General features: G+C 38.3%; 6 protein-coding genes and 5 long non-coding RNA genes across 23 annotated transcripts; 8 read left to right on the plus strand and 3 right to left on the minus strand.

Moving 5' to 3' along the window:
* Positions 1 to 17,929: 17,929 nt before the first annotated feature.
* Positions 17,930 to 38,006, plus strand: LOC136261730 (uncharacterized). The gene is made up of 8 exons (XM_066055776.1): positions 17,930 to 18,162; positions 24,803 to 25,103; positions 26,725 to 26,954; positions 32,620 to 32,723; positions 33,052 to 33,439; positions 33,491 to 33,843; positions 35,749 to 35,808; positions 37,752 to 38,006. The coding sequence occupies exons 3-8, from the start codon at positions 26,890 to 26,892 to the stop codon at positions 37,862 to 37,864; spliced, it is 1,083 nt and encodes a 360-aa protein (XP_065911848.1). The 5' UTR covers positions 17,930 to 18,162; positions 24,803 to 25,103; positions 26,725 to 26,889; the 3' UTR covers positions 37,865 to 38,006.
* Positions 38,007 to 42,840: 4,834 nt separating this feature from the next.
* LOC136260641 (uncharacterized) lies at positions 42,841 to 70,351 on the plus strand. 3 transcript variants are annotated; one of them, XM_066054459.1, is made up of 8 exons: positions 42,841 to 43,039; positions 53,033 to 53,333; positions 55,904 to 56,126; positions 64,859 to 64,956; positions 65,037 to 65,418; positions 65,470 to 65,819; positions 67,180 to 67,239; positions 70,103 to 70,351. In XM_066054459.1, the coding sequence occupies exons 1-8, from the start codon at positions 42,920 to 42,922 to the stop codon at positions 70,195 to 70,197; spliced, it is 1,629 nt and encodes a 542-aa protein (XP_065910531.1). In that variant the 5' UTR covers positions 42,841 to 42,919; the 3' UTR covers positions 70,198 to 70,351. The 3 variants fall into 3 exon arrangements, with proteins under 3 accessions (XP_065910531.1, XP_065910529.1, XP_065910532.1); XM_066054457.1 differs by lacking the exon at positions 42,841 to 43,039 and having other exon boundaries at positions 51,838 to 53,333; XM_066054460.1 differs by lacking the exons at positions 42,841 to 43,039; positions 55,904 to 56,126 and having other exon boundaries at positions 51,840 to 53,333; positions 64,882 to 64,956.
* Positions 70,352 to 85,267: 14,916 nt separating this feature from the next.
* Positions 85,268 to 86,709, plus strand: LOC136261133 (putative per-hexamer repeat protein 5). The gene is made up of 4 exons (XM_066055103.1): positions 85,268 to 85,306; positions 85,387 to 85,452; positions 85,613 to 86,261; positions 86,609 to 86,709. The coding sequence occupies exons 1-4, from the start codon at positions 85,268 to 85,270 to the stop codon at positions 86,707 to 86,709; spliced, it is 855 nt and encodes a 284-aa protein (XP_065911175.1).
* Positions 86,710 to 87,252: 543 nt separating this feature from the next.
* LOC136261134 (uncharacterized PE-PGRS family protein PE_PGRS54-like) lies at positions 87,253 to 90,141 on the minus strand. The gene is made up of 8 exons (XM_066055104.1): positions 90,127 to 90,141; positions 89,608 to 89,760; positions 89,476 to 89,486; positions 89,265 to 89,412; positions 89,211 to 89,221; positions 88,817 to 89,167; positions 88,439 to 88,769; positions 87,253 to 87,342 (listed from the first exon to the last, which is right to left on the minus strand). The coding sequence occupies exons 1-8, from the start codon at positions 90,139 to 90,141 to the stop codon at positions 87,253 to 87,255; spliced, it is 1,110 nt and encodes a 369-aa protein (XP_065911176.1).
* Positions 90,142 to 90,170: 29 nt separating this feature from the next.
* LOC136261135 (uncharacterized) lies at positions 90,171 to 92,548 on the plus strand. The gene is made up of 2 exons (XM_066055105.1): positions 90,171 to 90,872; positions 90,926 to 92,548. The coding sequence occupies exons 1-2, from the start codon at positions 90,171 to 90,173 to the stop codon at positions 92,546 to 92,548; spliced, it is 2,325 nt and encodes a 774-aa protein (XP_065911177.1).
* A 62-nt stretch (positions 92,549 to 92,610) lies between these two features.
* LOC136261136 (uncharacterized) lies at positions 92,611 to 93,342 on the plus strand. Its single transcript, XM_066055106.1, has one exon. The coding sequence runs from the start codon at positions 92,611 to 92,613 to the stop codon at positions 93,340 to 93,342; it is 732 nt and encodes a 243-aa protein (XP_065911178.1).
* Positions 93,343 to 104,935: 11,593 nt separating this feature from the next.
* Positions 104,936 to 105,769, minus strand: LOC136260830 (uncharacterized). Its single transcript, XR_010703682.1, has 4 exons — positions 105,726 to 105,769; positions 105,288 to 105,382; positions 105,144 to 105,234; positions 104,936 to 105,088 (listed from the first exon to the last, which is right to left on the minus strand). It is a non-coding gene; the product is annotated as an uncharacterized lncRNA (long non-coding RNA).
* Positions 105,769 to 106,440, minus strand: LOC136260832 (uncharacterized). Of its 2 annotated transcripts, XR_010703692.1 has the most exons (4): positions 106,177 to 106,432; positions 106,036 to 106,110; positions 105,951 to 105,983; positions 105,769 to 105,891 (listed from the first exon to the last, which is right to left on the minus strand). It is a non-coding gene; the product is annotated as an uncharacterized lncRNA (long non-coding RNA). The 2 variants fall into 2 exon arrangements; XR_010703691.1 differs by having other exon boundaries at positions 105,951 to 106,110; positions 106,177 to 106,440.
* Positions 106,441 to 108,002: 1,562 nt separating this feature from the next.
* On the plus strand, positions 108,003 to 110,403 carry LOC136260833 (uncharacterized). 2 transcript variants are annotated; one of them, XR_010703694.1, is made up of 5 exons: positions 108,003 to 109,131; positions 109,237 to 109,264; positions 109,323 to 109,364; positions 109,418 to 109,659; positions 109,711 to 110,403. It is a non-coding gene; the product is annotated as an uncharacterized lncRNA (long non-coding RNA). The 2 variants fall into 2 exon arrangements; XR_010703693.1 differs by having other exon boundaries at positions 108,003 to 109,364.
* A 364-nt stretch (positions 110,404 to 110,767) lies between these two features.
* On the plus strand, positions 110,768 to 117,047 carry LOC136260831 (uncharacterized). Of its 8 annotated transcripts, none has more exons than XR_010703685.1 (8): positions 110,768 to 110,923; positions 111,239 to 111,289; positions 111,608 to 111,681; positions 112,787 to 112,888; positions 116,178 to 116,313; positions 116,366 to 116,604; positions 116,650 to 116,692; positions 116,861 to 117,047. It is a non-coding gene; the product is annotated as an uncharacterized lncRNA (long non-coding RNA). The 8 variants fall into 8 exon arrangements; XR_010703684.1 differs by lacking the exon at positions 111,608 to 111,681 and adding an exon at positions 112,150 to 112,292; XR_010703686.1 differs by lacking the exon at positions 111,608 to 111,681 and having other exon boundaries at positions 112,787 to 112,910.
* Positions 117,048 to 131,012: 13,965 nt separating this feature from the next.
* Positions 131,013 to 133,071, plus strand: LOC136262294 (uncharacterized). Of its 2 annotated transcripts, XR_010704167.1 has the most exons (4): positions 131,013 to 131,248; positions 131,306 to 131,584; positions 132,711 to 132,771; positions 132,823 to 133,071. It is a non-coding gene; the product is annotated as an uncharacterized lncRNA (long non-coding RNA). The 2 variants fall into 2 exon arrangements; XR_010704166.1 differs by having other exon boundaries at positions 131,013 to 131,584.
* The last annotated feature ends 11,108 nt before the right edge of the window (positions 133,072 to 144,179 follow it).

Genomic DNA, 144,179 nt, shown 5'->3' on the forward strand with positions numbered 1-144,179 from the left:
TGGTGTGACAACAGTGACGACAACGGTGATTCAGTCGATTGGTCAGTGCAGAAATGCGTTTCAAATCATGATGGCAGCACAAGCCGAACTCTGCAGTAAACAGTTACCAGATGCTCGACCAGATGTTAACCCCAATCCTCGAAATGGAAAAGAAAAACTTAGAAACGACGTTCTTTTATTCCTTGCAGCCAAAGGATGCAAGTGGAAAAACAGTTCAGAACTGGATTGTCTTACACTTGTGGTGCCATGTTAGCACTGAGACCTTCACTTGACTGGTAAACTTTCAAATGTACATGTACGAGATTTAAGATGCTATGACCCTATGGAGAAATTGTACTACTTATCAGGATGTAATGATCAAGTCTGCTACTACTGTAGTTGTACCAACAACTTGCACACCGTATAGGAAACTCATATCCCATCTGCACCTCTTGTAAGAAGTCGAAAGACCCTGTATTAAAGCGAACATAACTTTCATTAATATAGGTCTATGAATGTACATTGTACAATTTTATGTTTTATGTGTGACACCATTATTGTCTTTTAAAGTTTGAAAATACATGGTATAAATAATGAATAATGAATAATGAACCTCCCTCCCGCCTTGCCATACAGCAAATTTCCTGATCTGAAACATAAAATTAACAATAAGTGGCCTAATGCTTATGTGTATACACAGTCTCACTATACACAGTAAAATGTGTATAATGATGTTATCATATGAAACATATTTTTATATGTCATTATGCTAAAACACTGTAAAACACGTTTTTTTTGCATTTTAAATAGCATCAAATTTGTTAAATAACATCAGATAGGTAAGAATGCACATAGAAAAAGATGACTCATATGTGTACATGTGTTTGTGTGTCATAATGTGACTAACCGATTTATCCTATCACACATATTTTGACCAAGCCTATAAGCACAAAGGGGATTTGGTAGGTGTGGATGCACCGCCTCCCACAATTTTACCATAAATGGTTGATTTCCTAGACACTCTAATAGAGTAGTCAAGTACTCTAATAAAACAATCAGTTGTTTTACTGAAAACCATTCAGCAAGATGGTACAAAACTGTGCATGGGAAATGATAGAGGAGGGGGCTAGGGTTATACCCTCCTTCAATACTTTAGGAGGGCTTAACCATTTGCAAAGAAACTAATAACAGAGTCAAGTTCTACTTTATAGAGCAGTCACACTATTGTCATTAAAACTGCTTAAATGCTGCTTCTTGCCAAGCACAATGAAGATACTGTAGTCTAAAATATTATATTATAACTTCTAAAGTCTAGAACATTTTAAGCATGCTCAAAAACCACCTGCGATATGTATTGATGTATCCAGCTTGCGATGACACATTTTGTAACTTAACCGGTCCGGAGGTCTGATTTTTGTAGACTCAGGTTCTAATGTAGATAGAGCTAATTAGCTAGTAGGTGTTCATGAAAATAGTAGTGTTTCTGCACATCTATGCATCCTCATTGCATGTGGGAATGGAAATCCTAAATTAGCCAACAATTCATCATTATTCAGTGATAAAATCGTACAAACTACAGTCATTTTGCATCCATTTTTCTTGAGAGGGCATGCTCGCAGATCCCCCCAACTTCAGCATGCATACTTCACACACCATCTGCAGTCACATGTATACATGAGCTATAAAAGGTCTACGAGCCACCAAACCACATAATATTTTTTGCAATGGTCCTGCTCACTCAGTAGCTTGATATTTCATATTTAGACTTTGCTTTGGTTTGACACATGCTTATCCCAGGAGGTACAATGCATGCAACCTGGACCGCTTTGTGTTTTTGTTTCTACCATGGAGGTGCTGATCAGTGTGTAGTGCATCATTGGCTTTGTGGAGTATAACAATAAAACAGGAAAACAGTTTTGCATCACAACTCACTCAGTCAAAGTAAGCAGATCTGTTGCACATATTGTTTAAGATTTTAATTATGTGGGCCATTGTCTAACTAGTATAGACGATGGCCCATTTGATTAATAATGCATTGCTAGAATTTTTAGTAGATAAACACCCATGCAACCTTTCACCTCAGTTCTGCTTTTTGTGGTTGTAGCATCATATTTTGTTTAGTTATTTAGAATCCTAGCACTGCCTATTTTCCTGGACAGTTAGCTAGATGTAGTGTAGTTTTGAGATACCAAATAGAATATGTTAAATATACTGCAAGCATGCATTTTAGCATCTTAGAGTGATAATTACAGTAACAACGGCAAAATCAACTTCAAAACAGTGAAAATGGTGCAGTACAAGTGTAATATGATATGATGGTAATGCTTGAAGTAGACATAATAGCATAATTATTATACTGCCAATTATTTTGATTGGCTCCCAAGTCAGAGATGTTCTGATACTGAATGTGAAAAGTGCAGTGGAAACGATAAAGGTGATTAACCATAGGAGAAAATTACAAGGTATGAACAGGATTGCATACAGTACTTACAATTCGAAACTTACTATGCAATTCTACCACATAATATAGATGATGTGCTACAAATTGATGACCAGTAAACAATCAAACTTGGTGACGGATCAGTCAACAGTGAAACTTGGTGATCATATGCAGTTAGATACCAATTCTTCAACTGCTCATCACTAAACAAGCAAAGAACAGAACTACAATCAAAGGCCAGATCAGTACACTACAAAGGTTAGAACATGCACTGAACTGTTAGAAAGTGAAAAATCCACACTTCCATGCACAGTGAGCGATGAAACAAGCCATCATGATTTGGTTGCACTAGACCATGATTTACAGGAATTTCTAAAAAGGAAAGGAATAGGTTCACGATCTTTACCACACATTTATTATGTGCCATCTGGAATTGTTAAGGTAATTGCATTTGTATAACTGTGTATTAATATTATATTTGGTTTCAGTGAGTCATTTGAAAAAAAGGGCACCCCATCGTCAGTCAGCTTTCAAAGTAAGAAGTAAAACAACAGCAGATTGCACCTGGACCATCAGTGATAGACCTCCTGCTCAACTACCACCAAGTGAACCATTAGACTCCATACCTGAAGACCAAGTGGAAGAAACAGCCCAATCCTCTACAGTTCGTCCTCGTTTAGTGTAATACGATTCCAATGATGCCGGATCCAAATTATATGCACGCACGATACTTGGGTGGACTTCTGAGGCACTTTGATTATACAGTACGATAGTAACTGTATAGTAGGGACCACAAAGGAGTAGGCATGGCCCACGAAATAACATCACCCAAAAAACAACCTCAATTTCCCCTGATGAAGATGAGTCACTATTGGTTTATAACTTAATTTAGCTGTACTCAGTGTTGGGACAGTTACTTTTTGGGCTGTTGCTATTGTTCTGGCAGTCACGTGAATAAAAATAAAACTGACAAAAAGGTCCTCAAACGAAAAAAAAAGAGAAAAACACAAAATGCCTTGAGTGGGAATCGAACCAGGGACCTCCAGTGCTTGAGCCCAGAGTCCTACCCATTGTGCTATGTGGCTCCCAGCTACATAACTTCCTTAGTTTCTACCTTATATGTCTCCGAGTGGAGTAACTTCTATATATTGAAGGTGAAGAAGAAACTAAAGCTGAACCCGACCCTAACCTAACACTAGAACTACTTTTCACGTCCCCTAAAGTTGAATGCTCGGGGAAACCTACTAAATGTGTTCCCTAAAGTTGAATGCTCGGGGAAATCTACTAGACGCGTTCCCTAAAGTCGAATGCTCGGGGCAACCTACTAGATGTGTACCCTAAAGTTGAATACTCAGGGCATAGCATACAACTAGTGTGCTTGATAGTGAGAAATCTAGTGGACTGCCAGAACAATAGCACTGACAAAATATTTCTGGTTGCCGGAACAATAGCAACTTTGTACTCAGTAACTAGTTACATATTACATGTTACATGCAACAGAACTATTTATATACAGTTACACATTACCCCAAAAAATAAAGTAACTATAATCATAGATAATATGCTATAATAATATTGCATATTATATTACTTTGTGTCCACAGCCTTAAGCTGTCACATGTGAAACTATCATGAAATGATTGTGTTGTTGGGCAATGTGCAAATCTTGGTTATAAGTAAGAAGCTGGTAAATGAGCTTCATTCAGTAGGCTTCATTACTTCGTTGTGGCTAGGCGTTACACAGTGAATTACTAACAAGATTAGTAACTTCGTTACTTGTAGTAATAATATTACATAATATTAGACTCGTTACAATAACTATTTTACTTAGGTAACGCATTACATCAGTAAGTAAAGTAACTTGAGTTATATTACCTGTTTTTATAGCGTATTTCGTTATATACTTAGTTACCACAAAAGTAATAATGTTCCCAACACTGGCTGTACTGTAATCATGTGTAATTTTCCTTGAGGCGTTATTTGCTCTCTGGGTGCATCGGCATTGCCATCTGCCCAATATATAGCAATAAATAAATAAATAGGCAAACATACATGTTTGCAGATGAGATTTGCAATATGTGACACAATAAAAGAAGGGGATCACACTGCAACAGCTACCTTTTGAAGTTGTATGATGAAGTGAAACTTTCACAGCTATGGAAGACCATTCATTTAGCTTTAAACCTACAAAAAAGCTTGAGTGATGGAAGTATGAAAGGAATTCTTAAATTTTCCATAAAGAACTCTCAGATAATGTTGGCATACTTCACTGCATAGTAATTGTTTGGCTTTGTTATATACATAGCTACAAACAAGATCAAGCTGCCAAACACTTTATTGCTTTCATATTAGCTCTTACTATAACACTAGTACTTACTATGTAAGGTTTTCAAAATGTATAAGAAACCTTATCACCGCGAGACAGTTTTGATTGTGGGATTTGGTTGGTCTCAATTGAGAGCCACAGGAGGCTCAATTGTAGGCCACAGGAGATCACTGAAGCCCACAATGTAAAGTGGATGTTGGTCATATAGGTTTCATATACATTTTACTACAGTATTCAATAGTAAGAAGCATTAAAGCTGTACAGTTTGTGGAATGCAGTAATGAGTTGTCAGCACACTTTGCAGTGCGACATCTAGATGTTGCACTGCTAAGTGTGCCACATCACATTTGTAGCATAAAGAATTCCTTTGATCTGAGGTGTCAAAGTGTTACATATATCTAATCCAAAACAGCCAAGCTGTAAAAAACAGAGTGCGGCCCTGCGAAAGGCTATGGTGAGAAAAGATGTGAAATCCAAGGTGGCGGCCAAGAAATGGCTGTGATGGTAGGTTAATGGTAAAAATTTTAATAACGACAATTCAAGTGAATTTTGTGCCAAGACCAAGTGGCACCAAATTCACCTGAATTATTGTTATTAAAATTTTTACCATTAACCTACCATCACAGCCATTTCTTGGCCGCCACCTTGGATTTCACATCTTTTTTCAGCATAGCCTTTCTCAGGGTCGCACTCTGTTTTTTACAGCTTGGCTGTTTTGGATTAGATTTCACTTCTTTTTGTATTTGTATACCCCAAAGCCGGCATATGGCTGGCTTTAGGGCTTTTTAACCTGTCATTTTTTCTTTACTACAGGAAAAAAAAAGATGAAGCAGGGTGATTTCTTTGTAGCTGACCTCTCTGCAAGGTGATCCTCCTAGCTGATCTCTCTACCGGATGACTTGTTTGTAGCTGAACTTTCTACAGGGTGATTTGTTTGTAGCTGAACTCTCTACAAGGTAATTTCTTCTAGCTGATCTTTCTACAGGGTGATTTGTTTGTAGCTGAATTCTCTACAGGGCGATTTGTTTGCAGCTAAACTGCTGAACTCTCTACAATGTAACTTCTTCTAGCTGAACTCTCTACGGGTGGCTTGTTTCTAGCTGAACTCTCTACAGGGTGATTTGTTTCTAGCTGAACTCTCTACAAGGTAACTTCTTCTAGCTGATCTTTCTACAGGGTGATTTGTTTGTAGCTGAATTCTCTACAGGGCAATTTGTTTGCAGCTGAACTCTCTACATGGTAGTTTCTTTGTAGCTGAACTCTCTACAATGTAACTTCTTCTAGCTGAACTCTCTACAGGGTGACTTGTTTCTAGCTGAACTCTCTACAGGGTGATTTGTTTGTAGCTGAACTCTCTACAAGGTAACTTCTTCTAGCTGATCTTCCTACAGGGTGATTTGTTTGTCTCTACAGGGCAATTTGTTTGCAGCTGAACTCTCTACATTGTAGTTTCTTTGTAGCTGAACTCTCTACAATGTTACTTCTTCTAGCTGAACTCTCTACAGGGTAACTTGTTTGTAGCTGAACTCTCTACAAGGTAACTTCTTCTAGCTGATCTTTCTACAGGGTGATTTGTTTGTAGCTGAATTTTCTACAGGGCGATTTGTTTGCTGCTGAACTCTCTACATTGTACAGTAGTTTCTTTGTAGCTGAACTCTCTACAATGTAACTTCTTCTAGCTGAACTCTCTACGGGTGACTTGTTTCTAGTTGAACTCTCTACAGGGTGATTTGTTTGTAGCTGAACTCTCTACAAGGTAACGTCTTCTAGCTGATCTTTCTACAGGGTGATTTGTTTGTCTCTACAGGGAAATTTGTTTGCAGCTGAACTCTCTACATGGTAGTTTCTTTGTAGCTGAACTCTCTACAATGTAAATTCTTCTAGCTGAACTCTCTACAGGGTGACTTGTTTCTAGCTGAATTCTCTACAGGGTGATTTGTTTGTAGCTGAACTCTCTACAAGGTAACTTCTTCTAGCTGATCTTTCTACAAGGTGATTTGTCTGTAGCTGAATTCTCTACAGGGCAATTTGTTTGCTGCTGAACTCTCTACATGGTAGTTTTTTTGTAGCTGAACTCTCTACAATATAACTTCTTCTAGCTGAACTCTCTACAGGGTGACTTGTTTGTAGCTGAACTCTCTACAAGGTAACTTCTTCTAGCTGATCTTTCTACAGGGTGATTTGTTTGTAGCTGAACTCTCTACAAGGTAACTTCTTCTAGCTGAACTCTCTACAGGGTGACTTGTTTCTAGCTGATCTCTCTACAGGGTGACTTGTTTCTAGCTGAAATCTCTATAGGGTGATTTGTTTGTATCTGAACTCTCTACAAGGTAACTTCTTCTAGCTGATCTTTCTACAAGGTGATTTGTCTGTAGCTGAATTCTGTACAGGGCAATTTGTTTGCTGCTGAACTCTCTACATGGTAGTTTCTTTGTAGCTGAACTCTCTACAATGTAAATTCTTCTAGCTGAACTCTCTACAGGGTGACTTGTTTCTAGCTGAATTCTCTACAGGGTGATTTGTTTGTAGCTGAACTCTCTACAAGGTAACTTCTTCTAGCTGATCTTTCTACAAGGTGATTTGTCTGTAGCTGAATTCTCTACAGGGCAATTTGTTTGCTGCTGAACTCTCTACATGGTAGTTTTTTTGTAGCTGAACTCTCTACAATGTAACTTCTTCTAGCTGAACTCTCTACAGGGTGACTTGTTTGTAGCTGAACTCTCTACAAGGTAACTTCTTCTAGCTGATCTTTCTACAGGGTGATTTGTTTGTAGCTGAACTCTCTACAAGGTAACTTCTTCTAGCTGAACTCTCTACAGGGTGACTTGTTTCTAGCTGATCTCTCTACAGGGTGACTTGTTTCTAGCTGAAATCTCTATAGGGTGATTTGTTTGTATCTGAACTCTCTACAAGGTAACTTCTTCTAGCTGATCTTTCTACAAGGTGATTTGTCTGTAGCTGAATTCTGTACAGGGCAATTTGTTTGCTGCTGAACTCTCTACATGGTAGTTTCTTTGTAGCTGAACTCTCTACAATGTAACTTCTTCTAGCTGAACTCTCTACAGGATGACTTGTTTGTAGCTGAACTCTCTACATGGCAGTTTCTTTGTAGCTGAACTCTCTACAATGTAACTTCTTCTAGCTGATCTCTCTACAGGGTGACTTGTTTCTAGCTGAACTCTCTACAGGGTGATTTGTTTCTAGCTGAACTCTCTACAAAGTAACTTCGTCTAGCTGATCTTTCTACAGGGTGATTTGTTTGTAGCTGAATTCTCTACAGGGCGATTTGTTTGCAGCTGAACTCTCTACATGGTAGTTTCTTTGTAGCTGAACTCTCTACAATGTAACTTCTTCTAGCTGATCTTTCTACAGGGTGACTTGTTTCTAGCTGATCTCTGTACAGGGTTACTTGTTCCTAGCTGAACTCTCTACAGGTGATTTGTTTGATTCTGAACTCTCTTACATGGTTGTTTCTTTGTAGCTGAACTCTCTACAAAGTGACTTCTTCTAGCTGATCTATCTACAGGATGACTTGTTTCTAACTGAACTCTCTACAGTGTTATCTGTTCATAGCGGAACTTTCTACTGGGTGATTTGTTTGCAGCTAAACTCTTTGCATGATTGTTTCTTTGTAACTGAACTCTCTACAAGGTAACTTCTTCTAGCTGATCTCTCTACAGGATGACTTGTTTCTAACTGAACTCTCTACAGTGTGATCTGTTCATAGCGGAACTTTCTACTGGGTGATTTGTTTGCAGCTAAACTCTTTGCATGATTGTTTCTTTGTAACTGAACTCTCTATAATGTGACTTCTTCTAGCTGATCTCTCTACAGGATGACTTGTTTCTAACTGAACTCTCTATAGTGTGATCTGTTCATAGCGGAACTTTCTACTGGGTGATTTGTTTGCAGCTAAACTCTTTGCATGATTGTTTCTTTGTAACTGAACTCTCTACAAGGTAACTTCTTCTAGCTGATCTCTCTACAGGGCAATTTGTTTGTAGCTGAATTCTCTACAGGGTGATTTATTTGAGCTGAACTCTCTACATGATGGCTTCTTTGTAGCTGAACTCTCTATTAGGTACCTTCTTCTAGCTGATTTGACTACAGGGTGACTTGCTTGTAGCTGAATTCCCTACAGAATAACTTGAAATGTAATATAACTGTGTAAATTATACATGCAGCTGAATGCTTTATTAGGGTGACTGTTCTATTAGAGTATCTCGATCTCGCATTTGCTGCACGTAGTTTCCTTTCGAATCATAACTCAGTGATTTGTAATCAGATTCTTCTGTACTACTGCAAGAACTTTCTATGATGATTATTCCAGCTACATACTGATTTTCAGCTCGTTGCTCTAAGCGGTTTGCCTGGTAGACACGAAAACTAATAGTTTTTTTATTCATAAAAATCGATCGCGTAATTTTGACACAGGTTGGGTTTTGTGTCATATCTCCATGGTCTTTATCCCGATTCTTTTCAAACCACAAAAAGGCACTCCTACGATGGTTGCTCCATCTACATTTTAATTTTCAACTGATTCCTCCAAGGGGTTTACTCTGTAGGCGTGACAGACCTTCGACCTTATTTTACGCAAATCATCGGTAATAACTCCCTGAATGTTCATCGGATTCCTACCAAAGTTGGTGCGGAGGTCCGCCTTAATGAGCCCTTTAAGTGTGCCAAATTTCAGCCCAATCCGAGCACGCATTCGTGTTTTATGGCGAATTTTGCGAAGTGTGCGAAATGAAGAAGAAAAAAACGAAGAAATTAAAACGAAATTTTGTTCGTTCGTATCTCGGAAATGGCTGGAGCGATTTTCTTCAAATTTGGTATGTAGACTCCCCTAACTGGGCGGCACGTCTCTAGCAAATTTGGTTCCAATCGGATAAGGGATCACAGAGCTACATAGGTGTGAAAATTGCGTTTTCTTTCTTCCTGTTAATATACTCACGGTGTGGCGCGCCGGCTTCTTGGGCCGCACGACACACTATCGTGTGTCTTGATATATATATATATACTTGAAATTGACAAGGAGAAAACATCCTGACCACCTGGCAGACTCCTGTAAGCGTTTGAGCGTTAATCGGATGGCTGCAGGTTTGAGGCCACCCAGGTCCAGTCATGGATTTTTTCTCTTCTCAACACACTTTATGTAACAACTTTAAACAGGTTGTAGGACTAGATGTCCTACAGATCTTCAGCACTTGCACTGTAAAGCCTTAATAAGTAAAATAAATATAATCAACATCAGGGCAGCCCAAAGAAATTAAGGGGCCCAAGGCAAAGAGTTAAAGTGGGGCTCCAGGGGCAAGGAGGGTTCCACTCTGAATGCAAAACTTCAGCCTAGCTGTAAGTTGAAGACCAAAAAAAAAAGTTCATTACAAGCTGACAATGACAATAGCTGCCCTCACCAACTATATCTCCCTATTTATAAGCTTTTATTTATTTATTATTATTTTATTATTATTATTAGCACTTTACAGTGACCAGCACTGAAGGTCTGACAGCAACATGTGCTGCAGCCTTAGGATTACCTAACCTAATTTCAGGAACTTAGACCTAATGACTTGACTTACTAACTGACTGATAAGGTGTAACAGAAAAGGGGCCAAAGTAAGGAAAAAAAAGCTTGTTACACTGCTCCTCTGAAGAATACTGTGACTGCTCTATTAGAGTATCAAGACCTGACTGCTCTATTAGAGTATATCGATCTTTTAAACAGATATTCAAGTGGCCATGGTGGGGGCTGGAGCCCTTTCAGGCTGGTTCCCTGGGCAAAATGCCCCAGTCTCCCTCCCCCCCCTCCCTGTGGGCGGCATTGATCAACATCATCGCTTCTCCATATGCAACTCTACTAAGGCCACTTATTGTTAATTTTATGTTTCAGATCAGGAAATTTGCTGTATGGCAAGGCGGGAGGGAGGTTCATTATTCATTATTCATTATTTATACCATGTATTTTCAAACTTTAAAAGACAATAATGGTGTCACACATAAAACATAAAATTGTACAATGTACATTCATAGACCTATATTAATGAAAGTTATGTTCGCTTTAATACAGGGTCTTTCGACTTCTTACAAGAGGTGCAGATGGGATATGAGTTTCCTATACGGTGTGCAAGTTGTTGGTACAACTACAGTAGTAGCAGACTTGATCATTACATCCTGATAAGTAGTACAATTTCTCCATAGGGTCATAGCATCTTAAATCTCGTACATGTACATTTGAAAGTTTACCAGTCAAGTGAAGGTCTCAGTGCTAACATGGCACCACAAGTGTAAGACAATCCAGTTCTGAACTGTTTTTCCACTTGCATCCTTTGGCTGCAAGGAATAAAAGAACGTCGTTTCTAAGTTTTTCTTTTCCATTTCGAGGATTGGGGTTAACATCTGGTCGAGCATCTGGTAACTGTTTACTGCAGAGTTCGGCTTGTGCTGCCATCATGATTTGAAACGCATTTCTGCACTGACCAATCGACTGAATCACCGTTGTCGTCACTGTTGTCACACCAGATTCACTAGCAGATTGATCGCGCATGTAGTACTTGATAAATTGGCCAAAGGTAGGAGTAACCTCAGTAATTTGTAGATCAGGATCCACCAAATCTAACAGGTCCTTTCTTTTACCAATAAAACTTCTGCAATGCTTCCTACTGTTCCATCATGCCGTGGCGCCATTTTCTTGGAAATAACTTCAGTGAAAAAGGAACGAAAAGTAGCAGAAGGAGGATGAATTTTGGCAATTTGCCAAGGCAACAAAGTACTGTTTGTCGACTTGCAGAACACAATAACATTTACGATATTCGAAGCCATGCATACTAGCTAACTGAATAACTCGCACAAAAACATTACAAAAATTTTTAAGTACAAAAAATAATGGAAAATTAGACATGACATCACAATAAGGTGGGGACTATTCTACGGAACGGAACGGAACGGAACGGAACGGAATGATGGACTAAACCACGGAACGGAACGCTTTCTAAAATTGAAGCTTGCAACTTACCATTGCTGAAACTTCCCTTATAAGTTAGCAGTGGCATCTCCAGTGAGTGATTAAACATAAGATAAAAAGAATTAACGGATCGATTGTGGGTTTTTGTTGGTTGTCATTAGTAACGAAGTATTATTGTGGGATGAGCTGTATCAGTGATGTTCATCCATACCATAGATAATAGACACTATTATCTATGTCCATACGGAAGGGAACTTTATGTGAGCTGTTTTTCTTATTTAGACTTTAGAAAACAGTCTGGGCTGGTCTTTCAAGTCATAAGTCAGTGTATAAATAAAGCAAGCAGGAAGATACTGGTAAGTGCCCGTAACAGGAAAGAGCCAGCTGAATTAAAACTTGAAGAATTTTGTGCAGTGTGTGAGGAGCAAATATTTTGGCAGACCGCAAGGAGGGTATATTCTGCAAACATCACTGAAGTGTATGCATGGAGTTATTTATATATTAACAGCTGGTGCAGTGGACTAATGCCGTATTCAATAGTGACCTGATTTTATCTGTTGCACAATTCAAGGATGTGTCTGACTGCTAGCCTTGAATCAGGCTAAATGCCAAAACTCCAAGATCAGCCAAATCTCTATTATAAGCCGCATGTGAAACCATGCCCGTAGCCACCAGGCAAACGTGATTTGGACCAGGATGTGTGTGTAATTTCAATGTATCTAGTCAGACCTGAAATGGAACACTCACATTAATTACATACCACCTAAGAATCCTAGGATTTCTTAAGTGTAACATTTCACATGCTTCACTTCAAACAAAACAGGTTAAATTTGTTCGTCTATTTTTCAAGTGATTCCCAGTCCAGCTGGTCCATGAAATTACAATGGGATCACATGTATTTGTTACAGTGCGGGCTGTCCTGTGTTGGATCTACTCTAGAGTTGAGATTTCAAGGTAGACTCACTGCCAATGTACTGATACTAGTACTGTTGTAGCATGTTTAAGTGGAGGACAAATGAAATAGTAATGCTAGATTATTTATGTATACAAATTTTTCATAATGAAATTGATATCCCATTTTGATTTGTACTTCCACTTTGCAACATATTCAAGAACAAGAAGCTACCACACTTAATCTCCAACCACTGTCATTAATTAACCAAGATCTCACTAGTCTGTAATTCACCTTACTGTAGTGATTTTATTGATTCATCTGTATGTTTTCTTCATTTTCCTTTGAAGTTGTACCAAGAGTTCATAAGGTGGAGAGTGTCTAACTTGAACGCATTCACCAAACACCCTGCTTAAAGTAACACCTCGGCCTTATTTCAGAACAAAGGCTTTACCTTCTTCAGCAACACTAATCAACAGTTTTCTATCCCCCATGCCAGTAAAGGTGTTGATTTGATGAAAGGTGAACTTTACGCAGGGTGTTTGTACAGGCCATACTGAGAGTTAGACACTCTCCCCCATACAAATCAGTATTACGAACTCTTGGTTGTACAGTATAGGTAAACAAAGATAAGTTTCTCTCCCATCTTATTCTAGGATTTCTATTGACAAGGAAAATTCAATTATTTGTATACAGGCTCAAAATTGAGAAAATATAAAGAAAGTGAATTAATATTATACAGTTAGTTTGCTTTTGGATATTTAATGTCTCCAACCACAACAAAAATTCGATGAATCCATGCATCTCATCACTGGTCGTCTGAACATTCTGAAAGTGATACCTCACTCAATCAACCATATAATCTGTTTATTAGACTGAATAAAGTCATGATTACCTAAACAATCACTTAATTAATGTTTTATAATTATCCTATTCCATTTTCCTGGAGGTTCCACTGATAAAATGCAATTTCAGCAATGATAGCAGCTAGCCAAGCTGCAAGTTGATTCAGAAAGCATTCCATTCTGTAAAATAGACCCCATCCAGAATTCAACTCAGTACTCAGGCTGAGATATCTGACAATAGTCCACTACTCTGTTAATGAATTATTGATATTCACACAATATAGCCTGAATGTTTGCTCCTCACACACTGCACAAACTTCCTTTAGATTCTGCTTAGACTGAGTTGATTCAGCTTGTCACCATACTTGTTTCCTTTGTAGTGTAGCTATACACATACTGATTTATGCCGATTAGAAAGGCTGGGCCTCAGACTGTACATTCTAAAGTCAAGTAAGTAAAAATAACTCACATACTAGTAAAAACAAGTCATGCATTAGTTCCCTATTTGATATATCCGAAGATGAACACACTGAGTCAGCTATTCCCACAATTAGTACTTAGTTACTAATGACAACCAACAAGAACCCACAATCGATCCTTAAATTCGTTTTATCTTTCTTGGGGTAACGTTTGATTACCTGCTGGAAGTGCCACTGATAACTTGTACAGCAATGGTAAGCTGCAAGCTTCAATCTGAGAAAGCATTCCGTTCCGCAGTTTAGTCCATCATTCCGTTCCGTTCCGTTCCGTAGAATAGTCCCCACCCACAATAATGACTAAATTTAAGCGGTGCAGCAAAGCAATGCGGGAGGGGGATCTGAAACATAAAATTAACAATAAGTGGCCTAATTATAAAATAAAACAATGGTCTAGACAATTAGTTGGTGAACTAATTCTTAAAAATGGTCTTAACTGAGCAGCAATTACCTGACACTGACTGGATTAAGATCAGCTCAACGTCAGTACTAGCTAGTCCCACTATTGTGCGCAACAGAAGTAGAGGCTGGTGGCACTTACCACAGCCAAAGACAGTCTCATTTTTTATGTTAAGTGAGCATGTCTTTCCCCCATCTCTTGGTCAGTCTATTTTTCAACTGGTTTAGATTATTTACATCATCCATGTACAGGACCGCCCGGAGAAATTAAGGGGCCCAGGGCAAAGAAAGTTAAAGTGGGGCCCCAGGGGCAAGGAGGTTTCCATTCTGAATCACAACTTCACCCAAGCTGTAAGTTGAAGACCAAAATAAAAACAGTCATTACATGCTGACAATGACAATAGCTACCTCTCACCAACCATATCTCCTTATTTATAATAATAATAATAATAATAATAATGCTTTACAGAATAATAATTCTGAGGGTCTACCAGTGACCTACACTGGTAGCCTAACACACATTAAAAAATAACTATACACTAACATTTACATACTTAGTTACAAGTGGTTAAAATTGTTAGATGCAGGATTCTTGGAACAACGGGAACAGGGACAAAGGTAATGGAAACAACAGAGTGAATTGTCAAAGTTAGCTAGGAAATGATTCCATAAAAATTTCTTCAATTTTTGTTTTATTACAGTTAGTGATTGTGTATGATCAATTATTGGCAAAGAGTTCCATAGTCTAGGTAGGCGAAAAAAATAGGAGTTCATAGCTGCATTGGTATGGGCTGTCTTGTGGTGTAGTTTGATTCCAGAAGATCTAGTAGAACCAGTATTGAAGCTGACATAGTTCAGGATATTGAACTTATCTGTATATAGGAGTTTTTAAAGTGATTTGATGAAAAAGAGGATGTCAGATATTTCATAAATATACACAATGGCAACATACCTAGTTGGGTCAATCTAGTCCTGTAGTCTGAAGTGTAATCAGAGAGTATGAATTCAGTAGCACGCCTTTGTACTTTCTCAATTAATTCTATGTCTTTCAACAAATAAGGTCTCCACAATGTGGAGCAGTATAGCAATTTAGATCTCACTAATGATATGTAGAGAGATTTTCTAGCCTGAGGACAATGCGAATCCTTGAATACTCTGCGTAGCAGTCCAAGTGACTTGTAGGCTGTAGAGGAAATCATTTCATAATGCTTTCTCCATGACAATGAGTTAGTGAAAATGATCCCTAGGTCTTTGCAACTGGGTGATTCATTGATTATATGGTCATTTATGCTGTACTGAGAGTTGAATTTACGATGGAAGCTCATGAATACGAATTTAGAGAGGTTAAATGACAGATGATTGTTAATAGTCTAATTAAATAAATTTATAAGCTTGCTATACTGCTCCTCTGAAGAATACTGTGACTGCTCTATTAGAGTATTTAAATCTGACTGCTCTATTAGAGTATATCGATCTTTTAAACAGCTCAAGTGGCCCTTCGTGGGGCCTCCTTTCAGGCTGGGGCCCGGAGCAAAATACCCCAGTTGCCCCCCCCCCCCCCCCCACCCCCTGTGGGCGGCCCTGTCCATGTACATAAACAACAAAAGGGAAGGTTAAGGTGTAAATGCATGACTTGCCTCAGCTGCCAATAAATCTTTTGTTGTCCAACCTGATAAACCTAAAACAGCTCTCTGCATGCACATGTACTGTAGTTATTCTCATATGACAATGAATGTCACATTTCTCCCATCCACATACAGCAGTCATTGTAACAAATCAGTAAAAGAGCTGTCTATGGGATACCAGCTACTGGTTTACATTTGTCAGCATGAAACTTTTGTGCACATTAGTTATGATAAAAGTGACTCTTCACACACAGCCCTCATTATTTATGTAGGAACATTAGTGTATGACATCTATATGGGTTATAACAGTGTATCATTTTGTACAAGATGCATTTATCCCATATGATTTAATCCAAGAATGCTGTATGAAAATCTGACAGTCACTTCAATTTTGGCCCACTCACCCATGATACATGCCAGCTCAAGTCCCTGGCTCAAGCTGCCAGCCTGTATGACAACTTTCCTTTCTCTCAACCTTTTGGATACACACATGTGGTGTCATTCTAAAATGTATGGCTACTACAATTGTGAGGACAGCATATTTGGATCCATTAGACACACCCCATGATCAGCCAGATTTATTAAGGTCCATCAATGATGAGCTAAAACCACCAGCGATAGCCAGCCATCCTATGATTTATCTGATTCGTGTAAACATATGTGTCAAGGAACAGCCCACAATCCAACTCCCAACAAATACTGCCACCTTTGATATCATAGTGGTTGTGATTGCAGTCAATGATCAGCTGTAACTGATTGTGTATAGCTAAAAGTACATGCATATAAAGCAATAAGCAGAGTAGAACTAATATTGTCTTGCACCACATTTGAAGTTTTGCAAAGTTCCCAGGAGAGTTGTGCTATCCGGCACAGCCTATAGCCCATAGAAGAGGCAACTGGGAGCCTCCAGTCATGGTATTCTTGCCCTACTAATTTCTATTAAATTTTCTAGGTGAATGGACATAGCTAGTGTTGCTAGTTATACTTCCATGAATTTAATTGCTAATAGAGTAGTCATCATTCTATGATGCATATAATAGCTAACAGGTTATACTGCACTTGGCAAATTCTTTGCATATCTCTCCTTGCTTCATTACTTTCTATAGAGTATAAACAGCACTGCATGCATTCTAAGAATCAATTTAATTGGATTCATAGCATTACACAGACATCCTGTGAATTATTTGGCAGTATATAATAAGATTCATTACTTTGAACTTAAAGAGTTCCACAGGATACCGACACGTGTTTACTATAGTTATTTCATCTTTCTAAGATACAAATATTCATACCAGTGTACATCAATTAGGTGCTTGGTGCATATAGGTACATAATAAATTCAATTTTACTTAACCTCACTTTAATTCAGAAATCTATGATAAGAATGGTTTTGCCTGATATGCTTTCCCTTGGGCCTAGGCCTGTCACTTGAGCTTTTCCATACATATGAGGAAACATTTAACTATTAAACCATGCATGCATCTTGTATTGCTCATATCTTGTTTCATAGAACTAGCTGGGAAAGTATACTTAACTATTATTTGTTTGGATTATGTACTAAGTAATTTTTGTCACTGCTCTATAGCTACGATTATTCACTAATGGCTTGTTGTGTATCACTTCTACCTGATACGTAAATCTATCATTGTCTGTTTATTAATGCGCATGGCTATAGCTAACACATTTATTACTATGCTTTTACTATTGGCAAGCAAAACTGTCAATAAGTGCAATGCTCACAATGATATATGCGAGATATAATATAATCATGGCTTCATATAGAGCGTGACATGTACAGCAATCAAGTTCTACCTATACAATATGTGACCTGGGAGAAACACCTCTCTCGGTGGCATGCAAACTAGCTATATGATCATGAGAGTAAAAAAGGAGTGCGAAATTCAGATTATACAATTAATTTAATAGCTATAATTTATTTATCATAGATAGGGGGTGTAGTATCAATGTAATAATGGTCCACGTGCGCACTGCATGACTTGCAACTGGCTATAAATTCTGAGACGAGATGAACTTTGAACGTCTGACTCTTCTGATCTGTATTATGGCAATTTGGATTTCCCGGCTAGCTAGCTACTGACATGGCAAAGCATCCAGAGTCTATATGGTTGACATCGGTCACTACTCTGCCACTGAAACCGACTGGTTGTGCAGTTAAATTCGGTTCTGTGTATTTGTGGAAGAAGACACTATTCAGACAAGTGCGTAGTATACACTGTAGCTACGAAATGTCATTAATATTTATAATTGTAATCGGTTTCAGTTATGCATTCACCTGAAACCGAACAGACTTGCTGGTTGTTTGGTTAGAAACTAGCTGCAATTGGCCCCGTGGTAGAAAACACTAATTTCAGACAAGCCGGTTCGTAGTACTCAGATACCTATGCGATGTGTAGCTCTATGAATGTCTGGGGCGGATTTAAGATTTTTTGAAAGGGTAAGTTGGACAGGGACATACGTACGTAACTTTCACTACCAGAGAAGTGTGCCATGAAACGTTTATGATTTTTCCATGAAATGTTAAATATCCCCTATGAAATTGTACCATGAAAGTCGATTCAGGTTATACCATGGGTTGTTTCATGGGTCATGAAATACATCTATTGATCAGACTAGTACTATCATGGTAATTTCATGGTATTGCAGAGATTTCATGGGTGCAGTACCCATGAAACGTTAAAATTCATGGGATAAACCATAGATATTTTCATGGGTATTTCATGGTTATTTTCATGGAAATTTCATGCACTGTACCTGGTAGTGTAGCCATACATTAGAACTCGCATTAGAAGATACCAAGCCTTCTCACAAGGCCCTAGTGGTAAGATTCATGTAGTATCCATGGTCACATATCAAAACATTTGTAAGATAATCCCGGATTTCCGAATAGGTTATGCATGTTTCATAGTCTTCTAAAGAAGGCACCATAACTTCGCATACTACAAGGTCAAGGGGTCCACAACTCTGAAAATTCCTGTAGGAGATTTCACGTGATTTTTCAAGACTTCAAGCAATTATGGCAAGATTTCAGAACATTTGAAATCTTAGATATCTGAAATAATAGCATCACATGATATTTAGTATATGGAAATACGCGGAATTCTTTCTTGAGTTCTCTGCAAACTTGTGAGGATGCTGGAGTAGCATACGTGACGCTGCAAATAATTATGGGAAATATACAGGACTTTACCACAATTTTCAGAGATTTCAGATTTCAAAAGGAGAGATTTCAATAAATTTCAAAGAGGGCTGTACGAGATTTCAAGGGAGTTGCAGATCCCTTGTACAAGGTTTGGTTTATCAGATTCCTTGATGAAAGGCAATTTGATTCATGTATAAATTCTTTGTGTATATATTAGCGAAGGGGAAGCTATAAAGGAGCCTTGTACTGCAAAATTTACACATTCAAAATGCCTGTAAAAACGCATGTTTTTCAGCATCTCTGTAAACTAACCTGTTTAATAATTTATACGGATGGAGTCTTATTAAGCATCCTTCACTACATAGAATGATACCAAATTTAGCAAATTTGGTTGAGGATAACAACTTGTAAATTGGGATTTTCCAGCTGAGATAATTAATTTCCAATAGGTTAATGTATGGAGTGCATATTATATCATCATCAGCAGTAAGTAACTGTCGCTATGGCAACATTTTCCCATTTGTACAGTCAGAATTGCATAGAGAAATTGAAGGGCTTTCTTTTGTTTTATGGTGTACTGTAAAGATTTTGTGAGTTAAAGGTTGTAAATTAGTGTTTTGTATGTAGTGTAAAATACATGCATTTTGCATTGGACAAGGAATGACAAGGAATGATGAGATTTTGTGATCAGCTTGTTTTACCAAGCTGAGGTTTCAAATAAATTAAACAAATATTAGATTTATTTAATGCACAGTTCTTAAATTTTAAGGATTTATCCCAATGTTTTGAAAAGTTTTAATGTTGACCACCTGAAAATGCTTGATTTAACTAATCCCATACATATGTTTTGAATAATGACTTCATTATTTGTGACTGAATTTGACAAAACAAGGCTTCGACGCACAAAGCTTTGTTAGGAGATATGGCGATTTTAAGGAATCATTGTGTAATAACTACCCAGTGCCTACAGCTGTGCAAACAAAATTTGCACCAATTGTTCATCTGTTCACTAGCTATCACTGAGTGGGTGTATACATTTCTGATACCCAAAATTTGCCCTGTTTTGAGCAGCTTTTTTCGAGCGGGTAATAATATCACAGATGGTAGTAATAGGGTGGGAGGGTGGGGGTGGACGGTGAATATACGGGTATAAAATGGAGTAAGAAGACGATTGGAATCCAGAGGCCAAGTTTGGGCTCTCCATGGCCCTCCATGGCCCTCAAATTACTCCAAATTGACTGAGAACAATATTGGCGAGCTCTCTGTGAAGTCCCAGCTCACTACACACCATTATCACAAAGCCATGGCCATTTAATGGTGCCAATCTCACACTCGTGGCTTTGACAGGGTCGGAAGAAAGCTGCTACAGAAACCAGACTTGTCAGTGCTGAAGGAAGTACAGTGTGAAATATGATAGTGTATTAGACCAGCAATCCATTTCTGGTAAAATCGTAAGTTTGATTTTGTGTGTGTGGAAGCCTGGTTTTGTGAAATCCGGTCACATTTGCACACTAACATGTAAAGTATGCTAATGTAGGGTGTCTGGGGGCATGCCCCCAGGAAATTTTGAAAATTAGGCGCTTTAAAGGTGAATCTGAGTGTTTTTAGCAGTTTTTCAGTGGAATTTCAGTTTATATCATTAAATTTTACTTTTCCATTAAATCAAGACTGATTGCAATATGCAGCAGCTATCATGCAAATACATGATAACCTTTTCGTTTGTAGCAACCGAGCATTTAGATGTAGCTGACTATACACCATAATGCATCAGGTCCTCTTAGCCATGCTCTAATCAGCTAAATCTGTGAGGAAGAAACATCTATAGCTAAGTAGTAGTGGTGTTGAACATAAATGAGATCACAATTATTAGTATGCATGCTCCTTAACTTAGTGACACTTTGTCAGCCTTAACAACTATATATTTGCATTTATGGGCTTTCTAAATGTGCTGTTGTGATAGTCAACTTATTTCTAGATCTGCCAGGTTATGAAGACTGATCTATAGCTATAGCAGTACCATAACCCACAGCATGGGGTCATATCAGAAGGTAACTGATACAGATTTAACTTTCATAGACAAAAGTGGGTGAATATGCTATAGCTACCTTATGAGACTGTAAAAACTACAGTTTGCTAAATCACTGAGTTGGCAGCTACATATATATATATCGGGCAGATCCAGGAGCTGGCAAGGGAAGGGTTAAGTTGTAGGTGGTTGGGGAGAGCAGATTTTCTCTCATTAGTTGCTCTATTTTTTTATGTAGCAACGATCACTCCTTAGTAGATAATTTTTGTCATCATGGCCTTTGCAGATGGTTGTGAAGTCTTCAAAAAGCTGTTTAAAATCTTAAACAACAGCAACACAATAATTATTTTTAGAGGCACTTAGTATGTACGAAGGTGCTGGGTGATGGTTTGACAGCTGAAATTGATGGATTTGATGAATTAGTAATTCGTCAAATTTAAATTCGTCAAATGTTTATAAGTGCCTTTAAAAGTGTAGGTTTTGTCTACAATTTTTTGCCATTTGTCAACATTTTATTCATCAAATCTGCTAAAGTGTGAATCTGTCAAAGTTTTTTCGTATGTCAATATTTCCTTGCGTAATGGTAGTTAGTTTGCTTAATGGTGGTAATATGCAGTCTTCATGAGTTATATAAATCGATTTTAAGGTGTATGGTATTTCTATCAAGAAAAGTATGGCTCTTCCACAGAAGGAGGGGTGGGAGCATTTGCCTCAATTGCCATATCCTGGATCTGCCATTGTATATTGTACTAAAGCTGATATAACTATTAACCTAGTAAACCAACTAACACTTTTTGAATCATTTAAAAATATAAAAACCACACTAATCATCTCTTGTAGCCATAGTGAAAACCACTGCTATAATTATCTGAATAAAATGAACCCCACAATTAAAACTTTTGTAACTGAAGATGCAATCCACTGACAGTTTTAGTATTCATAATTGCTCTAATTGTAATCGGTTTGGTGCATTCGATACCTTCTTTTCAATAGCTACAGTACACAGATACATCATATAAAATTGCCATGGTAGCTATATAGTTGCCATGAAATACTTGAGAAAATTCCCATGGTTTTCCCAACTTTTATTGGGTACTGTATCCATACAATTTTACAGTATATATATATGCCATGAAATTCTGATGTGTATAGACATTTCATGCCTACATGGCTATATGAATCAATCCATGTATTCCATGAAATAACTTTCATCATCACCATGGGGGTGATTTATTTTTTCATGGCAAAGTCATACTGGCATTTCATGACATACTTATCTGGTATATTAGTGGTACTAGTACTATATGAAGGCCTTTAAATGCCTGAACTGTTTCCCAAAACAAAGTGGATATAAAGCCAGCTCCGGTTTTCAAGCTAGAACTGCTAATTTTGACCAGCAGTTCAGTCATTCTACTTGACTACCAAACACTAACTGTATAGTAAATTATGGTAAATTCAAGGTGAGTTATGGTTAAAGTGAGCAAAGTGACCATGCTGGTGAAGCCGGGCCAACCCTAGGTCACACCATAAACTTACCTTCATATATATATATATATATAGACAGTGAAAGTCATTATTATGAGGAACAGACAAATCTCAGATTAGGGATAGGGTCAGGTTCAGCTTTGGCTTCATCTTCATGTTTGTTAACATATAGAGGTTTCTTGTTATAAGATAGAAACTACAGTGAAGTGGGTAACTGTATTTAGCAAAGTGATACCATGCCATGTATATGATAAGTGCTGCTATTAGTATCAATGGAATTATTAAATAGAAATAAGTGACTCAAACGTGAAATTTCTAGGTGCTAGTGTGCTGCATTCTTTGGCCACTAGGAAGCAAAATTTTGTTAGTTACGTTGTACATTGTTTGTAGTGTGTAGAGTCATGCTGATGGTTTTGAGGGAACTAAAAATGCCTTTATCTATATATGTTGTGTATTGTATCCCATGATTGCATTTTTGTTTGTTAACTGAGTCTTAAACTGCAGTAGCATCACAACAACGATTTTTACACCAGACTATAGCCACTAGCCACTTTTGCACCAGGCCTGCAAACACTGACTAAAAGACTTACATATATACAGAATGCTCACCATGTTAGTTTCAGTCATGTGAATTTTACCTGCCCTTCACTGTGTTGATTAAAACTTTGTTTTAGATGACAGGTCACGACACAGTGCTTCATAGTATTTGTGCTCCAGATATATTATAAGAGGTAAAATGAAACACTGGTTAATGTTAAGTGAATGGAAGAATTATGATAGGGCAACTTTATATACCGTATAATGGAAAAATTTTTAAACGTTAAGTTTTTGAAAAATTCCAAAATAATGTCGAAAATATTTTTTAGCAATTTATCAGAAATAGCTATACCTAGCAATACTACATGACACAGTATAAAATAAGTAGTGAATATTGTGGCAAATAGTGAATGGCACTGTACACTTTAGTAACCATCACTAAGAATTTCCAGTGACGTTCACTATCTGCCACAGTATTTACTATTTATTTTTTACTGTGTAAACATCTTTGAAGTGACGATCAAGGAAAGTATAGCTATAAACAAAGTTCGAGTGTACGCATGCATGTTTTCTACTTTATCAGTTAGCTATAACCCTCTAGGCCCATAGCTAAGAGCTGGAGAGAATCATTATCCTAGCCTGAGTGAAATGACCAGGAAAGACAGCAAATATCTAGACAGGCTGAAGAAAGCCAAGTATTTATGGCTCAATGTGCAGGTCACTGGATTAAGGCAAAGTTTGCCAAACGACATGGCTCAAGCTATGAAGGAAGAATCTAGGGTAGCTAAATGTAGTTCTACCAAAGCCAGTTGGACCTATATTAATATCGTAATAATAATAATTATTATTATTATTATTTATGCTGACAAAATAATAATTATTATCTATACTGAACAATCAAAGCAGTAAATTCTATGTAGATATATAGCTACGTGCGTGGTCAATTCAACCATTGCTGCATTCCTCCATGAATCTTTCTAGTTAATTATCCATGGTGTGGCACAGAAAAGAGGAAAGAGGAATTGTTTCAAAAATATTTTTTCAAACTTCCAATCAAGCACCCTTTCGAAGATTTAATCTTTCGAGAATTTCCCGCTATACAGTACACTCAGTCAACTAATGAATAGGTATCCACCCTCCTTGGTATCTTGTTTCATGTGACTGTTCACTAAAGAAAAATGATGGTAAGTGAGATAAGTAGAGACTTGGTTCTTTTGTTCAGTATGAGTATTACTCAGTGTCACTGCTTATGGATTTTGCAGTTATTGGTCAACTGTTGAAGACTTACACTAGATTCCAGTTTTTTGAAAAAAAATTTGGTCACAGATAAACTTCCCAGCTGAAATGCATGCTAATATGCTTAGTAACTGATACAGTAGCTTGAACCAAGTGGTAGTTATTATTAGTATAATAAACAAGCCACCTAACTGGTAAACAGCAAGCTTTAGGTTCCCTCCTTGTGCTTTCATCAAATCCAAACTCCATAGATTGCAAGTCACGTGACTAATTTGGGCTGTCTATGCACAGAGGTGCCCAGATAATAGAGGTCCGTACAAGAAAGGTTCCACTGCAAATACACTCTATGTACATATTTATATACATTCTTTTCAATAATTTCATTTATATGTGGGTATGTTCCCATCAAATACAGGCTGTTCACAAGTATTGGTGTGAGTTGCAGCGAGAGAGCAATTTCTATCCAAGGCAGTTGGTACTGTATGAGATATCACAACACGTAAAAGGCCGCCATTGTGGTAAAGTTTCAGAATTTATTCCTTTGGATGATGTGTTCAGAGTTATGGTATCTTTTGAACAAAATGGAAAGCATAACATTAAAATAGTGACTAGTATGAAACAGTTCTTAATTGGGGTCGACACCTCACAGGAGGCATCTGCTTGGGTTGATACAATAAACAATGAAGTGTTTGGACCACCACTACCTGGAGTAGTATGTGAGTATGCACACATGTAGTTATAATTAGAAGTATAAGTGTGTGCATAAACACACATGTACCATGTATTTACATGTTAATATAATTATTTAATCCTCGGGCTGGTGTTTTTAAATTTTGGAGTGCATTTTGGGTCACACTGAAACACTTTTGGGCTTGATTATACCTAACTAATACTGCCAAGCTGGTTTCAAATAAATTATATACATTTAGAGTATTCAAATATTAAAACTGTTTATTTTGTTGGCATTACAACATTCATTTTAGTCCTAACTTTTTGCCTTTGATACCTTCAGATCAGAGTACCTCAATAATAGTTAAGGCTACAGGCTTGATTTTTTTCACTGTTAGATAGTGTCTTCAGCCTAAAAGGTACCTTTTGGCTTCCCTACATTTGTAGCAGAATCATCCCTATTTTCTATAGTGACTTGAATGATTGCAGAGGCACTTCTTGTACTGTTCTTCATTTGTAATGTTGTGTAACAGGCTGAACATAGCCAAAAATGAACCATAATGGCTACTCACTTTTCAATAATTGATAGTTAGGGCACGCATACAAATGAAAACAGTAAATGGTCTGCTAGCAATGTAGCCATTATGTAGCTCACGATGTTCTGCCAAACACAACCATATACACACAGAGAATGATACATGGAGCTAGTCTAGGATCTATCAGTTATTTTGACTTTTTGACTATGGTGCAAAAGTGATGGACAATTTTCATTCATTCTTTAATACAGGAAGCCATTAATGTGCACTACCATGAATCAGCACTTTGTGTTATCAGTGAAAAGAAATGCATACCAGAGGTGGGTCCAGGGGGTCTTCAGGTGGTCTCAAGACCTTGTACACAATAAAATGTGAAAGATCGATTTACTCTAATAGAGCAATCAGACTAGTAATTGCAAAATCACATGATGATAGCGCACATGATATAGATTGTTTAAACTTCAGTAATTAGTGAATGATAGAGCTACCAACTGGAAGGAGCCAATGGTATTATAGCTGCAGATTTGTGTTTTATTGCCAGTAGTTTTTTTGTGTGGTAATATACCTGACTCTGCCTGACATTTGGTCTATGTGATATCACTTGACCGTTCTTGAGACTTTGCCTAGAGGACACAAATTGAATTGAACTCCCTGCAATATGAATCAAGGAATGAAACAGAAGTTACTTCAGTAGTTATTAAACTCAGCCAGGAAAGAGTGTGATGAATAAGAGCTCCATCATTTGTAACACATTAGCAATGCCAGGAACTTGTATTATTGAGCTAATCCTGCAGTATCATAGTATAACAATAAGCTCTGCCCAAACAGCACTGCTAATTCTTCAGCTACTGTAGTTAGCTAGATACACTCACCATGTTCATTAAAGTTTGCCTATAGAGCACGTTTTATGTATGTGAATACTACAGCTGTATGATGTGCTGAGTTGAATATGTGAACTTTAGGGGATTACCCATCACGCACCTCAAAGACCTCACCCTCTTCAAAAATCCTGGATCCATCCCTGTATACAAACATTGAATAGTCGTGCAGTCACCACCATAAAATGGTTGTGAGATTATAGAGAGCTTGAGGGGTAATTACACGGTTGTTTAGCATTATTACTTTTATGCAGATGAGTTCAGAGTGATGATTGGTGACACCATAAGGAGGGGAAGTAACAACTACCTCTTGAAAGTATGTGATAAAAAAATAAAGGTCTTCACTGCTAATGGAAAAATTGAAACAAGCGTTTCATTAAATATATTGGATATCCATAAGATCAAATACCAACCAAAAAATGAAGCAAAGTGGCACAACCAAACAAGGAACTCTAACTTTATCAGTTTTAAATATTCAGTCAGGGTAAGCATATATAGACACAGTAAAGCAATACCCTAACTCATCAGTCTCTTTTTTGTCAACAAATTTTTGCTGTGAAACACTTTCCTTCACATTCAAATGATCCCACTGCATTTCAAACTGATTATCATTTTTAGTAACTATTAAACTGTTAATACTCCCATATCCTGTTTGTATGCTGTAAACCATGTATTAGTGTTGTGTACATGTTTTTATACTCGTATATGCTTTGTGTGAGGAGCATATATGCAGTTTACAGTATGCCTACTGTTGCTTAACAAAAATGTGACCTAGTCTGGGAAAACTGAGCTTATTGCCTATTTAAAAGTATCGAGAAATGCCGGTTTTAAGTATTTAGTGTGTTGTAGCTCACCAATGGGTGAAGCTATATGTACCAAATTTTCACACGTTTTGTACCAATTCCTTACTTTCCACAGCATCCACTATGCAAGTAGCCAACAACTAGGTTTCCTGTCATTTTAGATAGTTTTTAACCGAGGTTGACTGTATCAGGTGAGCTGCAAAATGGGTGGGAGGTGGGGGCCTGGAAAGCGGGCAAGATGCATGGTGTTCAAAAAATGAAAAGGAAGGCGTAGGGATGATTAGGCCAAGTTTGGGCCATTGAGGTCTCAAAATTGGCTAAAATGAAAGGAAATTCACAGCAGAGGTACTTATTCAACACCACAGAGCTGTACAGCCACATACAGTCATCCCCAGGCTGACCAGAGAGATCACCACTGGGCTTGGGAAAGCAGCCAACAAAACCAGACTACTCAAGTCTAGCTGATTTTGATAATGGAATTAGATCAAGACACACGGTAGCGTGTCGTGCGGCCCAAGAAGTCGGCGCGCCACACCGTGAGTATATTAACAGGAAGAAAGAAAACGCAATTTTCACACCTATGACGCTATGTAGCTCTGTGATCCCTTATCCGATTGGAACCAAATTTTTGCTAGAGACGTGCCGCCCAGTTAGGGGAGCCTACATACCAAATTTGAAGAAACTCGCTCCTGCCATTTCCGAGATACGAGCGAACAAAATTTCGTTTTAATTTCTTCGTTTTTCTCTTCATTTCGCACACTTCGCAAAATTCGCCATAAAACACGAATGCGTACTCGGATTGGGCTCAAATTTGGCACACTTAAAGGGCTCATTAAGGCGGATCTCCGTACCAACTTTGGTAGGAATCCAATGAACGTTCACGGAGGTATTACCGATTATTTGCGTAAAATAAGGTCGAAGGTCTGTCACGCCTACAGAGTAAACCCCTTGGAGGAATCAGTTGAAAATTGAAATGTAGATGGAGCAACCATCGTAGGAGTGCCTTTTTGCGGTTGGAAAGAAATCGGGATAAAGACCATGGAGATATGACACAAAACCCAACCTGTGTCAAAATTACGCGATCGATTTTTATGAAAAAAAAACTATTAGTTTTCGTGTCTACCAGGCAAACCGCTTAGAGCAACGAGCTGAAAAACAGTATGTAGCTGGAATAATCATCATAGAAAGTCCTTGCAGTAGTACAGAAGAATCGGATTGCAAATTACTGAGTTATGATTCGAAAGGCAACTACGTGCAGCAAATGCGAGATCGAGATACTCTAATAGAACAGTCACCCTAATAAAGCATTCAGCTGCATTTATAATTTACTCAGTTATATTACATTGCAAGTTATTCTGTAAGGAATTCAGCTACAAACAAGTCACCCTGTAGTCAGATCAGCTAGAAGAAGGTACTTAATAGAGAGTTCAGCTACAAAGAAGCCATCATGTAGAGGGTTCAGCTCAAATAAATCACCTTGTAGAGAATTCAGCTACAAACAAATTTCCCTGTAGAGAGATCAGCTAGAAGAAGTTTCCTTGTAGAGAGTTCAGCTTCAAACAAATCACCCTGTAGAAAGATCAGCTAGAAGAAGTCACCTTGTAGAGAGTTCAGTTACAAAGAAACCACCATGTAGAGGGCTCAGCTACAAACTAGTGACCTTGTAGAGACATCAGCTAGAAGAAGTTACCTTGTAGAGAGTTCAGCTACAAAGAAACCACTCTGTAAAGAGCTCAGCTGCAAGCAAATCACCTGTACAGAATTCAGCTACAAACAAATCACCCTGTAGAGCGATCAGCTAGAAGTAGTTATCTTGTAGATAGTTCAGCTACAAATAAATTACCCTGTAGAGAGATCAGCTAGAAGTTACCTTGTAGAGAGTTCAGTTACAAAGAAACCATCATTTAGATAGTTCAGCTACAAACAGATCACCCTGTAGAAAGATCAGCTAGAAGAAGTCACCTTGTAGAAAGTTCAGTTACAAAGAAACCACCATGTAGAGAGTTCAGCTACAAACTAGTGACCTTGTAGAGACATCAGCTAGAAAAGTTACCTTGTAGAGAGTTCAGCTACAAAGAAACCATTCTGTAAAGAGCTCAGCTGCAAAAAAATCACCTGTACAGAATTCAGCTACGAAAAAATCATCCTGTAGAGAGATCAGCTAGAAGAAGTTACCTTGTAGATAGTTCAGCTACAAACAAATCACCCTGTAGAAAGATCAGCTAGAAGAAATTACCTTGTAGAGAGTTCAGCTATAAAGAAACCATCATGTAGAGAGTTCAGCTGCAAAGAAATCACCCTTTAGAAAATTCAGCCACAAACAAATTGCCCTGTAGAAAGATCAGTTAGAAGAAGTCCTTGTAGAGAGTTCAGCTACAAAGAAACCACATTCTGTAAAGAGCTCAGCTGCAAACAAATGACGTGTACAGAACTCAGCTACAAACAAATCACCCTGTAGAGAGATCAGCTAGAAGAAGTTACCTTGTAGATCGTTCAGCTACAAACAATTCACCCTGTAGAGAGAGCATCTAGAAGAAGTCACCTTGTAGAGTGTTCAGTTACAAAGAAACCACCATGGAGATTTCTGTAATAAATATATGTATTATATATATAATTTGTACATTTACTGATAAAATATTTAAAGTACATCTACTTCATCTTTTCTTCTTCCTGTGGTAAAGAAAAAAAGATAGGTTAAAAAAGTCCCAAAGCCGGCCTATGGTATACAAATACAAAAAGAAATGAAATCTAATCCAAAACAGCCAAGCTGTAAAAAAGTGTGCGGCCCTCAAAAAGGATATGGTGAAAAAAGATGTGAAATCCAAGGTGGCGGCCAAGAAATGGCTGTGATGGTAGGTTAATGGTAAAAATTTTAATAACGACAATTCAGGTGAATTTTGTGCCAAGACCAAGCGGCACCAAAATTCAGCTGAATTGTTGTTATTAAAATTTTTACCATTAACCTACCATCACAGCCATTTCTTGGCCGCCACCTTTGATCCCACAGCTATTTTCACCCAGGCCTTTTAAAACCACACTCTTTCATAGCTTGGCAGTTTTGTGGGCTTCACTTCTTTTTGTACTTTATGAAGCCCCAAACCAGCCTATGGCTGACTTTGTGGTTTGTTTTTACTCACATTTCTTCTTTCCTACACAGAAACAATGAAGACAGACTTATAAATGTATTGTATTGCATTTTTTACTGTACTACTCTATTGTGCACATTTTTTAAGGACTTCTAATAGAACATACATAGAGTGTTCTGGAACAATCTAGTACTTCTATTGGTGGATCTATGAAATTACCAGTGTTTTTTATAAGCACTAGAAGTTTCATTGATAAAGTAAGGTGATCAGCTAAGATAGTAGCAGCTCAGTGGTTAAGGATGCAGGTGTTTGGTATGGAGGTCCTTGGTTCAAACTCTGGTAGGGTTTTTTCGACATTTTTGTGCACCTTTTTACCCTGCAGTGACTGCTCTATTAGAGTATCTCAATCTAGCAATTTTACACTTGTTTGATTTTTGCTTTATAACTTACTCTATTGCTATTCAAACTATCAAAAGGCACTGTTACAATGATCTGCCTATGTATCCAAGCTATTCCCATACTTGGTTTACCCTGTAGCTGTGACAGAAGTTTGAAGATTTTTTCTGTGAATAAATGCTCATTACTTCTTGGATATTCATCAGATTCACAGCAAACTTGGTACATCAATCCACATTTATGTGCTCCTTATTTGTGCCAAAGATCAATGCAATTGAGTTACATGTTTGTCTTTTATAGCTATATTTGCAAAGTGTGCGGAAATAAATCAAAGCCCTGCACAGCCCCCCTACAGCTTAAGAAGAATAAACAAAGAAATTAAATCAAAACTTTTAACGCCCATATCTCACAAATGGCTGGTGAGATTTTAATCAAAAATTTACTGTGTGACCTACCCTACCTGGCAGACAGCTATAAGGCAGCTTTGGAGAAGGGGCTATGGAGCCATGCACACATGAAATGCTATTTTCTATTTTTCTGTCAATATAATGATGGTGTGATGTGCCAGCCTTTTTGGCCACTAGGCACACTAACATGTGTCTTCAGGGCCGGCCTTAGCATTCTGGAGGCCCCAGGTAAAGCTAAACTGGAGCCCCCCCCCCCACCAAAAGCAAAGTACTGCCCATTTATAGGGCCTTCAATATACATTTATATGCTTGTTATGCAAATAGCATGGACTGCACAGAGCTACGCTAGCTATGCGTATGTATGGCTGCTGTTTTGCAGCTTAATGCTATTCTAGCAGTGTTTATGTAAACTATACATGTATCTTCCCAGCTCTATTACAGCCTTTCCTAGCACCGTACGTATGGCAGTCTCGGGCTCGTTCTAGCTTTTCTGCTGATCCGCTTGAGACCTTTACGTTCGAAGAATCAGCACTACCTCGAGAGTCAGTCGCCTGATCATCTTCATCATGAACGATGCTTTACTGCAATCTTCCATCAATGTAGATACTACAATAGCACTCAGTTGTACCAAATCAGAGGGCACGACGTGAAGGATGCGCCAAAGGATAGTCCTAGTCAAGAAAGCGGCAAACGGGCGGAAATGGCAGACAACAATCTACAACAAGTCATAGCTAATTTGGTGTACACAGTTTCAAAGTAATCTATAACTCATATGCAGTTGGTCATGGTACTAATAGACATCAAGAAATCACATCCCAGGACTCTCTGGATCATCTAAACTGGTCACTGCACTGTCCTCCATTTATTATTTTTCAAATACTTATGATCACGTGATTAGAAATATATTGCTGCACAAGTTGCAGTGTGGTTTTGTTATTGTGATGATGTAAGTGCTTGTTCTTATAAGTGACGTGGATATTCATAGTCTGGGAATACCTAGAACTGGTCTCTGGTAGCTATATGGCTGCATAGAAGAATTCGAAGTGTGGCAGTATGAATAGCATTTTAACATATGAATTTATAGATGTACATGCAATCTGAAGCCTGAGACCCCTTTTTTGGAGCTCGGAGGCCCCCTCAGGCCTGAGGCCCTAGGCAGGCTGCCTACCCTGCCTAAGGTTAAGGCCGGCTCTGTGTGTCTTGATACCTAGAAAGTAAGGTATATGATTGATACATACATATGCAGTGTGTGCAATGCTGATAAAATCGTTAATTGTGGACTACTATCTTATGTACATAAGTAGTGTTTAGCTGGTGAGACACTGAGTATAATACATTAAAAATTGTGCTACATGAGAAGATTTAAACAGTCTAATAGGATAATCAATGTTATAAACTAAAGTTCTAATGTTATAAAAATATAATTAGTATAATTTGATGCTTATTTTTATCTGTAGTTATCAAGAAAAAGATGTTTTAGTTTTGCAAGCCAAGAGCACTATGGATCTAGTAAGAGTCCTCTCCAACCGAAAACGACTACTGACAGAAAAGTTGCAAAAACGTATGTTATATAAGTAAAAAGCATTTTCAGTGCTAGCATGATGCAGTTCATTGAATTTATATTTGTGACCGAATTTTGGAAAATCACCCTTATGGGCGCATTTGACACATTAAACATTTAGTTCTGAAACACAGCATTATAAGTTAAATTTCTACCCAATTAATGGTAGAATAAACCATAGATACCCTGAATTACAAGAAAATTTTTAGAAATATCTGAAAAGTGCTTTCTGCTATTAACAGCACCATGCTAGTTCCAAAAATTCTAATTGTTTAAGGCACGACCATAAGGGTGATTTTCCAAAATTTGGTCACATTTATCAATTAAGGTGCCTCAATAATTCGGAGATCTAAATCAGTGGACTCGATTCTCAATGCAAAATCTACACTTGATAATCTTGTTGGAAATAAAACACTGGATACTGATTTAGCAGAGAATAGAGTTTCACAGCATAGCTACGTCAACCTGCCAACCAGTACAAGCAAGTCTATAATTGGAAAGAAAATCTCCCTTGATCTACCTAGTGGCAGTTTTTACAATCATTTAGATACACACTCCAGACGCAAACAGTGGCAAAATCAAAGGAAATTTGTACCAGTATTTAGTGAAGACAAAACCTCATTATGTCCACTGAAAGAAACTTTTAATCAAAAAAAAATGGCCTCAAAATCACTGGACCAAATTTACAGTACTATTGATGAAATTCATACCCTTAAGTATGTGAGTACCAATGATTTTGTATTTGTATTATTACATGACTATCACAGTGATGTAAGTATTACAAATAAGAATACGAGATGTCACATTGAGCAGTTGTCAAGATTTCCACCATTATCAATTCCTGTTGAGCCATTATATGATGATCCATTTTATAACAGTATAGATGATACTGCTTACCAGAAATCTTCGTCACTGCCAGATGTTTCAGCAGGATCAAAATATTCCAGTAAATCAGCCATTTTTCCTCCTAATACAGAGAGGGTTATTAAGAATGCTCACCCTTTGCTGGTGCAGTATAAGGCTGAATCATTACCAGATAGTACAATAAAAGAGGCACATTATGATGATAAGATGATCACATTTAAACGCAGCTCATTGCCACCGATTGCTTGCAGAATAGGTGGGTGTTTGTTATATCTATGTACATAAAGTAACATAATCATATCCATGAAACCTGTCACTGATGGGCCAAAATGGTGTAATTGTGTGTATGGAATTTAACAGAAAATTTTACACATACGTTAGTGACATCATATATATATATAGACACCCGGGTATTTATTTCATATCTACTTGTAAATCAGCTGAAAAATCTTGTTTTTCCTTGTAGAAGTTGCTGTTGACATCAGTTTGACAAGTCACAATGTCATATCAAGATAAATTGTATAGTGTGTTGTATGGCCAAGCAAGCCAGCACATCACACTGTGCATATATTGACAAAAAGAAATGAAACTCAATTTTTGCACCAGCTCAGCAGTGTTATACACTGTCTGTAATAACTAGGTATTTTCTATTCTAGCTACTATGCTCATTAATGCTAATTTTGTGTGCTTGCTGACTTACATAAGCACCAGGCCTGTGAGGTGTATCAAGCTACCATCCCAACATTAATTCTGGTAAAATCATCCTGATATTGTTGTATACAACTCACAAGTCCACTGTGTTGCTATGCTGGAATTGCAATGTCCATTAGACTCTGTCCATCATTTACAGTCAGCATGTGTGTACATTGGCTAGCCATTATGGCAGTGCATTTTTATTGTTAAAAATAAAGAATTAACATCTATGGAGTTACATCAAACAACTGTAAATCATGGGGTCAAGATACTCTAATAGAACAGTCAACATGGGGTTAAAAGGTTCATGAAAACTGTCGAAAAAACATATCTATATAGGCAATTAGCTGCTCAAATGTGTAGCCTGGTGTGAGGATTAGAGGGGTAGTTGGAAAAGGCGGACACAGACACGGACGCGGACACAGACATTATCAAAAAGCACTTTTGCATTTATGTAACAGTTATTTTTCATACCTAACGCTGTTTTTACAGCAGTCTTCGCTTCCAGATCGAGGCGTTGATCATTTCATAGTGCTTATCCATTTATAAACGCACGTGCAAAGGACTAGACCAGCACTCCACAGCATGCCAAAGACCATATAGTGCTAACCACATGCTCTAAAGTCTAATACAGAGTTATATAGTTGTGGAAATTAGCTTCTATGCCCCATGCAACTTAGCTTAGCAGGCCAAATCCACAATCTTATGCCTTTAGTATAAGGCGCAGGCGCTTATACCGAGTGTTGAGGGTTTCAAGGACCTAGCCTATGAGATTAAGTTGGGACATACTGATTAATCTCTGTGATTCTGTATTAGATTTCTAGAGTATGTATATAACACTATAATGGTCTTTATAGTGCTAGTCTATCCTTTGCATGTGCGCTTATAAACGGATAAGCGCTATGAAAAGATCGATGCCTGGGTCTGGAAGCGAAGACTGCTGTAAAAACATATGAAAAATAACTGTTATATAAATGTAAAAGTGCTTTTTGAAAATGTCCGTGTCCGTGTTTGTGTCTGACTGTATCCGCCTTTTCCAACTACCCGGATTAGAGTGTTGAAGATATCTCCATGTATAACATCTGGCCTTCAACAGCACTACTTACTGTGGATTTTATGTCTATATGAAAGTATGCCAAATAATACTTAGATTTCATATGAGCACTCATTAGTATCAATTAGTTGTTTGTACACAAAAACAAGCCCACAGAACATAGAAACCCTACAACAATACAAGAAAACACTACAGTGCACCTGCCATAACCAAGCGCTTTTCCACTCATAGTTACAGACAATTAAACGCATGTGTAAGGCCACGCCCCTTGCATACTCTCTATAAATGTGCACTAGTATAGGTCCGGGGTATAAAATTAATGACCTCTCTTGTTTCATTACTTTTTATTTCTATGACTAAAATTTTTATATTTTCTTATATTATAAATATTACTGTGTGAAATACAATTGACAGGATCTACATCAAGTGACCATGCATATGTGATTGATAGTCTTGTGGAAACATATCTTAAAAGTAAGAAACATTCATTGGGCAAAGAATGATCGTGTGAGAACACACCAAACCTACAATTGCAAAATTTCTATTTAAGATAAAATTTTACTTTATATAGAAATGATAGTAGAAGTTATGAATGTTAATCTACTAGACACTGTTACCAGCACTGTCAGCCTTACAGTCCAATGTATGTATAGTGGTAATGTTATTGTGTTCTTGTTCCATCATATCTCTAATAACTCAGCCAGTATTGATTGTGTAGTATGAAAATGTTTCAAGAAATGTGTGTACATGTTCATACAAGTGTTTATTCAAATATCTGTCAGCATTGACTGAAGTGTAAAACACTCTATTAAACAAAAATTGAGTTTGAGTAGGGATCATAATGAGCTGCAGGGCAGGAAATCTCTGTACCTATACAAACAGCCTTTAGTATGCAAAGACCAACTCATTCATTGCATATTATTATGTCAAATTAGGGATGAGCCTATTTTGCTTATTTCCACCTATTTTCTTTCCAGCAATTCCTTTATTTCATACCCATTTTACTTGATATTTTGCTCCAAATTTTTCTATTTTGCTGAGCATCAATAAAAATTAATTTCAGTATCTCAAGCTTGCAAGAATCTGTGACTGCTTTATTAGAGTATTTTGTATGTAGTGACTGCTCTATTAGAGTATTTTGATCTCTAGTTACCATTCCTATGAGCATAATTATGTTGTTCTAATACTATCTGTTACTGTTCTATTAGAGTATCTTGATCTCTAGTTACCTTTATAATTTATGGAAGACAATATTTATTTACATCTTCAATTGAATGAAGTGTAATCAAACTAAAACTGAATCCTTACACATATAAAACTACAAACTCAGCAAAATTGAAGTCACACATATTGTAAAACTTTTGTGTTGTCTGCAGCCGCCCACGCATTAGATCACGTGAAGTCATGTGATCGAGTGCATGGTTGTTGGGGATGAGACTAGTGCACTAGTGGAGCCTCAGTTATCCGAACCTGTTGGGACCAGGGGTGGTCCATAAGCCTGAAAAGGTATCTCTGATACTGTGTACAAATAACCGCAATTAAAATAGTGTGAAAAACTTTTTAAAAAATTTTAGCATTATCAACTACCCTAATAGAACAGTCACTACTCTAATAGAGCAGTCATATCCGTAGTACGGTTAACCGAGAATCTGAGGTCCGGATAACTGAGGTTCCACTGTATAACTACAAGTTCAGTAAAAATTGAAGCCATACACAACTGACATGCTTTTCTAGCCTTATTGACACACTGTTTGTGAACTTGACTGCTTCAAAGCGAGGGATAGAAGCCAGTTAAACCCCACTTGCACTCGTATGATATCTAGTTATCAACACCTCAGCTTTGCCTCGGCCTCGGGTTGATGACTACAACATCCTTCCTACTTGTGGTGGGGTTTAACTAGCAGTCATATTCTAATTAATCAACAAATCATATCAATGATATTTGTACTCTTTGTTTTATGCACAAAATTTTTTGACACTATAGCTATTTATATCCCAGTGCGTGGGAGCATCAAAGTGCCATGCTAGGTGATAACTAACTTATCACTGGGTGATAACTATCTTATCTGTGGGTGATAACTAACTTATATCACCCAGTGTGTGGGTTTTCAATTAGTGCGTGGGGGCAAGCTTTGAAACCAGCCATGTTACATGAGTAGGGAGAGGCAGACCAGTAAGACTGATACATTAATTTGCTTAATGTTTAGGTACGTTGGTGCTACTCGAGTCACTTTGTGACAAATTAATTAATTAGAATACAGGAATTAAAATCAACTTAATGGTGGATTTTTGGCTATGATTTGCACTGGGATATAAACAAGTTATATCTCAGTACACTTGGGCAATGTCCTAGTTATCACCCTCGTACTGGGATATACTGAACTATAACTTACATTTATCCATTATCTCCTCAACAGTTATACCAGATGGTGATCACTATGAAGTCATAGATGATGATGTATGTGATGATGACAGTGATTATGAAAATTTACCTAGTGATAGTGAACTAGTGATGTTGAAACATGATTAGTGTATTCCATTACATTATTGTGATAATCACTAAAGTGTTTGTCTGTTTGGAGCTACAAAATGTATATTTCCCTGTGGATACTAGAATTGTGTGCCATTAATGATGTTACTTCCTGTCATGTATTTTAAGAAGAAACTGAACATTACCAGTATAAATTATACAGTGAAACCTCATGTAGTGGCCACTTCAGTAATGAGGCCACCTCATTATAGTGGCCAGCTCCAGCAAGTCCAAATGTATTTTCCATTATATTACATGCATTTAATTTTCATTAATAGGGCCACCTCATTATTAAGGCCAGTGGCCACATACTACAGGACCAAACAGGTAAAACTAATACAATTTTTCCTCAGTAAAGAGGAGGAAGCAGTCAAGGTATCACTGCAAAAGGTGCTGCTCTTAAAGGCATATTTTCACTACTGAAAGCTGTACCCATTATTCTGGCAGTATACTTTTCTAACCATTATATCTCAGGTAATACTGGAATAATTGGTATATAGTGTATATTCCTATCTTTCTCAGTGATAAACTCCACATAGTGTGTTTAGATCAATTATAAATGTGACTGGATTTGCAAAAAGGGGTCTTCCACACACATCCAATTTTATGAACTTAAAAGACCATAACTTTGGTTTTGAAAAACATGCAAAGCTTAAGCTTTCTTCATCCCTTAACCTACTGTATGTTGGTACTTATGGCTGACCAAATTTCATGTCAATAGTTTATAACGATCTGAAGTTATAAGTTGCCAAATTTAGTAAAATAGATGTGTGTGGAAGACCCTTTTCGCAAATCCGGTCACAATATTGCTGTTACGGCTAGGCAGTGGCTGGTTTGTTGAAAACCTTGATAACAAAGCCACTTTGTTTTATGGCCACAGTAATGAGGTTTTCAGTAATAGAGCCACCTCAGCAATAAGGCCACTTATCATGACTCCCATAGGTGGCCCTATTAATGAGGTTTCACTGTACTATATTGTATTTTTACCCAGTCATGTGCATAAGTGTCACTTTAGTTTGTTTACCTTAAAATCTTGTTCTGGCCACTAGCTCACTGTTACATATATAATAAACAAAAAATGGGAAGTAACTGCTAGGGACCCGCCGATTATGCTCATAATTTTACCTATTATGCTATGCTGCACTGCTCAAAAATTCACCTATTATGCTTAAATTAATGCTCACTATTATGCTCGATTATGCTCAATGTTCATGCCTTAGTTCATATGCTTTGCTACTAGTTTAACACTGTATAAAAAGAAAAAATGAGTGGCTGGAACACAAATGATAAATTCTTGCTGCATGTAAGAGAAAAGATCGTTATACTCTAATAGAACAGTCAGTTTGGTGATTGTTCTATTAGAGTTACTGACTGCTCTATTAGAGTATATCGACCTTATTTGCAATTGTCATTTTTCCAGCAAGAATTTATACTATCGTACAAATATTTAACCTATTATGCTGGCATTATGCTCAATGCTTTTAGGTACCTATTATGCTCAAAATTATGCCAGCATAATCGGCGGGTCCCTAGTAACTGCTGTTTGCTGTAGACTTTGTATAGAAGTCAACAATTAAAAAATCGTAATAGTTGTAGCAAACTTGTCTTGTTTCAGTCCCTGCTGGGAATTTGTCATTTCATTAATATACAATTATGTCATTTGTGATGCATATATGGCCGGTTCACTCCCAGTACCTTTGAACTTCTCATTTCTGCCATTGTTAACTACATACGTGACAAGTTCAGACAGTTACCAGCCAGAGATTTGGAAATGTGCAAAGATTACTGTTCATAGACTTTAATAGCATCAATCCATTGTGTAACATTGCTTTTAGATCAGTACATAGAGCAAAGCTGCACAGGGAGTGCACCATATAAAGGAGACTATTTGCTGAGAGTGTATTATAATGTGATCAAGTCGTTTACCCCAAATGGAATACTTCATGCTAAGTTTTCTTGTCTGATAAAAGATATTTATGAGATCAAATATCAGATAAGTGACACAATACAGAAATTTATAACACTCTCGGTCAAGGGTGTCCTAACAGCAGGCCTGCCAACCTAGGAAACAGAAAAACTTTGAGACTTAGTCTTGGCATCCAGAATGGACTGCTGTATCTGCACATTGTAGGCAGACACAGCAAGTTGCAACTGCCCCCATACCCATACAATGGGCAGGTAGGCCACCTTTACCATGCAACACATATACACATGCCAATCTTCATATGGGCATCAATATAGGATTTAAACATGTTGTGCATCACTAATCGTCACTAATGTTGTGTGATCTATGCATGGAATAGCTATACCTGCAGTAAATGTGTGCACGAGTCTTATTTCACCAGTTAAATGTACTTACTCGGAAGTTACTGTGTTGAAACGGTTACTTTTTCATTGCTGTGAAGTTGTAACACGTGACCGGACTATGGAACGTTCTTGATATAAGCCACTAGGTGCTTATAATATCACGTGATGAATTAGAGATGTCAATTTCATCCTAGAGGCTGAAAGCAAATAAAATACTCCAAACACATAGGCCGCTTTATGCAATAACCCGTCGGATTTGTAGCAACCAGAGGAGGGCGGTCACGCTTTAAGCGCTATGTAAAATTATTGCTTTAATTGCATAGTTGAACTTGGTAGCTATTTCATGTGAGCCTCAATAGACCCTATACAAATCTAGCAAACGGTGGGGTTTACCGGATAATCGAAATGGGTTTAGTGTAAGTTTTAAGATGGTACGTTTAGTTTTTCAAAAACCCTTTGGTTTATGGCGATATTAACAATGTCATGATGATGTATATCGGGCGCAATTACCTCAGCCCTTCGCATACCATACGAAGCAGCAATAAACATTGCGTGGTAACTCCAGTCGTAAGCTTAGTGTTCTTCAGCACTTTATTATTATTATTATTAATTAGCAAAGCCCACCAGTGGCAACACGCTAATGTCCATTACAATTACACACAATACCAATCAGATTATTCTTAAAAGTGTCAATGTCAATCTTGTCAATATCAGAGATAGGTAGTTAGTTCCATTGAATAATTGTTCGTGGTAAGAAAGAGTATTTGTAAACATCGATTCTTGTTGGTAAGTGAAATAGCTTGAGGGGGTGGTTGAAACGAGTGTATGATACTGGAACTGATGGAGGTATACAACGATCAGGTATGACTATTAACCTTCTCAATATTTTAAATAGCAAAGTAAGTCGAGTCATTGTCCTTCTGTCTTGGAGACTAGGCCATTCAAGGTATGTCAACATATCTGTTACACTATCGTGTTGTTGCTCACTAGATCTGAACCACGGTTTGTTTAGAACAAAACGAGCAGCCCGATGCTGGATCATTTCAAGTTTGTATATACTTGTATTGTGGTAGGGATCCCAGATGGCCGAATAATACTCAATGGATGGTAGTTGTTTGTATAGGTGGTCTTTAATTTCTATTGGTGCAGTGTGCAAGGTCCTTTTTAGGAAGCCAAGAAGTTGGTTAGCCTTGCTACAAATATAGTTGATATGGGGACTCCAGGATAATCTGTGATGAAGACGGATACCTAGATAGTTACGCTCCAATACTGTATTGAGTGGGATGTTGGACATTTTGTATGTAAAGCTACTTTTGTTGTGATGTAATGTTATTTGTAAAATGTTACATTTAGGAATATTGAACTCCATCAGCCAGTCGCTTGCCCATTTGGTTAAAGAATTTAGATCATTCTGCAGAATGTGATGGTCATTTGGTGTTGCTATAACTTTGTAGAGCAATATATCATCTGCAAACAGTCGTATTTCACTTTTGATGTTCATAACAATGTCATTGATATAAATTAAGAACAGTACAGGGCCAAGTACAGACCCCTGAGGGACACCAGATGTCACTTCACAAACAGATGATTTGGAGCCTTCCACTATAACTTGTTGTGTTCGACCATGGAGAAACGATTTCAGCCAATGTAACATGTTTCCTCTAATTCCATAATATTCTAATTTGTATAGGAGTCTTGAATTCGCTACTTTATCGAATGCTTTGGAGAAGTCTAGTATTGCAGCATCAACTTGATGGTTGTTGTCCATGTGTTTAGTAATATCATCAATGGTAATGAATAGTTGAGACTCACAGGAGTGAAACCAAACTGGTTTTCTGATAGGATGTTTTGGTCTTCTAAATGCTTCATAATTTGGCTTACTAAAATATGTTCCATTGTTTTGCAGATTACAGATGTGAGTGAAATAGGATGATAGTTTCTTGGGTCAGATTTTGTGCCTTTTTTAAATATTGGAGTAACATAGGCATGTTTCCATTCAGATGGAACGGTTCCAGACTCTAATGATTGTTTAAAGATGTGAGTTAATATAGGAGAGATTTCGGTTGCTGTAGTTTTCAGTACGTATGGATGAATGGAATCTGGTCCAGGAGATTTGGATGAATCACAGTTGGATAATAATAAGTTGTAGACTCCTTGCTCAGTAATCTCAAACATTGGCAAAGATGGAAATAGAGATGGACCTTTATCAGGGATAGTGGAGGTATCCTCAGTTGTAAATACAGATTTGAAATGTTGGTTTAAGATGTTGGCTTTATTGAATGGATCTGTCACGGTATGGCCACTTTGTGGATCTTTTAAAGTGCTAATGCCACAGTTTCCTTGTTTTCGAGTTTTTAAGTAATGCCACAATGGCTTTTTATTGTTGGATGCTGAAATCAGGTTTGTTACATAAGATTTGTGTTGATGTTTAAGTTTATGATCCACCTCCTTCTGTAATGATTTATATTCTAACCAATCGTTTTCACGATGGTGGCGCCGTGCTCGGTTGTATACTCTTTGCTTTTTTCGTATTAATCGCTTTAAAGTAGTAGACATCTATGGTAAATGAGTCATTGTGCTTAATACTTTCTATATAAAACGAACCATTTGTATAATACATTTTAGCAGCGCTTAAAGCGTGACCGCCCTCCTCTGTGTAGCAACTAAAATAAAAAGTGCCACGCCCTAAAAAGTCAAGAAGTCTATAGTGGTGTATTTGGATTTCCCGGCTAGCTACTTACAACTGACATGGCAAAGCATCCAGAGTCTATATGGTTGACATCGGTCGCTACTCTGCAACTGAAACCGACTGGTGGTGCAGTTAAATTCGGCCCTGTGTATTTGTGGAAGAAGACAATTTTCAGACAAGTGCGTAGTATACACTGTAGCTACTAAATGTCATTAATATTCATAATTGTAACCGGTTTCAGCTGTGCATTGAGCACCTGAAAAGGGCCAAACAGACTCGCTGGTTGTTTGGTTAGAAATTAGTTGCAATTGGCCCCGTGGTAGAAGATACTAATTTCACTGAGACAACTTCGTAGTACTGATACGTATATACTGTGTAGCTCTATGAATGTCAGGAGCGGATCTAGGATCATCGAGAGGATCAGTTTTTTGAAGGGGGGTAGGGTAAGCCGAGGGGTAGGGTAAGCCGAGGGGTCACTAACTCACGAAAAAGGGGTACGGATTTCAAAATCTTGAACAAATTTCTCAAGATTTCACAGATATCAAAGGATTTCACAAAATCGAACGAGAGCTGCAAAATCTGATTTTAAATTACTGGTTGGCGTAGAGTGACAAGTTCTGAAACACCAAAAAATTGTGGGAGAAAGCCATGCAGGAGCAAAGCCTCACGAAATTGAGAAGAATTGCGAAGCCATATAAAACCAGGAGCAAAGCGAAGACATAACTATTAAAGGAAACCATACAAAACCAGGAGCGGCTTGCAGCTGAAGCCCTCGGGAAACAAGGCCAATCATTGCCGTGATTAATCCCTCAAAACCAGAAACAACTGTCGAAGCCCTATCTGGTGTGAAATCCCACAAAACCAGGAGCATCTGTATGCTAAAGTTGCTTTTGTAATTTGTGTGTTGCTAAGTTTATGAAGTTTGCGTAGTTTGCTAAGTAAATCCGAAGCGGAACGGAACATCGGATTCCATTCTTACTCAGAATGGATTATCTCCTGGTTTTGTATGGCTTCCTCCCCAGCTCCTGGTTTTGTTTGGCTTCCACAACTCGCTTAATACAAATCTGAAACGGAGCGGAACATCGGATTCCATTCGTGAGCAGTTAACAGTTATCTCCAGGTTTTGTATGGCTTCTTTTCCACAGCTCCTGGTTTTATTTGGCTTCCACGACTCGCTTAATACAAATCCGAAGTGGAGCGGAACATCAGATTTCAACCTTTGAGCAGTTAGCATGGATTCTCTCCTTGTTTTGTGCGGCTTAATTTAATTTTTTGTTATACAAGACTCAAAATATGAGTGTACTGCATATCAAGTTAACATACACTTAATAAGTTAATAAATGAATGTAAGTTAGGAGAATTAACTGTTTCTTCAGACAGAGAGTTCCATAGTCGAATAGCTGTGGGTAAGAAGGAGTGGTAGTAGGTGTTTCTTTTAGCAGGAATAGTCATAAATCTCATTTGATGACCTCTTGTCCTGGTAAAGCTTCTATGAAGATAATTGGAAATGTCAACTGAAACAATGTTGTTGATGATTTTGTAGAACATGATAATGGTAGACTTTGTTCTTCTGTGTTCAAGGGATTCCCATTTTAAGCAGTTGAGCATGTTAGTTATGCTGGAATATCTATAATAATCATTAAAAACAAATCTAGCAGCCTTACGTTGTACCTTTTCAATCTTGTCTATGTTAGATTGTGTAAATGGTGACCACACCGGTCTAACATATGTAAAATAAGCTAAGGATTTGACACGAAGTGAACACTGACTAAGGTTTCTTTGTAAAAAAGCTAGAATGGAATTTGCTTTACAAGTTATAATGTCAATATGTTTAGACCAAGAGATATTTTGACTTGTTGTAACTCCTAAATATTTTGCTGAGGTAACTTCGCGAATGAGGTAGTCCCTGATATTACACATAGTTGATAAGGGTTGTTTTTTGCTAGTTATAACTAGGTGTTCACATTTGTTAAGGTTGAGAGACATAAGCCAGGTTGCAGCCCAGCTGACTAGTTTTTTAAAGTCTTCTTGCAATATTGAGGCATCTTCACTTGAAAGGATAGCTCTGTAAATTATTACATCATCAGCATACAAACGAATCTTAGAGATAGGTAGGTCATTAATGTATATTATGAACAGGAGAAGACCCAGGACAGAGCCTTGAGGAACACCAGATAGCACACTACAAGATGAGCTGTGCACATTTCCAAGAAGAGCTTGAAAAGGCTTCTTTCCTACAGCTCCTGGTTTTGTTTGGCTTCCACAACTAGCTTAATACAAATCCGAAGCGGAACGGAACATGGAATTCCATTCTTACTTTTGAGCAGTTTGCATGAATTATCTCCTGGCTTTGTACGGCTTCTTTCCCACAGCTCCTGGTTTTGTTTGGCTTCCACAACTTGAAATCTGAAGCGGAGCGGAACATCGGATTCCATTCTTACTTTTGAGCAGTTTGCATGAAATTATCTCCTGGTTTTGTATGGCTTCTTTCCCACAGCTCCTGGTTTTGTTTGGCTTCCACAACTAGCTTAATACAAATCCGAAGCGGAACGGAACATCGAATTCCATTCTTACTTTTGAGCAGTTCGCATGAATTATCTCCTGGCTTTGTACGGCTTCTTTCCCACAGCTCCTGGTTTTTGTTTGGCTTCCACAACTTGCTTAATACAAATCTGAAGTGGAGCGGAACATCAGATTCCATTCTTACTTTTGAGCAGTTTGCAATTATCTCCTGGTTTTGTATGGCTTCTTTCCCACAGCTCCTGTTTTTGTGCGGCTTCCACAACTCGCTTAATACAAATCCGAAGCGAAGCGGAACATCGGATTTCATTCTTACTTTTGTGCAGGAGCAGTTGAGTGTAAGCTATGGTACCAGAACGAGTATATAATCAGAATCATGATAAGAACATAAGATTTCATATTTCAGGCAGGATTTCATTGAAGGTGTACGAGATTTCGAGTCAGTTGGTGACCCCTTGGGGTAAGCTGGACAGGGACATATACGGCGTAACTATCCAGACATTAGAAGATACCAAGCCTTCTCACAAGGCCCTAGTGGTAAGATTCATATAGTATCCATAGACAAATTAGATATTTGGAATAATTAATGACTACATTAGTGTGCAAACTGCAAAGCACACTATTATAGAGCTGAGCGATAGTACAACTATCATAATCACGATTTGATGTCATGATAATGATAGTATCATGATAGTTACTAACAGTTAAAAACACTCAACTTCGTGTATACAACACATGAAGACACCAATTATGTAACACTATCACACCTCAGATCAAAGGAATTCCAGAGGATACATTTGCCATGTATTCCTCAACACAGGGAGACATCTAAATATACATCGGTGTACATTGAAATGTATTCCGGGAAAGTGGTTGCACTCTAAAAAAGCAAGCCACTTTCATCAAAGCAAGTATGGCCTTGATGTGGGTGAGGTAATGGTACCACCCTTTGTTTGTTTTATACAAGCTCAGACCGAAATATATTATGGGAATAAATCAATGCTCACGTCACGATTACCACAAATTGAAGTGTTGCCAGAAACAGCAGTCAAATGAAGGCGTTTTGGTATCCTTGCTGTTCTACAAGTTGGAAAATGTTACTTAAAGGTGATAACTAGTCTTACAGTGCATTCCCAATCGTTTTGGCACGTATTTGAATGTCGACACGTCCACATTACGGATGACACGAGTTAACCACTCTATAATGAAGCTTACCCATTTAGGTCTTTAGTATACATTGTTATTAGTCTTTTAACAACACGAAAGCAATAAAACACTTGCAACTTTCCTGAAATTTTCCCTACTCGACTTTCCGTGATATCCGTAGTACTTGTCCGTTTATTATAACAACCGTAGCTACAACGTTATGTTACATATTAACTGTAACATGGGCACTCGTGATTTGCCAGAAATGTATGCCCACAGTCCTTGGGCTGCACCCTCGGACTTTGGGCATACATTTCTGGCAAATCACTCGTGCCCATGTTACAACTATAAAATGTACACACCACATATTTGCTTTTCTAACACTCCACTAAAGATTGTTATGTGTCAGTTGTTATCTTTGTTGTCCACATTCAAGCTACTGGTCTTTTACAGTTTTCTAGACTTCAATGCTATCATGTTTGTTATCCATATTTTTGACTAAGCACAGGTGTTATAGCTATCATGATAATCGCAACTATTGCTCAGCTCTAACGACATACAGGGTCTGGGAGCATGGGAAAATTTTGAAAATTAGGCCCTCTAAAGGTGAATCTGAAAGTGTTTTTAGCAGTTTTTCAGTGGAAAATAATGGAATTTCAGTTAATATCATTAAATTTTCCTTTTCCATTAAATCAAGACTGATTGCAATATGCATTGAGCAGCTATCATGCATGCATGATAATCTTTTCATTTGTAGCTACCAAGCATTTAGATGTACAGTAGCCAGCTCCATAATGCATCAGCTCCTCTTAGCCATGCTAAATCTGTGAGGTAGAAACATGTAGCTATAGCTAAGTAGTAGTGGGTGTTAAACGTAAATGAGATCACAATTATTAGTATGCATGCTCCTTAGCTTAGTGACGCTTTGTCAGCCTTAACAACTATATTTGCTTTTATAGGCTTTCTGGCTTTGTTATTGTACTGTACCCATAAAATCGTTACAGTGTACACATTCCATAAAAGTGCCATGAAATTCTGATGTGTATAGACATTTCATGCCTATAGTATGGCTATGAAACAATCCATGTATTCCATGTAATGACTTTCATCACCGTGGGGATGATTTATTATTTCATGGCGAAGTCATACTGGCATTTCATGGCATATTTCTCTGGTATAGTGGTAGTGTACTTTATGAATACCTTTAAATGCTTGAACTGTTTCCCAGAACAAAGTAGATATAAAGCCAACACCGGTTTTCAGGCTAGAACAGCTAATTTTGACCAACAGTGCATTCATTTTACTTGACTACCAAACACTAGTTGTATGAAGTGGTAAATTTGAGGCAAGTTAGGGTTGGAGTGAGCAAAAAAGCAACCATGCCAGTAAAGCCAGGCCAATCTTAGGCCACCTCGAACTCACCGTAAACTTACCTTCATATACAGACAGTGAAAGTCATCATTATGCGTAACAGACAAATCTCAGATTAGGGTTATGGTCAGATTCAGCTTTGATTTCATCTTCATGTTTGTTAACATTATAGAGGTTACTTCTTATAAGATAAAACTAAAGGGAGGTGGGTGACTGTAATTAGCAAAGTTATATATATACCATATGATAAGTGCTGCTATTAGTATCAATGGAATTATTGAATAGAAAAGAGCGACTCTAACATGAAACTTCTAAGTGCCAGTGTGCTGCATTCTTTGGCCACTGGGAAACAAAATCCTGATAGTCTTTGTACAATGTTTGTAGTATTTAGAGTCACGCTGATGGTTTTGAGGAAAGTGAAAATGTGTTTATCTGTATATATCTTGTGTGCTGTACCCCATGATTGCATTTTTGTTTGTTAGCTGAGTCTTAAACTGCAGTAGCATCACAACAGCAATTTTTACACCAGACTAGCCACTAGCCACTTTTGCACCAGGCCTGCAAACACTGACTAAAAGGCTTACACATTTTCGTACTGTATAGTAAGGACCACAAAGGAGTAGGCGTGGCCCATGAAAAACATCACCCAAAAACCAGCCTAACTTTTCCCAGACAACGATGAGGCAGTATTGGTTAGGCAAAACTACTGTAAGCCCAAACAAGCCTTCAGATCAACCTGAAATTCTTTCAACAAGTTGCTACAGAATTTTGTAAAAAATTGTAGTTAACGAAATTTTCTACTGACTGACTGAGTAACTGACTGACTGATGCCTTCAGACAAGCGTAACTCGACAGCGGCTAAGGCTGTGGGCTTGATTTTTTCACTGTTCAATGTCACTTTGCCCCGAGAGGTATCTTTTGGCATACCGCAGTACATACAATGCATTCTTTGTGGACTTACCAGTGTCTGCCTTTGTGTCCCATTCATTTTTGCTGACAGCGAAGGTGTCGATTTGGCAGTAGCAAGTGATGGCTTCCCTTTTTAATGGAAATCGTCTGTATTTTTCATTGTGGCTACTTTGATTGCAGAAGTGATTTTCAAACAGTTCTTGATTGTGCTGCTATGTAACAGGTGTATTTTTCATTGTGGCTACTTTGATTGCAGAAGTGATTTTCAAACAGTTCTTGATTGTGCTGCTATGTAACAGGTTGAACATAGCCAACAACAAAGTGTATGAATACTTCACTTTTCAGACGATAATTGATATAACTGGTGCATGTGGTGCATTTTGTTTCTTTTGATGTGATATGTATGGATTGCAGCTGTACTTTCCTTGATTTGTACTGCTGTGTAACGGGTTGAACATAGCTTACAAAGAAGCGTAATGGATACTTCACTTTTTAGACAATAATTGGCATAGTTGCGGTGTGGTGCCATTACTTTCTTTTGATGTAGTATGCGTGGGTTCACCAGTCATAATAATTATTTACAAAAAAGGTTAACAAACGAGTAGACAAAAAAAAATTGGAATTTTCAACTAGAGTAGGGACCATAGCACATCGATAAAAGTACTGAGAAAGAAGCTGAAGTAGTGCATGATATTGAATCACAGTAAAACAATAAGAAGTGTTGTATCCCTACTGTGTATTTCCGTTATGGTATCTTGAGCATATAGGGATATAACACTTCTTATTATTCTACAGTGGAACCTCTCTTATCCAGGCAGTCTGGTACATACTACTGTCTGTATCTCAAATGTCCATGACTAATAATAACATGCTATTATGCTAAAATGATTAACTTAAATACAAGCTATGTTGTTATTGCTTTCAGTTAGTGCTATGCAGTTTAGTAGGCAGAGGGGGTAGTCACTACAGAACATTCAAGGTCACTCCCCTGGGCCGTAAAAATCCATGATCACCTAGCAACCAAGTGGTAGTTATTATTAGTAGAATAAACAAGTCACCAAACAGGTATTTAGCAACCTTTAGGCTCCCTCCTTGTGCTTTCATCTAAACCAACTCTATTATGGTCAATAAACTACAAGCCACATGGGCTGTCTGGACAATGGAGGTTCCCAGACAATGGAGGTGCCTGGACAATGGAGGTGCCCGGACAATGGAGTTGCCCGGACAATTGAGGTCGGATAAGGGAGATGTCACTGCACTGTGATTTAATATCATGCACTACTACAGCTTGTTTCTCAGTACTTTTTATCGATGTGCTATGGTCCCTACTCTAGTTGAAAATTCCAAATTTTTTGTGTACTTATGTTTGGCAGACTATGCCTTAATCCAGTAGTCTGTGCATTGAGCCATGAGTATACTTGGCTTTTTTCAGCCTGTCTAGATATTTGCTGTCTTCCCTGGTCATTTCACTCAGGTTAGGATAATGATTCTCTCAAACTCTTAGCTATGTGCCTAGAGGCTTATAGCTAACTGATAAAATAGAAAACATGCATGCGTGCACTCGAACTTTGTTTATAGCTATACTTTCTTTGGTTGTCACTTCAGAGATGTAGCTATAGAAGTACAAGATGCTACATGTTAGTTTCTGTGATGTGAATCGCACCTGTATTGCTTAAAACTTTGTATTAGATGACAGGTCATGATACAGTGCTTCATAATGCAACCAAAGTATTTGTGCTCCAGATATATTATAAGAGGTAAAATGAAGCACTGGTTGATGTTAAGTGAATGGAAGAAGCACAACTTTATAACAGGAAATTTTTGAAAGGTTAAGTTTTGAAGATAATGCGTTTTCGAAAATATATTATCAGAAACAGCTATAGCTAGCAATACTACATCTTTGAAGCGACAACCAAAGAAAGTATAACTATAAAACAAAGTTTGAGTGTATGCATGCATGTTTTCTACTTTATCAGTTAGCTATAAGCCTTTAGGCCCATAACTAAGAGTTTGAGAGAATCATTATGCTAGCCTGAGTGAAATGGCCAGGAAAGACAGCAAATATCTAGACAGGCTGAAAAAAAGCCAAGTATACTCATGGCTCAATGCACAGACTACTGGATCAAGGCAAAGTCTGCCAAACGAAGCTATGAAGAAAGAGCCTAGAGTAGCTAAACATGATTCTACCAAAGCCAGATGGGCCTATATTAATATCTTACAAATATTTCAAAAAAATTGGAATTTTCAACTAGAGTAGGGACCATAGCACATCGATAAAAAGTACTAAAACAAGCTGGAGTAGTAAATGATATTAAATCACAGTAAAACAATAAAAAGTGTTATATCCCTACTGTGTTCCAAGATACCATAAGGAAATGCACAGTAACACCTACTCTAGTTGAAAATTACAAATTTTTTGAAATACTTGTTTGTTAGCTTTTTTTGTAAACAATATTATTATGATTGATGAACTCATACTGCATTTGAAATGGCACCGTGCGCCCCAGCTATATCATCTGAAAAGTGAAGTATCCACTACGCTTTGTTGTCAGCTATGTTCAACCCGTTACACAGCAGTACGAATCAAGAGCTGTTCGAAAAGCATTTCTGCAACCCACGCATACCGAAAGAAAGAGTTGGTGCTATATACGCGCCCCAGTAATATAAATTATCGTCTGAAAAGTGAAGTATCCATTACGTTTCATTGTTGGCTATGTTCAACCCATTACACAACAGTACGAATTAAAAACTGTTTTAAAAACACCTCTGCAATCAAAGTAGCCACTATCAAAAAAAGGAACGATTTTCATTACGAAGGGAAGCTATAACGTGTTACCACTAAATCGACACTTTTCGCTGCCAGCAAAGATGAATAGGACACAAAGAAGGACAGTGGTAAGTCCATGAAGAATGCATTGTACGTACTGTGGTATGCCAAAAGGCACCTCTCGGGCTGAAGCAATATCGAACAGTGAAAAAATCAAGCCCATAGCCTTAGCCGTTATTGAGTTACGCTTGTCTGAAGGCATCAGTCAGTCAGTTACTCAGTTAGTTACTCAATTAGTAGAAAATTCCATTGAATAAAATTTTTTAAATTCCGTAGCAACTTGTTGAAAACATTTCGGGTCGATCTGAAAGCTTGTCTTACCTAACCAATAATGCCTCACCGTCGTCTGGGAAAATTGAGGCTGTTTTGGGTGATGTTATTTTGTGGGCCACGCTTACTCCTTTGTGGTCCCTACTATACACTACTATCGTAGTGTATGACTATTATCTGTACTGATAAAATGATTATTATTATCTATACTGAACAATTAAAGTAGCAAATTAGCTACGTAAATGACCAACTCCATTGGTAGCTTCCTCCATGAATCTTTCTAGTTAATTATCAACAGTGTGGCACAGTAAAGAGGAATTGTTTCAAAAATATTTTCCTGAACTTCCAATGAAGCATTCTTTTTTCAAACATTTAACCTTTCAGAAATTTCCCGCTATACAGTACACTCAGTCAACTAGTGAATAGGTATCCACTCTACCTGGTATCTTGTTTCATGTGACTGTTCACTAAAGAAAAATGATGGTAAGTGAGATAAATAGAGACTCAGTTATTTTGTTCAGTATGAGTATTACTCAGTGTCACTGCTTATGGATTATGCAGTCATTAGTCGACTGTTGAAGACTTACACTAGATTCCAGTTGTTCAAAAAAATTTTTGGTCACAGATGAACTGCCTTGTGATTTGAATATTGCTATACAATGAAACCTTTTGATCTGGGCATTCTGGGACATCCCTATTACCCATATATCTCTCAAGGGTAGGTAACTAAGAAATGCATGATAATATGCTCAGTAACTCATATAATAAATACAAGCAATGTTATCATTGATGCAGTTTAGAGGATAGAGGAGGAAGTCACTACAGAGAATTCATGGTTACTCCCTTGCACTGTAACATGCTAGCTTGAACCAAGTGGTAGTTATTATTAGTATAACAAACAAGCCACCTAACAGATAGACAGCAAGATTTAGGTTCCTTGTGCTTTCATCTAATCCAAACTCCATAGAATACAAGTCACATGACTAATTTGATGCACAGAGATGCCCAGATAATAGAGATCTGGACAAGAGAGGTTCCACTGCAAATACACTCTATTTACATATGTATATATACATACCCTTCAATAGTTTCATTTATATGTGGGTATATATGTTCCCATCAAACTCAGGCTGTTCACAAGTATTGGTGTGAGCTGCATCGAGAGAGCAATTTCTATCCGAGGCAGTTGGTACTGCATGAGATATCACAACACATAAAAGTTCGCCATTGTGGTAAAGTTTCAGAGATGATTCCTTTGGATGATGTGTTCAGCGTTATGGTATCTTCTGAACAAAAGGGAAAGCATGGATTTAAAATAGTAACTGGAACGAAACAGTACTTAATTGAGGTCCACACCTCACAGGAGGCATCTGCTTGGGTTGATACAATAAACAACGAAGTGTTTGGACCACCAGTACCAGGAGTAGTATGTGAGTATGCATACATGTAGTTATAGAAGTAAGCATGTCCATAAACACAATTGTACCATGTATTAACATGTTGTATAATTATATGTACCATGAAACCACCTAACTTCAAAGGATAATTTCAGGGTACATATCTCATAAACCCTGGCTTGCCATGGTACATTTAAGTTAAACCATGGTTTAACTTAAATGTACCATGGCCTTGATATCTGATGAGGTAACGTTGTTTATTTTTATAAGAACCCTGGCAGTATTTGATTGCAGGAATTTATTATTGCTTACGTGATGAAAACCATGAACCCGATTTTGCATTCTACAGCACTCAGACGAAGGCAATTCGACACCCTTACCACCCTATGAGTTGACAAACGGAAGTTTAAGGTGAGAACTAGTGTCATAGTTACTGAGGTTTTCACCAGCGTTCGAATCTGCGTGACGCCTTGCGTGAGTGCGTAGCAGTTAGCGTGATTGCACACTCGGCCTTTTGCAATCATGCTAACCGGTACGCTCTCACGCACGGCATCACAGAGATTCGAACGCTGGTGAAAACCTCAGTAATTCACAATTGCGTGTCCGCGTGTTTGATTATGTACCACACCCACTTTTCATATATCATGAGGTAATCACTCTGCTGCGAAGCTTACCCCTCTAGATGTTTAGAAAATGTTGTAAACAGTGGTTAAACGATGTAGCAACTTTGAAACACTTGTTAAATCCCAAAATTGAGTGTTTCCGTGATATTCATAGGATTTGCCCAACAAATGTAACTGCAACGTTACTTGCTGCTGACCCATAATCAAATTTTACAAGACTGTCTATATAATAAATCTGCCTCGTATTGGCTTGGGTGATTAGTCGCCCACCACAGTAGGCTATTAGCCTACATGGTACATATCAGTTGTATCATGTGCCCTTGTGATTTGCCTGATATGTACACCCACGCTCGAGAGCGTGGGTGTATATATCAGGCAAATCACTCAGGTACATGATACAACTATTATATAATCCTCGGGCTGGTATTTTAAATTTTGGAGTGCATTTCGGGTCACACTGAAACACTTTTGGGCTTGATTATTCCTAACCAATACCACCAAGCTGGTTTCAAATAAGTTATATACATTTAGAGTATTCAAAATTTGTTCTTTTTTAAAACTATTTATTTTGTTGGCATCACAATATTCATTTTAGCCCAAATTTTTTGCTTTTGATGCCTTCGGATCAGAGTACCTCAATAATAGCTAAGGCTACAGGCTTGATTTTTTTCACTGTTAGATGTTGCTTCAGCCTGAAAGGTGCCTTTTGGCTTCCCTATGTTTGTAGCAGGAATCATCTCTATTTTCTGTAGTGACTTGATTGATTGCAGAGGCACTTCTTGTACTGTTCTTCATTTGTAATACAGTGTAACAGGCTGAACATAACCAAAAATGAACCATAATGGCCACTCACTTTTCAATAATTGATAGTTGGGGCACGCGTTCGAATGAAAACAGTAAGTGGTCTGCTAGCATTGTAGCCATTATGTAGCTCATGATGTTCTGCCAAACACAACCGTATACACACAGTGAATGATACATGGAGCTAGCCTAGGTCTAATCAGTTATTTTGACTTTTTGACTATGGTGTAAAAGTGATGGACAATTTTCATTCATTCTTTAATACAGGAAGCCATTAATGTGCACTACCATGAATCAGCACTTTGTGTTATCAGTGAAAAGAAATGTATACCAGGGGTAGATCCAGGGGGTCTTCAGGTGGTCTCCCCTCAGGTTGAACCTTGAACAAGAAATCTAAAAGGAGAAAAGCAACAAAATATGAAAGATTGATATACTCTAATAGAGCAATCAGACTAGTAATTACAATATCACAAAATGATAGCACACATGATATAGATTGTTTCAACTTCAGCAAACAGTGCTTAATGTGAATGATAGACCTAACAACTGGAAGGAGCCAATGGTATTATAGCTGCAGGTACGTGTTTTACTGCCAGTAACTTTTTTTGTGGTAACATACTTGACTCTGCCTGATGTGATATCACTTGACCATTCTTGAGATCTTGCCTAGAAGACACAAATTGAATTGAACTCCCTGCAATATGAATTACGGAACTGATACAGGAGTTGCTTCAGTAGTTATTCAACTCAGCCAGGAAAGAGTTTGATGAATAAGAGCTTCATCATTTGTGATGCATATATAGCAATGGCAGAAACTTGTATTTGAATCCTGCAGTGGCATAGTATAACAGTAAGCTCTGCACAAATAGCACTGTGCTAATTCTTCAGCTACTGTACGTAGTTAGCTGGACACACACACCATGCTCATTAAAGTTTGCCTATAGGGCACATTTTATGTATGTGAATGCTACAGCTGTAGGATGTGCTGAGTTGAATATGTGAAACTTTAGGGGGATTACCCTTCACCCACTTCAGAGACCCCACCCTCTTCAACAATTCTGGATCCACCCCTGTATACATACATTAAATAGTTGTGCAGTCACCACCATATAATGGTTGTGAGATTGTAAGAGAGCTTGAGGGTTACACAGTTGTTTAGCATTATTACTTTTTATGCAGATGAGTTCAGAGTGATGATTGGTAGCACCATAAAGAGGAGAAGTAACAGATACCTCTTGAAAGTATGTGATAAAACAATAAAGGTCTTCACTGCTAATGGAAAAATTGAAACAAGATTTTCATTAAATATATTGGATATCCATAAGATCCAATACCAACCAAAAACGAAGAGCACAACCAAACAAGGCACTCTAACTTTATCGGTTTTAAATGCTCAGTCAGGGTAAGTATATAATTATAGACACAGTAAAGGCAATACCCCCAATTCATCAATCTCTCTTTTTTGTCAACAAATTTTTGCTGTAAAACACACTCCCTTCACATTCAAATGATCCCACTGCATTTCAAACTGCTTATCGTTTTTAACCTGTTAACACTCCTGTATCTTGTTTTGTATGTTGTAACCATGTATTGGTGTTGTGTACATGTTTTTATCTTTGTATATATGACCGTCTCAGCAAAAACCCGACTTGTTCGCACAATTAAATTTTTTTATTCACTCAGCAATATCAGCAGTGTCCAAGGAATGGACCACCAAAGTTTCAGCCTTCTGTAGTTAGTGTGTAGTTTTGGAATTATAGCAATAGACAGTAGGAAGAGCAAGGTAATCAATTTGTACAGCGACTATACTGAAAATAAACTACAGATGCTTACATTCGCAGCCATAACTTCCGTTTGGGTTTGTCTACAACATTGCAATTTGGCCTAAAATGTTTACCATGGATCAGCACATCAGCCAAGGTATAGTGTTAGCCCTGTAGATACTTGCGCATATGGATATGAAGGCGGTTGGGTAGAAGAAACGATGACAATCTTGATTACATTTACCACATCATAAACAAACGCACGTGATAAGCATACCATTGGTTCTAGAGAAACGAAACAAAGATTGTCAAACTCTCCATGAACAGGCGAATACGATGGTATATAGTTTTAATCGATTTGAGTCTTCCTTCTTCAAGTACTGGCCCGATAAAAACTTGTGTAGTTTTTTTGTAGCATACGTAATTTTACGAATTATTATTAAATTTTGATTTTCTCAATACGCATGTTTGTGCGAACAAGTCGAGTTTTGCTGAGATGGTCACATATGCTTTGTGTGAAGAGCATCTATGCAGGCTATGCCTACTGTTGCCAAACAAAAATAATCTAATCTGATATTAATACAATGTAATAGAAAGTAATCCAATAAAATGCAACTTTTTAGCAGCTTCACTGTTTTGTTATTACAGTTGGCTTTTGAAGCCATGTTTTGAAATAAGATCCATTTTATATCTAACATTATCAGTGTGCAGTTTTCAAAACGCCTGGGTGAAAAGAGTTTTGAAATCAAAGGTAGCAGCTACCAGAAATGGACATGATGAAGTTAATGCCAATGTCTCACAATTTATTAATATTATGCCATTTCTTGATTTCCACCTTTGATTTCACTACTCTTTTCATCCAGGCTTTTGAAGGCTGCACCCTTTTTCACAGTTTGACAGTTTTTGTGCAGATTTCACTTCCTTCTGTACTGTATACGGCTCCACAACCAACCACAAGCTGGCTTTGGGTTTTTTTTCATTAGAGGAGTGCCATTGTATTGGTATTGGCACGGAAACCAGTATCAGATTGGTATCCGTAATACAAAGCTGCAGATACTGTACCACCAGTAGACACTCACCACTTTTACTTAATATTTAACTATCACTAGTTGGGCTACAATGTGGTGAAAACAAAGCCTGTGCTATCATTTCCAAGTATTGCTACACTTAATTTGTGTGTATTCTTATAAAATAAGAGCATTTGAATCCATTGTGATTAAATGACAAGGTAGTTATTCTTCAAAAGTAGCTAAAGTGTGTAATTTTATGGTGTTTACAGTGGCATGTAAGCTAAATAGATTTAATTCACTTATAAGTCTCAGATGAATCTTTATACTTGTTTAGGCTTCATTACTTAGTTGACAACGGTATTAGTAGGTGATTTCAATAGTAGGGATGAGGCTATAAATTGAGCATTATGCTTTTGAGCAGTGTTCAAAAAAATCACCTATTATGCTTTTGAGAATTGCCCATTATTCCCAAAAATTATGCCACCATAATTGGCTAATGATGCCAGTGTATTGCTGTATCAGACCATTTTCATTGATGTTTAAGCTTCAAATTGTCTTGAATTCTTTAGCTGGTTGTTATATTAGACTATTTCATTTCAATGTGACTGCTTTATTAGAGTAAATGTGACCGGATTTCACATAACAAGGCTTCCACACACACAAAATCAAACTTACGATTTTGCCAGAAATGGATTGCTGGTCTAATACACTATCATATTTCACACTGTACTTCCTTCAGCACTGACAAGTCTGGTTTCTGTAGCAGCTTTCTTCCGACCCTGTCAAAGCCACGAGTGCGAGATTGGCACCATTAAATGGCCATGGCTTTGTGATAATGGTGTGTAGTGAGCTGGGACTTCACAGAGAGCTCGCCAATAGTGTTCTCAGTCAATTTGGAGTAATTTGAGGGCCATGGAGGGCCATGGAGAGCCCAAACTTGGCCTCTGGATTCCAATCGTCTTCTTACTTCATTTTAATACCCGTATATTAAAACCACCGTCCACCCCCACCCTCCCACCCTATTATTACTACCTGTGATATTATTACCCGCTCGAAAAAAGCTGCTCAAAATAGGGAAAATTTTGGGTATCAGAAATGTATACACCCACTCGGTGATAGCTAGTGAACAGACAAACAATTGGTGCAAATTTTGTTTGCACAGCTGTAGGCACTGGGAAGTTATTACACAATGATTCCTTAAAATCGCCATATCTCCTAACAAAGCTTTGTGCATCGAAGCCTTGTTTTGTCAAATTCAGTCACAAATAATATTCATTGACTGTTCTATTAGAGTTTCTGATTGCTCTATTTATATTAGAGTATCTTGATATTTTTTAACGGAATTGTGCAATTTGCAGATTTCCTATGATTACCTCAAAATGCTAGCATAACTCCTGATTCCCACGCATACCTATTACGTATGCCTGAATTATGCTGGCATAATCGCTGCATCCCTATTCAATGGTGTAAGAAATATTGATAAAAGTGGAATCAATAAGTGCCATGCAGAGATCGCTGCATCCCTGTTCAATGGCATCAGAAATATTGGTAAAAAGTGGAATCAATAAGTACCATACAGAGAAATCTGCTCTTGCTCGATGCTTAAACAGGTAGTGTGTGCATATATTATAGTGTAACTGTGCATAATATTATAGTGATTGTCCTCCACTAGACTGTAGGCTGATTTTGTTTCGTTTCATTTCCTGTTCGATTCTGGTTTTTATAACTATCCGACTGAATTAGGGATTAAATGTCCACTAGTATATCTGCAGATATAGTAGGCCTGTGCCTAATATGCCGGCATAATTTTGAGAATAATAGGTCACCAATTTTGTGAGAATAATTCCGGAATAATAGGATGGTTACGGGAATAATTTTAGAATTATCGGACGTCCACTGGAATAATCAATGGAATTAAGGGGCGTGCCTATTCTTAATTAGCTAGAAGAAAGTACTAAACTACTAAGAATGATAGATAGCTGGCATTATTATACGAGTGCTGGCTGAAAGGAGCTGAAAAACCTCTAAAGGATCGATATACTCTAATAGAACGCTCAAATACTCTAATAAAGCAGTCAGCTCGTTTCATGTTAACAATCTGCAGACAGCATCAGGGATTTAACTGCATGATTATCTGCAATTCTGAAACTTGTACTCTTATACCAGTGTATCTTCTTTAAGTCTTTCAACAAACATATTGATATCATTATCCACTAAACTTAGCATGTAGCTATAGCTACAGTTTTAACACACTGATAATTAAGAACTCTTTTGTTATACTCCCGATAGCTATTTTACGTCTGTTGTAATGCCTATAACCATTATGTGTAAGGTGAAGTGCTTCATTTATGGCTAGCTATTATTAATTCTGGCAAAACTACTTATATCAGCATCTTGAGAATTAAGTGACTATAGCTACAGAAACTATGTGAGCATTATTATGGAATAATAGGCTAGATAAAAGAATTTAAAAAGAATAATAGGAGAAATTTTTGGGAAATTCTGGAAAGAATAATAGGTACAATTTTGAGCATATTAGGCTCAGGCCTAAGATATAGGCAACCTTCCTTGTTCACTACTTTTTAGCTACCTATTCCCTTGTTTCACTACTAATTTTTTCTTTAATCCCTAAGCCAACTTTAAATTTAAAATTCCTTCTACTTGTTTGTTTGATTTTTTTTTATTATGACAAATAAACCCACACGTACCACATTAAAAGAAAGAATGGAATCAGGAATGCTCTAAAAGTTATCTTGCATCAGAATGTACACCCCAACAATCAGTTACGTAATGGAAAGGGAGGTGGCCATTACACTTTGTTTTCAGGTATACTTCGCCTGTTACAAATGAGGAACAGTACGAGAAGTGTCTGTAATCAATCCAGTCACTACGACAATATGGGCGATAAGCATAACAGCCAACACAACCAGAGGGAAGCTGCATTGTGCTATCATGAATTGACAACTTGTGTTGTCAGCAAAAAGAAGTTAAGTCCATGATGCGTGTATTGTACATACTGCAGTTGGTGATAAGGCACATCCGGGGCAAAGCAACATCGAACAGTGAAGAAATCAAGCCTGTAACCTTATCCATTGTTGAGTTATGCCTGGCTGGAGGCATCATTTAGTCAGTCAGCATAAAAAATTAATTCTGTTAAATAGAATTTTTTTTTTTAAATTCCATGGAAACGTTTTGGAAGGGTTTGGGATTGATTTTAAAACATTTTTGTACTTGGTTGTGTCTAACCGATGCTGCCAAGCTGTCATGAATGGAAATTGAGGCTGGTTTTAGGGTGATAAGTTTGGCTGGAAAAACCCAGTTCTTCATGACCCCTAATATGCAGTACTCCATACTGTATGATTCCTAAGTTTTCTTTCTACTTGTTTGTTTACCTTTTTATAACATAATCATGACAATTGAACTGGCGCATACCGCATTAAAAGAAAGAATAGCCCTGGGAATACCTTTAAGTATATTTGCATCAGAAGGCATTACTCAGCAATCAATTATGTAATGGGAAGGGAGGTGGCCATTATGCTTTGTTTCAGTTATCATCTGACTATGCTTCACCAGTTACACACCGTTACAAATGAAGAACAGTACAAGAAGCATCTCTGCAATAAATTACAGGCAATTAGCCAACACAGCCACAAGCCAGGAAACTGCATCGTGCTATTGTGAATTGACACCTTGCATTGTCAGCAAAAAGAACTTAAAGAGGACAAAGGTAGGTCCATTATACATACTGCGGCTGGTGAAAAGGAACATCTCGGGACGAAGCGGTGTTGAACAGTGAAGAAATCAAGCCTGTAGCCTTATCCATTGTTGAGTTATGTTTGGTGGGAGGCACAGCTAGTTAGTTAATCAGTCAGTCAGCATAAATTCTGTTGAATTGAAAATTTTTCATAGAGACTTTTTGGAAGGGTGTGGGGTTGGTTTGAAGAAATGTTTTGGGCTTGGCTGTGCCTAACCTATGCTGCCAAGCTGTCAAGAAGGGAAATTGAGGTAGGGTGATATTTTAAGCTGGAAAAGCCCAGTTCTTCATGAACCCTAATATGCAGTAGTACCGTACTGTATGATGAAATAGCTACTGTCTTTATCAATGCAACAACAAAGAAAAGTAAAGGTCATTATACAGGTCTTTGTTTTCAAACTTCTTAAAGACTTAACAAAATAACCTGGCTGCTTTTGCTGGTTCATTACAAGAGCAGATTCAGGAACAACTTTCAGTCAGACATGGTTTCACAGTTGTAAGGATCTATAAAGCCTGAGGCTGTAAGTTTTCATTGTTTATACAGCACTGGTACAGTATATTGTTGGTCTTGGCCTTTTTTAGCAGTTTCTTAGTTCTTCACTGAAATGTAGCAACTCAGCCTTCGCATTATAACACAGACTTGCAACAGGAAGTTCTTGACCTATAGGATGTTGTAAAACCTTCTGTGATGGTAAACCTATAAAAGAGGACAGAAACCATTAGAATAACCCAATAAACAAGTATGAGTTTACGGAGGAATTCAGGGAAATTGTTAGGTAGACAATACATACCAATCACTTGTAATGAGGTGAATACCTGTGATAGCAGTGGCTAAGTAGTTAAGGATTCAGGTGTTAGGTATGTGACAACATATTTATAGATATTTTTGTACTTTTTGTGAGTGTTCATGTTGACCCACGATTTCACACTTAAGTATTTGCTCTTTTTTTTTGCATTGTAACTCTGTAGTTGTTACTCCCTTGCTTTTCAATAAAAGGCATTTCAAGTTATTTCCATACATGCTAGATTTACTCTGTAGCCATGACAAAAGATTGACATTTATATGTGAATATACATCCATCATAATACCGTGTATATTAAATTTAATCAGAATTAGAGAAAATTTAGTCCACGAATTCACATCTATATATGTGCTATATCTGTGCCGATTTCAAGATCATCAAATTAATTAATAAACAATTAGCATTTTATAGCAATTTTTGCAAAGCGTGCCAATGTGAAAAAAGAGAAGGATAATTCTTGGCCTCCATAAACTCCTTAAGAAAAAGAATTGAAACAAAAAATTGACAGTTTAGTTACCCATATTTTGAGAATGGCTGGAGTGAATCCAATCAAATTTATATCCCACCCGGTGGACAGCTACAATACAAATATGGTGGACAAGGAGTTGTGCATGATAAAAAATAAATCATGTTTTCTTTCTTCCTGTCAATATACGCACAAAGTGCTGTGCCAGTTTTCTCGGTCACATGACACACTATAGTGCATGTGCATATACAGTGGAACCTGTGTTACGGTCACCTGGATTAAGCGGTCACCTCTGCATAACGGCCATGGACACGAGGTCCCAAATATTTTCCCATACAAATGTATGCATTGTTGTCTGCATTAAGCGGTCACCTGTCTAACGCGTATAACGGCCAACCAAGAATTCGCCTATGAATCACTGTATACATAACTTTCTCCTTCATATAGTGGTCGCTACCTTTTATGGTGGCTTGTTAAGCCAACTGTCTGGCACTACGGCACCGTTTCAATTAATGCACAATTATCACACTTCCTGCCTTTCAATGAATACTATATAATCTATCAGGCTTCATTGCTTAAACGTATTCAATAGCTATAACCAACATTCTTAACAAGCTCACCTTGTCCTTTCTGTACTAAAATATTACTGCATTGCGGTTGGCGCGAGCCTCTTAATAATAATCACTCATTTATAACGGCCATAGCCACTAAAATGCTGCTGACCACCTTATACAGGTTTTCTCTATAACAGCCACCTGTATATAAAGGCCAGATATATCTGGTCCCAAGGTGACCATTATAGACAGGTTCCACTGTACATACATTTGTCCACCATCATGTATTAGTTAATATCAGACATTCTTACCAATACAAGTTTAATGCCATAGCACCAATCAGGTATTTGTATGACACTCTCAGTGCATCTTTAGTGTAAGAATAGTAATACAGTGATTATAATTAGCATTAACATCATTACAACCATTTCTTGGCCGCCACCTTTGATCCCACAACTATTTTCACCCAGGCTTTTTAAAACTACACCCTTTTCCACAGCTTGGCTGTGTTTGTGTGGGTTTCACTTATTTTTGTACTTTACAAGGCCCCAAAACGAGCCTATAGCTAACTTGGGGGTTTGTTTTTACTCACATGTCTTCATTCTTATACAGACAAAATGAAAACAGATTTATAAATGTATTATATTGCATGCTTTACTGTAATACTCTATTGTGCACATTTTGTGAGGACTTCTACTAGAACATACATAGAATGTTCTGGAACAATCTAGTGCTTCTATTGGTGGATCTATGAAATTACAAACATTTATTTATAAGTGCTAGAATTTTCATTTATAAAGTATGGTGATCGGCCAAGATAGCAGCAGCTCAGTGGTTAATGCGGGTATATAGAGGTCCCTGGTTAAAACTCTGGTAGGTTTTTTTTTGGACATTTTTGTGCACCTTTTTACCCCACAGTAACTGCTCTATTAGAGTATCTCAATCCCAAAATTTTACACTTGTTTGATTTTTGCTTTATAACTTAGTAGATGTAACTCTATTGCTATTCAAACTATTAAAAGGCACTGCTATGGTGATCTGCCTATGTATCCAAGTTATTCTCATACTTTGTTTGCCCTATAGCTGTGACAGAAGTTTGAACTTTTTATGTGAATAAATGCTCATTACTTCTTGGATATTCATCAGATTCACAGCAACCATGGTACATGAATCCACATTTATGTACTCTTCATGTGTGCCAAAGATCATTGCAATTGAGTTACACATTTGTGTTTTATAGCAATTTTTTGCAAAGTGCAAAAATAAATCAAAGCCCCGTAGCTCCCTACAACTTAAGAAGAAAAAAAATCAAACTTTGAACGCATCCATATCTCACAAATGGCTGGTACGAATTTAATCAAATTTGTTGTGTGGCCTACCCTACCTGGTGGACAGCTATAAGGCAGCTTTGGAGAAGGGGCCATGAGCTATGCACACACGAAAATGCTATTTTCTTTCTGTCAATATAATGATGGTGTGGCGTGCCAGCTTTTTTGGCCGCTAGACACACTACCATGTGTCTTGATACCTAGAAAGTAAGGTATATGATTGATACGTACATACGTAGTGTGTGCATTGCTGATTAAATTGTTAATTGTGAACTACTATCTTATGTACATAAGTAGTGTTTAGCTGGTGAGACTGTATAATACATTAAAAACTTGTGGTAATTGTGTTACATGAGAAGATTTAAACAGTCTAATAGGGCAATCAATGTTATAAACTAAAGTCCAAATGTTATAAATATATAATTAATATAATTTGATGCTTATTGTTATTTGTAATTATCAAGAAAAAAATGTTTTAGCTTTGCAAGCCAAGAGCACTATGGATTTAGTTAGAGTCCTCTCCAACCGACTTACAGCAGAAAAGTTGCAAAAACGTTAGTTAAGTTAAATGAGTAATAGCATACATAGAAATTCAGTGCTAGCATGATGCAGTTCATTGTATTTATCAATTAAGGTGCCTCAATGATTCGGAGATCTAAATCAGTGGACTCAACTCTCCATACACAATCCAGATTTGATTTTCTTGTTGGAAATAAGACACTGGAAACTGATTTAGCAGAGAATGGAGTTTCACAGCGTGACTACATCAAGCTGCCAACCAGTGCAAGCAAGTCTATAATTGGAAAGAAAACCTCCCTTGATCTACCTAGTAGCAGTTTTTTCAATCATTCAGATACACATTCTAGACGTAAACAGTGGCAAAATCAAAGGAAGTTTGTACCAGTACTTAGTGAAGACCAAACCTCATTATATCAACTAAAAGAAAAATTTGGTCCAACAATTGTGGCCTCAAAATCACTAGACCAAATTTACAGTGATGAAATTCACTCACCAAAGTATGTAAGTACCAATGATTTTGTATTTGTATTATTACATGACTATCACAGTGATCTAAGTATTACAAATGAGAGCACCAGATGTCACATTGAGAAGTTGTCAAGATTTCCACCATTGTCAATTCCTGATGAGCCATTGTATGATGATCCATTTTATGACTGTATAGATGACACTGCTCACCAAAAATCTTCGTCACTGCCAGATGTTTCAGCAGGATCAAAATGTTCCAGTGAATCAGTTATAGGTCCTCCTAATACACAGAAGGTTAAGAAGAATATTCACCCTTTGCTGGTGCAGTATAAGGCTGACTCATTACCAGCTAATATAAAAGAGGCACATTATGATCAGAAGATGATTGCATCGAAAAGCAGCTCATTGCCACCGATTACTTGTAGAATTGGTGGGTGTTTGTTATATCTATGTACATTATCATATCCATGAAACCTGTCACTGATGGGCCAAAATGGTATAAATGTGTGCATGGCTGAATTTAACAAAAAAATTTACACATAATTGAGTGACATCGTATAATTATATAGACACCCAGGCATTTATTTCTTATCTACTCGTGAATCAGCTGAAAAATCTTGTTTTTCCTTGTAGAAGTTGCTGTTGACATCAGTTTGACAAGTCACAATGTCATATCAAGATAAATTGTATAGTGTGTTGACAGCCAAGCAAGCCAGCACATCATACTGTGCATAGATTGACAGAAAGAAATGAAACTCAATATTTACTCCAGCTCAGCAGTGTTATACACTTACTGTCATAAATAGGCGTATTCTGTTCTAGCTACTGTGCTCATTAAAGCTTTGACTAATTTTGTGTGCTTGCTGACTTACATAACCACTGGGTCTGTGAAGCACCTCAAGCTACCATCCCAATAGCAATTCTGATGAAATCGTCCTGATATTGTTGTATACAACTCACAAATCCATTGTGTTGCTATGCTGGAATTGACATGTCCATGCATTAGACTCTGTCCATCATTTACAATCAGCATGTGTGTACATTGGCTAGCCATCATAGCAGTACCTTTTTATTGTTAAAAATAAAGAAGTAACATCTATGGAGTTACAAAGCATAAATCAAACAACTGTAAATCGTGGGATCAAGATACTCTAATAGAACAGTCAGCATGGAGTAAAAAGGTCCATCAGAAAAACTTACCAGAGCCCAAACCAGGAACCTCCATACTGAACACCCAAATATTTAGTTACTGAACCACTGCTTTACCTCACTTAAATTCTATTAATGAATAGTAAAAGTTTATATTCATAGACTTACCATTGTAAACTCTAGAATTCTTCAAAAAATGTGCACTCCTTTAAGTTAAAAACAATACAATTATGGCTTTTGATCATCATCATCATTGTGTCTGTGGATAAGAAGAAATAAAAGTAAAACAAACTCCAAAGTCAGTTTATATGCACTAGTTGACCAGTAATGAATTATGTATGTTTAAAATACAAATGTAAAAATTTTATATTTGGCAAGGGATCATAGAAATAAAAAGGAATGAAACAAATGAGGTTATTTACACCTGCAGCTATACTAGTGGACATTTAATCCCTACTTCAGTCATGGCAATATCGTTGACAAGCTGTGTACGACTGAAGTAGGAATGACTATATAAATGTCCACTAGTATAGGTCCAGGTATAAAATTAATGACCTCCATTGTTTCATTGCTTTTTTATTTCTATGACTAAAATTTCTACATTTTCTTATAAGTATTACTGTGTGCAATACAATTGACAGGATCTATATCAAGTGAAAATGCATACGTGATTGATAGCCTTATGGAAACATATCTTGAAGGTAAGAAAACGCTTGCAGATACATTCATTGGGCAAAGAATGATTGTGTGAGAACACACCAAACCTATGATTGTAAAATTTCTATTTAAGATAAAATTTTAGACTGGATTTGTGAAAAGGTACCTTTTCCACACATTTGACATACCAGCTAACAAAACGATGTAACACTTGACTCCTTATACTGATTAACTTGCTCTTAGTATCAAAATGTAGCCAGAGACTGTAGCTACATTCACTGAAAAGTTTAGGCAATAATATGCTATGATCAAAAAGGTATAGCTTTGAAGTTCAAAAAATGGGTCAAATTTTGTGTTTGAAAAAGGTACCTTTTTGCAAATCTGGTCACATATAGAGATGATAGGAGAAATTATGAATGTTTTAGTAATCTACTAAACACTGTTACTGGTACAGTCAACCTTACAGTCCAATGTATGTATCGTGTTAATGTTATTGTGTTCTTGTTACATCATGCCTCTAATAACTCAGCCAGTATTGATTGTGTAGTATCATTATCTGAACATGTTTCAAGAAATGTGTGTGTACATGTTCATACAAGTGTTTATTCAAATATCTTTCAGCATTCACTGAAGTATAAAACATTCTATTAAACAAAAATTTGAGAGTTGAGTTTGAGTAGGGATCATAAACTTTCTTATTAACAAGCTGCAGGGAATATTGATGCTCAACAAAATAGGAAAAATTGGAGCAAATATTGAGCAAAATAGGTAAGAAAGAAAATAATTGCTGGAAAGAAAAACAGGTGGAAAAAGCAAAATAGGCCTAATTTGTACATAATAATGCAATGAATGAGTTGGTCTTTGCATACTAAAGGCTTGCTTGTACAGGGAAAGAATCGGCTCATCCCTAGTACAAATTTTGCATTCTGTTATTTGTTTATTTTTTATTTATTAAGGCTTTACAGCACAAGTGTTGAAAGTCATTCTGTTATATAGCTTTGATGCATTTGTATAGCAATGCATGTAAATATATGGTTGAAACAGACCCAAGTTCAAAAGCAGTCTAGCTATATTTTAAATATCAAGACACAGACAGAGCAGTGTGCTGTGCTGCGAGTGCTGCCAAGGATAGCTGGCATGAGTATAGGAACCAGAAAATGAATTCATATATGTGACCGAATTTTGGAAAATAACCCATATGGGCATGCGTGAAATAATTAGAATTTTCATGTTTAGAGAGTTAATATTAAGAGGAGGGTACAGTTTAAAACTAATTCTTGTAATTTAAGGCATTGAGAATGGCTTACAATTATTAACAAGTACATTTACACAGTAAATCATGTTATTGATCATTAAATATTTTAGATGTCAAATGCACCCATATGGTTGATTTTCCAAAATTCGGTCACATACAACTCAATCAATCACAAAGAGACAGATACAGCTCTTCTTTCTGTAGGACAACTACTATAATTATTTTCATGCAAAGTTCAGTTAACTATCAAGGTAAAACCAAGACACGTGGTAGTGTACTGTGTGGCCCAAGAAGCCAGTGCTATATACACTAGCAAGTCCTTGACAATAATGTGATTTTCGCACACTCTAACAGAAACAGATCTAGAGATCATTCTATTACAACGTTTATCCAGCAAGTACACATGTATTACATAATGAAAGTTTACAAACTTTGGGAGTATATGGTAATTAAATCCCGGGGAATAGTAGTTAAACCCCAGTGCATATAATATTATGGAAGACAATATTTATTTACATCTTAAATTGAATGAAGTGCAATGAAAGTAAAGTTGAAACCTTACACATATAAAACTACAAACTCAGCAAAATTGAAGTCACACACATTGTAAAACTTTTGTCTTGTCCCCAGCCGCCCATGCATTATATCATGCGAAGTCGTGTGATCGAGTGTGTGGGTGGCTGGGGATGAGACTAGTAAAGTGGAACCTCAGTTATCCGAACCCCTTGGGACCAGGGGTGGTCCATAAGTCTGAAAACGTATCTCTGAAACTGTGTACAAATAACCTTAATTAAAATAGTGTGAAAAACGTTTTTAAAAAATTTCAGTATTATCAACTACCCTAATAGAGCAGTCATATCCGTAGTTCGGTTAGCTGAGAATCTGGATAAGTGGGGTCCGGATAACTGAGGTTTCACTATATAACTACAAGTTCAGCAAAAATTGAAACCATACACAACTGACATGCTTGTCTAGCCTTATTGACACACTGTTTGTGAACTTGACTGCTTCAAAGCGAGGGATAGAAGCCAGTTAAACCCCACCTGCACTCGTATGATATCTAGTTATCAACACCTCAGCTTCACGTCAGCCTCGGGTTGATGACTACAACATCCTTCCTGGGGTTTAACTAGCAGTCATATTCTAATTAATCAACAAATCATATCAATGATATTTGTACTCTTTATTTTATGCATAAAATTTTTTGACACTATAGCTATTTATATCCCAGTGCGTGGGAGTGTCAAAGTGCCACACTAGGTGATAACTAACTTATCAACTATCTTATCCCTGGGTGATAACTAACCCAGTGTGTGGGTTTGCAATTAATGCGTGGGGGCAAGCTTTGAAACCAGCCATGTTACATGAGTAGGGAGAGGCAGACCAGTATGACTGATACATTAATTTTGCTTTATGTTTAGTAATTTAGAGCAGCATTGATGTATGTTTGTGCTACTCGAGTCACTTCGTGACAAATGAATTAATTAGAATACAGGAATTAAAATCAACATAATGGTTGGATTTTTGGCTGTGATTCGCACTGGGATATAAACAAGCTATATCTCAGTACACTTGGGCAATATCCTAGTTATCATCCTCATACTGGGATATACTGAACTATAACTTACATTTATCCACTATCTTCTCAACAGTTGTACCAGATAATGATCACTATGAAGTCATAGATGATGATGTATGTGATGATGACAGTGATTATGAATATATACCTAGTGATAGTGATACATGATTTAGTGTATTCCATTGCATTATTGTGATAATCACTAAAGTGTTTGTCTATATGCACCTACACAATGTATATTTCCCTGTGGATACTAGAACTGTGTGCCATTAATAATGTTACTTCCTGTCATGTATTGTAAGAAGAAACTACTGGAAAATTACCAATATAAATTATACAATGAAACCTCACTTAGTGGCCACCTCAGTAATGAGGCCACCTCATTATAGTGGCCAGCTCCAGCAAGACCAAACATATTTTACATGTATTTAATTTTCATTAATAGGGCCACCTCATTATTAAGGCCAGTAGCCACATACTACAAGACTAAACTGGTAAAACTAATACAATCTTCCCTCAGTAAAGAAGCCAAAATGAGGAAGCAATCAAGGTATCACTGCAAAAGTTTCTGCTCTTAAAGGCATATTTTCACTACTGAAAGCTGTACCCATCATTTTGGCAGTATACTTTTCTAACCATTACGTGTCAAGTAATGCTGGAATGTGTAAATTCCTATCTTTCTCAGTGATAAACTCTACATAGTGTGTTATAAATATTGCTGTTACAGCTAGGTAGTGGCTGGTTTGTTGTAAACCTCGATAATAAAGCCACTTTGTTTTATGGCCACATTAATGAGGTTTACACTAATAGGGCCACTTATCATGGCTCCCATAGGTGGCCCTATTAATGAGGTTTCACTGTACTATATTGTATTTTTACTCAGTCACGTGCATAAGTGTCACTTTAGTTTGTTTACCTTGAAATCTTGTTCAGGTCACTGGCTCACTGTTACATATACGTATATAATGAACAAAAAAGTGGGAAAAAACTGCTGTTTGCTATGGACTTTGTATAGAAGTCAACAACTAAAAAATCATAATGGTTATATCAAACTTGTATTATTTCAGTCCCTACTGGGAATTTGTCATTTCATTAACATACAATTATGTCATTTGTGATGCATATATGGCCGGTTCGTTCCCAGTGCCTCTAAACTTCTCATTTCTGCCATTGTTAACTACATACGTGACAAGTTCATACAGTTACCAGCCAGGGATTGGAAATCTGCAGAGATTACTGTTCATAGACTTTAATAGCATAAATCTATTGTGTAACATTTTAGATCAGTACAGAGTCAAGGTAGAGCAAAGTTGCACAGGGAGTGCACCATATAAAGGAGACTATTTGCTGAGAGTGCATGGCTTCATACTAAGTCTTGCATGATATAAGATATTTACGAGATCAAATATCAGATGAGTGACACAATACAGAAATTTGTAACACTCTCAGTCAAGGGTGTCCTAACAGAGTAAGAAGTTATTGTGAATTATGTATCTATGTCAATAATGCTTGTATGTACCACTCTGCGTGGGCAGTTCAAAGGCACCGCCAGTGCCATAATTTGTATATTGCACTGTTGCAGACCGCAGCGAGTGCATTATAACTTATAACGCACTGGTTGCGGTTTTGTAGACCACAACGAGTGCATTATACGTTATAATGCACCAACCGCAGTGCAATATACAGATAGATATTGCACTGGCTGCGGTTTTGTGCAGCATAGCACAAGTGCCGGTGGCGAAGACCACTACGACACCTCACCTAATACGTGGAAAGACACTTCACAGATCACTCGAATTCTTTTATAGCCTGACATGTAAAGGTCGATTGTGGGCCATAATGTCACCAATACGTATAATGTTTACAAGCAGCCAACGGCGATCGAAAAAGCCAACGTGGGTGGCCACAACTCTAGTCTACATATATAAACGTACTTATACACCTTACTAGTCTGGTGCCATCTTAGCCCAGATTAAACTGTAGTCCACTTCGACAATGACTCAATAAAACAAATATATTTTAAATAATACTAACCTTTATGTTCGATTGTGGGAACCAGTTTTGTCATGCCACCAGATTCGAGTTTAGCCAGTGTAAATAGTAAGAATTAGACTAGTATCGTTTAGTAGTTAGGTTTTGTTTACTTAAACCGTCTATTTAGCTGCTTTTTTTCGCTCGAGAGAATCACTATGGTGATTAGTCTGGTGCTTAGTCTATATGGCACGCTGGCATGCTGAGCACTACATGATGAGAGTCGAACAGCAAATGCAGGTTAGTGATATAACCCATAGTGTACTAGCTTTCAATATCTCAGGTGGCTGCAGTACTGCAGGGGAACGTCATCACAACTTCTGGCTTGGTTACCCACAATCGATGTTAGAAACCTGGCCTTTATAAGTGTTACAGCTGTCTTGTGAGACTGGGAATTGGTAAAACCGGGAGGGGAGCGGGAGCGGGAGAGTGCTTGGTAAAATCAGGAACCGGGAATCGGGAGATCACGTGCGACTTCTCCTAAATATCTCACTTGTAATCACGTGCAAACTAAATCTCTCACTTGCTACGAATGGCAGGCGTGATTTTGTATAGACTGGGGCAGAACCATGTAGCTAGGACTGGAGGCCTGTTGCTCATCATTCATTATTGTAAGACAATCCAACATGCCAAATAACTGCTGCATGTATTCACTGAAATTACCTTTCAGAAATTTTATGTCCACTAAAATAGCCACTTTGTGAATTACTGTGCTAAAACCCACACAATACAATTTTATGCATTCACTGCTAATAACTATAAAGCTCTAATGAAAGCCTTTAATATACGGCCATCATGCAAACTTTATCTAGCTATAGCTATTTTTCCCCTCAAGCTCATAATTTACTAGTTTATATTAGTTTCTTCGTCACAGCACTGCAGGCGCTCTAGCTACGTATGTGTGTTACTTGTGACAGCAAAGATTGACACGTGATCTCCCGATTCCTGATTTTACCAGGCAATCTCCCGCTCCCGCTCCCCTCCCGATTTTACCAATACCGGTGAAACTCTCCCCACCTATTAGGTGAGTGGTACATCACTGTGAAAAAGGTGGGATATAAGATGGTATTTCCAGTGGCTTATTGAATACAAATAAGCCTTAATATAAACCCTGTATTATACTCATGTTATACTTTAGTATAATACGTACTATACTATTACATATATGGTTTCAGTTTATTTACCACATTACCTGAAATAACTTATATCTAGTATAATGTCCACACTATACCATCACATATATGGTTTCAGTATGTTTAACACATTAACTAAAGCCTTACATGAAATTGTTAGTATAATACAGGTTATATCAAGCTCTTTTGTATTCAATAAGCCACTGGAAATACCATCTTATATCCCTCTTTTTTCACAGTGCATAACAGTTATACAACGTGCACTTGTGCTCTGCCTGTATAAACGCACTTGCCTTCGGGCCTAACGGCCCTCAGGCTCGTGCATTTATATCAGGCAGAGCACTCGTGGCCGTTGTATCAAACAGTACGATAGTACTGTTTAAGTAGGGATCGGGGTGGATTTGGCGCGCGCCTCAAATTTCGATCCCTCAAAAATCATCCTAGAAATATCTCACACAGCAAATAAACCTTTTACTAAAGAGTCTTCAAGTTTCTAACTTTATTTCTAGCGTTATATATCAGGAAACGACTAGAAAAGTGCTGGAATTTTATTTCTAAAAAATCGCTAAAACAGAAATTTTCGTCTGCCTGCCAGCCTGCCTGCCTGCCTGCCTGCCTGCCTGCCTGCCTGCCTGCCTGCCTGCCTGCCTGCCTGCCTGCCTGCCTGCCTGCCTGCCTGCCTGCCTGCCTGCCAGCCTGCCTGCCTGCCAGCCTGCCTGCTTGACCACATTCGCAAGGCTACAGGCCAAACGAAGCAGCGAAGGATCACCATTCTTTGCCACAATATTTAACTCGCTGCTGGGATGTGCCTTTTCGGGTTCTGACGAGTGTCTGCCTTCTGCGCTTTGCCTTTCCTTTTATCTTCAATTACGGATCGTCTTCTCCTTTTCCAGTCACGGAGGCGTTAATAATTCGTATCGACACTTTCCTTAGAGCAGCCGTATTTGGACGCCACAAAACTAATAACGGATTCCGTACTGTAAGGGCAAGTAGATGCCTGTATAGCAACACATGCAAAGCGATCAAACAGCCTAGTGAAGTAAGAACACACTGCCACGCCCTTATCAATCAGAGCGCGCGCTCGTACTTAACGATCAGTGGACCACGCCCATTATTAATGGTCCAGCTGTAACTAATTGTAGAAAACAGGAGATAGAAACCCTGCATGCCTTTCAATTTAGTAATTGAGCAGCTTGCATAAAGCAAGCAGCAAGATCGAGATACTCTAATAGAGCAGTCAGTGCCAAAGATCAATAATAGCTATATACCTATACCAAAAAAAGTTAACAAACTAGTGAATTTAAAAATTGTTAATTTAGAAATGGAAGTAGGGATCAAGCGATAAAAACTACTGAAACAAGTGATTTGAATGATGGCAACTATTACAACATAGCTTTGTGGGGAAATCCCTACTTTGGCATTGAACATATATCGTGATGTGGTGAGATGCCAATGTAAGGATTTCCCCACAAAGCTATGTTGTAATAGTTGCCATCATTCAAATCACTTGTTTCAGTAGTTTTTATCGCTTGATCCCTACTTCCATTTCTAAATTAACAATTTTTAAATTCACTAGTAACTATGTAATGTATTCACAGTAAAATGTGTATAATGTTGTTATCATATGAAACATATTTTATTCTATTTAAAGAGCTAAAACACTTTAAAACACTGTTTTTGCATTTTAAATAGCATCAAACTTGTTAAATAACATAATCGGATAGGTAAGAATGCACATAGAAAAAGATGACTCATATGCGTACATGTGTTTGTGTGTCATGATGTGACTAACCTATTTATGCTATCACACAAGTGTATTATGACCAAGCCTGTAAGCACAAAGGGGATTTGGTAGGTGTGGATGCACTTCCTTCATGAAAAGGCCCACGATTTTACCATAAATGGTTGACTTTCTAGACACTCTAATAGAGTAGTCAAGTACTCTAATAGAACAGTCAGTTGTTTTACTGAAAACCATTCAGCAAGATGATACAAAACTGTGCATGGGAAATGATAGAGGAGGGGGCAAGGGTTATACCCTCCTTCAATACTTTAGGAGGGCATAACCACTTGTAATGAAACTAATAACAGAGTTTAGTTCTACTTTATAGAACAGTCACACTATTGTCATTAAAACTGCTTAAATGCTTCTTGCCAAGCATAATGAAGATACTGTAGTCTAAAATATTATAATTCTAAATTCTAGAGCATTTTGAGCATGCTCAAAAACCACCTCTGATATGTATTGATGTATCCAGCTTGCAATGACACATTTTGTAACTTAACCGGTTCCAAGATCTGATTAGCATAGACCCAGATTCTATTGTAGATAGAGATAATTAGTAAGTGCTCATGAAAATATTAGCGTTTCTGCACATTTATATGTCCTCATTGCATGTGGGAATGTAAATCCTAAATTAGCCAACAATTCATCATTTTTCAGTGATAAAATCGCACAAATTACAGTCATTTTACATCTATTTTTCTTGAGAGAGCATGCTTTCAGATCCGCCCAACTTCAGCATGCATACTTCACACACCATCTGCAGTCACATATCTACATGAGCTATAAAAGGTCTACGAGCCACTAAACCACATAATCTTGCAATGGACCTGCTCACTCATTTCATATTTAGACTGCTTTGGTTTGACACGTGCTTATCCCAGGAGGTATAATGCATGCAACTTGGACCTCTTTGTGTTTTTGTTTCTACCATGGAGGTGCTGATTAGTGTGTAGTACATCATTGGCTTTGTGGGGTATAACAATAAAATGGGGAAAAGGTTTTGCATCACAACTCACTCAGTCAAGGTAAGCAGATCTGTTGCACATATTGTTTAAGATTTTAATCACATGGACCATTGTCTAAAGTAGTATAGATAATGGCCCAGGTGATTAATATGCATTGCTAGAATTTTTAGTATAGATAAATACCCATGCAACATTCACCTCAGTTCTGCTTTTATGATTGTTGCATCATTTGTTTAGTTATTTAGAATCCTAGCACTGCATATTGTTCTTGGACAAATAGCTAAGTAAATGCATGTAATGTAGTTTTCAGATACCAAAATAATAGAATACAATAAATGTACTGCAAGCATGCATGGTAGCATCTTAGAGAGATAATTACAGCAACAACGGTGGCTTGTTGCAAAATCAGTTTTAAAACAGTGAAAATGGTGCAGTACAAGTGTAATATGATATGATCGTAATACTTGAAGTGGGCATGATAACTATGTATATTGCCTAATTATTGTACTGTCATCATACAGTACGATAGTATCATACAGTACGATAGTATCATACAGTATGATAACACTGTATAGTAGGGACCACAAAGGAGTAGGCATGGCCACGAAATAATATTGCCTGAAAATCAGCCTCAATTTTCCCAGACGACAATGAAGCAGTATTAGTTAGGTAAAACTAAGCCCAAACAAGCTTTCAGATCGACCCGGAACGCTTTCAACAAGTTGCTACGGATTTTTAATTTTTTTTTAATTCAACGGAATTTTCTACTGACTGACTGAGTAACTGACTGACTGATGCCTTCAGACGAATGTAACTCGATAACGGATAAGGCTACGGGCTTGATTTTTTCACTGTTCGACGTTGCTTCGGCCCGACATGTGCCTTTTGGCATACTGCAGTACATACAATGCATTCTTCATGGACTTACCAGTGTCCTCTTTTGTGTCCCATTCATCTTTTCACTGACAGCGAAAAGGGAGCATATATAAATACAAATGTATGGTGATGTATACCGTAGATTCCCTAAAATTTTGGCATCTCTAAATATTCGGCACTCCCCGTGCTTTGAACGTAATGTGCTCTAAATTTCGGCAAGCAGAAAGAAAGTTTTTATTATAAGCACGCTAATTTTTAGGCACTTGGAGTACTAGTTGACGAAGGTTTCTTTAGTACTGAGGGTTCCCAGTGACCTCACATAATATGCTGGATGAAGCACCAAGTGTGAAATTGTTCACGGAACGAACGTGCCCAACGATATCATCGTGTGACATGTCATGCTACAACCAGTCCCCCCCGACCAGTTGCAGCATCTATACTTGGTCCCCCCGGACTACTTGCAGCACTGCAACTTGTCCCCCCCGGACAACTTACGCCGCCACAGTTGGTCCCCCTCTGCCATAAGTGGTCCCCCACTGACTTTATCATAGACTCAATCATAGATCTTTGAGAAGGCGTAAGGCTACGGTACAAAGTGCCCCACTGTGCCGACCTATAGTTTCCCATTCCACTGTGGCCTTCGAGGTGGCCTTATTATTACTAGTATGCGTATGTGTTATACAACATCGAGATACTCTAATAGAGCAGTCAGCCAATACTCTAATAGAACAGTCACCTAACATCTACAGTTACATTGGTACATTTAGCCTGCTAAGGATATCTTGCAAATGAAATGCATGCACGCTCTTGTATATGCCATTCTTATAGGTCTATAATAATAATCTGCTGGCATGATTGTCACTCTGTACAACTCAGAGGCGGATATAGGATTTTTAAAAGGGGGGGGGGGGGGGGGCTAACTCAAGGTACTAATCTCTTTGGTGAAGGTATGCAAAGCACACCTCCCAGCATGTGAAGCATGCTGGAACTAGGGGGGTCTGGGGGGCATTCCCCGCCAGGAAATTTTTGAAAAATAGATGCTAAAATACTGAAATTTGGAGGCATTTCCACATAAAATACATATTTCTGCCTGTCAGAGTACTGTAGATATTTTATATACTGCCTTTAGATATATATATATAGCTCTCTGCAGCATTTGCTAATGGAAAGGTTTGAGTAGGTTCAGACAACCAAGCACATGATGCACCCTCTCACAATTGTGTGCATGATATAATAATAATGTTGAAACTGGAAAATTTTGAAATTTGAATGATACGAGATTGAATCTGAAAGCATTTCAATGGAAATTGTGTACCTGAATTAAGTATACTGGTACCGGTAATAACTAGACAAGTAAATGAACAAGCCTTTTAAACAGATCAATGCATTTCATTGTATGAATGGCGCAGGCAGATTTGGCATAACAGAACCAACTTTTATGTTTACACTGAATGTTCTATTAGGGTAGTTAGGCGACTGTTCTATTAGAGTATCTCAAACTTGTACACTCCATTGCTAATCTGGGTCCTTGTTGCATAACCTTTAGCATAAATCCACTAATAATGCCTTGGAAAGATGTTTATAAGGTGGGTTTATGAGTATTTGTATTATTAGTGATCATATAATTATGCTAAAATAAAATTTCATTATAATCCTCAGCATATTGATCAAGTGAAGTCTATAAGTGAAGGGGGGCTTCAGCCCCCAAAATCCACCCCCTAGATCCGCCCCTGAAACTCTTGATCAATGTATAGTCACATAAAAAGCAGTGTGATCTAAACCATTCAAGATATTTTGTCCCACAAAATGCATTAGCTTCTGGGGGGCACAGATCCCTACTCCATATACTAGTGCACCCCTTTTGATAACCCCTGCATGGATCAGCTGCTGTAAACATTTGGGGTAAAAACACTATAGCTAACTAGCACATACAGTGGAACCTCTCTTAACAAACTCCCTAAATTAAGGACACAATAGAAAAAAACCTCCATAATAAGAACAAAAATTTTGGTCCCAACCAGCCTGGTCAATACATTTTTATCTCTGAAAAAAGGAAAACCTCTATATTACAGCAAAAAGTGGCCAGGCCAAAAATTCTGGATCCCACAATGTCCATATTAGAGAGGTTCCACTGTACAATTAAACTTGCAGCTTAATGCTGACAAGATAAATTACATATAAATGACAAAATTACAAAACTTTAGCTGATACTATTATTAGCAGCTAACTATTAGTGTTCACAGCATTGAAGCTGACTGGCACAATCCAGTGGCAGAGCAAGAGGCTACTGGAGGTTTATCGGCTGTGATGCCTGAGCATATAATGTACCCACAGCCATGCATTACAGCTACAGTGCTATCTAAATGATGATGAAAAGTATAATGGCTTAATACACACCAAGTAAACGCAATTTTAAGTGGTTCTTGGAAAGGTAATCTTATGTCATTGACATGAAGCATGATTAAATTAGGAGCCAGATTTTTATACAAGTACAGTAACACCTTCAATGCATGATCTCATGCACAACACTATATACAGTCCACGATGAGCTGATATAGGAAGGTCAGTGCCATCTGAATCAATGTAGCGGTTGCAAACTGGAACTGCAATTTCACCATCTATAATTAAAGTATTCGAGCTCTTTACAACTATTGGCCATGCTGCATAGTCATGCAAGGAGTATAATGCACAAGAAGAGAATGTCATAATATCAAGCAATAGAGATACTAGATATCGTTTTCAAGGATAATAGTTTGTAATGATCATATTGTGATCATTAACTATAACTTACTCACACTTAATTAATAATATTATTTTATGTTGCATGTATACTCTTTTAGAGTCCTGCAACTTTGAGTGGCCAGTACTATACAATCTTCGCGATGAATTGTATTTCAGTGCTTTTGTGAAGTGTTATTGTGAACATGGTGAAACTTTTCCTATATAATCATGTGACACCCATGACCCTGCGTAAAATGGTGAAATATACAGTAACTTAAATAGCTGCATGGACATCAAGTGGAGCTTTCAGATTTGGAAATTATTTAACTTGATTGGTAATCATCCTAACCTACTCACTGTAACACTGGTAGGGATGCGCCGATTTTGCCGGCAATTTTTTTGGAAAAATACATTGGTAAAAGCAAAGAGCAAAATGCTGGAAAAATAGGTGGAAAATTGGAAAAATGGGCACCAAGGAATGGAAGCTTAGCACATTTTGTATGAAAAAGATCAAGATACTCTAATAGAACAGTCACGCATGGTATTAGCATAATTAGGATAACATGAGCTCATAGGAAATGGTGACAAAAGATCGAGATATTCTAATAGAGCAGTCACTATGTACAAAATATTCTAATAGAGCAGTCACACATGCTTGCAAGCTTGAGATAATGCAATTAATTTTTACTGATGCTCAGCAAAATAGAAAAAACTCGAGCAAAATATTGAGCAAAATAGGTGAAAAATAAAAGAATTGCTGGAAAGAAAAATAGGTGGAAAAAAAAGCAAAATAGGCTCATCCCTAAACACTGGCCAAAAGTGAGGGTGGTCTGGTCACAACACTGATGCTTTCACACATTTATGGGTAAAACAGTGGATATTATAGAGAAACCACTAAATTCAAATTTTGCCAATGCTGGTATGAATCTCAACTACGTGCAGCATTCAAGAAATGGAAAGTGTGGAAGTACTAGCACTGACTCATTATCACAATAGTTTGAATAGAAATAAAATAAAATTCCAATTCCACCTTTTGTTCCAAAAATTTCTTGTACAACTCATTCAGCTTGTCTTATCAGTCACTTCTACTGACTCCACACACGCATGCACACAAATCTGTTGACAACTGCTAAGTAACATTGCTGTGTAAACAGTATCTGCTGTAATTGTACCTGATTTTCTACATAAATAAGTCCTAAAATGTTAATCCTTGCTGGTTGCCACAATCAGTTGCTCTAAGTGCAAAGCACATCAAGTTAAATTAAAGTGAATAGTAACAGATTTGGTTATTCTCTGCTAGGCTTGAGCAAATTATGCTTTGAAAATAGCCTATTATACTTTTGAGTAGTGCTCAAAACTCCAGCTTAAAATTTAAACATTGGTTTTGAACATTGAGAGGTGGTCAAGTTTGAACAGCCACCACATTGATTTTTGAAACTGTGGTAAAAATGCTGCAGTGTTTAACCAAGTAAATAGGTATAAGATATGGCCGGTATAGAACAATAAAACCATTGTGTGCAGTGATTCAATTAAACTATTATGTGTCACACTTTACTTTACTAACTTATTAGCTTGTAAGAACCACTTAAGGTCACTATACTGCATTAGTTCTAGTAACATTAATGGAGAATTTAAAGTTTACACACTAAGACTAGAATATAGAACCCTTCAACTATAGCCTGCATGCCAGTATATACCATTTTCGATGAAACTGATGTTTTAGTGCATTTTCAAAAAAAAAATTGTCTATAGCTATTGAAGCTGCATATGAGGCGTAAAACATGCAGCTAGTAGTTCCCGATCATTGTCCAAGCCTATAGAGATATCCAAGTGAATTAATGGCCGGGGGTTTCACCATTGGTAGAACAGCTGTCTAACCCATACTCCATGCAGCCTAAATCAGAGTATAGAGGTTTTATTATAGAAGTGACAAAACTATAGTCAACTGTTCTGTTGGTGTGTCATGGCCTCTGGTAAGTGGAGATGGTAAATTGAGCATTACAAGTTACACCGAGGTGATGGAGGTTCCCAGAAGCTTTATTTGTAGCCTCTTCTGGAGATGCATCTTAGTGTTATCCTGTCACATAGCTACTGCTGGAAACTGTATGTGGATGACTACATGACACAAAGCCATGTCATAGCCATGTCATAGTGGTGACTGTTCCATTAAAGTATTTGACTGACTGCTCCATTAGAGTATGTTTTGTTAGTATTTTTGAAAGGGGTGGTCGAAAGGGACACTGGTGCCCACAACGTGTACACGAATTAAAAACAACGTGCAAATGCAAAACAATGCAATGTTCAGAATTATATGTTTAAGTATTACTCGACTCGGCGAATTTCATTTCACTTCTTCAGGACTCGTATTTCGTGGAGGGCAGTACGTTTTGATCAAGACGGTGAGCTAATACTGACTGGGAAGCTGATAGTGGAGATTTCATTGTGGGGACCAGCTGCAGCAGGGCGGACCATCTGCAGCAACTTTACATGGTCCGGCCGGACTACTTGAGGCGCGGTAGTTGGTCCGGCCGGACAACTTGCGGCGGGGGACCACCTGCAGCGTGACAAACATCACGGCTACCACAAAACGATCTTCGTTTCTGTTCACAGAATAACATCTCTCCTGGAGCCCACAAACATGATACATCCTCAGATATAATGCTCTGTTAAGCCATGGAACACTTCATGCAGCAACTGCGAGCTAGCGAGATTTCACGAGATAGTTACTAGTTTAATAGTAGCTATTGATTGTGGTTTCTATTATTATTAGTGTCGAGTGACTGTATACAAAAGCGATGTAGTAATGACATTGATCATCTCTCCTGGATAATGTAGGCAATCACGGTATATAAGTTAGTGCTGCAGCGAAGTGAGTGTTGCGGCCAGTATCCACTAGGCGTTCGATCCTGTTGGTCCCTGTAGAAAGAAATTCAGAAAGCAACCAGTAAGCAGATCGCAAATAACATAGCCATGAAGCGTGTAGACCGTATTAGGGATAGCCCGCTAGATCCCTAAAAATTAGACAATAACACCAGGTAGGTATATTTTTTTCCTAATTGTTCGGCCAGACACGAACGGAATTAATTTATTTCTGCTGAATTTTAGGGAATCTACGTTAGTTATGGTAAAAGGAAATTTTATTGCAGGGATAACCAATGAAATCGAAACGTGGTTAAAAGTTTTTCTAACGCTGGAATATTAGCAATATCCAAACCTTTCAGTCAAAGGAATCGAACAAGCGGGAATAGCTAACAGCGATACAAATCCTTTTAATAAAAGGAATCCAATAGGTGGGGATAGTAGCGAGAATAAAGCTTTTAATGCAACTGAGGAATGAAATATACGGGAATAGTGGTGATACCAAACCTTTTAACGAAAGGAATGGAAAATACGCTGGGATAGTGGCGAGCAATAGAGCAGTTTCAAAACCATGGTAACCAAAAATTATGCAATGGACACACCCAAATTGCCATATTTTTGTACCAGACTATTTCATGTTGCAAGTTGAATTCCTCGCTAAATTCATGCCAAGACTTATTAATACGTAAGTAAAAGAGATGCCAGTGATAGAATAAAACATTTAGGTGAGTTATTACGCATTAAAAGATCCGTACTGCCTCCCAACAGGGTAGTTTCGTAGGAATGAGAAATGCGTAAAGATGGATTTGGCCAAATTTCGACCTATTCACCGCCCAAAGGTGGTTAAAACTAGGGGAAACCTGCAGTATAGGTCTTTATTCAGCACCACAGCATCGTACAGCCACATCGAGCTATCCCCGAGTTAGCCAGAATCGCTCATGTGCTGGGATTCCCACTTCGTGTGAAAAATCAGACAGCAAAATAAGACCGCTAAAGTTTAACTGATGGTTGATTTCGACAATAAAACTTAACTCTAGCAAAATTCACCACTAAGAGTCTTCTTTTGCTGGCGTTTTATCACAGTTTGGTAGTACGCCATTACCGGTCTCGTGCCTTTCAGGAGCTCTGGCTAATCCTGGGATAGCTGGATGTGGCTGTACGCTGCTGTGGTGCTGGGTAAAGACCTATACTGTAAGTTTCCCCTAGTTTTAACCGCCTTTGGACGGTGAATAGGTCGTAATTTGGCCAAGTCCATTTTTACGCATTTCTCTTTCCTTCGAAACTGCCCTGTTGGGAGGCAGTACGTATCTTTTAATGCCTAATAACTCACCTGCACATTTTATTCTATCACTGGCATCTATTTTACTCACGAATTAATAAGTCTTGGCATGGATTTAGCGAGGAATTCAACTTGCAACATCAAGCAATCTGGTACAAAAACATGGCGATTTGGGTGTGGTCCATTGCATAATTTTTGGTTACCATGGTTTTGAAACTGCTCTATAACCTTCTAATGAAAGAAATCACATATGCAGGGATAACAGCATTAAAAAACATTTCACTAAAAAGCCATAGATTTGCTGGGATAGTAGCGACAACAAAACCTTTTAATGCAAGGATGGAATATGTGGGAATAGTGTTATAACATAGGTTATCTATAGCAATTTCTCGGTACTTTAGTTTAGTAATTAAGTAAATTAAGTTTTAACTTTTTCGGGCTGCCAACATGGGTTGTTGGTTGACCATCAATATGTTTAGTGTATTGTAAAGTATTAATAATAGTGGCGATACCGAAACCTTGTAATGAAAGGAATGGAGGAAGCAGGGATAATACAGTAGCAGTACTTTAAACGTTCAATAGAAAGCTATGCTTTTGCTGGAGTAAAGCAATGAGTAAAGCTTTGCAACAAAAGGTGGAGAATCGCTGGGACAATAGCAATAGCAAAGCTTTCAAACAAAAGATTTTGACTTTGCTGGTATGATGGATGGACATGCATGAGAGCTGTGGATGAGTATGACAACAGAATGATCACGTGATACATTTAAATTAATTGGCTTTGATAATTAAATTTTAGATTGCTCACAAATCATGTGATCATGTAGCTATGCTTAAATTTGACTGTGCAATATAGTAGGCATTTTAATGGCAGATCAAGGATAGGAATTTGGGGCAGATGCCCCCTCCCTTTGTGAGGAGCTATACTTCCTTTGATTGAAATACTACACCTTGTCAGGCTATAATCAATTATGTAACTCATAAAAATATGTATATTTGTAATTGCAAACTCACCTAAAAACAAAGCAAAGCAGCTGTCAAACTGTCACCCAGCACCTTTGAACATATTTTAAGTGTCTCTAAAAATAATTATTGTGTTGCTGGAATTCAACACATTCTAGACTTAAAACAGCTTTTAGGACTTCCAAAATAGCAAAAAAGGAACAGTGATACAATACCATACATGAGGTGACTATTTGCTGCTTCAAAAATACAAGAGAATCTGCTGTTCCTTGCAATTTAGCCTGTTTGTGCCCCTCCCCTTGCCGCACTAGCTATTATTTGGCACTACATTGGCTCACCTTATCTGTTTGTACTGTGTTCAACTTTAACTCTGTCTGTACTGTGTTTCATCAGTACCACTCCAGAAGAGGGTTTCTCCAATTCAAAGACTACTCGGTTAAGTGTAATTTAACTTTTATGCAAGGATTTTGGCACAAACTGAAAGCCACTCATTTGAGGAATTCCTTGCTAGCTGACACTAAAAAAGTTCATTCTTTTAGAGACTTTCAAGACTATTCAAAAAGCCATTTCTTGTCATCTATGCAATTCACCCTATAAGAGAGTTTGTAATGTAGCAACTCCACCGAAAATGAAACCATCTACAATGGCAGGAGAGTACACAAGAAAGGTACAGTTAAATCTTTATACACAGCATAACTGTATATAATATAGATCACACATGTAATGTAAATTTTTATGTTCGTGTAGTACAAAGTGGTGGTGATCAGCTGTTCAAAAACTTCAAACCTTTATGTATTCCTACAAAGTCATTCGGTTAATCACGTTTAACTGATCACTGCTTTTAACTTGTTTAAGCAGTATATTGTAGGAAATAGTGGCTCCTTCTGGATATAAAAGTCACGAAATAATAGATACTATATTTCATGAAATATATAAATACTGTATAAAGCAACCATCATTATTATGACACTAGTGGTATACTACTTGTACTGCTTGTACTAGTGGTACTGCTGGTACTATTAGTACTAGTGGTACTGCTGGTATTAGTGATACTGCTGGTACAAGTGGTACTGCTGGTACTGGTAGTACTGCTGGTACTGGTGGTACTGTTGGTACTAGTGGTACTGTTGGTACTAGTGGTACTGCTGGTACTGGTACTGCTGCTACTAGTGGTACTGCTGCTACTAGTGGTACTAGTGGTACTGCTGGTACTAGTGGTACTGCTGGTACTAGTGGTACTGCTGCTACTAGTGGTACTGCTGGTACTACTGGTACTATTGGTACTGCTGGTACTATTGGTACTGGTAGTACTAGTGATACTATTAGTACTAGTGATACTATTGGTACTAGTGGTACTGTTGGTACTATTGGTACTGCTGGTACTATTGGTACTGCTGGTACTAGTGGTACTACTGGTACTATTGGTACTGCTGGTACTATTGGTACTGGTAGTACTATTGGTACGGGTGGTACTAGTGGTACCGCTGGTACTATTGGTACGGGTGGTACTAGTGGTACCACTGGTACCCCTGGTACCACTGGTACTGTTGATACTGGTGGTACTGCTGGTACTGTTGGTACTGGTGGTACTGCTGGTACTAGTGATACTGCTGGTACTAGTGGTACTGCTGGTACTGGTGGTACTGCTGGTACTGCTGGTACTACTGATACTGCTGGTACTACTGGTAGTAGTGGTACTGCTGGTACTAGTGGTACTGCTGGCACAGGATATAAGAAGGAGAATTCAAGCCATAATATTGTCCCTAATCACAGTACACTAACCCAGTGCATCATCATGTGCATTGCTATAATATTTTTCTTTAACTTTGAATTGACTGGAAGTTTGGCTGCATCTGTAAAGTTGATGGTCATGTAGATGCATATCAAACAGAGAACATATAGCTGTAGCTGTGATTTAGATTAAAGAAAATGATTTAGTCACAGCACTGTGTCAACTGAAAACCTGCAGAACGAGGTGCCAGTAGTGTTGTAGGAGAAGTAAAGAATGCATTCAGTAATTTTGGGAACAAGATGCAAAGAAAAATATGTGGTATTGCAACAGATGGTTAAAGTGTCAATACTGGAGCTAGAGGTGGAGTATGGACTTGCTATAGCAAGAGTGTGAAAAGAAACGTCTAACTTACTGGTGTGCTTTTCACAAGTCATCATTGGTATTCAACATGCAGCATAAAAAACACAATTGCTGAAGTTGCTCACTTACTCACCAATGTGGTTTCAGTTTGCACTAGTCTCTAGTTTGCATTTTTCCACATCGCTGCACAGTATTGGATACCACTGCACTATCTGTACAAATTTTAAGCCCCCCAGTGTACATCACTGGCATAGACAAAACCGAAGGTAGTTTGGTAGATCACTATACGTTAACAAACAGAACAAGGAATAATAGGCCCAAGATACTGTCCTGGGGAACCCTTGATAAAACAGGGAGGAGCTCATAGTATAGGTGTTGTTAATGCAGACATATTGATGGTAGTAAAATAAATATGCTACAAACCATTTAAACGTATGTTCCAGCAATCCCATATAAGATTTTATTTTGTGCATTAGGGGTTAACATGGTCAAACACTTTCTTAAAGTTCAAATATATAACATCACACAGAATCAGATCCCTTGTTCAATTGTTTTGTTTCAATGATAAATAGCAGAAGTTGCTGTATAATAATAACATATAGTTGATCTACCTGCATGATTAAAAACCAAACTGATGAGGAGTAAATCAGTTAGATAGAAACTGGATTGTTACATTAAAGATGGTTGTGAGTCCTCATTTAAATGGCATAAATAGCCTTACTATATTATTTGGACTTTATATGTATACAAAAGTGGCCTTCTATACAAGTGGCTGCTAAGACAGATTCCACTATACAGTGTAATCTGCCTATAGTCTGGCAGACAGCAGGGTGAAGTTTGCAAAATGGTGTACAGTTTACCTTTGGATTATCCTGTACACCCAAAACAATATTCCACCTGCTGGACAGGTGTAGGCATTGGGAATTTTGCCAAAGTTTAATTAGCTACATAGCAACCAAATAGCTTCTGTGAATTTAAATTTACCTACAATTGCTTGATAACCTGACCAGTATTGTGAGATTTGTAACTCACTTTATTAATTGTATGTGTGTAGTCTTTTTTTGTTTGTTTTTGCTTTGCAATTGTGTTGATGTGTCTTTGCTCATATTTTGTATTGTTTTGGTGTTTACTTATGTGTATGCAATGTGTTTCTCTGGGTAAGGAAGAACAGCTGTAGCTGATTGCTTGAAGGTTAAATATATAAATCAAATCAAAATTAATCAAACCATTTAACAAATCTGCTAAGTTACAGTTGATGTCAGAAAAACTAAAGGATTAAACAATCCCATAACTGCTCCCTCAAGCGCTTATCATCATTATACATATCATACTGTAGTTACGTATGTTTCAGTAACCATCATCACTTGCTCTCTTGACTTTATTTAGTTTGCTTATTTTTTAAATTTCTTTATTTCAGTTAAGTTTGATAGCCCTACTATAATAGCTACCATTACTTTTAGAACAAAACAATCCTAACTGTTATAGTAGATCTAGAGCGGCTAAGCAAAAAGTCGTTCACTATATAATAAAAGCACCAAACTTGCTACAACATTTGCTTAATTCATTCTATTTCATATTAGATACAGTGCCATTAAAATTAGCAATCATATCATGCTCAATAAACCTGACAAGTAAAATCAATAGAAAATGTATCTAGGAAGTCATAAAAATATAAAAGTGCTTTATAGAAAGTAGTACGAGCAGTACGAGCAGTACTCTATTAGTACCAGCAGTACTGGTACCACTATTACCAGCAGTGAAAGCAGTACCAGCAGTACCACTAGTACCAGCAGTACCACTAGTACCAGCAGTACCACTAGTAACAGTACCACTAGTACCAGCAATACTACTAGTACTAGCAGTACGAGTAGTAACATTAATACCAGTGGTACCATCAGTACCAGTAGTACCAGCAGTACCAATAGTACCAGTAGTAGCAGCAGTATCAGTAGTACCAGCAGAACCAATAGTACCAGTAGTATCAGCAGTACAAGTAATACCAGTAGTACTAATAGTACTAGTAGTACCAGCAGTACCACTAGTACCAGCAGTACCAATAGTACCAGCAGTACCACTAGTACCAGCAGTACCACTATAACAGCAGTACGAGTAGTACCACTAGTACCAGTGGTACCATCAGTACCAGTAGTACCAGCAGTACCAATAGTACCAGAAGTACCAGTAGTACTAATAGTACCGATAGTACCAGCAGTACCACTAGTACCAGCAGTACCAATAGTACCAACAGTAGCAATAGCAGTATCACTAGTACCAGCAGTACCAATAATACCAATAGTACCAACAGTACCAATAGTACCAGCAGTACCACTAGTACCAGCAGTACCACTAGTACTAGCAGTACGACTAGTACCACTAGTACCAGCAGTACCACTAGTACCAGCAGTACCACTAGTACGAGTAGTACCAGCAGTACCACTAGTACCAGCAGTACCACTAGTACCAGCAGTACCACTAGTACCAGCAGTACCACTAGTACCACCAGTACCACCAGTACCAGTAGTACTACCAGTACCAGCAGTACCACTTGTACCAGCAGTATCACTAGTACCAGCAGTACCACTAGTACCAGTAGTACCACTATAGTACCAGCAGTACCACTAGTATCAGCAGTACCACTAGTACCAGCAGTACCACTAGTACCAGCAGTACCAGCAGTACCACTATAGTATCAGCAATACCAGCAGTACCACTAGTACCAGCAGTACCACCAGTACCATTAGCACCAGCAGTACCACTAGTACCAGCAGTACCACTAGTACCAGCAGTACCACTAGTACCAGCAGTACCACTATAGTACCAGCAGTACCATTAGTACCAGCAGTACCACTAGTACCAGCAGTACCACTAGTACCAACAGTACCACCAGTACCAGTAGTACTACCAGTACCAGCAGTACCACTTGTACCAGTAGTATCACTAATACCAGCAGTACCACTAGTACCACTAGTACCAGTAGTACCAATAGTTCCAGCAGTACCACTAGTACCACTAGTACAAGCAGCATACCACTAGTGTCATAATAATGATGGTTGCTTTATACAGTATTTATATATTTCATGAAATATACTATCTATTATTTCGTGACTTTTATATCCAGAAGGAGCCGAAATAGTTGACAATAGACATATGGGACAGTAGTATGTAGTTAATTAGATTATATGATTTAGTCCAATAATGTATGAATGTTGTAGTACATTATTCTATTGTATCGCGTGATGTTAATTATCAACCGAGTTATCACATGGCGCTGTGAGTAGCCAAGAAACCTGTCGAAGGGACAGCTACATAAGCCCTATCCTGTTTGTAACCACAGTCTTGATTCCCTGGTGCCGGTTAGAGGCACCCGTGCAGGTACCTGTGTAGTACGAAGTTACGTCTGTTTCCGCCATTGTTTTTCTCCTAGGTGTAGGAGGACCCGATGTCGACGCCACCTTCAGAAGCTGCCCCAGGGCACTCCTACACATTCAGATTGAATGATCTACCCAAGCTAGATCTGCAAATAGACAGAGGGACTGACTTCATCGGATGGCGACTACAGTGGAGATCCTACTGCAGCCTATCCGGACTGGCTCAACAGGAGGCATCAAAGCAGGTAGAAGCATTAAGTTTGTGTTTTTCACGAGAAACTTTGTCAATAGTTCAGAACCTAGGCCTTACAACTGAGCAAAGGAATGACGTAACGACCATTATTGAGGCGCTTCAGAGCTACGTCGATGGTCACTTAAATGAAATCATCGAGCGCCGCAATTTCGGTCGAAGGGTGCAACAACCTGGAGAATCATTTGATGACTTTCTTATTGCACTACGTGAACTGGCGAAGACATGCAAATTTTGCTCTGATGCCTGTACTGAGGACATTCGTGACCAAGTCATCGAAGGTGCCAGTGATGGCGATACGATAGAGGATTTATTGCAAGAGAACAACCTCACCCTAGCCAAAACAATAAGTATGAGCCGTAGTCGTGAGGCTGCAAAGAAACATCGCTCAGACATACACGTGCCGGACCTGGGGATGGTGGGAGCGTTACACCAACGTAGCCAACAACCAACACAGATGTGCTCAGGATGTGGATCTAATATGCACAAAGGTGGACGCCAACAGTGCCCTGCCTACAACCAAGTGTGCATATCCTGCCATAAGGTTGGCCACTTCGCCAAAGTGTGTCGGAGCAGGGCGTTCGACAGCACCCTGGAAACACTTTACAGCCGCCACGACCACAGGTATTACCATCTCACCAGTACCGTGGCACCACACGGGAGCTGGCTGTTCCTCAACTCCAACCGGGTGCTAACGCCATCCGAGTGCAGTCTCAGCATCACAGCCAGACTAACCACTTGCAGTTTTACAAAGTGGATGACACTGCCACAGAGCCAGCGCCAACCATTACTGTCCGTGTTTCATCACCTGCTGGTTCCCACTATATTGACATACTCCCAGATTCAGGAGCAGACATTTCAGCTGCAGGGCAGGAGATACTTCAAACACTAGGCCATCACATCGACAACATACTTCCATCAAACATCAGTCCAAGAGCGGTGAACGGTTCCAGCATGGTACCACTAGGTAAGATACCAATTACTATCCAACTGGGTACATTGAAGTACAAAGATGAATTACACATATATCCTGGAGTAACAGGTGCACTGATTTCATGGAAAGCTGCCAAAGGCTTAGGAATACTTCCGCCATACTACCCACAACCAGCAGTCCAGCTACTGCAAGGAGATCCTCAGAAAGTGACACCTGCATGTACGCTGATCCAGCAAACTGAGAACCAGTCAGTGGCCCAAACCCTAGTGGCTCAATACCCAGCAGTGTTCGATGGCCAGATCCGTGTGATGGAGGGAGAGAAGTTCCATATTACCCTGATGGAAGATCCTGTGCCATTTTGCGTAAAGACGCCAAGGTCAATCCCATTTGCCTACAGGGACAAGTTACAAGCAGAGCTTGATTTATTGCAAGAACAGGGCATCATTGCCCCAGTCACTGAAGTGACAGAGTGGTGCTGCCCTATAGTAGTAACCCCTAAGAAAGGGTCGGATAGGATCCGCATGTGCGTTGACCTTTCCCGTCTTAACCGATATGTCAAACGAGAGCGATACCAGTCTCCAACTCCCACAGAGGCAGTAGCAGACATCTCTGCCAGTGAAGCAAAGTACTTTACGGTGATTGATGCAGCTAAGGGGTATCACCAATGTCCACTTGATGAGGAGAGTCAGTTGTACACCACCTTCATTACTCCATTTAGGAGGTATAAGTACTTAAGAGCGCCATATGGGCTATCATCCATAGCAGAACATTACAACCGTCGCATGGCAGAGGCGTTTGAAGGCCTATCAGCATTCCGCAGAGTGGTGGATGATGTGGTAATATTCGATAAGCACAAGGACAGTCATATCACACATGTCAAACAGTTTCTGCAACGTTGCCAAGACCGCCAAATATCGCTCAACCGTGATAAATGCATATTCTGCCAGACAACAATCACTTTTGCAGGCTTCAACTTGTCCACTGAGGGTTACCGCATTGACTCATCGATCACTGATGCCATAACTTCCTTTCCTGTTCCCTCCAGCCGCTCTGACCTTCGCTCTTTCTTTGGCCTTGTTAATCAGCTTTCATCTAGTACAGACACAATTTCTAAACTGCTAGTACCATTGCGCCCTCTATTAAGCACAAAAAATGACTTTTTATGGTCTGCTGAACATGAGAAAGCATTTACTAAGGCGAAAGAGCACCTTACAGAAGTCCCCACATTAGCATACTTCAGTCTAGACAAACCAACAAGACTATGAACAGATGCTAGTAGACATGGGGTAGGCTTCATCTTACAACAGCAGCAGGTAGGTACAGAGCAATGGTCTATGGTACAGGCAGGCTCTCGTTTTCTCACACCAGCAGAGTCCATGCCAGATATGCTGTCATAGAACTAGAGCTGTTGGCTGTTGCATGGGCAGTCATGAAGTGTAACATGTTTTTACGTGGCCTGCAGAATTTCCAAGTCTTCACAGATCATAGCCCATTGGTGCCCATTCTTAACAACCACCGACTAGATGAAATTGATAACCCTAGATTGAAACGCCTGAGGGCCAGACTGATGCCTTATAATTTCACAGCAGTTTGGTGCAAGGGTAGTACGAATGCAGCACCTGATGCACTGTCACGCTACCCGATCAAGGAACCAACACAAGATGATGCAATCGCAGAATGTGAGGAGGACCATACCCCAGCTGTTTCTATTTCCGAGATGAGAGTCCGACAGTCAGGCAGTACAGAAGAGAGTGTACGGCTCCAAGACCTGCGACAGCAGACAAGGCAGGATGAAGAATACCAGCAGTTGAAAAGCATCATCATGCAGGGATTTCCAAACCATAGAGGAGACCTACCAGAGTCTTGTAAACATTACTGGCAGTTGCGGCATCACCTCACTGTTGATGATGACTTAATTGTATATGGTTGTCGCCTGCTGATCCCTTCCCAGATGCGTTGGGAATCCTCAACCAACTGCATGAATCACACCAAGGTGCGGTGCGCACCAAGCAACGCGCACGGCTCACAGTTTACTGGCCAAACCTGGATAATGACATAGACAACATAGTCTTACAATGTACACAATGTCAAGTTCATAGGCCATCAAACACCAGAGAACCAATGATTGCAAAACCACTTCCACCCCATCCTTTCAAAGAATTAGCAGCTGATTTTTGTTATCATGGTTACCTTGTTATTGTGGACTGCTACACAGATTGGCCCACTGTAGTTCCCATGGGTAAATCGGCAAATGCCACTAACTTGATCACTGCATGTACTCAGAGTTATTTGCATGCACAGCAGTCCCAGATACATTTTGGTCAGATGGAGGACCACAATTCTCTTCCAATCAGTTTCGTCAATTTGCTACGCAATGGAAGTTCCAACACCAGATGTCATCCCCACACTACCCACAAAGTAATGGCAAAGCAGAAGCCACTGTTAAATCCATGAAGAAAATCATCCGTGCAGCTTGGAACGGTAGATATTTAGATGGTGACAAGCTTTGCAGAGCTTTGTTACAGTATCGAAACACACACTGTTAAAATGAAGAGTAACCACGACTCTCAAGGAGTTCCCAGTGTAGGGAGGATTTAACACCCCTGGAGAATAACCATTACTATAAAGGAGTAACTGGGGAGTAACACATGCTCTGAAGGTGGTGTCACTTACTCTTCAGAGTAATGGTTATTCTCTTCAGAGTGTTGGTTACTCTCCATGGGGTGTTAAATCCTCCGTACACTGGGAACTCTTCAGAGTGGTGGTTACTCTTTATTTTTAACAGTGCACCTTCAGTGAAAGACGGGCTGTCACCTGCACACAAGTTGTTTGGACGCCCGATACAGGACACTCTACCTGCCCACACCAGTTCATTTACTCTGATAACACAATTACAACAAGATCAGGCTAGAGCCAAGGCAGGAAAAGTCCGGCAACAGGCCACAAATTATTACAACCGCAATACTTGCCCACTATACCAGACATATGGTTACAGTCCCAAGTAGCTCTGCAAAATCCTAGAACAAAATTATGGGACATATATGGAGAAGTCATTGCAATTGGACCATATCGCCAGTACACGATTAAGACATCGTCAGGAAAGATCCTCATCAGAAATCAAAGATTCATCCGATGCAGAGTACCATTGTCATCACTACCACAACCAGCACCAGTCGTTCAATCACAAGAACAACAATCTTTGCCAATGGACTTGTCATTGCCACGACGTTCTAGCAGAGTCAGGAGGAGGCCACAGAAACTTATTGAAGACCCCACCTGGCAGGGCCCCTATTAAGCTTTTTCACATCTCGTGAAAAGCTTGGTGGGGAGGTGTAGGAAATAGTTGACAATAGACATATGGGACAGTAGTATGTAGTTTATTAGATTATATGATTTAGACCAATAATGTATGAATGTTGTAGTACATTATTCTATTGTATCACGTGATGTTAATTATCAACCGAGTTATCACAATATAGCTAAAAAAAGCTCACAACTATAGCCCTAACCTGAGACCGGAGTTGTTGCACCTGCACATGGTCCAAACTAAACAAAATTTAATTGCTTTTGTGCATGAAATATGTATTTTGAGCTCTAGCTCTAGCTGCTGTATTGTCATGATTATCAAAATCAGAAGAGGACTTGTGTTGCATATAGTGTAAGATTGAAATGATTTACTATAATTGGTCTGAGGGCATGAAATTCTTGAAACACAGCTGTGACAAGATTGAGTCTGGAAGAAAGTTGAGAGAAACGACTGCAATCTGGAAGTAATTTAAGGAAATAGCTAGCGGAAGTGATGAAGTTAAATCAAGAACTAGTGAACTATGTACGTATTAGGGACCCGCCGATTATGCTCATAATTTTACCTATTATGCTATGCTGCACTGCTCAAAAATTCACCTATTATGCTTAAATTAATGCTCAATATTTACCTATTATGCTCGATTATGCTCAATGTTCGTGCCTTAGTTCATATGCTTTGCTACTAGTTTAACACTGTATAGAAAGAAAAAAATGAGTGGCTAGAACACAAATAATAAATTCGTACTGCATGTAAGAGAAAAGATCGATATACTCTAATAGAACAGTCAGTTTGATGATTGTTCTATTAGAGTTACTGACTGCTCTATTAGAGTATATCGATCTTATTGTGCAATTGTCATTTTTCCAGCAAGAATTTATACTATCGTACAAATATTTAACCTAATGTAACACTTTCACACCTCAGATCAAAGGAATTCTTTATGCTACAAATGTGATGTGGCACACTTAGCAGTGCAACATCTAGATGTCGCACTGCAAAGTGTGCTGACAACTCATTACTGCATTCCACAAACTGTACAGCTTTAATGCTTCTTACTATTGAATACTGTAGTAAAATGTATATGAAACCTATATGAGCAACATCCACTTTACATTGTGGGCTTCAGTGATCTCCTGTGGCCTACAATTGAGCCCTCCTGTGGCTCTCAATTGAAACCAACCGAATCCCACAATCAAAACTGTCTCATGGTGATAAGGTTTCTTATACATTTTGAAAACCTTACATAGTAAATACTAGTGTTATACTAAGAGCTAATGTGAAGCTTTGATATAGTAACCATAATAATAAATTCAACCACCATAGAGGATCCTGGACAAATGCCAGACCACATTAAAAGCACCCTCAACCACATCAAAGGCATTTAACTTAAAAGTGAATTTAGTAGCTTAAAACTACTGTAAAAGTAACTTGAAAGGGTTAGAACTACTTTAAAAAGCACCTTCAAAAGCTTAAAAAGCTACTTTGAAGTGTAACATATTAGTTGCAACACTGTAAGTCGTGCATTACCTGATATGTACGCACTCGCCCTCGGGCGCTGCGCGCCCTTGGGCATTGTGCGTACATATCAGGCAATGCACCCCCTACAGCGTTACAACCATTACTTATGCTGGCATTATGCTCAATGCTTTTAGGTACCTATTATGCTCAAAATTATGCCAGCATAATCGGCGGGTCCCTATACTACGTATGCAGTAGTTATTATACGTATAGGGCTATTATGTTTAATCAAAAAGTGGACCACAAAATGGAAAATGACTATCTTATGAGGTACTGTTGGTCAAATCCCAAAAGAGAGGTAAGATGGATAACACAAATATGTAACTTTAATTTTAGTGCTATTTTAGCATGACTCCTAAATGCATTTAAAACTAGATTTTTTACCACAACTAGCCCCTTTTTAGCCCCTGTCAGTTTGCAGTAAGGTGTATCCAGAAATTCAATTGATCAATGGCTGTTTGATCTATATATCAGGACAATACTTTACTTACAGAGATTAAGAACATAAAACATACAAGAGCACCAATAACAGCATGCATTTATGTAAAGCATGATACAGTAAGGTAGTAGGCGTAACTAAAAATGTTCATACAATCAACCATGCAGATGAATGGGATGATCTCCCTGGAACAACAAATGCAGTTGAGTCCATCAACCGACAAAGCATACCAGCGAATGTTAAAGCAGTATCCCTGAAACCACTGATAGAACACATTTACCTCCTCGAAGACCAGAGACAAGCCATTATACAACTGACTACCAGCGGCGGAGGAAGCAGTTGATATGAGGGGGGGGCTCCGCTGGGCTGACCCAGACTTATTTCTATAGTTTGGTAAGGTGAGACCAAAAAAAAAAAAAAAAAAGAAAGGTCACAACCAACTGACAAGAGTTTTCCACCTAACCAGCTACCACTTCTAGCTGATAAACTACATAAAAATCCTTACATAGCTCGCTACACACTGACTACTTTATTAGAGTGACTGCTCTATTAGAGTATCTCGATCTTTATCACAGTTTTCAGCACCACTTCAAGAAAGATAATTTTGGTGTGATATCATTCTGAGGGGGGGGGCTAAGCCCCCCCTCAGCAGACCAAGGGGGGGCTTCAGCCCCCTAGCCCCCCCTTTCCGCCGCCTATGCTGGCTACCAATGCCAATGTCACTATATCATACCGTGAAGTTTTATAATGATGACAGCCAGCAAGCAACAACATGGTATAAAGGCAATGTGATATCATACAGCAAGGCTATGTGATAACATTTGATGGTTTTGGTCCTGAAGATAACGGGTGTATCGAATGTCTCAGAAAGGCATTTGAAAAGAAAGAGATCAGATTTCTGTAGATCCAATGTATTGTACTAGTTATTCAGCATGTTGTAATTAAAATTGATTTAGAAATGTAAATAATACAATTACTTAGAGTGTTGGTGTAACTAGTTAGTTATCACATGTATGCTTATTGTGTACGTAGGTGATTGTAAAAGCTAGTTACTGTATTGTTATGACAATTATTTCAATAAAATTTTCTAATAGCTATACGCAGTGTTGGGAGTAACGCGTTACATATGTAATGCGTTACATAATATTATTACTTTTGTGGTAACTAAGTAATATAACGAAATACGCTATAACAACAGGTAATGTAACTCAAGTTACTTTACTTACAAATGTAATGCGTTACCTAAGTAATATAGTTGCTGTAACAAATCTAATATTACATAATATTATTACTACAAGTAACGAAGTTACTGATCTCGTTAGTAATCCACTGAGTAACGCCTAGCCACAACAAAGTAATGAAGCCTACTGAATGAAGCTTATTCACCAGCTTCTTACTTATAACCAAGATTTGCACATTGTCCAACAATACAATCATGTCATGTGATAAGATGGCAGTTTCACACGTGACAGCTTAAAGCTGTGGACACAAAGTAATACAATATTATTATAGTTACTTTATTTTATGGGTAATATGTAACTGTAACTAAATAGTTCAGCTGCAAGTAATATATAATATGTAACTAGTTACTTTAAAAGTAACTTGCCCAACACTGGCTATACAGTAGTATGAGTATAACTAGCTAGCAATTGTGTGCACCTACCACTTTCAGACTGTTATCCCAGCAATATCAAAATGGTGTGTTTAAAGGTTTTGGTCATGGCTGTTATCCCGGCAATATTGAAATGTTGTGTTTAAAGGTTTTGGTCATGGCTGTTATCCCGGCAATATCGAAATGGTGTGTTTAAAGGTTTTGGTTATGCACGGCTGTTATCCCGGCAACATCGAAATGTTGTGTTTAAAGGTTATGATATGGCTGTTAGCCCGGCAATATCGAAATGTTGTGTGTAAAGGTTTTGATATGGCTGTTATCCCAGCAATATCGAAATGTTGTGTTTAAAGGTTTTGGATATGGCTGTTATCCCAGCAAAAGTAAGCCTAAAGACAGAAGGTACAAAATGTATTGGTCATTTCTGTTGCTCTAAAAACCTTTTACTGCAAGGAGTTTACAGCCATATTAAAACCTTTTATTAGAAGGTTTTTGATACAATTGTTTGGCACTAGTCTGGGATCCGCAGAGAAGTGTCGATTTGGTGATAGCACGTGATGGTTTCCCTTCGTAACGGAAATCGTCCGTATTTTCCATAGTGGCTTTTTGAAAGCAGAGGTGCTTTTCAAACAGTTCTTGATTTGTACTGTTGTGTAACGGGTTGAACATAGCCAACAGCAAAGTGCAATGGATACTTCACTTTTCAGACGATAATTAATATAATTGGGGAGCGCGGCACGATTTCTTTCTGTTGGTATATGCGTGGATTGCAGAGGTGCTTTACGAACAGTTCTTGATTCGAAATGCTGTGCAATGGGTCAGGGCCATAGCCCACGGTCCGGCCAATCACTTTTCAGCTACTTGATTTTAGTGAAAAGATCGAGATACTCTAATAGAGCAGTCATCAAAATATACTCTAATAGAACAGTCACCGTGATACTCTAATAAAGCATTCAGTACTTATAGCCTAAGCCATGACATCTGTTAACTGTCTTAGAATTACCCAGTGAGTCATCTGCATGGCACACTGCATTGAGCTAATTGATCATGCATGTCATGCATTAGCATGGCAGTTACAATCTAAAACTAAACTTTCACGTTGAGAAATTTTTGTATACATCATGAAAATAAAATTAGCTCCTAGCTATAATAGTCAGATATGAAACTCAATTAATTGGTAATGTAGCACAAAATTACCATTGATGTTAACAAAAAGAAGAGACTTTGTATGTAAAATAGCCTCCAGATGCCATTTTAGAGACTCAGAGTATCTATTTTCAAAAGTTTTCCTGGGGAGCATGCCCCCTGACTCCTCTAGCTTACTATGCTGTGAGTACTTATAGTACATGCAGTTAAATAACACACCAAAGCAGATAATCTCCAATTTACAGATCATGTTAGATTAATAAAAACTGAGTATTGTGCATGACTATGACCTTCATTGCAGTCTATGGATGGCCGGACCACTCAAAATCTCTGGGCTCCGGCCCTGCAATGGGTTGAACATAGCTGACAATGAAGTGTAATGGATAGTTCGCTTTTTAGACGATAAGGGGCTGGGCATTTCAGATGCGGTATGCGTGGGTTCACCAGTCATAATAAATTTATTTACAAAAAAAGTTAACAAACAAATACATGAAAAAATTTGGACATCGGTAAAAAGTACTGAAACAAGTTGGAGTAGTCCATGATGTTAAATCACAGTAAAACAATATGAAGTGTTATGTCCCTACTGTGCAATTTTTTGAGCACAGTAGGGATATAACACTTCTTATTGTTTTACTGTGACTTACTATCATGGACTACACCAACTTGTTTCAGTACTTTTTATCGATGTGCTATGGTCCCTACTCTAGTTGAAAATTCCAATTTTTTTCATGAACTTGTTATTATAATTAGCTACAAAGTCAGAGATGTTCTGATACTGAATTTGAAAAGTGCAGTGGAAATGATGAAGGTAATTAACCACAGGAGAAAATTACAAGGTATGAACAGGATTACATACAGTACTTACAACAAATCAGTTGAAATTGAAACTTACTATGCATATCTACCACATAATATATTATAGATATTGTGCTAAAAATTAATGACCAGTCAACCAGTGGCGTAGCCAAACCCGGGCAAGCCAGGGCATTGCCCTGGCATCAGACTTCTTTGCCCCACCATCAGCTCCTAGAGTAATTATAAAGACGTGGGCTGGATAGCTCGAGATTTTGCTAAAGTTACTTAACTAGTCACTGTACAAGAATAAGTATAGCACAACTTATACAACACTCACCATGCCATTTTCGCCGATGGTTTCCTTCTTTTTGGCTAAACAGAGATGGGGTTATCCAAGGGATTTTCCCTACGAGTAACTTGATTGTGCACAAATAGAGGAGGCAATAAATAGAAGCAAGATCACGTGATTACAAAAAACCGCGCAGCATTGTCGCAAGGAGTGAAAGACAAAGAATGGACGGTTTACATTTGGATGAAGTGATCACGGTAGCTATTGGTGTGGTAAAAACTCGGGAGGCAAAGCAGTCTGGAGGTATTTGTGAAATTAGCACCCATCTATCCGCTCAGTTCAAACGGTATGGAGTACTTGTTCAGTCAGCAATTCTTTTCTTTTTGTTTCCACTTTTCTAGGCTAACAACTGTAGTGGCAGAGCATAGTCATCACGTGATAGAGCGCCTCGTGCTTTAATTCAAGAATCTTTGTAGTCTGGTATTAAGACACATGTAGCTAGATGTATGTAATATGTTAGAAGGCCAATAGCTAGCTAGGCGTTCGCTTCTATTAGGTTGATATTAGTCATCTTGCATGCAGTAGTGTAGCATGATACATAATGCATTTTAAAAATGTTATATTGATGTCCATATGAAGATGGGCATGTGTACGTGTGTTGCATGGGAAATGGCTTGCCCAGGCATGGCGAAAAGTCTGGCTACGCCACTGCAGTCAACAATCAAACTTGGTGATCAGTCAACAGTGAAACTTGGCGATCAGTTAATAGTTCATGATACCAATTCTTCAACTGCTCATCACTTAACTAGCAAAGAACAGAACTACAATCAAATGCTAGATAAATACACTACAAAGGTTAGAACACGCACTGAACCGTTAGAAAGTGAAAGATCCACACTTCATGCATCAATTTTTAGCACAATATCTATAATATATTATGTGGTAGATATGCATAGTAAGTTTCAATTTCAACTGATTTGTAAGTACTGTATGTAATCCTGTTCATACCTTGTAATTTTCTCATATGGTTAATCACCTTGTTTCATCACTCTGTGCATTGATCAATGCACAGAGTGATGAAACAAGCCATCATGATTTGGTTGCACTAGACCATGATTTACAGGAATTTCTAAAAAGAAAAGGAAGAAGTTCACAATCTTTACCGCATATTTTATTATGTAAGACAGATAAGTGATGAATTGTTAAGGTAATTGCATTAGTAGCTGTATATTAATAGTATATTTGGTTTTAGTGAGTCATTTGAAAAAAGGGCACCCCATCGTCAGTCAGCTTTCAAAGTAAGGGGTAAAACAACAGCTGATTGCAACTGGACCATCAGTGATAGACCTCCTGCTCAACTACCACCAAGTGAAGCATTAGACTCCATAAGTGAAGACCGAGTTGAGGAAACAACCCAATTCTCTGCAGTTCAACCTCATTTATTATCATATGATTCCAATGATGATCCAAATTATGTGCATGTACGAGACTTGAGTGCACTTCTGAGGCATTTTAAAATATCTAAGAAAGGTACGCATACATGAACAGTATTATACTTTTTATGTGCAGCATAATAGATATTAATAGTATAGTTGTATACTTAAGCTATATATGGTAAATTGGGATTGGATTATCTTGGATCATTTTTGACTAAATTTATTGTTTCACATAACACTTCAGAATATTCTAATAGAGCAGCCGTGTAATGTAATAAAATATTAATGTGCAGGGCACAAAAGCATCAGTAACAGCTACAAAAGATAATATTATAGTGTTAACAGAGTAGAAAGATATGCACAACAAGGAGCTGACTATTTTTGATGTGCTAATGTATATCATCTCAAGAGGTTTAACTGAATAGGTTTGTGTCAATTATGTCAGCATAATTTTAAGCATAATAGGCTAGCAAAACCATCAAGCATTATGCAAGCACAATAGGACAATTTTCAAGATTTTAATTAAAATGTCAAATGCATGTGCCAAAATACAACAAAATGTCATGCTATTATTGCAGTTCATATCAAGTGATGCTATTATTTTGCTGATTCTTGGTTGATTATTCACACTTCATGGAATAAGATCAAGGTACTCTAATAGAGCAGTCATTTACTCTAATACAGCAGTCAGGAAATGCTAATGTATTCTAATAAAAGTTGGCTACAACAGTTCTCAAGCATAATCTTGATTGATTTTGAAAGAATAATTTTGAGCATAGTAGGCTGAATTTTTGAGCACTGCTCAAAATCATAATAATCTATTTTCAAACTATAATTGGCTCAGGCCTATAACTAAATTAGCTATGCAATAGTTAAATGTTTAATTATTGTGAATGTACTTGTTAAGTACCTAGGCAAAATACCTTTCTTCCAATTTGACCCAGATTGCTACTCAGGTTGCATTGAAGATTTGAACAGTTCTTTCCATCTCCCAACAAATCCTGGTCCCATCCTTGATGTATTACCATTATCAATGACTAATCTTAGGCTACTTTGTTTGTAATAATTATACAAGTGTAACAAAGCTGACCTAACTTTAGCAGCAGCACCTGATTTTACTGAGCTTATTGTTATTGTACATGTAAAACATAGTCACCTGATGATGTAGTGTAGACACCTGATGTTCTAGTATAAAAAGTGTATGCTGTTTTAAATCATTGGAGTCTTTATTCATCAAGTCTTGAAGTAGTTCTGTCGCAATAAGCTCTGCAAGCAAACTTTGAAGCTTACTGGGCAGGCAAAAACCTTTACAGTGGAGGTTCTACCAAGATAGGAGTGAATAGACAAGACTCAATTTTTACTCTGCTAGAGGAGACTCCCTACAGACAGTGAGCAATAAGGCTTTAGCTTAGTCCATAAATTGGCCATAGTGGACATTTGTCAATAATATTAAGTTTAGGACAGAAATGGAGCTTTCAGGTCATAGAGAAGCTTATCCTCTGATTCTAGGCACATTGGCATTGAACAATGGCATTTATTGGTTCAATATTTAAACTTACCTGTCACTGGAACCAGCCCTGACCTTCAAGTCATGGTGGAAGGGAAACTAAGGGAACTGGAGCAGGATCCTGCAAATTCAAGCAGATTATAGAGGTTAGAGCTACATGACGAAAGTGGAGCATTCCTTGAAGTTTCAGTGCCAGATGAACACCCAACTTTAGCCCCTGCAAGTTTTTGTCCCTCATTGGCAAGCTCAAGAGAGAGTGTGTTGGATGAACCTACTGACACAAGATTACATGAAACCTTGGAGAATGCCAATGTTGAGATTTGCTCACTTAGACAGTTATAAGAGAAACAGAGGTTAGCTATAATGGAATACAAGTGTTTGCTTCCAGACACTGAGGAGAAAGCAACAGATAGGGACCCGCCTATTATGCTCAAAATTTTACCCATTATGCTATGCTGCATTGCTCAAAATTTTTACCTATTATGCTCAAATTATGCTCAAGCTTTATGCCTCATTTCCCATGTTTTGTTAATAAATTTGCAGTTATGGGCTGGCTGAAGTACCTCTTTGCTCTTCAAAACTGCATGTGACAGAAAAGATCGATATACTCTAATAGAACAGTCAGCTGCCTGGTTGTTCTATTAGAGTTATTGACTGTTCTATTAGAGTGTATCGATCTTTTTCTGTGATATGTATCAAGGATTTGTAGTATGGCTGAAGTATTCTGCCTATTATGCTAGCATTATGCTCAATGCTTCCAGGCACCTATTATGCTCATAATTCTGCCAGCATAATCGGCGGGTCCCTAGCAACAGAGCTGGCCCTTAAGAATCAGCAGCTGACCAAGCTACTTGCTGAGACTGAGGCAAGAGAGACAGAGCTGGCTCTTGAGAACCAGCAGCTTACAGAGTCACTTGCTGTAACTGAGGAAAAGATGACTAAGTTAGTTTTGGAATGTGAACAGTTAAGAAAACATTTTTAAGGTTCTGAAGCGCAACGTCTTAAATGTGAACTCCTACAGGCTAAGGTTAGAGTTAAGGAGTTGTGGAAAGACATGTGTGATCAGATCCATGAGTTTGATTTTGTTTGTGGGAGAGAGACAATGGACTAGAGTTTCTAAGGAAACATACAGGAATGAAGACTGCTGTGACTACATCGTTTGCAACTGAGCAGACTATGCTGTCTGGGCACTCTAGTGGAGCCACTAATGTTAGCTGGCCCTTACCCTCCTCTACTGTTGATCTCCACAGAGATACCTTGGTGCCCAATCAAACTGTTCCAGTTCTTCCTCAACACGTAACCACCACCATGCAAACCATTTGAAATACATAGGTGTATAACTGATGTATTATTATGATATACACCAAGGATACACATGTGTGGCACATCTGTTATACACCATGGTTGTACCTGTGTATAGATACCATTTACACTACTATGTATAATATATGAGTATAATTGACTGATACACTACTGGTTAACCACGTGTATAACCTCTGTTTACATAAGTATAATATGTGCATATGTAAGAAATACATATTTGATATACTCACCAATGTATAATTGTGGTGTAACTCAATGTAGTATATCTGATGTGAATATCTTTACTATTATAAGATTAGAGGTTTCATATTAAAAAATTTAAAATTGTACAACATTGAGTAAACAACATGAAATGTGTCCAGTAGTGTTCACTTTGATAAAAGTAGCAGGTACATCATTCTTCTTCTATATAGGTCTCATCATCAAACGACATCTACAGACAAAAGAAATTACTTAACAATGATTCAAATGCTCTTTTGTGGCCTTACCAATGAAACGAAGCTGATAAATTCACCAGATGTACATGTGTGGACATAATTCTTCTTCCTAGTTCACATCTCCTAAACTCCACACACTGTTCTACAATAGAAAAGGTGTATTCTCCAATAGACAACTATGAAAAGCTATTATACCTGTTCACTGCGTAAACACAGTTAACTCAATCATGATCATGTGCCTGGCATCTACACAATGAAGTATCAGTAGCATGTGATTCTACAATTCAGCCCTACAAAATGAATACTTTAAAATAGTTAGTCAGTACAGGGGCGTAGGCAGGATTTCCAAAAGGGGGGTTCTGCCCTAAGTATAGAATTTCGTAGGTGTGCACATGTAAACACGTGTAAACATGTGTATTCTTATAAATTCATTCGCAATAGCGAGTAGAGGTACTTGAATTCCTCTGCCTGAAGACCTGTAGCTACCCATTTCAGTGGATTTGTGTAAGTTAATTCAGTTCTAGTTAACCAGTATCACGAATTAAAAAACTTAACTCTGAAAAGGGGGTTCGTCCGAACCCTTTGAACCCCCCCTGGCTACGCCCCTGCTGAGTAATACGACAACAGACATACCTGTAACTATTGAAATGCTGTGCAATCATAATAAGCAGCAGCAGCCACTATCATTGAAAAGAAAAATTAAAGCTGGCAAGAAAGAAGCACTACTGCTTACCAAGCTATTATTATGTCAGTGCATGATGCAGCAAACTATGTCGCCAAAGCAACTTCCATACAATACCTGCATTGAATCATCAGCCCGTAAAACAGTATAGACAACAAGTAAACTGACTAACAAACCTTTTAAATGTGCTTTTGTACCTAAAGACAAAACTACATAAACAGAAACTTTAATGAACCACACGCACAATTCATGTACGCTTACCCTGATACTAGTGGCGCACCGCGACGCCTTGACCTAGTCTTGAGAGCGATACAACTACGCGCGTCTAGCTAACACCTACAAGATTAATATTTAGTACACCACGGCAATAAGAAGTGAACATTAATAGCTACACTGACTCACCTCAGTCTGGAGGCGGTGCTCACATAAAAGTGCCTCCGACCCGATAGAACAGTGTGCAATGAAACAAAGTATCATCGATAAAAACTCGGATGAAAAGAACTGCGCTAGACTTCACACACTGCTAGCACAGGAAAAGTACCTGAGGAATAGTATGTAGTGTTTTGCAGAGCATTTTTCTGTGCTATAAAACACTCAGTAGAATTATGCATAACATTTTACTGAAACAAACCACAGTAATATAGTGCAAACAATTTCACAGGACATTAAACAGTACTGGGGAATATAGCATAAAATACTACATCAGGGCCGGAGGAGGGAAAATTGAGTTGGTCAGGCCATTGACTATAATGTTGAAATTGTTACTATATACATGCCAATGAGAGAGGAGCTGTTGCACAGTGTGCAAAGCACACTCTGCGAAGTACGAAGCACGAGCATTCTTTGAAAATTAGACACTCAGATATGCAATTTTAGTGATATTTCAGTGCTAGCTAGCTATATAAATATGCTCAAGCCTATCTGTTGTTCTGCAGACTTTCTATACTATGTATAATTGTAGACCTGACATATAAGGGACACAGCATGAAACTTGCTGTATGGTTCATTTAATTATAACTAGCAATTAGAAGTTTAAGGGGGGTCTGGGGGTGCAACCCCCAGGAGCTGCAGAATTTTTGCAATTTAAAGGCTTGAAAATGCCTTAAAATTTAAAATTGATGCTAAACTTTAAAAGTGCAACTAGCTAGCAATTTGCAACTTTCCCCCCAAATTTCACAGGAACCCATGCAGCATGGCCCGGATATAAGTACTATACAGTGAATTCACACACAGCTACAATAAAAAGCTACACAGCTACAAAAATACAGTATACTACTATACTGGTTTGTATGAAATGAACGGATCATCGCGTAAATATACTGGTGGACAGTCACGAGACCAATCAGTATTCGAAAATTGTGCTATGTGGGTGAGACTGAGAGTTTGCTCAGTATCTCGACAGGAGTGGGTAGTTGAAGAGGAGTGATTTCTACTCAACATCTCATCCAGATGGCCACCATGTAATGTATGGGTGTACAGCTTCTTGCCGCGGAATGAGTCATCTGGTTTGTCACTGCCAGCCCTTCGCCCAGTAAAAGAAGCCAAGAGAGACAAGCCAAGGAATGCTAATGATTATTTTATGAAGATTGAATTGTGATATAAGTGTGCTGGTTTAGAATCAAAGAAAACACCTGCCTTACACGTGATAAATGCCAACTGTCAACACACGTGATACGTACTGTACGTATAACCCACAATCATTTCTGTACAAAACCATACGAATGCTATGCTCTACTGTAAGGTAATTGGAGGTACTATACATGTAGTTCTGTGCTTTAGTTAGGCTGAGAAACTAGGTAACTACTCGTGTCATGCATTTTCAATAACATCTGTAAAATGTACGTAGCTACATGTGAAGTGATCGTCCAAAGATTGCATGAGAGTAATATAGTTCGAGCTAGTCAGCTAGTTGGTTCAACTCCAGATTATTGGTCCGGCTCAGGCCTGACCAACCGGACCGTCTCCTCCGGCCTTGTACATAATATTTCATTGTGGAATTATGACAAAAGAATATTGCGAGTAATTCCACAATATATTCTCACTTTACAAATAGTGATATAATGACTATAAAATAGTGTACTTTATTTCACAGCAAATTTTAGTGCATTGTAAAATGCTTTGTAGAATTCTATTACCGCATGTATGTGTTCATCTGATCATGAGGCTTTGAATATTAATTATCTTTACACCATCAACACACACAGAGCTATAATCATATAATTATTTATTATAGTAGTTCATCCAACTTGCATGGACTGTGGTAGTATGCAAATCATCGTGGACTTGTGATTTCATCACTGATTAAAGACTGGGTGTATAGGGCTGTGATGAACCAACAGCAGCAAAGCACCTTTGTATAAGCTGCCATGCATGATCCAATCCAAAGTAAATGATCACTAAACAATGTGCATGCTACTGCATGTGGACAGAGTCACCAACCGAAAACTGAACTTCCTGGCTTTATACACCAGTGTTCTGAAACTTCACAAGATGGTAAATATTCAACCTTCTATTCAAATCCCAACATGAGTATATTCCAAAAAGCATCAGCTTTTATAGAAAGTAACATGATTCTAGCATAATTATGTGCATGACATTGCATTGAATGAACAACTGAATGCAATCATGAGAGTGTATAAGTATGCACACAAAACATGATGGTTTGATCAGGTACCATCACCATTAGCTACAATTGTTGGCTTTTGTCCACACCATAGTCAACTTCAGACATTGCTGTCAAGTATGGCCACGGGTATTATATGCTACCTATGGTATGGCATACTGACTGGTTATGTTGCATGGTTGATTTCTTGGTTCACCAAATCGTCAGTCTTAGAATGGTGATAAAGACTCGTGTAAAAGTACTTTCTATTAGTGTTAGTATTGTAGTGATGTGATCCCTACACACACCATATCCACTTGCCTCATCTACAATAAATAATCAGGTCATAGACATAGATGATCTGTACGCATGCGCACAGAGCATACATGTATTCCGAGATGTATTCTTGTGAAATTTCTTCCTGTTTTCATTTCCAAACACTCTGAAATGTCTCTGCACGGACTGAAAACATCTTGCTGTTTGCATAAACCATCACCAAAGGCTTCCAGAACGACGAACTTCCGAGAGTCGAGCAATTCACGTGATCGTCACCATGACAGTAACCACGTGATAGAAACGGCGGGAACTCAGTTCAAACTGATGAAGACGTGGACGTCGTGCAGGATGTTTGAGAGAAGGCCTAAGCTTCACGAGGGTATTCTTTTAAGTCTGGGCGTTTTTATGGCATAAGTAAAGGAAATGTTATAGTTCTTCAGTGATGCCAGCCGGGATAAAACTGGCGGCACTTTAGAGAGGTAAGTTGCAATTGTGACTGAACGATGCGATTTAATCTAATTTTTATGCACACATGCACTTTCATTTGTATAACCGAAAATTTATTGTTAATGGTAACCCTATAGAAAGGCTGCCATTGAAGTAACACAACAGGTGAGGTGATAGCTAGCTAATGCCTAACTTGTATGGTTGTCGAATGTAAAAATTTCAGGTTGTAGTGTTGGCTAACCAACTTAAGGATCCATTTCATCTGGTAAGTAAGCACATCAGTTCCTATTATTGTGTATGCATAGTATGTCATTGTAGTGAGTCAAAATAAAATCTGTTTGGTGTGGGTGTACAAAAACCAGAAGAATGCTTTGATCTGGAGTGTATTTGAAACTATTGAAGTGTGTAGATGTTCCATCGAAGGAGTCTCCGTCAATTAATTTGTTGATGTTCCATTGAAGGAGCCTCCGTCAATAATTTATACCCAAATGAGTGTTCTGAATAAAAAAAATCTAGAACAAAGGAAGGATTTCAGCGCAAAAAATGGTTGTCTAAACTTTGTGAGTTATTATTTAATTATATGCACAGCTGATTGTATTATTATACTGCAGGGAAGAGCTATATTTCTGAGGCTATGGCCAATTTGCTGAAGATTTTTATTCGAGCCACACATTTGTAACAATTGGGATTTGTATGTGGAGAATTCTTCAGATGATCCAGATGGAACATTGTTGACTACTAAACAGACGAAACATTTGTTGATGATTACTAAACAGACGGAACGCTTGTTGATCTCTTCACAGATGGAACATTTGTTAATGATCACTAAACAGACGGAACATAATTTTATGTTGATCACTAAATTTGTTGATCACTAAGCAGATGGAACATTTGTTGATTACTAAACAGACAGAACATTTGTTGAACACTAAATGGACAGAAATTTGTTGAACACTATACAGACGGAACATTTGTTGAACACTAAACAGATGGAACATTTGTTGAACACTAAACAGATGGAAATTTGTTGATCACTAAACAGACAGAACATTTGCTAATCACTAAACAGATGGAACATTTGTTGAATACTAAACAGACGGAAATTTGTTGATCACTAAACAGATGGAACATTATTTTGGTGATCTCTAAACAGACGGAACATTTGTCACTAAACAGATGGAACATTTGTTGATCACTTAACAGACAGAACATATGATTACTAAAGGACAGGACTATAGCTATGTACTGATGTAGGACATGTTGTATTACTGTATGCTTTTAGTTGTATTTTTGTAAGTTTTTTTGTGTCATGAAAAATTATAACAAAATTAGTAGTAAAACATCAATGGGGAATTCTTCAATGGTTTTATAGAAAATTTAACAAATGAAATACAATAAGTTTGTCAGATGATTTGTGATAAGATTTACAGAAAAATGCATTGCAAATTCTATAAACAATTCTACAATAAGTATCACAATAGATTCCTTAGGTGATATTACTTGCTATAGTGTATTCAATTGGCCAACAATTCCATAGAGTATGTGGATAGTCATATTTGTTGTAAAATCTTGTATATTATTTATCAGTAACTTTTCCTGTGATAGTCTGAGCTCTCGGCAAAAGAGGTCTAACCGCATCCAGTTGTAAAACTAGTGTTGCTTATAAATTTACGAATCACGTGATTTGATACTCTGGAAGAGCTCATCGTCCTAGACCACCGCGCAAATTCCTACAGTTATGTGGCAAACTGGACAGACAGTAACTAGTTAGTTATTAGTGTTGATTCCGCTGTGAATACTACCTTCACTACTACATTCCTCTTGGTGAGTGGATATGTTCATAGATCCTTAGAGTGTAAAAGATCTATGATATGTTTGTATTGTCCTTTACAGATTACTTAAGCATGTTATACTTTATGTACTAGTCTCACCTGGCTAGACCACTTTATCTTTGTATGGAGAAAAATGGGTGTGGTCCAGTTTGAATAGTCGCACTCATTCTGGACACACCTCTAAGCATGACATCACTGCTTTTGCACATGTTAGTCCCACTGTGTCATATTATGTGTCTCACTGTGTCATAATTATTGTATGTCTCGCTGTGTCATTTTGTATGTCCCACTGTGTCATATTGTATAGCCAGTCACCATCATTGGTACGACGCTTTGATAGACCACCACCATCCAAAGTGTAGGTTAAGAGTGATGTATCAAGTATTATGTACAGATGATTTAGTTTGTATGTATGTTCAGGAGTCCAACAAATCTTGCATAGCCAGACTGACTAAGCCTTTCGCTATTGAGCAACATGTTTGTTTTGTATCCTGTTGTGTTCAAGCAAACACTGTGCCACATTTTAAAGTATAATAGTCTCAGAACCTAAACAGTAAGAAGAGAATGGCTTTGCCAATTTGCACCAAGCAGTGGAACTTCCCCTGAAAAAGTTGGTCTAGCTATGTGAGATAGGAGGGTGTCCTGATATTCAAAATGAAATATAAAATCATTACAGTGGAACCTGTGTATTAAAGACACCTTGGGATCAACCAAAAATGTCCTGATTATTAAGATGTCCTGATTTTCCAGGTCAGTTTACATGTAAAAGCTGGTACTTTGGGGCCTCAACTAAGTGTCCAGGTTATGCAGGTGTCCTCTGTAAAACAGTAATTGTATATTCAGTCGAACCTCTCTAATCCAACACCTGCATAATCCTCTCTAATCCGACCGAAATGTCATTTACCAACATTTTTGTATAGAAAACAACCTCTGTAATCTGACAACTCTGTACCCCATAATCCGACACAAACTTTGATTCTCTAGACTTGGAAATGCATTGTTTTTGACCTTTGTAATCTGACAGAGAATAATAGTGGCATTAGAATAATCACAGAAAATAATTTTTAAGCAACCAAAGTATTTAATTGGTTTCCAGTAATAGAAAAAAGCTGTAATACCTACAAATTCTAAAATTAATTCATGTTAAAAACATTGTGTGATCTGTTTTACCTGTTATTTACTGCATAATCTGACATATTGTATAATGTCGGATTACAGAGGTGACTTGATAATCCAACAACCTCCTTTATTCAGCAAAATCTATGGCTCCTATTGAGCGTCGGATTAGAGAGGTTTGACTGTATACTGTAAAACAATCACTGTACAAACTGTTTGCTCATGGCTAAAATGACAGCTAACAAGTATGTGCAATATGTTTCTGTAAAATTAATTATTGTGTACAGCCTACTTTGTGTCTGGTAACTTTTCAGGTGTGATATGTGTAGAGCAACCCTCTATGAGCACAATGATCTAATTCATGGAAATTTTGGCACCACAATGACCCAACCAACCTGGTGTAACAAATTTTGTATTGCGAAATGCAATAAAAGACATATCTCATGACACATGATAGATACCTCAGATTTTGTTGGAAAAGTAGTGCATGGCAATTTAAATGAGCTATAGAAGAAGGAAATTGGAGAAAATTTTAGTGCATCGATTTTTTTAATTCCACGTAGGGCTACTACAGTAACTGAGTGTCATATGTTTGTACGGGTATGTGTGAAGGTCATCCTAGTTGATTACAGTGTTTATAGGGATTAGTGTGCTGCAAGGATTCCATGTATATATGCATTCCTATTCATAGTGTGGGTGGCTACTGAAAGTTTTATGGTGTGTACTCCTGTTTCTACAGTACCTACACGATGTGATGGAGAAGGCTACACTGCAGGAGAAAACTGGTCTCCCCTGGAACTTACATCAGTGATCAAGCTTATCCTTTTTATGAACGAGATAAGTGAGCCTACATATGTGTATAGGTAGGCTACAGTACATTACACATGCACACACACATATGCATAATAAATAGGGACCCGCTGATTATGCTCATAATTTTACCTATTATACTATGCTGCACTGCTCAAAAATTCACCTATTATGCTTAAATTAATGCTCAATTTTACCTATTATGCTCGATTATGCTCAATGTTCATGCCTTAGTTCGCAGTGTTGGGCAAGTTACTTTTTAAAGTAACTAGTTACATATTACATATTACTTGCAACTGAACCATTTAGTTACAGTTACATATTACCCATAAAATAAAGTAACTGTAATAACATTACATATTATATTACTTTGTGTCCACAGCCTTAAGCTGTCACGTATGAAACTACCACCTCATCACGTGACTGTTGGGCAATGTGTAAATGTTGGTTATAAGTAAGAAGCTGGTGAATAAGCTTCATTCAGTAGGCTTCATTACTTCGTTGTGGTTAGACGTTACTCAGTGGATTACTAACGAGATTAGTAACTTCGTTACTTGTAGTAATAATATTACATAATATTAGATTCGTTACAGTAACTATATTACTTAGATAACGCGTTACACTTGTAAGTAAAGTAACTTGAGTTATATTACCTGTTTTTATAGTGTATTTCGTTATATTACTTTGTTACCACAAAAGTAATAATATTACGTAACGCGATACATAAGTAGCGCGTTACTCCCAACACTGTTAGTTCATATGCTTTGCTACTAGTTTAACACTATATAGAAAGAAAAAAATGAGTGGCTGGAACACAAATAATAAATTCTTGCTGCATGCCTACATGTAAGAGACAAGATCGATATACTCTAATAGAACAGTCAGTTTGATGATTGTTCTATTAGAGTTACTGACTGCTCTATTAGAGTATATCGATCTTATTATGCAATTGTCATTTTCCCAGCAAGAGTTTACACTATCGTACAAATATTTAACCTATTATGCTGGCATTATGCTCAATGCTTTTAGGTACCTATTATGCTCAAAATTATGCTAGCATAATCGGCGGGTCCCTAATAATAAATATTAATGCTACACAGTACACACATGCAAATGCACACACACATATGCATAATAAATATTAATGCTACACAGTACACACATGCAAATGCACACACACACACACACACACACACACACACACACACACACACACACACACACACACACACACACACACACACACACACACACACACACACACACACACACGCACACACACACACACACACACACTGTTTTTACACTATGATGACTAAAATACTTGAATTTGGCATTTTCTGGTTATACCCTGGTGGCTAAATGAAACCAGACCAGTGAGTGATATGAGATCAACCATAATTTGAGACAATTATGATAAATTACTGAAATTCCTCTATAATTCATCCTCAGAGGATCTACGAAATTTTCTTGGAGGAAGCAACAGCAGCCTGTATGCACCTCATAAATTGTCGAGTTTCACTTTGTCATGCTTCACGTTCCAGTGGTGGTCTGGTAAAATGGCAATCATTGCTGTAAACTGGCATTACAATGGATGTTCATGACTGTACACAAACAAAGAATGTTGGGTGTAATCACATACATATAGTTAAAGAATCTGTGAATAAACACTGTGCGTAGTAAGTGACCAATCTACAACGAATCATTTTTATTATAGACTAAAGTCTCCATCACACTATACGAAAGTATGCAGCTTACGTTTTTGGTCTCTTGTATGATTTAACTGAAATCATACCCATAGTGCTAAACATTATAGAGTTATGAAGGCGTCAGCAGAAAATTTGGCTAAATAGAAAATTCCATAGAAACGAGTTTGGTCTGGGATGTGCAGACATGTGGTCGCGCCTACCCAGTGAATCAGCATTTGAGACAATTATGATACATTACTGAAATTTCTCTATAATTCATCCTCAGAGGATCTACGAAATTTTCTTGGAGGAAGCAACAGCAGCCTGTATGTACCTCATAGATTGTCAAGTTTCACTTTTTCATGCTTCACTTTGTCATGCTTCACGTTCCAGTGGTGGTCTGGTAAAATGGCAATCATTGCTGTAAAATGGAATTACAATGGATGTTCATGACTGTACACAAACAAAGAATGTTGGGTGTAATCACATACATATAGTTAAAGAATCTGTGAATAATTCTACACTGTGTGTAGTAAGTGACCAATCTACAATGAATCATTTTTATTATAGACTAAAGTCTCTATCACACTATACAAAAGTATGCAGTTTACTTTTTGGTCTCTTGTATGACTTAACTGAAATCATACCCATAGTGCTAAACATTATAGAGTTATGAAGGCGTCAGCAGAAAATTTGGCTAAATAGAAAATTCCATAGAAACGAGTTTGATCTGGGATGTGCAGACATGTGGTCGCGCCTACCCAGTGAATCAGCACTGCGGTGCACCATTACTCATGGAAAACAACAGCACTTGCATGTGTCCAGCTCATTAAAATTTTCATTAGAGATAGGTACTATAACCAATCATATCAAAGAGGTGAGCATGTGTTCGCTTCCAGTGGTTTTACACGTTTCTCTACGCCTGAATAGTCCGTACTAAATGTATATTATGTAAGGCCTACTTGTTCTTTCAGTGTGTGCTATCAAACGTTTGGGTAGCTGGCCTTTGTAACAAAATTTATTAAGGAAGAACAAGTAGCCAGGTGACTAGTGTTACTACAGGCGACTATATTAATATCACAGTCTTGGCAAAATGTATGTATGCATGTTGCTAGCTACCACTGTGGTGTACATACTGTTCCTAAAAGTTAAATTGACTACCTACCTTATATAGGACTTAATAATAATTTTCAAGTACAGATCCTCCTAATACTTTGTGTATGATATGACGATGAAGCCAATGTTCCCGGTACTGCAGCGGTATAAATGTGGTGTACGACATTACCCAGAAGCATAGATGTTATGTACGCCAACAGTCATGTTCTACCAACAACTGTTAAGTATGCCTAAATACTGTATAATTAAAAAAGCATCGATGAAATGACAACAAATGCTAGAAATTTTTGAGGGATGAAATTCTTGCAAATTTGTGAATATTGACAGTTTTCTATATAATATTATATTGATGAAATCATTGAGGTTATTATAGTGATTACCTTAGTGAAGTAATGTATAATGATGCTCTCTAGATTTTTGTGAATTTAAAGTCATGTTTTACACAGTTTTGCAAAGTTTTGTCCCTCATAACTTATAGCCTGTGTGCACTTACTACTGATATTCTTGTTATGGTAGATTCAACCAGTAAAGTGTGCCAGATTCACTCAGTAGGGAGTACTCAAGTTGTACGATGACCTTTGTGCACTAACAACCGATATCCTTGGCAGATTCGGTCAGCAAAGAGTACTGAAGTTATAATGACAGACAATCTGTAAGTATGATCATGGCCTTTGCATACTAATAACAGCTTATATTCTTGACAGATTTAGTCAGCAAAGTATACTCAAGTTGTTCAATGGACAATAATGACCATGGTCTTTGTATGATGGACAACTTGCAATAGCCTTTTGTGCACTAACAATCAATATCATTCGGCCATCAAGGAGTACCCAAGTTTACGGCAGACAACTGCTAAGTATGACCACGACCTTTGTATAATAATGACCGATATCCTTGGCAGATTCACTCAACAGAGAGTACCCATGTGTACGATGGACAGCTGGTAAGTTTTCACTAGCATTTGTTCACTAACAACTGATCTTTGCAGATTCAGTCAGCGAAGAGAACTGAAGCTGTACGACATACAACTGGTAAGTACTGTATGTCTGAGCATTTACAACTTTAACAACTGTTCTGAGCATTTACAACTTTACAACTGTTCTTTTGCAGTTTCTTTCAGTCAGTTATAAAGTTGTACCATAAATTTTATACTGGTAATTGTAGCCTATGTGCTCTTTAAAATAACTATGTCTTGGCAGATGCAGCCTGGTGAAAATAGTACTACATGTATGGCTTGAATTGATGTACAGCAACCACCAACTGGGTCAGGCCTGGTGTAGATGAAGAAAAGCCACTGTGACAGGGAACATCTTAATGTTTTTTTTCTATACAAATGTAATTCTACATAAAGGCAAGCTTAGATTAATGCCACTTGGGATGACAATGGAGCTGTTGTTGTGTGTGTTACAGTTTATTGAATTACATTTTGATACATAAATTCTTTAAAAATAGCACAGAATGCATAAGAATTTAATAATAAGTTAGCTGTATGTACTGTGCCCACGTAACCATGCCAACAAGCTGTGGTAAGCTATACTACATTGTGTATATCTATTACATATGTACACATGATGTATACACACCAGTGTATAGCAGCCAATTTGTAATACACAGGATATACAATTATAGTATATCATATTCATACATACCTGTGTAAATTGAATGTATAATTGAGTTATGCCTACTAGTGTGCACCTGAGCATATCAAACTTTTTGCACAGTGCACTGCTGTTGACAAGCCTGCCAGCAATGGAGTCACAACATCATTGAAACTACTTGGGTAGTCTCATATGCCACCAACAATGGAGTCAGGACCACCTGTACAGGTACCCCATCAATTGTTTTACCTTCTGTGTCATTTCATACAGGGCTACCTAGTATTGTCTGGTAATCCTGCAAGGACTGTGTCTACAATGATGCCCCATGTTTGGAATGTGCCATGCTCTGGGTTGCACATGAGTACTGCTGTCTCTAGCAGCCCTTCAGTAACACAAGCAGCCCCCCCAGTCTCATTGAGTGACATTTCAGTGCATAGGCGGCGGAAAGGGGGGGGGGGGCTAGGGGGCTAAAGCCCCCCCTCAGAATGATATCACACCCAAATTATCTTTCTTGGAGTGGGGCTGAAAATCGTGATAAAGATCGAGATACTCTAATAGAGCAGTCACTCTAATAAAGTAGTCAGTGTGTAGCGAGCTATGTAAGGATTTTTATGTTGTTTATCAGCTAGAATGGTAGCTGGTGAGGTGAAAAGCTCTTGTCAGTTAGTTGTGGCCTTTTTTTTTTTTTTTTTTTTTTTTGTCTCACCTTACCAAACTATAGAAATAAGTCTCGGTCAGCTCAGCGGAGCTCCCCTCATATCAACTACTTCCTCCGCCGCTGCTTCAGTGCAGCATCGAGGTAAAGCCCCTCCAATACTTTTACTGAGGAAGATGCTGAAACCCGTTTTGATGATTGGCTACCAACATTGGAAAGAGTGGAAATAATTGGACTGATAGTGAAGTGCTCATGCAGTTGGCTGGATATTTGCATGGTAGAGTTTTACTTGGGTGGAATTTGATGAGTCAAACTGAATTTGATACTTACAAGTCAGCTATTTCTGGATTGAGAGTACAATTAGATCCCAGTAGTAAAACATTGTCGACTATAGATTTTAGACACATCACTCAAAAGGAATCTGAGAGCATTTCTGATTTCATCAGAAGGTTAGAACACACATTTCAGCTGGCATTTGGTCACGACCCTATATGTCAGCAGAAACTAGAGATGTGTTACTGTATGGTAAACTACAGGATGACCTGTGAATTGATCTCATTAGTAAAGCTCCAGCCATCTCCGGAGCCCAAAGCTATAAAGAGCTTTGCATATAAATCGAACATACATGTAAGTAGCTATTAGACCAACCAGCTATTAGCAGCATAAGGAATGTTTCAAACATAATCAAATGTTCTATGCTAGTACACCAATTCTACATAAAACTCTTCCTAAGGTGATTTTATAGATACGTACATGTTCCAAACTATCAACATAACTATCTTGACCTGTATGTACAGGGTACAAGTCTAACAGTAATAGCGATGCAATTTCCTTTACACTTCGTAGATTCCTTGTTACAACCTTAGCCTATATGCACTTGGTTAATAGAATTATTTAAAATTGGTCTCTACTGTGTATAATTTATATTTTGTGCAAGTGGGTTATCCCAACCCCCTCCCCACCTCCTATACTGTACTCCTACTACCCTATATGCACCCTTTGATAGTTCATGGGTCTGCTCCTGATACTCATGCCCAATTGGGGTGATTAATTAGCTGCCAAATAGTACGATAATCGAATAAGAAACCTTCTTTCTTTTGCATATCAAAAGTATATGAGTGGGCAGGAGAAATAATGGCATTTGATGTTTATAAAATTTCTATAACTTTGGAATAGAGAAAGCTAGACATTCTGTAAGTATCAACTTGCTATTTATAGTAAAAGCATTAATTTGACACTAAGTTTGTAGATTTTTATAAGTGAAATAGAGGAAAAACTGCCAATTTTTACATATAAAATTGGACACAAAGGTCAAATCTGAGGTGGCTCTCAAGCTTAAAATAACCTTTGTGGTATATACAAACTATGTACTAAGTTTCATGCTTTTATCACAAAGTGCACAAAGAAAGTACTTAGGAGCTCTAATTATTAATTATGAGCTCTACTATATGATCCCTAATCAAACTTAAAATTCCTAATTTTTCCTTGAACTAGTTTGTTTACTTTTTTGGTAACATTATTATGACTGGTGAACTGGTGGACAGCGTGTTTTCCAACATGAACTTGATATTGCTCGTCAGACCCTTTTACTTAATTCACTTACCATTTGGGACCAAACCAGAATTCGTTCAATTGTTGCTCACCTTTGTACCAGTTCATGGTTTCAGGCCATTCCTTGTGATTCTTTGGGCCTAGCTATCCATGTCCTCACAGGAGTTTTTATGTTCTCTTCGAACTGGCTTGGTGTCCCTCTCTTTTCTGCCACTAGTCCAGTTTGCTTCCCATGTCAGTTGATCGATTAGGTGATCATCTCCTGGGCTGTAGACATGGAGCCAAGCGTATACGTAGCCACAATGCTTTACGTGATGTGATATATCATGCTTTACTTCAGGACAACTGACACTGGTTGCCGCAAAGATAGAGCAATGGTGTGCTGGCTCCCGCGGCGATTGGATCGCCCGGGTGATGTTATTCACCCAGTATTTATGCCGGGCTTCGCTTCAGCTATGTTCAGCCCGTTACACAGTGCTACAGACGAAAAACAGAAGAAGTGCCTCTGCAACAATCCAGTCACCACGAAAATACGACGATTCGCGGCACCAACTATCAATTATTTGCATTACATCCAAAGTTTTAGAAAGACTAATTTATGATAAGATAATTAACTCAGTCTCTAATTGTATCACACAATATCAATTTGGGTTCCAAAAGAATTCTTCAACCTTGCACCAACTACTTATCTATTTTAACCAGCTAATAACATCAAAAGATGAAATAGATACTATATACATTGATTTTCGAAAAACTTTCGATAGTGTGCCGCATAATGAACTCCTAGTTAAACTTTGGAACATGGGAATCACTGGCACCCTATGGAATTGGTTTAGTTTCTATCTACACAACAGAACCCAGTGTGTTTCTGTGGGCAATCACCTATCCGGCACCTTACTTATTATCTCCGGCGTGCCACAGGGGAATATTCTGGGTCCTTTGCTCTTTTTAATATTTATTAATGACCTCCCATCAATTGTCACATCAGATCTATTTGAGTTTGCTGACGATACAAAATTATTCAGACAAATCACATCAACATTAGACATTGAGCATCTCCAAGAAGACATCAATTCATTATTCAACTGGTCCATCAACAACTTTCTCTCATTTAATCTTTCAAAGTTTGTGTTTATGAGCTACCATTGCAAATTCAACTCTACATATCATGTCAACGGTCATTCAATTGATGAATCCTTCAGCAGTAAAGACCTTGGGATTATTTTTACTAATTCGCTAACATGGCAAGCACACTATGAAATGATTTCTTCTAATGCCTATAAATCTCTTGGCTTATTGCGTAGGGTCTTCAAGGACTCCAATTGTCCCCAGGCCAGAAAATCTTTGTATATCACTCTAGTTAGATCAAAACTACTGTATTGTTCCCCACTGTGGAGGCCATACCTGTTAAAAGACATTGAATCACTTGAGAAAGTCCAACGAAGAGCCACTAAATTCATATTATCAAACTATCAATCAGACTATAAAACAAGGCTAATACAAACTGGTTTGTTGCCACTAATGTACATTTACGAATTGCCGACATATTATTCTTCATCAAATCCATCAAAAATCCATCAGAAAAATTTGACATCTTGAACTACACCAACTTTACTACAGGTTCAACAAGATCTGCTGGCACAAAGTTATACCCCAAGACAGCTCATATCAACCCTATCATGAACTCATATTTTTATCGTTTACCAAGATTATGGAACTCTTTACCAATAATTGACCTATCTCAATCACTAGATGTAATCAAACCAAAGTTGAAAGCATTTTTATGGAATCATTTTTAGCTAACTTTGATAATACCCCCTGTACTTTTCATTACCTGTGTCCTTGTACCCGCTGCTCCAAGACTCCTGCACCAACCAATTATAATTATTTGTAATTATTATATATGTATGCATCAACGTTGAAACCGGGTCACTACTGCTGACCCGGATGACCCTCTGACCCGGATAGCAATCCGGGTCAGACCCGGATGTGACCCGGATGTGACCCGGATTGACCCGGATTAATTAAAGCCGAGACGTGTTTCGGCTAGTCTCGGGCGAGCGAACGAGTCTACATTTTGAGCGTTTGATTCGTGTTGAGTAAATATTGCAACTTCAGCCTAGCTGTAGGTTGAAGACCAAAAAAAAGGTCTTTATCTACTGACAATAGCTACCCCTCACCATAGATACCCTCAGTTTCGTGCTACATACTGCACTTACTAACAAATAGGCGTGGCTGAGCATATGTTGGTAATGCGATAAGTGGGTGTGGCTCACGAAAGAGCTACGCGATGCGTTTATAAGTTCCACGTCGTCAAACGAACAATTTCGTTTCTCACGTGATCCAATCCGGGTCAGACCCGGATAAATTGTAAACCGGGTCAGACCCGGATGACCCGGAGAAAATGTGACCCGGATGACCCGACCCGGTTTCAACGCTGGTATGCATGTATAGTTTTTGTAGTTAAGTAATTAGTGCCCTAGGCTACCAGTGCAGGACACTGGAAGTCCTTCAGAATTGTATGTCTCTGTAATCACTATAGCCTCTACTGTATGTAATTCCAATTCTGTAAAGCAATTATTTAATTTAATTAAATTACTGCCTCGAAAATGCAGCCGCCATTACTCTTTGCTATTTTCAGCCCATTACGCAGCGTTACAAACGTAGAACAGTGTTAGAATCGTCTCTGCAATCAATCCAGTCACCACAGAAAATGCGGACGATTCCCGTTTACAAACGTACTGTTAGGCGCAATCTGTGAATTTGCGCAGTTTATAAATTGCGCTGCGCATTTTGTGAATTCATAAAATGCGCAACAATTTATAAATTGCGCAGATGTCGTGTTGCCATATGGCAAGGCAAGATGCGACACGTACAGCCTGTTGTATCGGTTGCCGACCTACTGTCGTTCCAAGTGTTGGATCACGAGATTTCCTCGTGGCAGTGTATGCGAGGTGTGAATTTCACTATGAGTTTGTGAGGTACGTCAAAAGAGGGTTACAGAGAGCCGGCTATTCGAGAGGTTCTGTAGAGGAAAATATCTTGGTCCCAATCACACCTCCAAAAAGCAAAACAAAACAGTAATGGAGAAGAAAATGTTTGATATCAGACCTTTTTGAATGGAGTGGAATGAAGTGATGCTCTAATTATCCCTGCCTTTCATTACTACAACAAAGAAGTTTGTTTTGTTAAACTACCCAGAGCTGAAGTTGGAACAAACAAAGGGTAAGAAACTTTATGCCTGCCCTTCACAAAATTTTGTAATTACAGAATGAGAATGACCATCATTTAGTTGCAACAGTTGAGAAATTTTATGACATAGTAGAGCGTGTGCATTCAACTGAAAATGGACATGTAGACTACAAGAAAATACTAGCAGAAATATGGAAGTATAGTGAATTATGTATGCTATCATATTCTCAAGCATCACAAAAATTTATAGCCACTAGTCATATGTTGTGGAGATGGGTGATACCAATATTCTGTACTGAACAAGTAGTCCGGTTCCCAAGTTTATAATAATGCCAAGTTGTGAAGGACAAGTCAGGCTGGATTTTAACTGATATTTTTGTAAGAGACCAAACCTTTGTGGTCCCCATCGACCTATCAATTTATGGAGCCCACCTATCAATTTTCTGATATATTAGTTTGTAAAAAGATTGCGACACTCTAATAGAACAGTCATTTGTTCTAATAGAGCAGTCAGTAAGTGATCTCAGAAGGAATCTGTAGGGGCATACCTCCAGACCCCCTAGTAAGACCATGTGTATATTTTGCACATGGTACTCAGCTTTACAACTACCTGGAACAGACCTGTTACAGGCTTGATTTCTTCACTGTTCAACATTGCTTGGTACCTTAATTTGGCATACTGCAGTACGTATAATGAGAACATCATGGACCTACTTGAGTCCTCCTTTATGTATCTTTGCTGACAGCAGAAGGTGTTGATTTGTGGTAGCTAGCACCATGTAATGGCTTCCCTTTAAAAATTATTATAATTATGCACCTATTAATTGCTTCAGCAATCAGTTCGATATACATCATCACATTGTGTCATTTGTACCATTAAGTAAACATGTACGTGCTTGTTCATGTGGTAAAATGTATCTATATTAGCGGATTTCTTGGTGAACCAGCAAATTTCTTTTCATCGTCTGTTGTATTATACCGATGAGTTATGATGTGTCACATGCATTATAATGTTTGTTTATCTTAGTTAAAAATCATTGGATGACTATATATTGTCAATCTTGTGGAATGAATAGTTTGGATGATGATACAACTGACATGGTGAGGTCTAGTTATGCATACAAATTAATGTATGGATTCCATAGGTCAGGTGCAATAGTTGCTCATGGGGGTACCATGAACGGTGTTTAGGAAGACATGTGGTTATAACCAGGCTAGATGAAAATGGATACAACTTTTCTGGGTCTTGCTGTTCATCAAATGGAGCTGTACCTTTGTAACTCATGTATTGGAACATACTTAGCTATATGTGTAACATAGCATACCTGATTCCAAACACTATATGTTTGCACTAATAACTGTATCACACAGAAGTGACATTATGTAGCTAACCACGTGTTGTGTTACATCTGGATGCATGGGATAATGTCGGTGAGAGTAAAACTAACCATGTGTACCCAGGGCCGCCCACAGGGGGGGCAACTGGGGCATTTTGCCCCGGGCCCCAGCCTGAAAGGGGCCCCAGGAGGCCCCATGAAGGGCCCCTTGAATGCCTGTTTAAAAGATCGATATACTCTAATACAGTAATAGAGCAGTCAGATCTAAATACTCTAATAGAGCAGTCACAGTATTCTTCAGAGGAGCAGTGTAGCAAGCTTATAGATAAGGAGATGTGGTCGGTGAGGGGTAGTTATTGTCATTGTTAGCAGGTCATGACCTTTTTTTTTTTTTTTTTTTGGTCTTCAACTTACAGCTTGGGTGAAGTTGTGATTCAGAATGGAAACCTTCTTGCCTCTGGGGCCCCACTTTAACTTTTTGCCCTGGGCCCCTTAATTTCTCTGGGCGGCCCTGTGTGTACCATTTAAGGCTGGACATTAAAGATATGATGTTGGACTTGAGTTACAGTGTACCAAACCTTATGTGCTGATATGCATTTCATTACTGGTGCAGCACGTGCAGTGTTTGCATGTGCTGGACAACTGCTAGGAAAAGTAAAACATGAACATGCAGGCTGGACTGTGCCCATCAATATCAGCTGATCAAAACGAATGGCTTAGCCTACCACAAATGCTGTAGTATACGCAGCGCAACACTGAGAGAGAAAGACAGTGCACCTTATCGAGGCCAGCTGCAGAGTACGCAAAGGAACCTTGGAGGGAGAGATAGTCGGGTAGAATGCGTCTTTATCCATGTCCCTTCAGCTAGTAAAAGGGGGTAAAAGAAGCCTGTCATTCCTCCCTGTGATACGTACTTGAATCGGCCAAGAACGTAACGGCGGTACCCAGTTCATAAAATGCGCAGCTCTTACGGTAGTTCACAAACTGCGCAACAATTTTATTGCATGAATTCACAAAATGCGCAGCGCAATTTATAAACTGCGCAAATTCACAGATTGCGCCTAACAGTACTGTAGGAAAGCCATGCATCGCGCTACCGCGAATCGCCGCCTTGGGCTGTCAGCAAAAAGAAATGGGACACAAAGGAGGACAAAGGTAAGTCCATGATGTGTGCATTGTACGTACTGCGGTATTCCAAAAGGCACGTCTCGGGATGAAGCGACGTCGAACAGTAATAAAATCAAGCCCATGCTGTTTGGCTATTTTGTGAATGCTCCTAAAACTTGGTTAGTTTCTAAGGAAAGGTTCCATTCAATTGCTACTACTCTGTTCTCAGATACTGATGTTCAAATTACTTCTGCGGGCCGTCCCTACCTTGGGGCTGCCATTGGTTCAAACGCTTATGTCCAGGAATTTGTGAGGGACAAGGTTGTTGGTTGGTCAGCAGAGATTACACGGCTTGCCAAGTTCGCACAAGTTCAGCCGCATGCTGCTTATTCCGCTCTCACTCATGGCTTGTCAAGCCATTGGCTCTACCTTTGTCGCACTACTCCAAACATATCAGAGGCTTTACAACCCCTTGAGGACAACATCCGGCTGGTACTTATCCCTACTTTGATGGGTTGCTCTCCACCAAATGACACAATCCGTAAATTATTTGCCCTTCCACCTCGATATGGTGGTTTGGGTATCATAAACCCAACTCTTATTGCAGCTGAGGAGTATTCAGCCTCGTGTCACATTGCTGAGCCTCTTTCACAATTCATTCTGGACCGGGGTATCAATTCGGCTATTGTTAAAACAGAACAGCTATCTCGCAAGTCCGCAATCCGCAATTCCAAATCTTCCAACTATTCGGATAGATCTTCCAGTTTGCGTACCCACTTAGATCCCTCCTCTCAACGCGCTTTAGATCTAGCCTCAGCCAAAGGGGCCTCCAACTGGCTTACCACCCGGCCCCTACAGGAACATGGCTTTGCACTGCATAAGTCCGCGTTTCACGATGCCGTGGCACTACGTTATGGGTGGTCTCCTCAGCGGACTCCTGCTCACTGTGCATGTGGGACTTCCTTTTCAGTGGAGCATGCTTTATCCTGTCCCAAGGGTGGCTTACCTTCTATCCGACACAATGAGATCAGAGATCTAACTGCTACCCTGTTGACTGAAGTATGCTCTCAGGTAGCTGTTGAACCAGAGCTCCAGCCGGTTTCACAGCAGGACTACCCTGCTTCTGCCAATATCCAAGATGGTGCCCGTCTTGACATCGCCATGAATGGTTTTTGGGGTGGAAGAAGTGAAAGATGTTTTGTGGATGTGCGGGTGTTCAACCCTCTGGCTGCTTCTAATGCGTCCTCATCACTGGCCTCCTGTTATCGGAGGCACGAGAACATTAAGAAACGTGCGTATGCTCAGAGAATTCGTGAGGAGGAGCATGCCTCTTTTACCCCCTGGTAATGTCTGCCTCTGGTGGTCTGGCTCATGAGGCTTCTGTTTTTTATCAACGCTTGGCTCATCAACTTTCAAACAAGTGGGGCGATGATTACTCTGTTGTCATGGGGTGGTTAAGGTGCTGTCTATCTTTTTCTCTCTTGCGGTCCTCCATACAATGCATCCGCGGAGCCCGCTCATCCATCGGTCACTATGTTAAGACTCCCCCAATTGTGGAGCTGATTCGGGCAGAGTCTCAGTTTGCCGTGGACTAAGAAAGTCCCGGTTTGTCCAGCACAGGCCATTTATGTGCTGGGGGTGGTAGGCAAGGGCAGTCCATCAAGCCCGGGTATAAAAAAAAATAAATAAAAAAAATAAAAAAAAAAAATAAAAATAAAAAAAGCCCATGCTGTAGCTTTAGCTCAAGTTTTAGCCGTTATCGAGTTACGCTTGCCTGAAAGCATCAGGCAGGGCAGGGCATGCAGGCAGGCAGACAGTAGAAAATTCCATTGAATATATATCAGTCATACCACTGGCGTAGCCAGGAAAAAATTTTACCGAGCAAAGTTTATACCTTAATTGGGCATACCTACTTTCCGGAACGGGACGGAAAAATTCCGGAAAATGCTACATTAACTACTGTTAAGCGTAATCTGTGAATTTGCGCAGTTTATAAATTGGCCTGCGCATTTTGTGAATTCATAAAATGCGCAACAATTTATAAATTGCGCAGGTGTATGTCAAGGGGCAACGCGAGATGCGACACATTACAGTTATATCGGTTGCCGACCTACTGTCGTTCCAAGTGTTGGATCACGAGATTTCCTCGTGGCAGTGTATTATTATTATTATTATTATTATTGTTAATTAGCAAAGCCCACTAGGGGCAACACGCTAATGAGCATTACAATCACATATTATATTATATTACTTACAGCATTCCTAAGCATTCTGTATGTGAGGTATGAGTTTCGAATCACTAGATGAGTTTAGAGATACGTCGGAAAGGGTCACGCACAGGGAGCTTCTGTAGAGGAAAATATCTTGATCCCAATCACACCTCCAAAAGCAAAACAGTAACTTAACGGAGGAGAAGGTGCAGAAGATAACAGACGATTTGAATGGAGCAGAAAGAAAGGCCCTTTCATTGCTGAACGGGAAACAAAGAAGCCGGTTTGTTTTGTTAAACTACCCAGAACTCATGCAGCATAGGCGGCGGAAAGGGGGGGGGGGGGGGGGGGGGCTAGGGGGCTGAAGCCCCTCCTCGGTCTGCTTTAGCCCCCCCTCAGAATGATATCACACCGAAATTATCCTTCTTTGGTGGGGCTGAAAACCGTGATAAAGATCGAGATACTCTAATAGAGCAGTCGCTCTAATAAAGCAATGAGTATGTAGCGAGCTATGTAAGGATTTTTATGTAGTTTATCAGCTATAAATGTGTAGCTGGTGAGGTGGAAAGCTATTGTCAGTTGGTTGTGACCTTTTTTTTTCTTTTTTTTTTTGTTTTGGTCTCACCTTACCAAACCAGAGATAAGTCTGGGTCAGCCCAGCCCCCCCTCATATCAACTACTTCCTCCGCTCCTGTCATGCAGTGAAGTTCAGGAAGATGTTCTATATTTGCCTGCCAAGAAAAGAGTAAGAAACCACTAAACCTGCTTTGTTTGTGCCTGCCCTTCACAAAATTCTGAAATTACAGAATGAAATAACAAAACTGTCTTAGGCCACCATCGTTTAGTTGCAACAGTTGAGAATTTTTGTGACGTAGTAGAGCGTGTGCATTCAACTGAAATGGACATGTAGGCTACAAGAAAATACTTGCTGAGGTATAGAAGTATAGTAAATTATGTATGCTATCATATTCTCAAGCATCACAAATATTTATAGCCACGTACTAGCTAGTCATAAGACCTGGACATTAAGGGGAGATGGGTGGTTAATTATATAGCAATATTATAATACTGAACAAGTAGTCCAGTTGCCAAGTTTGTAATAATGCCAAGCTGTAGTGAAGGACAAGTCAGGCTGGATTTTAGCTGTTATTTTTGCAAGAGACCAAACCTTTGTGATCCCCATAGACATAGCAATCAGCTATCAATTTATGGAGCCCACCTATCAATTTTCTGATATATTAGTTTGGAAAAAGATTGATAGAACAGTCATTTGTTCTAATAGAGCAGTCAGTAAGTGATCTTAGAAGAAATCTGTAGGGGCATGCCTCCAGACCCCTTAGCTATGTGTGTATTTTTGCACAGTACTTAGCTTTACAACTACCTGGAACAGACCCCCTAATTTCACTGTTCAACGTCGCTTGGTATCTTAATTTGGCATACCGCAGTACTTATAATGCGAACATCATGGACCTACTTGAGTCTTCTTTTATGTATCTTTGCTTACAGGGGAAGATGTTGATTTGTGGTAGCTAGCTTCACATAATGGCTTCCCTACATGTGTAACAGAAGTTATCTGTATTTTCTGTTACTGTAGCAACTGGAATGGTTCCAGAGGAGCTTCCCATGCAATGCTTTGTGTAACTAGCTGAATATGGCTGAAAGCAAAGTGTGGTGACCTAATTATTGTTGGGGGCATATTCAGATGAATACATGAAGTCTGGCACCTGTTTCAGTTAACTATTTGACTTTACTCTGTTTGTGCAGACTACCCACTGAGTGAAACTCAACTATCCTATGTTAAAAATGAAATGTATTGAAATAAGTTATTATTTATTATTATTATTAATTAGCAAAGCCCACCAGGGGCAACATGCTAATGTCCATTACAATTACACACAATACCAATCAGATTGTTCTTAAAAGTGTCAATGTCAATCTTGTCAATATCAGAGATAGGTAGTTGGTTCCATTGAATAATTGTTTGTAGTAAGAAAGAGTATTTGTAAACATCGATTCTCGTTGGTAAGTGAAATAGCTTGAGGGGGTGGTTGGAACAAGTGTATGATACTAGAACTGATGGAGGTATACAACGATCGGGTATGACTATTAACCTTCTCAATAGCAAAGTAAGTCGAGTCATTGTCTTTCTGTCTTGGAGACTAGGCCATTCAAGGTATGTCAGCATATCTGTTACACTGTCGAGTTGTTGCTCACTAGATACGAACCACGGTTTGTTTAGAACAAAATGAGCAGCCTGATGCTGGATCATTTCAAGTTTGTATATACTTGTATTGTGGTAGGGATCCCAGATGGCTGAACAATACTCAATGGATGGTAGTAGTAGTTGTTTGTATAGGTGGTCTTTAATTTCTATTGGTGCAGTGTGCAAGGTCCTTTTTAGGAAGCCAAGAAGTTAATGTTACATTTAGGAATATTGAACTCCATCAGCCAGTCGCTTGCCCATTTGGTTAAAGAATTTAGATCATTCTGCAGAATGTGATGGTCATTTGGTGTTGCTATAACTTTGTAGAGCAATATATCATCTGCAAACAGTCGTATTTCACTTTTGATGTTCATAACAATGTCATTGATATAAATTAAGAACAGTACAGGGCCAAGTACAGACCCCTGAGGGACACCAGATGTCACTTCACAAATAGATGATTTGGAGCCTTCCACTACAACTTGTTGTGTTCAACCGTGGAGAAACGATTTCAGCCAATGTAACATGTTTCCTCTAATTCCATAATATTCTAATTTGTATAGGAGTCTTGAATGTGCTACTTTATCGAATGCTTTGGAGAAGTCTAGTATTGCAGCATCAACTTGATGGTTGTTGTCCATGTGTTTAATAATATCATCAACGGTAATGAATAGTTGAGACTCACAGGAGTGTTTGGATCTGAAACCAAACTGGTTTTCTGATAGGATGTTTTGGTCTTCTAAATGCTTCATAATTTGGCTTACTAAAATATGTTCCATTGTTTTGCAGACTACAGATGTGAGTGAAATAGGACGATAGTTTCTTGGGTCAGATTTTGTGCCTTTTTTAAATATTGGAGTAATATAGGCATGTTTCCATTCAGATGGAATGGTTCCAGACTCTAATGATTGTTTAAAGATGTGAGTTAATGTAGGAGAGATTTCGGTTGCTGTAGTTTTCAGTACGTATGGATGAATGGAATCTGGTCCAGGAGATTTGGATGAATCGCAGTTGGATAATAAGTTGTAGACTCCTTGCTCAGTAATCTCAAACATTGGCAAAGATGGAAATAGAGATGGACTTTTATCAGGGATGGTGGAGGTATCCTCAGTTGTAAATACAGATTTGAAATGTTGGTTTAAGAAATTGGCTTTATTGAATGGATCTGTCACGGTATGGCCACTTTGTGGATCTTTTAAAGTGCTAATGCCACAGTTTCCTTGTTTTCGAGTTTTTTAAGTAATGCCACAATGGCTTTTTATTGTTGGATGCTGAAATCAAGTTTGTTACATAAGATTTGTGTTGATGTTTAAGTTTATGATCCACCTCCTTCTGTAATGATTTATATTCTAACCAATCGTTTTCACGATGGTAGCGCCGTGCTCGGTTGTATATTCTTTGCTTTTTTCATATTAATCACTTTAAGGTAGTAGACAAATGAGTCCTTGTGCTTAATACTTTGGTAGGAGTATGATCCTTAATGAATTGTTATAGGTTTTGTGCAAAGAACATCCAGTTTTCATCTAGGTTTTGAGGTGTAGAGTTATTTAACTCAAAGTAAATATGTGATAGTTCTGACAGTTTTTCTCTGATTGTATCCCAGTCAGCTGACTTGTAGAGGTAGATGGTTCGGGGATGTTGTTTAATCATACGTGTCGGAGTTTGGACAGATAATAAGACTGCATCATGATCACTAAAACCAGGAACTGGCTCGCAAGACAACACAGAATCTGGGTGAGTGGTGAAGCATAAATCTAATGTATTATTACCTCTAGTTGGAAAATTGACTAGTTGAGACATCTGGGTGTCTCCAGCTAAAGTAATGAGTTTTTCACGGAAGTGACATGGCATATATGACTGTTAAAGTACCGTGTTCCCAGTCAATGCCCGGGCAGTTGAAGTCACCACCAAGAATGACTCAGATACGAGGGTATTTCTGCTTGACTGCATCTACAGGGGATTGCAAGTCCTCAAGTACTGTGTCGGTTGAGTGGGGGTGACAATAAAAAGAACCAACGATTACATCATTGTTCTTGCCAACATGAACATACGTCCACACAATTTCAATAGGTGAGTTAGTGTCTATTTGTGAGGAGTGAACAGTGTTCTTGACTGAAACAAATACACCGCCACCATAGTTGTTTCTGTCTTTCCTGTAAGTATGAAAGTTGTTTGGAAATATTTCTGAATTTTGAATAGTTTCAGTAAGGTGCAACTCTGTTCCTATAATAATGTTAGACTATGCCACAAAAATTATTATAATTGTACACCTATTGATTGCTTCAGCAAACGGTTTTATATACATCATCACATTCTGTGTACTCATTTGTACCATTAAGTATTCTTATACACTCTACATTGTTCTAACCTTCTTGGTGAAAAGTTGGATTTATTGGTGAATCAGTGAATTTCTTTTCATAGTCTGTTGTATATTCCCGGTTGCGTAGCCAGACGTTTGGTGATGCCAGGGACTAGCTGTAAGCTAAAGACCAAACCTACTGACAATATCTTCAAGAGCATAGCCAAGATTTTCTTGAAGGGGGTTGCGATTTCAAGTGGAATGTTCTTGGAGGAAGGCCTGGGTGCTTCCCCCTAGACCAAATCTGAACGAAAATGATGCATACACAAGATGTGCCCTTAGGCAGTGACATTAAAAGGTGTTGTTTGTGCATCTAGCTAACTAAAACCTACACACTGCTGTTTATGCAGCTTGTAGAAACTATAAACCTATTGTAGCAAATATATTTCACTTCCAGACAGCCAACTTCAAATTTTCTAGGACACGGGAACCCTCCACACTCCAAGTCCCCCTCTTGAGTCCCTTAGTTGGCAATACTTCCTTCCAGGCATACATTATTTTCGGTCGGCCCTCCTGTTGATTTTTAGTTTTTAAATATTCTGCCACTGAAAGGGGGTCCCCCCCCCCCCCCCCCCGGCTATGCCCTTGATGTCCCCTCCACCAACTACACCTCCTTATTTATAACTACATCTCCTTATTTATAACTACATATGTAGCTTGCTACACTGCTTCTCTGAACTCTGAATACTGAGACTGATTTATCTCGATCTGACTGCTCTATTACAGTATCTCGAATTATTGATGCTCAGGTGGCCCGGGTTCTGGCTATGTCCCTGTATATTCCGATGAGTTATGATGTGTCAAATGCATTATTAACAGATAATATTGTTTATTTAGAATCACTTTATCATTCTTGTGGAATGATTAGTTTGGATGATGACATGATATGACTGACATGGTGAGGTCTAGTTATGCAAACAAATTTTGTATTCATGTGTAGATTCCATAGGTCAGGTGCAATAGTTGCTCATCAGGGGTACGGTACCATGAACGGTGTCTAGGAAGACATGTGGTTACAGCCAGGCAAGATGAAAGTGGATATAATTTTTCTAGGTCTTGCTGTTCATCAAATTTGATCAAATGGGGCTGTGCCTTTGTAACTCATGTACTGGAGTATACTTAGCTACATGTGTAACACAACATACCTGATTCCAAACACTATATGTTTGCACTAATAGCTGTATGAGGTGACATTATGTAACTGCGTGTTACGTTACATCTACATGCATGGGATAATGTGAGAGTGAAACTATAAGTACGTGTACCTCAACGTGTACCATTAAACTGGACATTAAAGATATGATGTCAGGACATGAGTTACAATGCACCAAACCTTATGTGCTGATATACATTTCATTACTGGTGGAGCATGTATGTGCAGTGTTTGTTTGCGCTGGACAACTGCTAGAAAAACAGACCGTTTAACATACATGCAGGCTGGACTGTACATGTGCCCATCAATACCAGCTGATCGAAACAAGATGAACCTGCTAGTTACCACAAATGCTGTAGTACACACAGGGAAAACTGAGAGAAAGACAGTATGCACCTTATTCAGGCCAACTGCAAGCACGCAAAGGAACCTTGGAGGGAGAGATAGTCTGCAATGTAGCTAGAATGCATCTTTATCCATGTCCCTTCAGCTAGTAAATATATTAAGTGGGTAAAAGAAGCCTGTTATTCCTCCCTGAAAGCAGCTATGATACGCACTTGAATCATAATGGCAGTACGCTGAATGGACCAGAATCCAGTTGATGTTCATAAAATGTGCAGCTCTTGTGGTAGTTCACAAACTGCACAACAATTTATAAATTGTTGTGCATTTTATGAATTCACAAAATGCGCAGCGTAATTTATAAACTGTGCAAATTCACAGATTACGCCTAACATTACTACTTTATGGGACGGGACGTAAAAAATAATGCTCTATTGGACTATCCTTTGAACTGACAGATTGAGCAACCTTCATGTTGGATGTCAAAAGTCAAATATTTAGGCATTTTGATTCACTCCAAGCTTCATTGTAGAAAAATAGCCCACAAAGCCTCTCTCTGCTTAAATCGCCTTCCCCAAGCCATGTTTAGTTGCACAGCTGCTACTAAATCGTTAGCTTACAAGGCCCTTGTACAACCTTATTTAGAATATGGCTGTTCCGTATGGTCTCCACATACATCCAAAGATATTAATGTACTTGAAAGTGTTCAGCGTAGGGCAGCATGTTGGATTCAGAGTAAGTATGATCCTAATGTTCATAAGTGGACCAAGAGCAGTGATGTTTGTTTAAAAGAGCTCAGATGGCCTACATTAGCACTTCGTAGACAGTATTATTCTATACTAATGTTATATTCTATTCTTCATAATTTGACACCTATTACATTTACCAGACACTTTGAACTTAATACTCTTCCTACCAGATCCCATCCTTCGACACTGATATCCAAAGCCTCAACAATAAACGCTTACAGGTATTCATTCTTTGTCGACACACCTTTTCTCTGGAACAGAATCCCTTATGACATCATATCTACTTCCTCGGCCATGTCTTTTAAATTAAAACTTCGTCGATTCTTACTTTCTATGTAATTATACTGCTTTGTCTTGTTTTTGTATTTATGTTTATTGTACAGTTTCTTTTGTTTTGTTGGGGACCATCTTGTACAGGCACTTAGCCTTTTGTGTACCCTGTCATTGACGAAATTGATAATAATGATAACAATAATAATAATGTACTAATAGTTGGGCCACCACTACGCCACATCTACCGGGAATGTAGCCTCGGTAGCTACTTCGCTAAAATATAACTCAGCGCGGGGCGCGTGGAATAACATGAATAACGAAGCACGCGTTGACACCTGCAGGTGCAAATTAAGCGCATGGCCACTGCTACAGCAAACCAAGTAACGAACATAATGTGATATTATTTTTATTATTTTAATACTTTTTAATGCAGTTCAGGACTGCATTAAAGGTCAGTGGGTAATAGATACCCACTGCCAAAGAAACATACATACAATACAGTACAATAACTAATAATTACAACTGTTAGTTACAATAGATAACTAGAGATTGTTAAAATTGGTAGAAATTGGCGCTCTAGAGCAGCGGTGGCAAGGGCACAAAAGGTGAAATGTACAAGCTCTCTCAGGGTTGAAGTTATTAGTAAAATGCGACCATAAGTAGTTAGTTAAACGATATTTAATTGTGTAGGTAGATAGTGAAAGATCAATGACTGGTAAGTAATTGTATAGTCTGGCTATCCTGTTAAAGTAAAAATGATGTTGTGTTACTGATGATTTCCTTGGATGATTCAGTTTTTGGTTAATCCCAGATCTGGTGTTGCCTCTTGCAAAAGTAATGTAGTTGTAGATGTTAAAATTATCAGTGGGTGACTTTAAGGATTTTATTAGAAACAGTATATCTTGGAGTTCGTAGTGATACATGAGAGGCAGGAGATGCAGTTGTTCCAGTCTGAGTTTGTATGAGGATGTATAATCGTTAAGAATATATTTAGTGGCTCTTTGTTGAATGCGTTCTAGTGCAGTAATGTCTCTTATTAGTTGAGGCCTCAATAGTTGTGAACAATATAATAGTTGTGATCTGACTAGTGCTAGGTATAGACGTTTCTTTGCCTCAGCACTGTTAACCTGGAATGTTCTTCTGATAAGTCCTAAGGTTTGGTAAGCTTTCGTACATGTGTTGTTATAGTGTGCTGACCAGTTGAGGTCAGATGTGAATGTTACTCCAAGATCTTTATGCTGTGCTAGACATTTAATAGGATTTCCATTGATGGTGTATGTAGGGGGGACTGTTGTAGTCGAGAAGAAACGTAAATGAATAAATTTGGATTCGTTGAAAGGTAAGTCAGTCAGGGTGCTCCAATTAGAAGCTCTGTTGATATCAGTTTGTAACTTTACAGTATCTTCACGAGATCTAATTGCATATAGAAGTTTGGTGTCATCAGCGTATATAAAAGGAGTTGCAAATTGAATGAATTCGGGTAGGTTGTTAATGAAAATGACGAATAACAAAGGTCCTAAGACACTTCCTTGGGGCACCCCTGAATGTACATAACATAATTCTGACAGTGAATCTCCTATCTTGACACATTGATAGCGATTGTGTAGATATGCTTCAAACCACTGTCTTGCTTTACCAGTTATTCCAAAGGTTTGTAATTTGCCAAGTAAGTGGTGGTGAGAGACAAAGTCAAAAGCTTTCTTGAAATCCATGTATACTACATCCACTTCACATTTGTTAGGTTCAAAGACTTTTTCTGCAAATACTAGTAGCTGCTGTAACGTAGATCTTCTAGGAAGGAAACCAAACTGATGTTTGGTGGATTGTTCTCTGACACGATTAATTATATTATTATACACAATTCTTTCTAGAACCTTCGATAAAATACATAACAGTGAGATGGGCCTGTAGTTACTCACAGAACTTTTGTCCCCAGATTTGTACACAGGAACCACACAATGAGTGCGCCAGTCAAGAGGAATAAAACTGCATGATATACTCGTGTGAAAAAGATGGCAGATTATATGAAGTAGTGGCCCTGCACAGTGTTTGAAGATTTTTGTTTTGGGCTAAAGCTGTCAATGCCACAAGCTTTGGTTTCGTCAAGAGATATAAGTAAGTCAAGGACGTCAGAATCAGAAAACAGAATATCTTGAACATGAGGAGTGACACTGCTTGATTGTAAGTCAGATACAGATGATGTTGAACCTGTAGATGTAGAAAAAACTGAGTGGAAATAATTGTTAAATAGTTGAGCTTTTTCCAAGTCAGTGGATGCTGATTCATTTGTGTGGTACATTTTAGCAGGAAAGCTTTCTCGCCCTTTGATACTTGATATATATTTAAAAATTTTGTTACTATTACTGTGAGCATAATTTAAAGCTAGATTTGTTTCATAATCATGCTTTGCTTCAGTTATCATCTGTTGTAATTCCCTTTGTAGATCCTCCACTTTAAGTCTTTTCCTTTCTGTAGGATGTCTCACAAGTTGTCTCTTAGCAGTGCGGAGGCACTTGATTTTGTGACGGATTGTTGGGTTAAACCACTTAGGATGATTTGATTCTTTAATAGAGATCTTAGGAACATATAGATTTAAAGCACTATTTATGGCAGTCTTCAGGTATAGCCAGATAAACTCGACATTTTTAGAATTCAATGCTAAGGTAAAGTCATATTCTGTAAGGAATTGGTTCATGTCCTCCCAGTTAACTTTATTGTAATCTAGTCTTTGTATACGTATTTTTGTAGGTTTGCTGAGGACATGGTTAATGAGAAGTTTTATCAAATAATGGTCAGATGAGAGGTTGGGTGGTAGGTTTGTGCAGGTTTCAATATGTTGAAGGCCACTATATTATGGAGCCTACCGTTCCTGTTCCTTACTGTAGAAGCCGTTGTACGCCATATACCATAGATTATCGATATATAATCTATGCCTATACTACCGACGAAGCGGCCATGGATTCTTCAAGGAATTAGTGGAAGTGACTGGGGTTTGTTGCACACCACCAGTCAAACCAAAAGGCAGAGATGTGTTCATATACGTTTCTCAAAGCGAGAGACACATAAGTAAGTAGCTTGCTAGTCGTGTTGGTGGCTGATTAACCCAGCATCCTACTAGACAAGGTGCATTATGCACATATCATTAAAAATTATTTCATTGTCCTAGCTAAGCAAGCAGTTATCAACTTATGTTGATTTAGCAAGAGTTCATAACATAAGACCAGGTAAAGTTGATTGCTAGTTTCCCGTTTTGGGTTTTTTTTTTAAACAGATGCAGGAGGGAGATACATTTTCTAAACGCATGCAGGCGGGCTGGAGGTATTGATTCATTATGGAATAAAAGATCAACACTGCTAGAATAGAGTGCAGATTGTTACACAACAAAACGAGAATATCTACATAGAACTTTATTTAGGTACCATTTATAAATGACATGCAAGAACAATAGCTGAATTAGGAGTCAAATGTCCAATAGATTATCTGCAGGTGTAGGTGACCTCCCTTGTTTCTTTAATTTTATTTCTACAATCCCAAATTTTTGTTTGTTTGCATTTTAAATAACATTGCTGTGCCTAAGCATAAAGAAAGAGCAGTGCCAGACTTCATATTTTTGTCTGAATGCATGCCTCTACTATCAAATACTGACTCAAAAGTGACTGGCCATTCACATTCTCCAGCTATCAACCTCCTTTTGTACAAATGACATGGACAATCTTCATTTATAAAAACATAAAGAATCTATCTCCACGGGCACTACCACCAATCAACCAACCAACCATCAAATTGTGCTGGAATGATTGGTGTAGGCCTACTGCTGCTCCATTTTACATAGTGGATATGATGAATACAATACTCCTCATATTGTGTTTACCACAATGGACTATTATGTATGCAAGCCGTTGGCCTTTCAACCTTGTAAATTGATAACCAAATACCGATACAGAGTGATAGACAAGGGCGTAGGCAGGGGGGAGGGGGGTCGGATGGTTCGGACGAAACCCCTTTCAGAGACATGAGAACTTTTTTAAATTAAAAATCACACCAAATCTTACAGCCCTGGAGCTCTCCGGTAGCTACTTGCCCACTGGCGCTCCTCTGTACTACTCCTGAGGGTCACATCACATTACTGCTGAACCATTGAAAAATATCTATTGCATCACGTGACCAATTGCGCGCGTGATGCATGGTTGAAATGGCGCTAGTGAAATGGTGAAGGACTGTTCAATGGTCGGTTGAGACATATTACAAGGCAGCAGCTGCTAAATTTGAGTGGTCATGTTATAAATGTGTCAGGTTAGCACAAACTGTGAATTGTTGATGTATATACTTGAGGAATGGTTTGTTTATTTGTTACATGTTGTGGGCACGTGACGTCCCGAACATATTGGAGTACAAGCCAAGTCTGAAGTTGCTGACCATCAACAGGAGGACCGGCCGAGAATAATGTATCTGGAAAGAAGTATTGCCAACTAAGGGACCGAGTGTGGAGAGCTTCCGTGTGCTGAAGTTGGCTTTCAGTATGTTGTCTGGAAGTGAAGATTAGTTAGTTTTACAATAGGTTTATAGTTTCTATAAGCTGCATAAACAGCAGTGTGGAAGTTTTAGCTAGTTAGATGCACAAACAGCACCTTTTAATGTTACTGCCTAAGGGCACATTTTGTGTATGCATCATTTTCGTCCAAACATGGTCTAGGGGAAGCACCCAAGCCTTCCCCTTAAGACATTCTACTTTAAATCCGAACCCCCTTCAAAAAAATCCTGGCTACGCCCCTGATAGAGGAGCTAATTGTATTTTTAGCTATACGATAGCTTTTAAATCATCCCAATCCCAATATTTTATCACCAGCAATCAAGATTGTGGAATCCTTTACCAAGTCCTGTGTAATAGATGTGAGATGTCCAGAGTAGCTATAGAAATTTTGTGAGGGACACCTTAATTCTTTAGCTACATACTTATGTGCACTATCAGTCATACTGAGCTGGTGAAGCTCGGTATAGCTATAAATGAATAACACCGGATCAGATTTACACAACACATACTTATGTGTCTCTCATGTATGAGTGGCGGTGTACCTGCTAAGGTTATTCCCAACTCCTTCAGTTGTAGAATTGTTACTGCTGTACCATACGTGTATGTCGTGTACCCTATGCCAGCAATAAGGCATAGGGATTTTATTTATTGTTTGCTTTACAGCATACATACAACAAGATACATATACAGTATAAACATTAGTAGTCCTTAAAATCTAGTGCATGCTGAAGGTCCACTAACATCCAGTGCCAGTGGCCTGGAGTAAGTAGTTATTAAGATTAGTTATAGTTACTTATATCATATTATAGAAAACTCATTTAAAGCAAGAGTTGCAGATGATCAAATTTGGGAGGTTTGGGGGACTTATTACAATTACAACAGGGACAAACAAGAAAAAGTGCATGCATTGTCAGGATCAAAATTTAGTTCAAAATGATTCCATAGAAAGTTTGTACTTGATAGTAGGTAGGCTAAGATTGTAATTTATTATCGGTAAAACATTCCATATACGAGGGAGCTCGAGTCTGTTGAAATAGAAGTTGCTACTGGAAACATTACTGAGTACTTCTTATGTGTTGCAGTTTATAGCTAGATCCTGATCGTGTGTTTCCTGAAGTAAATTTAATAATATTATAGTCAGTGAATTTAATAATATTATAGTCAGTGATATTAAATGCATTTGTAGGGATTTTAAGGTTTTTTTAAACTTTATGTCACAGATGTCCAAAACATACATTAAAGGCAAAATTTTGAGCTCAAGTAATCGAGATTTATAGTTGCTGGTATAGTCATTCAATATGTACTTCGTTGTGCGACGCTGAAGCTGTTCTAGTTGTCTGATATCTTTTAATAAATATGGTTTCCATAGTGTTGAACAAAACATTAATTGGGATCTGACTAGTGATATATAGATGTTTCTTGGTTTATGTTAGTTGAAACAGAACATCGTAATAATCCTAACATCCGATAAGCCTTTGATATTATGTGTTGGTGGTGGGGTCTCCAGTCTAAATCTGATGAGATAATGATACACAGACAGTATAGGATGTTTGCCTATACAGTATAGGATGTTTGCAGGTGAGACATGGATGGCAGGTCCCATAAAGTTATTCGATCAGGTTTAACTGATGACCTTTCATCTGTATTAAATCATAATCATTCGTTTCAGCTGTGTGCCATGTGCTCTCTTAGCTAACGCCTGCAGGTGTGAGCAGGTGCACAGCACGTGCTTCTTTATTTCACGCGGCCTCGCGCTGAGTTACCGTATAGCTGGTAATTTTCGAAAGGTTTTTATTTTCGGACATTTCGAAGAGGCCCTTCTCTTCGAAAATAAATTCCCACGTCCGGTTGTTTTTCGAAAATAAATTCCCACAAGTGAAAGCAACCGTCCAACTTTCGGCGATTCGTTCGTGTATTCCTCGAGTTTTAGCTCAGTATTGCTGATGATAATGGGTAAACTATATCATTACTGTACCAATAACCAGAAAACAGGTGATCCAGAATAGGAATTGATGCCGTCTGCTCTAGAATCTATGGCGATTAGGATACTATGAGCTAGCTATGATCGAGCGTGATCGTGCCAGTGAGTTCACTCCACCCGAGACTCCCTCAGTCTTCTCTCCAGTGCACAGGAATGGGGATTATTCCATCAGTAAGTCAGTTTTCGGCAAACATTCACGCATCTTCATAATTTGTGACACGAATTTCCGTTTATTTGAAATCCATTCGGACTTCGAAATATGCACTCTTCGAAATTAAAATCTTTCGAAATTCAGATTTTGCTTCTTGTACGAAAATTTCTGTTTCGAAAATAACCCGCTATACGGTATATAAGGAGCTACCGAGGCTACACTCCCGGTAGATGTGGCGTAGTCGCCAACTATTGGTACATGAAGGTTGCTCAATCTGTCAGTTCAAAGGATAGTCCAATAGAGCGTTATTTTTACGTCCCGTCCCGTAAAGTAGTAATGTAGCATTTTCCGGAATTGTTCCGTCCCGTTCCGGAAAGTAGGTATTCCCTATAGCTACATTGAAATAATTCAGAGGGTCAGCTTCTGACTCAACTGATTCACACACACTTTCAAGCATGGGTGGTACAGCAATTGCAGGTTGACTCTGGTTGGATGAAAGAAATTGTTTCAGAAGACTCTGAGCATTTTCTACATGTCATAAGTAATGCTCCAGCTTAGTTAATACTTCAATTGTTAGACTAGTGTAATTGCACTCAACACAAAAACAATTAGACTACTCCGGAGGTATTTTGAGTGATCAGGCCATCGTGGACTGCAACAGAGGTCATAGTCATGTACACTACTTGATCTGATGTGATGTTATAAATCACAGATTATCTCTTTGATTTGATGTTCAACTGCATGTGCTAAGCATGTCAATCATGTGGAGGCTGTTTTTATTGTAACTGCTAATACATGATATGCATGTTCGATATCAATTGATTAACATAAAATGTAAATGATTTTGACCAAGCAGCGTAATGAGAGCAGTGGTTACAATCTGTACTGAATGTTCTATTAGAGTATATTACTATGACTGCTCTATTAGAGTAGCTCGATCTTTCACAAATTCAAGTAGCTGAAAAGTGATACATCCAATGCCGGACTGTGTCACCATGGGTTCTTGCCCTGCTTAGTACTAAAGCCATAGATACTATTGAGTGTGGTTCAGTAATGCTGTCTAGTAACGTTTGAATAGGAAATTCGGAGTGCCAAAACTCTACCCTGTTCAGCTGAGCATTTTTTTTACCGAGGCAGCTGCCTCGGTTGCCTCAATGGTAGCTACGCCACTGTATATAGAACCCTGGGCATGCTGTAGGTTCTCTGTAGGTTCTTTTCTGTAGGTTTACAACTAATTTTTCAAATACTTTCTTAGCACTGATTCTATAGAGATGTGTGGGAGGAAGGGAGTGCCATTAGGGCTGGAGGATAAAAAAAATACAATACTGTATATATATATCTAATCCAAAACAGCTAAGCTGTAAAAAAAGTGTGCGGCCCTAAGAAAGGCTATGGTGAAAAAAGATGTGAAATCCAAGGTGGCGGCCAAGAAATGGCTGTGATGGTAGGTTAATGGTAAAAATTTTAATAATGACAATTCAGGTAAGTTTTGTGAAGTGGCACAAAAATTCACCTGAATTGTCGTTATTAAAATTTTTACCATTAACCTACCATCACAGCCATTTCTTGGCCGCCACCTTGGATTTCACATCTTTTTTCACCATAGCCTTTCTGAGGGCCGCACACTTTTTTTACAGCTTAGCTGTTTTGGATTAGATTTCATTTCTTTTTGTATTTGTATACCCCAAAGCCGGCCTATGGCCAGCTTTGGGACTTTTTTTAACCTATGTTTTTTTTCTTTACCACAGGAAGAAGAAAAAATGAAGTAGATGTACTTTAAATATTTTATCAGTAAATGTACAAATTATAATATTATAATACATATGTGACCGGATTTGCGAAAGGGGTCTTCCACACACATCCAATTTGCCAACTTTGACAATTGATAACTTCAGATTGGAAAGAGCTATTGCCTTGAAATTTGGGCAGTGGTGAGCACCACTATAGCTGAATAAATGGTGAAATTTTCAGGTTAATATGTTAGTTGAACACCGAGTTATGGTCTCCAACATTTACAGAATTGGATGTGTGTGGAAGACCCCTTTTCGCAAATCCGGTCACATATATTGATTACAGAAATTTCCATGGTGGTTTCTTTGTAACTGAACACTCTACAAGGTGACTTCTTCTAATTGCTCTCTCTACAGGGTGAATTGTTTGTAGCTGAACGATCTACAAGGTAACTTCTTCTAGCTGATCTCTCTACAGGGTGATGTGTTTGTAGCTGAATTCTGTAAAGGTGATATATTTGCAGCTGAGATCTTTACAGAATGGTTTATTTGTAGCTGAACTCTCTAAAAGGTAACTTCTTCTAACTGATCTTTCTACAGGGCAATTTGTTTCTGGCAGAATTTTCTACAGGGTGATTTCTTTGCAGCTGAACTCTCTACATGGTGGTTTCTTTGTAGCTGAACTCTCTACAAGGTAATTTCTTCTAGCTGATCTCTCTACAGGGAGATTTGTTTGTAGCTGAACTATCTACAAGGTAACTTCTTATAGCTGATCTCTCTACAGGGTGATTTGTTCATAGCTGAATTCTGTACAGGTGATTTGTTTGCAGCTGAGCTCTTTACAAAATGGTTTCTTTGTAGCTGAACTCTCTCCAAGGTAACTTCTTCTAACTGATCTTTCTACAGGGTGATTTGTTTGTAGCTGAACTATCTACAAGGTAATTTCTTCTAGCTGATCTCTCTACAGGGTGATTTGTTTGTAGCTGAATTCTGTACAGGTGATTTATTTGCAGCTGAGCTCTTTAAAGAATGGTTTCTTTGTAGCTGAACTCTCTACAGGATGATTTGTTTGTAGTTGAAATCCCTACAAGGTAACTTCTTCTAGCTGATCTTTCTACAGGGCGATTTGTTTGTAGCTGAGTTCTCTACAGGGTGTTTGTTTGCAGCTGAATTCTCTACATGGTGGTTTCTTTATAGCTGAACTCTCTACAAGGTGACTTCTTCTAGCTGATCTCTGTACAGGGTGATTTGTTTGTAGCTGAACTCTCTACAGGTGATTTGTTTGTAGCTGAACTCTCTACAAGGTGATACTTCTAGGTGATCTCTCTACAGGATTCCTTGTTTCTAACTGAACTCTGAACAGGGTGATCTGTTCATAGCTGAACTTTCTACTGGG

The sequence above is a fragment of the Dysidea avara genome, chromosome 7 (assembly GCF_963678975.1).
Source record: "Dysidea avara chromosome 7, odDysAvar1.4, whole genome shotgun sequence".
NCBI lineage: Eukaryota > Metazoa > Porifera > Demospongiae > Dictyoceratida > Dysideidae > Dysidea > Dysidea avara.

What these genes read in the sequence shown, in the direction of transcription:
- LOC136261135 (XM_066055105.1), top strand. Translation starts at nt 90,171, where the DNA reads ATGTCGACGCCACCTTCAGAAGCTGCCCCAGGGCACTCCTACACATTC. An exon ending in AGTGCCCTGCCTACAACCAA is followed by an intron (nt 90,873 to 90,925) that starts GTGTGCATATCC and finishes GTGTCGGAGCAG; the next exon opens with GGCGTTCGACAGCACCCTGG.
- LOC136261730 (XM_066055776.1), top strand. Translation starts at nt 26,890, where the DNA reads ATGAAGCAAAGTGGCACAACCAAACAAGGAACTCTAACTTTATCAGTT. An exon ending in ACCGATTGCTTGCAGAATAG is followed by an intron (nt 33,844 to 35,748) that starts GTGGGTGTTTGT and finishes TACAATTGACAG; the next exon opens with GATCTACATCAAGTGACCAT. An exon ending in TGTGGAAACATATCTTAAAA is followed by an intron (nt 35,809 to 37,751) that starts GTAAGAAACATT and finishes TCTCCTCAACAG; the next exon opens with TTATACCAGATGGTGATCAC.
- LOC136261134 (XM_066055104.1), bottom strand. An exon ending in ACTGCTGTTATAGTGGTACT is followed by an intron (nt 88,770 to 88,816) that starts GCTGGTACTAGT and finishes TGCTGGTACTAG; the next exon opens with TGGTACTGCTGGTACTACTA. An exon ending in GTACTAATAGAGTACTGCTC is followed by an intron (nt 87,343 to 88,438) that starts GTACTGCTCGTA and finishes TTAATCATGCAG; the next exon opens with GTAGATCAACTATATGTTAT.
- LOC136261133 (XM_066055103.1), top strand. Translation starts at nt 85,268, where the DNA reads ATGAAACCATCTACAATGGCAGGAGAGTACACAAGAAAG. An exon ending in CAGGAGAGTACACAAGAAAG is followed by an intron (nt 85,307 to 85,386) that starts GTACAGTTAAAT and finishes ATGTTCGTGTAG; the next exon opens with TACAAAGTGGTGGTGATCAG. An exon ending in TATTCCTACAAAGTCATTCG is followed by an intron (nt 85,453 to 85,612) that starts GTTAATCACGTT and finishes TTATGACACTAG; the next exon opens with TGGTATACTACTTGTACTGC.
- LOC136260641 (XM_066054457.1), top strand. Translation starts at nt 52,883, where the DNA reads ATGACTAATTTGATGCACAGAGATGCCCAGATAATAGAGATCTGGACA. An exon ending in GATGAAATTCACTCACCAAA is followed by an intron (nt 65,419 to 65,469) that starts GTATGTAAGTAC and finishes TGACTATCACAG; the next exon opens with TGATCTAAGTATTACAAATG. An exon ending in TATGGAAACATATCTTGAAG is followed by an intron (nt 67,240 to 70,102) that starts GTAAGAAAACGC and finishes TCTTCTCAACAG; the next exon opens with TTGTACCAGATAATGATCAC.
- LOC136261136 (XM_066055106.1), top strand. Translation starts at nt 92,611, where the DNA reads ATGGTCTATGGTACAGGCAGGCTCTCGTTTTCTCACACCAGCAGAGTC.